At 54.9% G+C, this 141,303-nt stretch overlaps 2 protein-coding genes across 2 annotated transcripts; both read left to right on the plus strand.

Annotated features, from left to right (window-relative positions):
* The first annotated feature begins 29,471 nt into the window (after nucleotides 1-29,471).
* Nucleotides 29,472-87,517, plus strand: PMEPA1 (prostate transmembrane protein, androgen induced 1). Its single transcript, XM_079944631.1, has 4 exons — nucleotides 29,472-29,998; nucleotides 78,189-78,343; nucleotides 82,818-82,871; nucleotides 83,332-87,517. Exons 1-4 carry the CDS (start codon nucleotides 29,887-29,889, stop codon nucleotides 83,878-83,880), a joined length of 870 nt encoding a protein of 289 aa, XP_079800757.1. The 5' UTR covers nucleotides 29,472-29,886; the 3' UTR covers nucleotides 83,881-87,517.
* Nucleotides 87,518-100,448: 12,931 nt separating this feature from the next.
* Nucleotides 100,449-110,541, plus strand: ZBP1 (Z-DNA binding protein 1). Its single transcript, XM_079946159.1, is given in 9 exon segments — nucleotides 100,449-100,615; nucleotides 103,393-103,602; nucleotides 104,188-104,250; nucleotides 104,663-104,836; nucleotides 106,000-106,161; nucleotides 107,421-107,624; nucleotides 108,699-108,839; nucleotides 108,842-108,892; nucleotides 110,250-110,541. Coding segments are annotated over 9 exon segments (1,287 nt in total). The 5' UTR covers nucleotides 100,449-100,581; the 3' UTR covers nucleotides 110,498-110,541.
* The last annotated feature ends 30,762 nt before the right edge of the window (nucleotides 110,542-141,303 follow it).

The following is a 141,303-nucleotide window of genomic DNA, read 5'->3' on the forward strand; positions in this document are numbered from 1 at the left end:
CCATCCAATGCCATTGGGATTTGCTGGGCCAAGACTGAATGCCTATAGACATGGGAGCCCCTGCTTCTCTTTTCCCTGCTCTTTATAATAATAATAAACTCAGATTAATTAATAATCACCACTTTGTGCCAGTTGTTGCTGAAACACTTTAGTTGTCTTAACTTAAAGAGGAGTACTATTATGATCAGTGTTCCAATTTTACAGATAGGAAAATGGAGGCACAGAGAGGTTAAGTGACTTGCCAAGGTCACACAGCTGGAAAGTGGCAGAGCTGGGATTTTGAACCCTTGATGTCTGGCTCCTCAGTCCAGACCCTTACCCTCTCACAGGGCTGCCTGGCCTTCCGGGTACTCACTCTGTCCCCCAGTGGTCCCCAATCCCTCTTCCTCCCGTACGTTTCTCCCTCTCTCCTCTCGTCTCTTCCCACCTTTCCTCCCTCACATCTGCTGCCAGGTTGGCCTTGAGGAAGGTCAGCTTCCTTCCACAGACACAGCGCATTTCAGCCAGCTTGGGTTCCTGAAGGCGACCCTCCTCCCAAACTCTTTAAAGTGTATTTATCTAATTAAAAATCTCTCAGCAGCCCAACTTGCTGGAAGAGTTCATATTTAACCAACATACATGGTCAACTCAACCTGTCCGGGCAGGGCAGCCCCATCCCAGGAGCATCACCCTGCCAGGCCTTGGGAGGCCGGGGACGCCCAGAGCAGCCATCCGTCCCGCAGAGTCAGCGCCAGCCAGCTGCGTTTCTGGCCACTGAACCTGCCACTCAAAGCCCCCTTTTTAATTAACTCCAAATCTCAGGGGGCCGGAGCACGTGGGCAAACTTCTGTCTGACTTCACTGCAAAGCCCAAGCACATCCCAGTTTGCTTTCCAAGAATAGAAGTGGGAGATGGGGGAGGGAGGAGGCTGGGATCTAAAAATGAATTTGCAGCCCAGAGCAAAACAACCCAGCCGAGGAGAGGGGCGAGAAAGCAACACACACGCATACAGCCCAGCCCAGTGGGGGCTGTCTGCTGCCATCCCGGGTGTGAATCGCGGACCTGGCAGTCTGCCCAACTGTCTGGCAGGGACGGTGGGGGGGGTGGCGTGGCTCATGCCAGGAGCAGGCAGCTGGGGACGCCCATGGGTGTCTGGATGTTTCCTGGGCTCGTTGGTTTTCCCCAGTAGACAGAAGTGACTCACGGGCTTGCAGGCTGGGCTCGGGGGGTTCATAAGTGCCCCAGATGTCAGTCGCAGGAGGTTTCAGGCATTCAGAAGCCAAATGCCTGAGGGGCAAGGGACGAGACTCCACCTTCAGGGATACCCTTACCCCCACCGGGCCCCACTTAGGAATTGATAGGGGTGGCATACTTACCTGCAACTTATAACAAAATCAATAACAGCAACAAGAATAATAATAACAGCTTCCATCTATTGAGATTTCACTCTGCCCATCGCTGCTCCAAACACTTTGCCTGAAACATCTCATTTGAGCCTCACGACAACCATGTGGGGTATGAGCTATTCTTGCCCCCATTCTACTGATGAAGAAACTGAGGCCTGAGGGTTTGTCCCATGCCCAAGTTTGTCCCATGCTCAGGAAGGGATACCCTAGGATGGGAACCCAGGTGGGCCTCTTGTACGGCCCAGGCCCTTCACGTCTCAGCGGCAGCATCTCCCTGAAAGCCCGCCTGCCTCTGGTCACCCACGGCCTACGGCAGTGCCGCCTAGGCATGGCCTGCCTCCCTCAGGAGGCTCTTAGAGGTCCTCAGACCCAGCATCAATTAACAAACTACACAGAAAGGGCTCTTGCCTTTCCATTCTCTTTCATCTCTTCCAGTGAGATCTGTCACAGAGAAAGTCTCTGTGGGGTACTAGCTCGTGGCCTGTCCTTAACACCCCCTAGCCCTTACTAGGCTCCCTCTGGGGCCAAGAGAGCAGGCTAGCACCACCCAGAAGTTTATGACACTGATCTGTTCTCTTTGTGTTTATCTTTCCATCTTTATGGAGAGTGACCCAAATTTTCCTTTTAAGGTTGCGATACAAGAGTTCGCTTTTAAGATAAACTCAGTTTAAAAAGTCGAATGTTTTAGAGACAGGTACTGAAATATTTATGGATGAAATGACATGATGTCTAGGATTTGCTTCAAAATAATCTGGAGTGGGGGCAGACTCTGAGTCAAGGTATAGAAGAAACAAGATGGGCCACGAGCTGAAGTTTTTTGAAGCTAGCTAATGGGTCGTATATTGTCATAAGTATAATTCAAAATATGTTTATATATAATTTTATATAAAATTTATTTAAAATTTTAATATACCATCGAATATAGTATATTATAAATTATATATAATATATTAAAATATTATCAATTATGTAATAAATAATTATAGAACTAGACCCTATATTAATTACACATAATATATTATCTTGCAATATAGTATATATTTTATGTATTACATATTGTGGGTACCTTGTATTATTTTATTTAAGCTACTTTTGTGTGTATTTAAAATTTTCCATAGATACAAATGTTTTTCTAATTCTATATAAAAAATTCTATTAAAAAAACTTTTCAGTAAGTTGTTTTAAAGAAAAAGGTGAAGTAACAGTGTAAGCGGTACCCAGAGATGACAAAAACCATGGCCGGGAAGAGCAAACGAGCAAGGCGTGCAGAACACTGGCACGCGACTTATTTTCAACATTTACAAGTTTATTTTCCTTCCCAGGAAATGGGGAGGGGGGTGTACTCCTCCCCCTCCCCAGGACTTTCTTCCTCTGGCTGCAGGACGTGGGCCCCTGATGAGGCCAGTGGTCTGATGTCATCCTTGCAGAGCTTGGGAGAAAGGGCAGGAAGGAAAGCACTGCCTTTTTATCTTTCCCTTTCAACGATATAAAAGTGCAATATTGCTAAAATGATCCCATCTGGAAATCCAAATGCATTAGGAGCAAACAGGCCTGGCTCGTGGAGGGGGAGTGTTGAAGGGCTCTGTGCTGAGGGCATCCGCAGGCCATGCTGCAGGCTCCACCCAGAGGACCCAGGCGCTCAGAGCCTGGGGGAGACAGGCCATCTGGTCTACCCAGAGCCCCGCCCCACGGAGGCTGCAGACCCTCGGTGGAGCCGAGCCAGACCCTGAGCGGAGCAACTCTGGGCCCTGGGAGTCGGCCCAAAGGGACCTCACAGAGCAGAGACCATGAGCCCAACAGACAAAGGCAGGAGGGGTCTCAGAGTCCCCACCCAGAGTCCCAGATCCGCACGTTTCCCCCCTCGGGCCCCTCCCCCCAGCAGGGCTTCAACTGTAGCTTCAAACCCCAAACAACTACACAATGCCCCCCTTCTCATGGACATTCATGTATTCATGCATTAGTTCATTTAGTTATTTAACTAACACTTATTAAGCGCCTACCGTCCACGGGGCGGGGGGGCGTGTTCTAGAAGCCGAAAATACAAGAGGGATAATGACACTTCCCAGGAGTCTTAACACCGCCAAGTCAGAAGAACACTTTCATCACATCCATTCTCAGATGGGGCCTCTGGGGCCCACACACAAGGTGCCAGGGCTGCAGACAAGGAAACAAAGAGGTACAAGCAGCAGCCGTGGCTGACGTCCACTGAGCCTGCGCCGGGGCCGGTCCTCCCCACGCGGCCCCGGGAAGTGCGCGGTCAGCAAGTGCCCTCCTCACACTGAGCTGAGGGGTGGGAATGAGGCTGGCCCGAGGGCCCCTGGCTGCCACGTGGCCAGGCAGTGGTCCCATCGATGGCAGCGGTGGACCCCCGGCCACCGGGCCGCGCTCTGCATCGCCAACAGCCAGACTCTGGTTGCGGTGACCAGTCGGTGACCGAAGATACCGAGGCACAGGAAGAAATGGACCCTGGTCTGAAGTCGATGAGCATTTGCCTTGTTCCAGGCGCCACGGGGGCCCCTTTGCCTGGATCTGCGTGGTCCGATGCTACAAGCCCTGTGAGATTTGAAACGTGGCTGGTCCAAAATGAGACGAACTGTCAGTGTCAAATACTTGCTGGGTTTCCACTGGTTGATATGAAAACGAAGTATAAAATATCTCAATGATAATTCTTTTATTTGCTTACATGTCAGAATGATAAGATTTTGGATATATCAGTTTATACATAATTTTAAGTATATCGTTAAAATTAATGTCACCTGTTTCTTTTTACTTTTCTAATGTGATTACTAAATTTTAAATTACATATTTGTCTCAGGCTGTTTTATAGGTGGGGAGACTAAGGACACAGAGCGGGGAGCAGAGTCAGGGGAAAGAAATCCGTCCAGTCACACGGGCCCCCGGCTGGGAGAGGTTACTGCCATCTTGAAATTCTTAAGAACCCAGGGACGAGGGTTGGGTGTTTGCATTTTGCGCTCGTGCACACACAGAGGAAGGCCAGCTGCCCACACCGACCGCAACGCGAGTGTGCAGCAGAGTCAGCGTCTAATGCCGCGGCCCAGGCGCTAACTCTCAGCACCCCAGTGCCGCCGTCTGGGTTTGGCGGCTGAGCGCAGCCCAATGGCTGCAGCTCCATTGTGCATCTATCTGCGAGGATGTGGCCTCTTGGACCCCAGAGCCCACGCCCCCGCCCCCTGAACCATATCCTTGGTGGTTCCTTGACCAGATTCCTCTCCCTGAAAATCTCTCCCATGTCAGGTATGAATGCGCAATGAATACCTCCCGGCCCTTGCTACTTATAGTTCCCAAACGGGCACACCTCCTCTCTGCCCCAGAAGGCTCCATCTAGCCCTCCAGCCAACTCCTCACTCATTCCCTGGGTAAACAGAAGCAAAGAGACCTAATTGGGAGCAGTTTATGATAGGCGGGAATATTATCCAGGCACTTAAGAGGTTATTAACACCTTTTATGAACCTCATTGTTTAAAAGCCTGCCATGCTTAATCATTTTAGCACCATTAACTCAGTATTAACAACAACCCCACCACTTGTACTCCGAAATGTCACCATTTGATAGCACTCATGAAACGCAATGCCTTGGAAAATCCGAGCAGAACAGTTGAGTGTTCAGCTTCCCTGCAAACATGTGTCCTCAGCTTGGCAGGTCCCAAACTAAAAGGGAGGGGGGCTGCTACCTGGGGTCTCAGAATCTGTCCCCTACCCAGCTGCTTCCCAGTCATTCCCCCTTCACTAGAGCAGGCCTGGGATCCTTCCAGGAGACCTTCCGAAAAAAATCACCCATGAGCCCCACTCAGAAGAACACCCTGGGAGGTAGGAGAGGGCCTGAGATCAAAAGGGTACCTGACTGGAATTGTGTGAACACCTCACATTTTTATTTTTCTCATGCTTGCCCAACGATATACCCTTTTGTAAAGTAAAAAGTGTTTGCCCTTCTCCTCCGCACTCGAATCCCAGCTCTGCTACTCGAGAGCTGTGTGACCTTGGCCAAGTGACTTCATCTCTCTGTGCCTTCATTTGCTCATCTGTAAAAAGGGCATCAGGATAGCACCTACCTCCTGGTCGTGTTGTAAAATTAAGTGAGAGACTCTGCACCTTCAGCACAGTGCTTAGTACCTAGTTAACGCTCAGTAAAGTACACGACCTCTTAAATTCCAGAGGTAACATTGTCAGCAGATTGGGGTGTACCCTTTCAGACTTTAGTGTACCTATAAAATACATCTGCATGCATATTTCTAGAATTTGTTTGTTTCATTGTTCTTTCACTGTTCTTTACAGAACTGAAATCATCCCGTTTATGCTGTGGTACATCTCCACCCCTATTTAGGTATTTTTCTCATGTGACAGTAAGTCCTGGAGAGCCTTCCACCCCGATGTTTATTGATGCAGCAGTTTTTCTGAAAATGGTCAAAGAGTAAATACTGTAGGCTTTGCAGGCCATCTGGTCTCCATGGCAGCTACTCAACTCTGCCATTGTAGCTTGAAAGTAGCCATAGAAAATATGTAAATAACTGGTGTGTTCCAATAAAACTTTATTTACAAAAACAAGCAGAGCACCATCCCTAGCCCTCAGGCTGCAGTTTGCAGAGCCCGACTCCAGCCCCGCCCTTGTGGATAGCTCCCCGGTATCCCCACGCAGTTGTACTGTTGCGTACTCAGTTCCCTTTTGTAGGGCATTTAGGTCATTTCCAAGTTTGACTCTTCAAACGATGCTTCCAGGTCTCACACCCAGGTCCCTGGGCGTCTGTGGCAGGAGGCTGCATGCCTCCCACTGGGATTGCTGGGTGATGCAGGAGGGGCCCCTTGAACATTACGAAGGAGTATTTTAAATGCTTGAAACACACCCCTGGGCAAGTGCGGGCTGAAAGCACATTGAGGGATCAACTGCTTCCACTCTTGCTTTCTGAACAAAAGCAGGGCTATTCTATGAACTTGACCTCTTCAAGGTCACTGACAAGGTGGTGGGGAGTAAGGCCATAGGGACCATATTTCATGAGTGGAAACTCAGCCTGGGCTGCAGGACACAGCCCCCTCCTGGAGCTCTCACTCAGATAACCATGACCGACCTGTAACAATCCTACAAGGTAGGGACCAGTGTCGTCTGCACTGTTAGCTTAGGGGGCAGAGGTTCAGAGAGGGGATGGCAGAATATACTTGGTCTTGCCCCCAAATGTATTCGGATCTCTGTATAACTTATTTTAATTTTTTTTAACCTGGTTGCTAAAATGTACATATCAGGACATTTCCCATAAAAATCGGGATTTGGGCTTCTCTCGAGTATTCAGACAGGACACGTTAAGGGCGCAGACTCGGGCAGAGGACCATCTGTGCTGGAAGCCCAGCCCTGTGAACTTGGACAAGCCACGCATCTCCTTGTGCTTTGGTTTCCTCTGAGTTAAAACAGTGATGCGAAGAGCACGTGTTCCCTCCTTCCTCTTGCTCCAGAACGTGCCTCTCTAGTTTCTCAAACTCACCAAGGTCTTGTCCTTAACGGGCCGGACTGTTCCTCGCACCCCAGCCTCTTTCCAAAAAGAGCTCCTTCACGTCTGGTCTTTCTGGCCTCAGCACAGAGGCCTCAACCCCAGGGAAGCCCTCCCAGACCTGCAAATCCAAAGCAGGTCCCTCCTCTCCTCCTGTTCCCTTATCTCCCCAGGAGTGCCAGGATCTGCCATCGCTTGGTATCATTTGCTTGTTTGCTCCTTTGCTGTCTGTCTCCTCCCACCTCCATCACCCCCTCGATGAACGCTCATTCAGCCACTCAGCGCTCAGCCCCCGTAAAAAGGCAGAGTCGGAATTCGAACCCAGGCTCCTCTGACCACCGGGGTTCTTCCCTCTAACCCTCGCGCCCCCCTCCCGCATCGTGATAAGAGATCCTCCATGGTGGACATCAGGGCTCCAGAACCACACCACTGCAGAGTCTGAGTCCCCCTCTCTGTCGTTCATCTTCCTCAGCTGTAAATGGGAACCAGCGCCCAGCTCCTGGGCTCATCCGGGCATTAGATGAGTCCGTAAGGGTTAGAACACTGCCCCTTGTGGGGTATACGCAGTGTGAGCCATCCCTATGTCATCATGATTCTCCACTTCTCAGCAGGTACACAGGTCCCCAGAATCCCTTCCCAATAGCAAATCCAAGCTGTCCTGGCTTCCCCGAGGGGCCAGCCAACAGCAGTCCTAAGCACTTTCCAACTCACGGACCCCTCCCAGCAGCTCCATTTCCAACTCACGGACACCTCCCAGCAGCTCCATTTCCAACTCATGGACCCCTCCCAGCAGCTCCAGGAGGTGCATTCAGTTCTAATTCCCACTCTAGAAATGAGGAGACAGAGGCACCGAGAGGTTAAGGAACGTGTCCCAGATAAAATGGTTGGTGAAGGGAAGAGCCCAGATTCGCCCTCACGCCCTTGATGCCAGGACCCACTGTTATAATCGTATGCACACGAGGCACCGCCTCTTCGGAACACTCTTTCAGGCATCAATTCCACCGATGGGAATTCATCCCAAGGCAAAAATCAGACAGTTACACAGAGGATGATGTTCAGGGGTGCTCTCTGCAGCATCACGTACACTGTAGTGAAAAACCAGAAACAACCTAAATGTCCATCCACCGGGGATTGCTCACATCACAAATACTACACCCAAACCTCGATGCTCTGCCGCCATGAAAGATGATGAGAAATCTATGTTCATTAGCATGGAAAGCTGTGACAGCGAAGGAGAAAAAAGCAAGCCACTCAACAGCACTCGTAGTGCAAGTCTATTTTTGCTTCAATATGTATTTAAATATATATATTAAATACATATATATCCCCATGTGTGCAAATATGCATAGAAATGAGATTGGAAGAAAATGCATCAGAATGTTAGAAGTAGTGTTTGTTTCTGGGCAGTAAGATTCTGGATTCTTTCCACTTTCTTTCTCCTTATAATTTTCTGTTTTCTCTATTTTTTGCCATGAGCATGTATTGCTTTTATAATTGGGGGCGGGTGGAGATGCAAAAACCGATTTAGCTCTTTTCATTTGGAAAAATGTACAACTTGCTTTCTGTACTTCAAGATGAATCGTGGGCACCTCTCTAGACCTACAGATAGGAATCAAAGCCTTCTCTGTGATCGCTGCCCTTGTTCTAGAGTATGGAGGGAGCACACTTATTCAACCATTCCCCCAGTGACAGTCAAGGGTAGGGGGTGTCACCCCTGTGATCACCTCACGGCACACGGCAAAGCTGATGGCGTGCCACTCCCACGCTTACATTATGCTGTAAGGACCATCTTGCTGCCAGCCTCCCTCTGGACACTTGGCTTCCTCACTGCCTTTGAAGAAGCAAATGGCCATGAGTCCTACAGCCACAAGGGAATCAATTCCACCAATAGCCTGAGGGAGTGCAGAAGCTGATTCCTTTCCAGCCTCACACCCTGATTTCAGGTGAGACCACCACCCCAGTTAGTACCTTGATCTCAGCCAGGTGAGACCCTGAAGCAGAGGCCAGCTAAGCCATGCCTGGTGTCCTGACCCACAGCAACTGTGAGATGATGAATGTGGATTGTTTTTTTAAGTATAGTTGATTTACAATATTATATTAAGTTTCAGGTGTACAGCATTGTGATTCAGTATTTTTACAGATTATACTCCATTAAAAGTTATTACAAGCTAATGGCTGTCATTCCCTGTACTCTACAATATATCCTTGTTAGTTATCTATTTTATACATTACAGAGTGAACGTGGATTGTTTTACACTGTGACGTTTATGCAGTAATAGAGAACTAAAACATCCTCGGTAATTCATTCACCCAACTCAGCTTTGCTAGGTAGGGGTGTCTGATTTAGGAAATAAAATACACGATGCCCAGTCATGTTTGGATTTCAGTGGAACAATGAAGAATTTTGTAGTATAAATATGTCCTCTGTAATATGTGGAGCATATTTATACTAATAAATTATTTATTGTTGAACGGAAATGTGAATTGACTGGATGTCCTTTCTTTTATCTGGTGCCCCTACCGCGGACGTCATCGGTAGAGAGCTGGGCATATACCCGTACCTTCTGCTGGAAAGGCCTGCACAGCAAACCCAGGGACACCCTGCGAACAACCCTACAAGACCAGATAGGTGAAGACAAGGGCCTAACCCCAAGTTCCTCTTTCGTAACCCCAGATGTTCAGCACCATATCTCTGGCCCTAAATTGAAGCGCCCTGCCCTGCATTTCAGCTCTCCTGGGTCAGAACACACCCAGGACCCACCTCCAGGACTCCTGGCCCCAACAGCAAGGGCTGGTCCCTTCACACGCGATGCTCTCCCGTCCAGTGGAGACAGCCCACCCTCCGCATAGCATAGCCCAGGGCCTGCGACTCTTGGCACCAAGCTACAAAGGTAAGTAAGATGTAGTCTCATCCCTCAAGTGGGTCACAGCCTAAAAGCCAGAGAGAAAGAGAGAAAAAAAGGGGGGAGGGAGGAGGAAAGGAAGGAGGGAGGGAGGGAGGGAGGGAGGAAAGAGATTCATACGTGCAAAACTGTCCATAGATGCATTATTCATTATGGCCAAATACTGGAAACAGCTCCCGCGTGCCTCACAGAAGGGATAAACACACATCCGAGGGCTACTCAGCAACAGGAGAACAAACCGTCGACACAAGACAAGGGCGATGTTTCAATCATCATGTGGAGTGAAGACGCCAGATACACAGAAAAGAACATCTTGTATGATCCGTGCACATGAAGCTCCAGAACCATCAGCTTAATCTATGTGTTAGAAACAGGCTGGGGGCCCCCTTGGATGGGAGGCAGGGACGCGAACGGGCACGTGGTTTCCGAGCTGCTGCTCTCGTCCTGCATCTCTATCTGGATGTTAGTTGCAAGGGCGTGTCCGCCATGAAAATTCACCCATCTGGTCACACAGGATTTGTGCACTTTGCTGTATGTATATTATACGTCAGTAAATAATCTCATTGTACAAAAGAGGTAGGTTGATAGGCAGGTGAATGGAGCTGGGGTCTATCCACACGACGGAATACTACGCAAAGATAAAAAGCAATGAACTATTGCTACACACTGCGACATGCCCAAATCTCAGGCTAATTATGTTGAGTGAAAAAAGCTAGACCCAAAAAAGCACATACTGTATGATTCCATTTATATAAAACTCTAGAAAATGCAAAGTAATCTATGGTGATAGAAGCAGATCAGTGGCTGCTTTGTGGGAGGGGGCGAGAGAGATGGCCGGGGGCACAGGGAAACTTCTGGGTAGTGACAGAGATGTTCCGTATCACGATTGCGAGGATGGTTTCGTGGGCGTGTCCCTAGGTCAAGACTGGTCAACTCGCACATTTCAAATACGTGTCGTTCATTGTTTGTCAACAATGCCTCAATAAAGTTATTGTTTCAAATAGAGGTAAAACCCCAGGATGTGCCAATAGATGGCACGTGGGGGGCAAGGGACAGAAGGGAGGTGTCGGAGGGACCCCAGACTCATGGATGAAGGAATGCGGGAGAGATGGTGCGCCCCCCAGGACAGAGAGTTTTCTGGCCCCAAATGTCAATAGCGACAACACTGTTAGATCCCAGCCTAGAGGTAGACCTCCAGGGGTTGAAATTCTGGATCTGCCGCTGTGGGGTGAGAAGATGCAGCAGAGGGAGACCTAGGCCAGCTCACGCCTCCCTTGGGAAGCTCACAAACGAGGAACAGAGAGCACCAGCCCCCCCCACCCCAAAAAGAACAGGCACATTGTCACATGCCCTGAACGCGTGTGTCTGACGGTCGAGTTTGTCAGGAGGATGTGTAAAATGATACACAGGGGTCTAAAAATAAATAAATAACTGGAGAGGCCCGAATTAGCCGTCTGATGGTTTTAGCATGGAGATTTGGTACAGCTCGCTCCAAGCATCCTGGTTTCCCTGGATACGTTGGCCACGCATTAGCTGTCTCAGGCCAAAAATAAAAGAATTGCAAGAAAGAAGCCACGGGACATTGTCGCTGCCACCGCTGCTGTCAGGATCGCTCGTCATTTTAAAAACCAGACACCCCAGGCTCCTGGGACAGACGAGTGCCTCACTCTCTCTTCATCCTGACGGCAGGACAGTGCAGTGCCTGACGAGGTGGACCCTGGAGCCAGACTGGTCTGAATTCAAATCCTGACCCTAGGACAGCTTGTAAACGTATCATTTGACCTCCCCCAGCCTCTGAGAAGTTGCCTTCTTTGTTCAGCAAAAGGGAAGATGTTCCCACCTCATAAGGCGGTCCGGGGTGTTGGCACAGAGTGAGGCCCTAAATCTAGAAGCCACTTTCATCACTTCCAGAATAGCTGGCACAGGCGGCCAGCGTGCAGCACGCGGAGAGGGGGCACCATTAGATGAGGCGCATCCCTGAGCCGGCATCCCCCCGTGCCCACCCTGGCTGGAGCCCAGGGAGATGGCCCTCAGACAGGCCTGCCCCGCCCCCTGCCCCAGGGCTCAGTCTCTCCCTGGGGAGCTGGTCCTGGTCTTGCCGCGGCGTTCTGGTTCGCTATGCACTCTCTGTGCCGTATCGACAGCAAAAAAGAGGAGTGGTAATTAACGGGCAGCACCTAAAGCAGTGCTGTCGGCCCTGGCTGCCCATCAGAACCTTCTGCGAGCTCTTAAACATCCCCAGGGCTTCCCTGGGGGCGCAGTGGTTGAGAGTCCGCCTGCCGACGCAGGGGACGCGGGTTCGTGCCCCGGTCTGGGAGGATCCCACATGCCGCGGAGCGGCTGGGCCCGTGAGCCATGGCCGCTGAGACTGCGTGTCCGGAGCCTGTGCTCCGCGACGGGAGAGGCCACAACAGTGAGAGGCCCGCGTACCGCAAAACAAACAAACAAAAAACATCCCTATGCCCAGGCTACTCCCTGGACCACTCGGGATCTGAGGCTGGGCCCTGGGCCTCAGCGTTATTAAAGCTCCCCCAGTGTTCAGTGGAAGTTGAGACCCAATGTCTAGACCAGGGGTCGGCAAACTTTTCTCTTAAAGGGCCAGAGAGTAAACATATTCGGTCGTGCAGGCCCTGAGGTTTGTCGCAACTGCTTACCCCTGTCCTTGTAGCAGGAAAACTGCCACAGATGACTTGTAAAACGATGGGCATGTCTGTGTTCCAATAAAACTTTATCGATGGACACAGAGGCTTGAATTTCATAGAGTTTTCATGTGTCATAGGATATTTCTCTTTTTGTCTTTTAGCCTTTTAAAAATGTAAATACCACGCGCAGCTCAGATGCAGGCGGCAGGCTGGATGTGGCCACGGGCTGTGTAGTTTGCGCCCCTGGTCTAGAGGAACCACAGTGAATTTTTAACTCGCGTTGTTTTACTGAGCATCTACGATGCGCCAGGCACTGGCGTACACAGCCAGACTCTGGGATACAGCGAGAAACACAACAAAGTCTCTTATTTACAAATCAGGGGCACAGAGGGGACCACATTTCCACCTCTTAACACCCCCAGGAGGGGAGGCCCCGCAGCTGCCAATAGAAGCCTGAGTCTAGACCAGAACTCGGATTCTGTGAATTGACACCGGAAGCTGACCCCCTCCTCCTCAGTGAGGGGCCCGTGTGCCCCCTGACCCCTGTGTGCCCCCTGACCCCTGTGCAGGGTGCCAGGAAGGGCCACACAGGAATGCGGTCCACTCCTTCCCTCCAGGGGAGGGGAACCAGCACTGAATCTCAGCCTCACACCTCTCTATCCCAGGGAATCATTTTTATTTTCCCACCCATTTTACAGATGAGCTAACTGAGCCCAGAGAGGTGAAGCAATTTGCCCCAGGACCTTAGCTGGGCGGGTCTGGCTCTCAGGAAACCAGCCCCACGGAGGGGGTTGAGGTGATCCAGTTTCAGACAAGTGAAGCTGTGATGAGACCCAGGCACCCAGCAAGTTGCCCCCACCCTAGGGCTGGACTGACCACTTCAACGCCCCCCTCATGGCTTCCCCCAGCCTGGTGTTTCCCCAGAGCCCACCATGGTGCTCTGAATAAGAATAAAGATTCTTATTTATTTCCAGCATGCGGACATTTCACCCAGTTGTGCACGTATATCGATATTTTCTTAAGGGTTTTTGTTTCTTTTTTAAACTGAAAATGTAAGCTCTCTCCTTCCACATTTATCCGCACAGTCTCCACCCCGCAGGCGCTCCTTTAGGACAAACATACTTGCTTCTCCCCTCCCTCTGAGTTCCTCTTCGATGGGTCAATTTCAGCATCTCTAAACCTACCCTCAGGCACTTGGATCCTGAAATTGCACTAGCCTGAAGCCAGGGAATGGGATTTTTCCAAGCTCACCTCATCCCAGCTTCTCCATAACTTGCCAGGGTGGGTCCTTGCAATATCCCGTGCTCCTGATGAGGCCAAGAAAGGTGGGAAAGGTGTTTCTGGGCTGATGGGTGGCAGAGCCTCGTGGATCCACCCAGACCTGGGTACTTGGGTGGGGTGACCTGGAGAGGTGGGCTCCCCCATGGGCAGAACTCATGGGCTAGTATACTTTTTTAAAGGGCATTGAGGAGACCACCATAGGTCAGCAAATTTTATTGTTTATTTATTTATTTGGGTGCAGGATCTTAGTTCCCCGACCAGGGATCAAACCCATACCCCTGCAGTGGTGGTGCAGAGTCTTAACCAATGGACCGCCAGGGAAGTCCCTGGTTAGTAATTTTTAAATTGCCAACAAAGAACGTTTTGCAAGTTACTTTCTGCGGTCAACGTCATCTCATCGGAGGAAGAACTCTTTAATATCAACAAAATGGAAAGCAGCCTATCTCTGCAGAAAGTTCACACATCCCCCTGTTGGTCTCATTTCACAGTGGCCTGATGGAAAGGTCATCCCAGACCAGAAGCAGTCCCTAGCCCTGAGAGGGACAGTCACTGGACACGTTCATTTCTCTGAGCCTCAGTTCTGTCATCTGCAAAATGGAGATAAAAATAACCGCCGCCCAGGGCTGTTCTGCAAGCTGGCAGACTCATCCCTAACAGCGCCCTGCACCTTGCGCTGTGCTGCCCGCGGGAAACGGCTGGAAGGCTGTAGAAAGGAGCTGCAGGCAGCTCTTCACACAGGGCTCGGCTCAGAGCCAGGCTCGTCAGTGGCCGCTACCCTGGCTGGGGCTGCAGCGTCGTGGGTGTCACTATTACTGCTGGAGTTGTTGTTGCTGCCTTCATATCCTTCCCCCGAGCCCCATCCTATCTTCTGATTCCAAATCTGAGTCCTTCCCTTAATCAGATCCCGTGTCTGTAAAATGGGGACCCTACGGAGGCCCACGTCGCAGAATTCTTGTAAGGATCTCGTGAAATAATGCAGGTAGAGACCTGAGAACGGTGCTTAGCACGTGGCAGGAACTCAGACTAAATTCACTGTCATTATTGCTGTGGCTGTAAGCCAGCCCGCCCAACTGCGGACCCCATGCTCTTTCCACGACGCCATCTGCCCTTCTCTCTCCCTCCCTCCCGAGTCCATTTGATTAAAGATGTCAGGACCCACAGGCCAGAGTGCCAGGCTGTCCTTGGCCGTGAATGCAGGAGCACTGAGGGGCCCTGCAGGTAGACGCAGTGTGGTTTCTACACTGACCAACTGAGACCTTCCCCAGAAGGAACCAGACCCTCCAGGAAAAGGAAGCCTGGGCCACCTGTCCTTGCAGAACCCAAAAAAGTCCCCCAAATGTCAAACCAAGAAAGCAGTTTGGCTGTTGGATGGCTCCTGAACTAACAGGTGAGGCTGGTCCTGCCGGAGGGGCCCACGCGGCCCTGCTGACCTCGGATAGGTGTTTCCCATCCCCCCAGTCAGGCTGCCTCGGTCACTTTGAACCCTGATACCTCACAAAAGCAGTCAAAGCACACGGCACCCTAAACGGGGCACCTGATGACCCACCCCACAGGAGAACGCAGCAGGCTCGGACATCTCCGAGGCCAGTTTGCCTCCTGGGGAGAAGGCCCGAGTTCATCTGACACATGTTCATTCAGCAGCTCTGCTGAGCTCTGTGCCGGGCAGGAAGCTGGGGTCATGCAGCAAACAAGCCAGACGGGCCCCTGTCTTTGCAGCGCTTATAGCTGGTGAGGCAAAGACATGAACAGCAAACAAACACACACATTCGTACTCAGGGGTTCTTGCTAGGGGCCCAAGGGAAAGAAACAGGGCGATGGGGTAGGACACAGCAGGAGGCCAGGGGGAGGCTTCCAAGAGGAGGTGACACTTGAGCTGAGCCCTGAACGACAAGACGGAACTGGCCGTGAGAAGACCATTCTCAGCAGAGGGCACAGCAAGAGCAAAGGCCCTGGGCTGGGGTGGGTCGGGAGGTGTCACGTCCAAGGTCACGCAGCTTTGGATATGGAGCAAGAAGCAGTGGGAGGAAACCAGGCAGGGCAGGTGACGGGGCAGGTCACGGGCAGCTTGAGTGCCACAGGCAGGGATGTGAAAATACAAGAGGAAGCGTCCAAAGATTGCAGCTGCCCCTGCCAGGTGGCTCTCCTCAGCCAGCGCTCCTAAGGCCCTGGCTGGCAGGAGGCCTCATCTGTCTCAGAGATTCAGCCTGAGGTGGGAGAAATGTGATCTTCTCATCCAGGGGCAACACGTTTGCAATCGGATTGCTTTGTCAGCCTTTGGGTGAGGAGAAAAGGGGTAAGAGTTGAAATCTGGTCCAGGATGGGCATTTGTGGTTTTGCCTGTTTCCCTGACAACATCTGCTCCCAGAGGCACGAGCAGAGTCAGGGGACTCAGATGTCCTTTCTGATCGCTGGACCACAGGCTGCATGAGGTCAGAGACTGCGTCTGTTCTGCTCCAAACCAAATCAGCAGGGGCCTGAACGTGGATGAACACATGAGATGAAGGAACAGGGAAATTCTGGTAGGTGTTTTGGCTGTACCTGAGTTCTTCGAAGCAAACTTACAGAGGCTTTCCTAGGGAGCAATCAACACGCCGTGGATTCGAGAACACCTTTTCCAGGAAAGGGAGCCCTGAATGATACATGCCCATCCACTGCAACTTATGTTCCGTTTCAGAAACCGAGGACTGGACCTCCTGGAGAACAGGGTGGTACCGGGTTGAACGGCAGCCCCCAAATTCGTGTTCACCTGGAGCCTCAGAATGTGACCATATTTGGAAATAAGGCTGTTTCAGATCTCATGAGCTAAGATGAGGTCCTACTAGATTAGGGTGGGCCCCAAATCCAACGACAGGTGTCCTTATAAGGACAGAAGAGATTGGCGTGACATCTATAAACCAAGGATGCCAAGGGTTGCCGGCAGCCACCGGCAGCTGGAAGAGAGGCCCCTCAGAGCCCCTAGAAGGATCCAACACTACCGACACCCTGATTTTGGACTCCTGGCCTCCAAAACCGTGAGAAAATAAATCTCGGTTGTTTGCAGCCCCAAGAAGACAAGGACCCTTTCGCATCTCCCTTACCGTGGCCCACAGCGGCTGATGACTGGGGAGCCGTGTGGTCCAGACATTGGAAAAACAGCATTCCAGACCTTCCACATTCAGTTCCTGGGGCTGCCCAAACCAATTATCACAAACTTGGTAGCTTCAAACAACAGAAATTCTTACTCTCACAGTTCTGGAGGCCAGGAGTCTGCAATCAGTATCACGGGGCCGAAATCAAAGTGTCTCAGGGCCACGCTCCCTCCAGAGCCTCCCGGCGAATGCATTCCTGCCTCTTCCAGCGTCTGGTGGCTGTCTCTGTGCCATGGCTTGTGTCCGAATCACTCCGATCTCTGCCTCTGAGGTCACATACCTTCTCTGTGTGTATCAACTCTCCCTCTGCCTCTTGTGATACCTGTGATTGCCTTGGGCCCACCTGAATAACCCCGGCTAACTGCCCCATCTCAAGATCCTTACTTTCATCACATCTGCAAAGAGTGGATGGTCAAGTGACATGATTTTCAACAAGGTACATGGCTGGCTTTCCTAATCAAATGACCGTCCTGGAATCCCCCCCAGTCACATTCTAGAACAGATCTGTGAGAGGCCCTGCCTCAAAGGCCCAGAAAAGGAAGCGATGCGCAGGCTCTGGCAAAGGTCCCCTCGGAATAAAGGTCACTTCCATTTTCCATCAGCAGACCCGACAGGCAGGCTGTGGTGATGCTCTCAGGCCAGGCTGCAAAAGCGGGGAGTGGGGAAAATGAGGCAAGCTCGGCCTGAGGTCCTCACCCCCAGGACACAGCACCTGCTCAGCTCTCACCCCGTAGGGTCTGATCGATTGGTTTATCAGGAACAGCCAGAAATCCAGATTTGTTAAGGTGAAATTTCCTCATTAAGTAAGCAACTAATTTAAAAAATTTAAAGTGCTCTGTAGATCAAGCAAGACACATCCAGTGGGTGGCCAGTTCCCAATGCCTGCTGTTGACTGGGGTCTATCAGAACCCAGCCAGCGTTTAGGAAGGTCTTCTCTGGAGCAGTATGGGAGGAGGGTCCACAGCTGAGGCTCTGGGGACAGATGGACTCGGGTCCAAATCCATCCTTCACCAGCTGTGGAACCACAGGCAAGCTACAACTTCCAAGCCTCAGTGTTCCTATCCGTAAAATGGGGTGATAAAATCAACCTGCCCGGAATGGGGACTGACATGTACATACTACTATATATAAAATAGATAACTAATAAGGAACTACTATATAGCACAGGAAACTCTACTCAGTACTCTGTAATGGCCTATATGGGGAAAGAGTCTAAAAACAGAGTTGATATATGTATATGTATAACTGATTCACTTTGCTGTACAGCAGAAACTAACACAACATTGTAAATCAACTATACTCCAATAAAAATTTTTTTAATTTAAAATATAAAAATTAAAAAAAATAAAATCAACCTCCCTGGGAAGTTCACATTGAGATGCTCCAGGCCCCCAGCACAGGGCCTCCCATAGTGAATGTGCTATAAGGACTGGGCGTTATTATCATTGTTGTGTTTCTGAGATGCATCCTTTTGCATATTTTAATCATTCATACATTTGGCTGCAACCTACAATCACTGTGTACATTTAACATCTGTTCTGCCCCCTCTTCTCTCTTCCAAAGATGTTCTTAAATAGATTGTGTGACTTTAAAAAGATCGGATACCTTCCTGCTCAAGGTGTGGAAACTGAAGTGCACGATGATCACGTCGGGAGAGATCAAAGATTCGAGACCCAGCTGGGGAGAGAAGTGTCCAGGAGGAAGCTGCGGCTCTCCCTGCTCTGCGGTCTGTCCTGTTCAGAGTTTCATCACTCACTTAGATGAAGTCCATGCTTGTGAAATTTGCAAGTGACCCCAAGGGGGAGGGGGAGCTCCAGGGCTGGTGTGTGAAAGTCCAGGGTTCGCCAGCGGTCAGGAAGGAACAGCAAGTGTGAGTCGCGGCACTTGGCTTCCTTAGGTCAGTTCCAAGGGTCAAGAGTGACATCACCAGCATAGCTGCAATGAAAACAGTGGCGATGGTGAGTGTCGGCGAGGCTGTGGAACACCAGCAAGGCTCACGTGACTGCTGGCAGCAGTGCACGCTGGTACCACCGCCTCTGGAGACTCTGGAAATATCCGCTAAAGCCAAACACAGGCCGACCTCTGCCCCAAAGCCCCACCCCTGGCAGTGACCCCAGGATAACGAGTGCACATGCACGGCGAGCACGCCGAGATGGTTCCAGAATGCCCGCGGCAGCCCTGCCTGCGACGGCCAACAGCTGCAAACAACCAAAATGAACCGGAGGACCCACAGGAGAATCACGGTGCGCCAGGACTGCTGCAGAGCAACGCAAAGGAGCAAACCACGGGTAGAGCGACGAGGATGAGGCTCCCAGAGTTAACAGTGAGTGAAGAGGCCAGACACAAACAGCACGTACTGTAGGATCCTGTTTATATAACGTTCAAGAACAGGAGAAGCGAATCCGCGGTGAAACAAGGTAGAATGATGGCTACCTGCAACTGGGTGTGGTGGGTAGTAACCGGGAAGGGACTGGAGGGAACTTTCTAGACTGGTGGGTGGTGGTTACATAGGTGTATACAACATAAAACGTCATCCAGCTATAGATTTTGGATCTGTGCACTTTACTCTAGATATATGTTCACAAAGACAGACAAAAAGTCGAGTGCGGAGAGCGCCAGCGGCTGTAGGGCAGGTGGCAGGGTAGGATCTGTGAACCAGGACTCCCGAGGAGGTGTAGACCATGCCAGCCGGTGCCTTTCCCTGGGCCCAGCTGGAAACCCTCCTCATTCCGTCCTGGTCCAGGCAGACCTCTTCCAGCAACATGCGGATCTGGAGGACATTACAGGGCCAAAGACCACCCATGGGAGCAGGGCCCATCCATGGGGTGTGACATGGGCAGTCACATGGGACTCTGCCCTCAGAAGGGGCTCTGAACTCTGCCGTCACCACCTCGACATTCTTACTAATTTTTGAACCAGGAGCCCTACATTTTTAGCTTGCACTGGGCTCCACAAATTATGCAGCCGGTCTTGAATGGGAAGCCGTGATGTGTAGCTGGGTCCTCAATTTCTGAAGGGCTATTCTATGGAAACAGAAGCACATTTTTGGTGGCAAGAGCATGAAGTTATGCAAGTTATGGAAGTTATAGAGCAACTGGACCTCAGCTTGATGTAAGGAAGAACTTCCTGCCGGTGACAGTGCCTCCCAAAGAAAGATCAGCAGCCCGTTTGATGAGTGCCTGCTGTGTGACAAGCATCTTCCCTGCATCATCTAACGCTTCACAATAACCCTGAGAGGAGGGACGATTGTTATCCCCATTCTGCAGAGGAGGAAATGGAAGCAAGTTTTTATGGTCGAGCGTCACTCAGCTGCTTAGCAGTAAAGCTGGGATTTGAACCCAGGTTTAAATGAGTCAGAGTTGGCATCCACCACCAGAGTTTTCAGATATTCCAGTGAGGGCTGCACGTCACATCAGGGGCCAGTGGAGGGGCTTTCAGCTTTGGGAGGTGCAGGACTCCAGGGCTCAAGGTGGAGATTCTGGGATTTTAAATGCAGACAGGGGGCAAGGTAAAGAATGCCAGAGCCTCACCTGAGTGCCACCCCTGAGGAGGCTGGTCTTCAGGTGCCTGGCCCCACCTGGGGGCTTCCTTCATGGTTAAACCAGGGGACAGAGACACTCAGGCGCTGGCAGGGACCCTTGAGTAAAGGTAGGCATGTGTGATACAACAGGGAGGGGTGGGGACTGTGGCGACTTATGCTAAAAAGCTTAGAAAAATTGCAAACATTAGGCAGGCAGAACCTAAAACACTTCCGCAGGCTGCCCACAGGTCACCAGTTAGTGGTTGCTGGTTTAGACTGCCAGCCCCATGAGGGCAGGGATGGATCTGTCATGCCCATCAATGTACCGCTGGCCCAGCCCAGCACAGGGCCTGGCGCGCCCCAGTGGCAGCCTCTCTGTTCACCCCTCTTTGACCTCTGCTACCCAGCAGAGCTGGGCAATGTGGTGGGTGGCAGGACTCCAGCTCACCTGGCTGTGCCACACCCACCTGATTCCTCGCTTTTCTCTGAATTCCCAGGAGCACAGGGCTGATTTACGAGAATTTTCTTAGAAAAGAAAAACAAGTACTGGATAAATATTGGGATAAGGCAGTGGTTAAGACCAAGGCCTCTTGAATCTAACCCCACCGCCTCCTAGCTACAGGATCTTGGAAAAGTTACCTGGCCTCCCTCTGCCTCGGTTTCCACATCTGTGAAATGGGAATAATAATGGTACTTAACCTGCTTGTTGTAACTCTTAAATTAGGGAAAACTTGAATCTTGTGACTATTAAATGAGGTAATACATGGCAAGTGCCCAGAGCGCCTTGCACACGATAGGCGTTTAATCAATACTAGCTATTGTTCTTTATTGCACAGCTACCATTTATCAAATCTACTACCTGGCAAGCCCTGCGCTAAAAATCGGTCTTTGAAATAATTATTCCACAAGTACATGTTGAACATGAACTATGGGGCAGACCCTTCACAAGGCACACGGTATCCCCGTCACTTACTCCCCTGGGAAGCTCACATCTTGGGAGAGGTACTGAGTTAGCGCTAGAGAGCACAGCAGGGTGGAGGTAACGGTAAGACACTTGCTGGTCGTTACACAGGAGCGTGGATTCTCAGGGTATCTCTCCTGGGTTCTACCTTATCCCACCAGGCCCTGCTTGGCACACAGTAGAGGCGAGCAAACATCTGTCCGATGAACGAATGCCACTGGATACTCACAAGACCCTATACGGTACCTGCTGATACAAACAGGTGCGGTGAGGCTGATCACCTGGCCCAGGACGCAGGAGGCGTGGAGGATGGCACCCACGCACACCCTCCAGGGCAGAGGACTCTCTCCCCAAAGGCGCCGCCGCCACTGCCGCCCCGCCCTTCCGCCACCATGTGGATTTAAAACCCACGCTGCCGCCGGGCTCCTGCCCCTCTTCTGCCATTGGGCGAAGGCGCCCGCACTTGTGTCCAATCGAATGGCTGCTCCCAGAATGCAAACTTGGGATTGGCTGGTCCGCTGTGTCATTTTGGGCTGCTTCTGACGTCAGTGGTGTCTGGCACCCCCGCCTCTTCCGCGTCTTGACTGGAGTTAAAGGAGCCGCACGGGAGAAGACGCGCGAGTTGCTTCAGAGACACCTTTAAGTAGCCTTTAATTTTTTTTTTTTTATTAACGTTCATTGTAAAAGCTACAACAAACAGTGTAAGAGAAATATAAGTTTCATTTAATCCATTACACAAAACTAACCACTGTTAACATTTTGGCAGTTATCATTTCATTTTTTTTTTCTAATAATATAATTTTATTTGTACAAAATTCGGATGGGTTCTGAAGCCTATTTTAAAATTTACTTCATGAAGGACTTCTCTCTGTATCGTCAAATAATCTTTGAAAACATGTTTTTAAACAGTTGCATTATCTTTGATCTTTATTCAAGCAATCCCCTATATTTTTCTTAATTTCATTGAATTTTGCTTTTCCAAATGAAAATAAATATCCTTGTCCTTAAAAATCAGTTCTCTGATTATTTCCTTAAAATATGTTGTAGAAATGGAACCAGAGGGTGAGGACACTCGTCCTTTAAGGCACATTGCAAAATTGTCTTGCATTCATTCATTCAGCAGGTACATACTGAGCAATTATACCTGCCAGTCGCTGCTCGGAGCTGTGGATACAGCAAAGAACGAGACATGTGTAGCCCACGGCTCTTTCAAAAATGCTGCGCCAGTTTCATCACCTCTGAAGCCAGCTCTGTGTTCCCAAACCCCTTATCTGAGCCCAGGGCTCTCTGTGCAGAGAGGAAGAGGTGGTACCTCCAGTTCTGGCACAGGGACTGCAGACAGAAGGCATAGAGCATATGCTGGGTGCCACACCCCTGGGGGGAGGGGGACTGTTGGGGTACCATGATGCCCCATTCCTCTGGACTCCAACAGTTCCTGTCTGGCATTCTGGAGGCCCTGGGGACATCTGAGCATCTGTTCCTGGGACCAAACACGGGACACGCAGGGCACAGTCCAGCAAGAGACACTGAACGAAGCAACTCACAAATTTATTTGAAAATTACAATTTGGGCTAACTTCTCCAAAGGGAAGGAGGGGATTTCTAGGGTTCATTTGTGTTTTGTATGGAACAGGGAGCTCCTGCAGCACAGAGCATGCAGTAATAACAATAATGAAATTTTTTCAAGAGCTTCTTCCTAGCCAGGCCCTATGCTACCTGCCTTACAGGAGTTTTCTTATTTAATCCTCCCAATAGCACTCTAAGTTCCTTGATGATCTCCATTTTAAAGATGATGAAACTGAGGCCTGGAGTCATTAAGTAACTTTCCCAATCAAGGCCATGCAGTTAGAAGTGGTGGCCTATACTTGTGTGACCCCAGGTTTTGGCATGCAGAATTCAGCGTTTGGGAAATGAATCACTGAATGACTGAGCCCCCAGAGAGTAAACTCTACAAAGGCAGAGCCTGGCTTGCCACGGCTGCAGTGTGGAACAGTCTCTGTGTGCCAGGTATGGTGCCCGTTGCTGGCCCAACCCAGCCAGGCGGACGCAGCCCTCCCTGCACCCTCTGCGACTAGCCTGGCCTGTACCCTCATACCCACCTCCTTCTTCACCAGCCCCCCTAATCCCAGCAGCAGAGTGCCACTGCCCAGCCTGGCACAAGTGCCTTTTTTGCCACCAAGTATCACAGGTTTACATTATTACTCACTTCTGACAACAGTAAAATGTATCGTTCATGAGAACAGAGACACAGAACATTTCTGCCCCAGTATTTCTGGTCCATGAAATCAGCTTCAATGACAAACAGTTCTTTCTGGACATGTTTTAGACATGAGCTGAACATCTGGAATCTTCCAAACCCCTCTCAGGCTCAGCCTGTGGCAGGAAAGTCTGTATCCTAAGCTACATAAGGTAACCAAAGACCCCGCGGGGCCTGCGCCGGGAGTCAGGAGCAGGGTGCTGGCTCAGCTTGGCCCTTCTCCAGCAGCTTGACCTTGGCCAAGTCATGTCCCTGCCTGGGCCTCAGTTTACCCATCTGTCAGAAGACAGGATTTAGCTGAAATGTTTCCTTCCGTCCTTTCCTTCGGTCCACCCCTCATCTCCCTGCCTTGGTCTCAAAGCCCTGTCTTCTCTGCAGAAACCAGTTCCCTGATGGAAATGAGAAACTACACAGGAGAGAAGGAGGTGACTCCCCGGTGGCATCTGTGACCAGTTTAGCAGGGCTCCTTTGCTGGTCGCTGGAGAGCTCAACCATGTGACATCCGTCCAGGAGCTAAGCTCCTGCATCAGCACCTAAACACGCACAACACAACCAGCAAAACACACACACACACCCCTCCCCACAGCACGAGTGTGTCTCAGGATACAGCCCACACACGTGCAACACGTATATGCACACACACACACACACACTCCTCGCATCTTTATGGTTACGACTTCCGGATCTGGTTCTGGTACGAGGCAAGCACTTGTTCTTAGTAGGCACTGCCCAGGTCTCTGGCTTCTGGACACTTAGAAGCTGGTCATTAGGAGAGCACATGGAGACCGGAAGTGGAGCGAGTGAGCCAGCCAGGAAGACAGGACTGTCGGCCAGGCAGGAAGGTGGCCCCAAGTGTGGCTTATCTGTGTACGTGTGCGAGCGCCACTCATTTACTCCACGGAGGTTTGCCAAGTGCCCGCTGCATGCCAGGCCCTGCTCAGTGCACTCGCCAGGGGTGCATGAGGGACGAGCCAGACTGTCCTGCCCCCGTGGGGTTACCACTCAAGTGGAGACAGACGGTGAACACGCAGACACGTGTCTCATGCTGCTGGTCACTGTGTTGAGGCCTTGAAACGCTCTCCCCTCCCCACCCCATGAAATCCTGTTCCTGCCCCGCTGAGGAGTAGAGGAGATGTGGCTTCCACGAGGTGAGGCAGCCTGCCGGGGTCATCTACGGGGCGCCCGGAGGTGCCCCTGCAGAGGTCAGCTGCTCTTGGTCTTCGAAGGCGAGGTTTTACAGACAGAAATCACCAAGCAGTGGGGCAAATGGTGGAGCTGGGGAAGCCTCTGTGGAGCGCAGGACCAGCGGGAAAGGCAAGGCGGACCTAGGCAGAGACAGCGAGGATGGCGCAGGGGAGCAGAAACACCGTTTGCTGAGGTCAGCCCACGGGCTCTGGGGCTCTGCCTTCACAGCCTGCTCCACCTCGTTCATGGGCTCCAGACCCTCAGCGGCCCCATCCGTCCAATGGAAATGCTTCACAGGGCTGACGTGGGGATCCAGTGAGCTGAGCCCTGGCTCCCTATAGGATCCCGATGCACAGTGGTTGAATGATGAAATGTACAAATATGAAGAGGCTAGAACAGGGCCTGGCACACAGGCAGTGTCCGATAAACATTAGCTCTTACTAGTGCTTAAAAGCAAAACAAGACAAGAATAATAATAAAAACACAAAGTCCAAAGATGCTGACTTGGGAAGATCGATAGGCCCATGAAAGCACCAGTAGCACTGGGGGCTGGAGGAGCTGAGGGAAAAAGTGACTCAGCGGAAGGGGTTTCCAAAAGTGGCGAGGCGGGAGAAGAAGTGGTTAAACCACTTCAGGCCACCAGAGACTGTTTCTGAAAAGGCAGCTCTGTCCCGCAGGCCTGGGGATGGCATGAGGTGAGGGGGCAGGGCTGGACCTCACAGGCCGGGGTCTGCTTTGTCCCCACTGGCCGCTGTCAAAGCAGGCCCCAGCGAGCACAGTCAGGACACGGCCGGCCACCCTCGGCCACGACCCAAACCCACGCTTGTTTCCCTGGTCCCTGCAGGGCCGCCGACGAGGGCCTGGCACCTGAGTGGGACCGTCTGCAGGACTCGCAGGGCCCATTGTTCAAAAACTATTAATTATGAAGAACTTCAAGGTGGTGACAATAGAACCTCAAACCAAGCAAGGGGCCCTTCGGAGCCCGGGGCCTTGGCATCTGCCTGGGCTGCACACCCGTGAAGCCGGCCAACAGTGCAGCCCAGACGGCAGGTACTGGCAGGGGCGAGGCCTCCTTACGGGGCTGGACCTCAACGTTTCTATCTAAAGATCCCCCTGTGGGAGATCCAACCCCTGCTAGGGGCAGACAGCCGCATGTGCTGTCTGGAGGCCCAGAAAGGCGTGTGCCAACGGTCGTCTGGGGACACACACCCATTTCACAATCCCACGACCTGTAACCGGGTTGGGAAATGTATTCCAAGTCCCAGATTTCCTTCAGTTCCTCTTCCACCAAGGGCTCTGGCCTGGCCATGTGCTGCCCCCAGCCTGGGGCTCCCTCCCTGCTGTCCCACCTCCCCAGAGGGGCCACCTGACCCCTTGGGCTCCAGCTGCATCCAGGCCGGGTTCCTTTGTTTCTTTCCAACTCTTGTCCCTCTGAAACCATCGCTTGGACTTACATGTTTACGCATCTGCTGTCTGTCTCACCCGCAAGAATCCGAGCCCCAGGAGGGCCGTAGGAAGGTGCTCGGTACACACGAGTTGAATGAAACACCACCTCCTCGGAGTGGGCTGCCCCGATCGGCAGCCCAACCTCTAGCCCATCATTACCGTGTCTGAAGTAACCGAGTTTAGCTACGGGTTTTCGGGCCTGTCTCTAGTCTCTCCTGACTCCCACGATGTCACAGGAGGGTAGGGAGTTTGTTTTGGTGGCTGCCCTGTGTCTAGTACCCAGCAGAGAGCCTGGCACTGAATAGAGGCACAACATTTACTGAGCGAAGGAAGGAAATGTCTTTCCCTGACTTTCGGTCTCCTTCCCACGGACTCAGGCTGGCCCAGCAGAGGTGGGCCACCTCCCAGTACCCGCACTGCCAACAGAGTGAGCTCTCCCATCTCAGTCCACATCACCTCTTCCCGTGCCCAGCCTGAGAGCGCACTCTGTCCCCCGATCACTGAGCTCCCGGCACCACATAGGGTCATGCCTGGCACACAAAGGGTTGCCAGATTTAGCAAATAAAAACACAAGACATCAAGTTAAAATTAAATTTCAGGTAAGCAGCACATAAATTTCCAGTATAAGTATGTCTCAAATCCTGCACAAGATACACTTATGCTAAAAATTGTTCATGGTTTATCTGACATTCACATTCATCTGGCAGCCCTAGGCACACGTGAAGCCTCCCATGAGTGTGGGTAGTCAAGTGTATGCTTCTTCCAAAGCATCTTTGTCCTTTCCTGCTACCCACTCAGCCAGGGGCCCTGTCATTGTGGGAAGGCTTTCCAACTGTCAATATTCTCGTCTGCAAAAGTGAAAACAACATAAGGCCAGAGCCTCCCCGGCCGGGGTTCCATGAGGATTAAATAGCAAAACTGCTAATATATATTCAGCCCTCTTCTTATGCCCTTCCAAGGCACTGCCCCCCTCACCCCCTCACAATCACCCCAGGCAAAGCCACCTTTCGCATCCCCACTTTGAAGAGGACGAAACTGAGGTCAGAGAAGTGAAGATACTCAGCAAGGTCACATGATTGTGTCCCACTCGTCCTTGGAGGTGCCGTTGCCACCGCCATACTGAGACCCTGCATTAGGCCTCCAGGCAGAACTAGCTTTGGAGCCAGGACGGAGACCACTAACTAGTCCCAGGTGTCACCATCAAGACAGTGGGGTCACATTATAGGTGCTCATTAAATGTGACCAGTGCCGTTGCTCCAGACAGATGAACCAGAGGTCAGTGTAGTGGGTTTGTTTTTAATCCACTGAATTAACTGGTTATTTTTGCCTGGTGGCAGTTTAACCTGAATTGTGTAAAATGTTGCCTCATTTCCAAGACAGTCAACGGTGTGTGATTCTTGCTGCCAGACAGGCCAGATCGGCTGCAAGAGAATTCAGGAGCGCAGGGGCTGCCCCTGGCCTCACTGAATTCCTGGCACTCAGGGCTAGCTAGAGCTCAGTGAAAGTCTGTTGATTGAATGAATGAAGGAATGGCTGAAATGAGGGGCAAGGCTGGTGGTCTCCTTTGGGGAATGAGTGGGATTCAAGGTCATCCCCAGGCCCTGATAACAATTTCAGGGACTCCCCAAGGCGTGTTCCTGACTCTCCAGCTTTTTCTCCAAACTGCTGAGGTCAAATTGCAGCCAGACCTCCCGTGTTCCTTCCTTGGACCTGCTGGTGAGATCGACCCCTCCTTAAGGTAGGGGCTGAGACTGTCCAGCCCATGGCAGGGGCGCCCTCCACCATAGGCCCTGAGCGCTTCCCCCCTTCCTGGCCCCTGGGCTTGGCTCCCTCACCAGTCAATCACTCCTGAGCTTGAACCCTCTAGAAAAAGTTTCTGGGCCTGCCCTCCTAAGAAAGCAAGAGGCATCACTGTGCCACCTTGGGGAAGAGACCTCACCACTTTTGGGGCTGCCATTCAGTGAGTTCTACAAGATACAGCTCTGGTTCCAGTCTATTAAAAGGAAATGCCAGTAACTTTTAACACCTACCCCTCCCAAATGCAAAAGTATTCTTCGCTCATTAGGAAAACTCCAGGCATTACAGGGATCTGTGGGTATTTAAAGAACTAAAAATATTTGGGCGGGGGCCAGGGTGGGGAGCTGACCTGGGTTCAGCTTAGACTCCTCCATTGTGTGACCCTAAGCAAGTGACCCCCCTGGCCATTTTCCGTGTCTGTAAAATGGGGATAATAATATTCCTGCCCCTCAGAGTAGGCGTCAGATTGCGTTCATGTTGATAAGTTTCTGGCGCATGGTAAATAAGTACTTGTTAAATAAATGGAGATTTCGGGCAGGGTCTAGGAGAGGACACACCGAATTGCTGAGAGGATGTGGAGATGGGCCAGGGAGGGGGGCCTCTTACGTAATATTTTAATATCTTTTTAATTCCAGGAGAATGTGTTCTTGCAGCACTTCTGTAATTAAAACTTGAAATAAAAGTACACCCCCGCACTTCCTCCCCCGTCTTTAGAACTCCCGAGCTGTGCCCCTTCCCCGCCCCCCCGCCCCAAGCCGGTGGCCCCTCGGGCAGCAGACGTTGGGTGTGGATTTGCTCCGGGCCCCGCCGGCTGGGAAGTTACGAGTCCCGGACACGTATTTACATGACAAGGGCTCCCGGGCGTTTCTCGGAGCTGTCCGGGGCGTGCCTACGCGAGTTCCAGTTTTCCCCAGTCTACCTCCTCTCGGTCGGGTTAAAGTGCGCGGGGGGCGCAGTGGGCTTGGGGCCTCCTGGGGCTGCAGATCTGGAGTCGGGGAGCTTACTGCGAAATCAGGTAATGGGTAACCTGGAGGGCTCCCCCCTTCCCTTAATTTCCCCTGCCCCGAGTCCCAGGGACATCGTGCTTCTCTGGGGGGGTGGGGGACAAGCTTCCCCCCGAGAGCCTCGGTCAAGGACCCCGGGGACCGGGTTGGGAGGAACGCACCCGCGATGGCTGGGACACAATCCCGCTGCCCCGGGCCTGGTCTGTGCCAGGCAGAGCTTCCTAACGGACCCCCGTAGGGGAGGGGACGCTGCGCCCTTCCTCCGCCGCGCGGGTCCTGGGTCTACGCGGGCCGCCTTGCTCTGGCCCTTTAAGAGCCCGCCCCCTTCCCCGTCACCCCGCCCCGCGGCCCGGGGAAGGGGTGCGGGGGAACCTCGGCGGGGATTGGCGCAGCGCGCGCCCCCTCCCCGGCCCCCGCGCGGTGGGAACCGGCAGCCCCGTCTAGCGCTGACGTCAGACCGTCTGCCTGCCTCCGACCGCGGTCTCGGAGCGAAACCCGATCTCCTTGGACTTGAATGAGGAGGAGGCGGCGGCGGCGGCGGCGGCGGCGGAGGCGCTCGGCTGGGGGAAGCCAGCAGCGGAGGCTCAGCCCCGGCGGCAGCGCGCGCCCCGGCTGCCAGCCCATTTCCCGGACGCCACCCGCGGGCACTGCCGACGCCCCCGGGGCTGCGGAGGGGCAGCCGGGGGGCGCAGGGGAGCGCGGCCCCGAGCACTGAGTCCCGCGGCGCCCCGGGAACTTGGCGGCGCCCCGAGCCCGGCGAGCCGGGGCGCGCCTTCCCCGCCGCGCGCCTCCTGCATGCGGGGCCCGAGCGCCGGGCGCCGGCCGGAGCCCCCCCCGGCCGCCCCCGAGCCCTCTGCGCCCCGCGCCGCGCCGCCGCGCCGTCCATGCACCGCTTGATGGGGGTCAACAGCACCGCCGCCGCCGCCGCCGCCGGGCAGCCCAATGTCTCCTGCACGTGCAACTGCAAACGCTCTTTGTTCCAGAGCATGGAGATCAGTGAGTGACCCCGCGCCCCCCTCCCCGGAGGCCCCGTCAGGCTCGGACCCCGAGTCGAGGCGCAAATGCAGGCGGGGGCCTGGGCCGTGCGCGCCCCCTCGGGCCGTGCGCCCCGCGCCCCGGCTGCGCCCGCCGCGCCCGGGGCGCGCCCTCCCGGCTCGCGGCAGCTGGCGGCCGTCCCGGCTTTGTCCCGCGGCGCTGCGAGCCTGGCACGGCCCCCGCTGCCCGCGCCCCGCCCGCCAGGACTCGGACCCGGGGCCGAGCTGCGCAGAGGGCGGCGGGGCGCCCGGCGCGGGAGGGCTGGGGCGGGTGGATCCGTGAAGTTTCCATTTTATTTCCCTAAAGGGCAGTCGCGATGGAGCAATTAGGCCGGCTCTTTATCAACTTTGGATTGGGGGCAGGGGGGTGTCAGGCGTGTGAGACACTGTCTGGCCTGCGCGGTGCCTGGGGCTCCGGGTGTGTGTCTGGAGCGTGCGTGGCTCTGTGGGTCTCGGTCTGTGTGAGTGGGTTTCCGTACGTCTGTGGAGTGTGCGTGTCTGGGTGTCTCGGTCTAGGTCTCGGCGTCCCTCTCTCTGTCGTGTCTGTGTGTGTGTCTGGCTCGCGGGCTGCCCCAGGAGTGTGTGTGCCCGAGTGGGTCTCAGGGTCTCTCTGTGTCCGGGTCTGGGTGCCTCTCTTGAGTGTGTGCATCTCTCTGGGGGTCTGGGGACCATTTGCGTCCAGGTGTCTGAATCCAGGGCTCAGCGCTGGCGGGTCTGGCGAACGTGGATCCTGAGTGTGTGTCATTGTGTGATTGTCTGTGTCCCCGACGCACCTATAAATAGCTTCTGTCTGGACAGCTTGGCTCAGTCTGGCTGGGACGGTGGTTACAAATGAGTCAAAGTTTGGGGCTGTCTGTATTTGGGACTGCCTTGCTCTGAAAGGGGGAGGTGGACCAAGGGTGGGGAGGGGAGTGTTGGAAGCTTGGCGCTGACTCGCCCTGTGCTCGGAGAAGTTGAGACAAATAAGCCTGGACGTCCGTCACACATAGCCCACCCAGGTGAACACTGGGGTGGATGGGCATTTGACTGGCACCCCCAGGGGACTGCCTTCTAACCTACCCTTTGGAGACCTCTTGTCTCTGAGCTTCAGTGTCCCCTTGGTCTCCCCTAATCTCCCCAGGCGAGGGTGGCACACAGCCCTTCCCTGCTGGGGCCAGCCTTCTTCCATCTGGGACCAGGAGTCCAGAGGCAGCCGCCACCGAGCGAGGGCAGTCACTGGGTGACTCATAAGCCAGTTTCCGCAGGCGGCTGCCACAGTTTTCGACCCCTGAGCCTGTACAGTGAGGCGCAAGGGGTAAAAATAACCCATGACCGGCCCTGCTGGGGCAGGCTGGCTGGCGTTGGTGGTGGGTCCTTCCATCTGCCGGTCCCCACTCCCTCCAGTCCTGGAATTGAAAGCCTTGCTCTCCCTCACCACCACCACCACCACCACCACCACCACCCCTCCCCCCCCGCCCCCCCGCAGCTGCCTCTTGCCAGGCCAGCGAGATGCCAGGAGAACCTGCCCAGAGCCAGCGTTTGCGGAATTGAGTTGCATTAAACCAGATTGCTTCCCAAAGGCCCTTTGTGAACTCGGGAGGCTAATGAAATGCAGGAGGATATTATTAAAATATGTTCGCACATGTTTGGAGAGTCTCTCTGGTGCTAAGTGGATTGGTGCTCAAGTACTCCTCGTGCCTCATTTTCCCCCTCCCGTAAAACTGCCTTGGGGAACTCCCCGCACCCCGGTCCACACTGTCAGGTTGAACTTATCCGTGATGAGGGCTGAGCATGGCCGGACATTCTGCTCTTCTTTCTTTGTGTTCAGGACTTTTTAAAAAATTCATTTTTATTTCTGTGCCTTCTTGGGCTGATCAGCCCTGACAATATTTTGGCCGCGACACCGAGAGGCCGTTAAGTCCGATGCCTGTTTTGACCGCTGTGCTTCAGCGTCTGAATGGGACCCTTGAGGTTATTAGTGCTTGGAACCCTGGCCCGCTCCAGCTGGCCCTGAGGTGGCCCATTAGTCATCATGCTCAGTGTATTTTTTACACACGGCCCTCTACTTCCTGGAAGAAAGCCCAGGGCAGGGAGGGAAGCGGTCTTTAGAGCGCAGGTATAATATAACAGTTTGTTGCGAGTGCTAATCAGATTTCCCGGAAACAGTCTGATGAGGACTGCTTTAAAGGCCTGGAGTTTCTTTATACAAAAATAAGGAAGGAAGGAGGGAAGGGAAAATTGAAGGGAGAAAAGAAACGGGCAGTGGTCGCTGTGCCTTTCTCATGATCTGAGCTGGGGGTTCAACTGGAACGTTAAAGTTGGATTTGGAGTTGGTCTGCAGGGCAGTGCCCGGGTGGCTCCTCTTTTAGAAGAGAAGAGGTTGCCCTTGGTAGGTCCGTTAAGCCCCCTGGGCCTCAGTTTCCTCATCTGAAAAACGAGACCATGATGGTTGAAATAAAAAACTCTACCGTCTTTCAAGACGAGACCTCTGCTCTCCAAAGTCTGGCTGGGGGCACCAGTGCGGGAAATGGCTTCCTGCCCCTCGAATGGCGCTGGATCCTTGGTGTGGGTCTTCAGCGGCCCCAAATATCAGACCCGGGCGGACCCCGGGCAAACTCGGGGTTCATACCCTCGATTTATAGATGAGGGGAAGTGGCGGTGGAAAGCTTTGTCCCAGGTCCCCAAGCAATGCTAGACTCAGACCCAGGGTTATTTCTCATGGAACGCGCACACCATCTTGAAAATGGAACAGGGGCCCCAGAGTAGGTCCACCTTGAACTTGGGGGCTGGAGGAAATCAGCAACGTCTCCTTTGCACCTGGAAGAACGGGAACTGGGTCGGCCCTGAGGGAGCCAGATACCTGGGATGGTCTTGGCTTTGACAAGACACTGCCAAGACTCTCCAGGGGCCCCCATCTTTCCTGAGGGTCGAGGGCTGTGGGCTGCTGTCCGATGGGACTTTGCTGTTCTCAGAACTCACCCCACGGAAAAATACACCATTTCGGAAAAGAGCCAGGGTTCTTGGACTGGAAAACAACCAGCTCAAGTGACAGCCCACCGGAGATGACAGCCAGCGAGTTCGATGTGGCAACTTTTGAGGAAAGGATTCCTCTTGGCACACGTATTTGCATTTTTCTTGGCATTCTTTGACCTCTTTGCAGTTCTGCTGCATCTCTTAGCAATTACCCCCTGTCTTTCTCCTCCAGCTTCTGCCTGAGGCCGTTGGGGGCAGACAGATGCTAACTGTGCCTTCTGGACAGAGCGAGTTGTAGGGCCAGACAGCTGTTGGCTCTCGTGGCAGCATTTCTGGAGGGTCCTGGGAGGTGCCCCTGCCCTGGCTGCGCCCTGCACCTCTGCAGACAGTGTCTATGGTGGTGGCTTGGTTTTTTAGCGCAACCGGAGCCATTGAGCCTCGGATTCCTCTTCCCCGACCTCTCCTCCGATTCCAAACAGATATCCCCACGCACTAGAGACTCCGAAACTCACAGGAAGCCCACTTTCTGGCGGCTTGTGTGGCACATGGGCTGTGCATGTGTAACGCTGGAATCCAGGGTATGTCCCCCTTGGCACTAGGACGCCCGGGCCGGATAAGTCCCTGTTGGGAGGGAAGGTTGCCTTGTGTGCTGGCTGTTCAGCAGCGTCCCCGCCTCCACCCTCTAGGTGTCAGGAATAGGGCTGTCCTCCCCCCAGCAAGTGGCAACAACCAAAAATGTCTCCAGCCTTTGCCAGATGCCCTCTGAGGGGCGCATTGTCCCTGGTTGAGAACCACCGTTTTAATCACTTACTGGTTTTTCCAAGGGGGCTGGAGGGGGCGGGAGGGCAGATCTCAGTGGAGAGAAGACGATCCTCGGTTCCTTTCCAAAATCAGCCCCTGTAAACGCCCAAGGTGACACCTGCCACTCGTCCACGTAGCCTTTATTGAGCGCCTCTCGTGTGCCGCGCAGGGAGGATTGGGGCTCCTTCTTGAGGAGATTTCCGGTTTTCACCTTAGGAGGAAAGACTCGGGCACCCTTGAAAGCTGATATTTCAGGTTTCCGGTTAAACTGTGGACGTCCAGCCGGCACCAGCTTTTACCCCCGTGGACCCTCTCACCTGGGACTTTTAACCCATATGTTTTCTGGCTGTCCGGGTTTTAGGTTGAGGCGCCATAGGAGGCTGAGTTTTGACCGGATCTCAGGTCAGGCCGTTGGCCACAGCTTCCCAGGAAGTCTGGGTTAAGCCAGCTACCCCGCCCAGCACGTCCTGCGGGCAGGGGTGAGCTTAGTGTTTGTCAAGCCACAGAATAACTAATGGCTTTTGTGCACACACGCAGACACAGGCACACACACGCGTGTGCACACACACCCATGCCAACACACACGCACACGTATGGGCTCACACACTCAGCTGTACCCCTTTCTACCTTTCCGGCCAGCTTCTCTCGAGATTGGGAATGGTTACAGCTTCTTCTGGGCGTGTGAGACAGACACAAAGGAAAAAAGTGCACACACACATACTTTGTCCCCTATAAGTTGTGCAAATGTATGCACTCTCCCTTTGAAAGAGAGGAAGGGAGATGGAGCTGGGTGTGAGGCTGCCTGGAGAGGAGGCTGGCGGGGCGGGATGGCGGGGGCTGCTTAACTTCGCGACAAGGTGAGATGCACTTGAGCCCCAGTAACCCCAGAGCGGCCAGCTCAGGTGTGCCCAGGTACCACCTCCGTGTACCAGCCCCACCTCGTCTCAGGGTTTTTAAACGTCCATGGTTTGGTCAATTGTTAAAACATAAGGAAGTGTTGGAGAGGAGGACACGGGGCGGGGGGGGGGGGGCGCCCAAGCCAGAGGGCCCGCGTGGCCTTGTCTCCAGGTGTCATCACCCGGAGAGAAGTTGGCAGGCAGCTTGGCACCTGGGGTCCCACGCAAAGAGAAAGAGCTCTGGCGCACCGAGTCTCGGAGACTGTGCTCCTGCCAGCCTTGGGCTCCTGTATGGCACACGTGCTGAGGAGGAGATCAAGGCCGAGGACACATTCTGTGCTTTTTAAAAGGTGTCGCGTGCATGCCCGCATGTGTGCGCGTGAAGACGCTTGGCTAGGGGTGGGGCTGGGTGCCACGTGCCCCCTCCTCTTGGTGTGCCTGAGGAGCAGAGGGGATGCACCCCACTGCTCCGGGCCTTCCAGAGGCCAGCAGAGCACGGTTCAGGGTGGCAAACTCAGTATCCTCTGTTTCGGAGCGGGGAGCTGCAGAGAATGGCGGACGGAAGTCCTGCCTAGAGGGACCACTGCCACTGGGCTCACCGTTGTCACGTGGGCCCTGTGAGGCCAGATCTCTCCGTTTCAGGGACCTGGACAGCTAGGTTTTGTTGTAAAACTCCTGGATTTTAAGGACTGACAATTCCTTCTTTTCTCACCTGCTCGCAGGTCCTCTCTCTCCCGAGGGCTGAAGTGGGTTAAGAGTGTGACCCAGGGCCAGAGGGATGGAAGCTCTGCCCCACTCCCAGACTTGCTGGCTGTGTCACCTTTCACTGTCACTTGGCCCATCTGTAGGTCTAGGTGACAGCAGCTCCGGTGTGCTGGGGTGTTGGGAGGATTCAAAGATGATTCTCGGGGAGTGTGGCCTGGCGTGTGCACGGCTCTGCGTTCATGGGAGTCGGTGGTGACAGTGCGGTGAACTAGACCCGATGACCCACTTGTCCTGTCCCCTAGCGGTCACACCCTGGCACTCTGCCTTTTGAGAAGGACTTCAGAAGAGGGTTCCTCCACCCTGGGGCTGGGCTGCCGGCACTGGTTGGGGATGTTGGAACGAACAGGCCCATGTGGGTACCATGACCTTGAAAGTGGAGGTAATTGAATATTTGTGTGAGTTTCCTTGTCCCTGGCTGGCAAACCTCCAGCAGGTCCAGCCTTGGCCCAGGAAGGCCCAGACATCTCTTAGGGTCCCCCGCTGGGTCACTGGAATCCAGAGCCTGCTTTGGGGGCAGAGACTGGGCTCTGGGGGTGGAGGGTATGTGGCCGTGAAGAAGCACCACCCTGACTCCAGATACCCCACAGGGTCCATTCCTAAGACAGTTGGGAGCACACAGCCCAGAAACTCCAAATGGTTTGAGGCTCTCACTTTGAAAATTCATTTCCATTTTGAACAAGTGAGGGTGCAGGGGTGGAGGATGAGCCATCAGAAAGAGACCGTGATCTTTTCTTCCCCGGTGGGTTTCCCTGCTCCACCTCTGAGCACCCGCGTCTTCGCTCCTGCCCTTCCACCTCCCCAGGTGGGCTGTGCCCTCCATGAAGTCACGTCGACTTCACTTTCCTTTGGGTGGCACCACAAAACCAAGCCCTGACATGGCAGGGTCTTGCCAGGGCCTCGTCAGGCACCGGTAGAGGTGTCTGTCACCAAGCCGGGAAAGGTCCCAGAATGGCTTGCCGAGAGGAGCAGGGGCTTCAGCACCGTGGGATGGGTTGAGAAAGGTTTGGGGGCATCCCCAGGCTTTCCAGGAGCCACAGAACAGCTTCTGTCTCCTGTTTCCAGGGTGACTGATGGGTTTTTCTTTCCACTCGCTTTCCTAGTTGGATATGAAGAGCTTATTATGTGCCAGGTACTAGTGACGCATTTTTCTCAATCTTCAAAACAACTCTGTGAGAGAGCTGTTGCTATCACCAATTTGCAGATGCAAAAACGGGATCAGAGAGGGTAAGACACTTGCTCCGGGTCACACAGCCAGGAACTGATGCTCTGTTGGGATTCAAACCTCAGCTCCCTGACCCCACAGCCCATGCTCCCGTGGTCTCTTCCCCATGACACCACACCGACTCCCATTCATGAGGGAAAAACAAATCTCAGAGCATGCAGTCGGACAGCATGCTGACTGACTTTCATTGGAAAGGTCTCCCCCAAACATGTGTCCCGCATCAGGCTGTCTCTGTCTCCTGCTCCTTCCTGCACCCCCAGACCACCACCATCCAATCCTGTGGCAGGGGCTTGCTAAGTGGCCCAGGGCTGTTCCTGGAGGGACCATAGCTTAGCTTTCCTAGGATTTCCAGGCCGTCCGGGGTCTGAGCACTGCCAGCCTTCTGGCCAGGGTGAGATGATGAAGATCTAGACTTTACGGGGGACCTACGTGGGGCAGAGCATCCCGTAGGTGCTGAGTAATTCAGCGCTTCGTCCTGCACCGCGGGCGCTGTTCCAAGTGCTGCTCTGGGCACCGCAGAACATCAGGGGACAACTACGCAGATAAACGTACCCTCCAAGGGCTGCCGTTCTAGTAAGGACAGGGACAAGAAAATGAGTTCATTTCGGGGAGGAGGGCTGAGAGGAAACCGAAACAGGGGCAACCTCAAGGCGTCTTTCGGGGAGGCCCCCCGGGCTCCCAGACTGGTCACTGTGTTTGGGCTCCCAGAGCACCCTGTGGGTCTCTTTCCAGACCTATCATGTGGTATCGAATATTGTGTAATGAGTTGTGTCATCTCTCTTCCCTCTGGTCGCTGAGAGGTTGGGGTCCATTTTGTTCGTTATATCCCCGAGCCTGGTTGGTACCTTGTGTATGAGGGGGGAAGGAAGGGGGCAGGGCGGGCCGGCAGGCTCCTAGAAGATTCCAGGCAGGACAGGAGGTGGTCAGGATATAGACTTGGAAAACCATCCTTTTGGGGACCCCTCCTAAGCTTCCCCGCTTGCCCCTCTGCGAAACAGAGGGGAGATTAACACCTGCTTCATAGCTTGTCAAGACAACTGCCCAGCAATGAAAAGCACCGCGGGCACAAAACATTTTGAATGCTCCAGTGACGTTTCCACTGTCTGGGGCAGGAAGCCGTGCCTCAGCCCCCTCCCCACCTCTGCCTCGGGGGCAGGTACTGAAACCCACGCAGAAAGGGGTCTCTCAGCGTCACTTTAGTACCACTAAGAGCTTAGAGATGACACAGGTGCACCGCCGGGCCTGCCCCTCGCCCCCAAAAGGGGGATTTCTAGGACGATTCTTTTCCGCACACAGCTGTTTCAGACTCGGAGGGTTTTTTGATTGCTCTATCCATTTGTCACCCCCGGTGGAGCTGGCGTCCGCTCGGATGTGACGGTGAGACCCACACGTTGCAAGGAGTTGGGCAGCTACTGTGACTCACCGTCCGAGGTAACCAGGTGGTGATCGGATCTTCTGGACGTTCCGCAAAGTCTGATATGTATTTGTTTTTCACTGGAGTGGGAGGGGGGAGGAAGGGGGTGGTCACCTGGCTTAGAATCGGTGCCTCTGCAATGCACTTGTAGGATGTTGAAAGCATTGGGAAATGTGGAGTCTGATTTTCTTTACCTTCAGATGTATTTTAACTATAGTCATTTATTACTGTAGTCGGTGGGTTTGGGAAGTGGTTCTCCTGGCAGAAAATAGAGTTTTAATTATTTGGTAACAAGTGTAAACTCCCAGGGGCTCTGGGATCTGAACGTTGTGGGTAAAGTTCGCTTCTGTCTTCCTTGAGCCACAGCTGTTCAAGTTACACTGTCCTCCGGAAACGTCTCCTGGTGCCCCATGCCCGGCACGGGCGCTGGGCTCCCCGGGGCTGGACAGATACACCTTAAACCACTGAACAGTCATATGAGTTCAGGACACCAACGTGCCTTTGATGTTTGGAGAAACGGTCCCATATCTTCTGTCCCTAATACGGACTTCGGTGGTGATGGGGCTGGGGGCAGCTGTGCCAGGTTCTACTTAGGATGCGTACAACTTTTGCATGATCTTGGCACAGAGTAGATGTTCAGTAAACAATGAGGCAGTGAGTGAAAGGGTGGATTTATGGTGTTCCTTCGTCACCCCCGTGGCTGCTGGGAGCGTGCACTGAGGTCCTGTAACTGCCGGCATTTGATCCGTCACCTTCTGTCATCGCTGTCACGCTTCAGGGATAGGAGAGTCTCTGTAGGTCCTTAAGGTCTGCAGGAGCTGATGTTTCTATCCCTGGCTTTGCGGTTGCAGGCAAAAGTGACAGATCCAGCTGTGGATCTGTGTGGGTGTCAGTGGTTAAGAATGCAGAAATATGTGCTTTAATATGTAAAACTGCATATCATTGGGTATAAAAAATACATACATATATAGACTTATATTTATAATATAAAATATGCAGAATATTTTAAGACGTGTGCATTCCACCCAAGGCTAGGAGACTTCTCTGAGGTCCCCCGACTGGAGGCCACAGCGGGAACCACATCCCCACACGCCCTGCAGGTGTGCTTTGCCCTGGGCTCCCCCAGGGAGGTAGAATCAGGGTTCCCAGGCTCTGTCCTCAGAAGCAATAGAAACGAGCAGCTCAGTCAGTTTTCCTGCACGTTGTGGGCAAAGCAAACTGCCCTTTCCCAAAAGAGGTTTTTTCAGCCCCGCTGGTCTTGGGTACCTGGTTGCTGACTGCTCATCTGAAGTAGATTCCGCAAGACGGCCGCGTCGCTCCCCTCGCCTTGCTTTGCCTGAGAGGGTCCGGGCAGCTGCTGGTAAGTGGGGCTGCCCTAGAGCGTCAGCCAGGCGTGAGCTCAGTTTTGTTCTCCCTTATGTCACTTTGCCCACCAGGGTCAGACATTCCTGACGGGGATGCTTTCAGGCTGTGCTGAAGCTGCCCTATAACGTTCAAACGCCTGACCAACAACGTCAACCCAAGCCCTGTGGGGTGATTCGTCCCAGAGGCCACATTTACACTGGGGAGGCTCAGAATTTGCACGTGGCCATAGCAAGCGCTCTTTCTCCATCTGCCTAAGCTTTATAGCAGGTAGAGTAGCTTTGCTCTGATGTCCCTCCAGTGGACGTCAGTTGAGAGACGGTGGAAGAGTCTGGTGGTTGTAGATGATGTATTTCAAAATCCCGATCACAGAAGGGAGAATCTGTGTGGTCTATTACGGCTGCTCCACTTCAGGAATAAAAAATAAAAGTCAACACCAAGACGTTTAGTAAAACTAAGTGCGTACATGCGTACTTCCTTTACACAGCTCATATGGCTACACAGCAAGGCTTCATCAGGGTCTTAAATAACCCTCCAGAAGAAAGTAGAAAGCGAAGGAGGCAGGGAGGGTCCATTCAGCCTGGGGAGCCCTGCAGGAATTTGGTATCTGCCCCTGCCCCAGTTTGCGAATTCCCAAGTCTGAGAATTCAGGCTGAGGTCCTGCAGCTGGTCACGGGTCTAATCGCCTTCCTGAAAATAATTTAGTCGGTAATAATTCTGTAAACCTATGAATCAACTTTGCGCAAACACCCTGAGTAATTTCTTTGTTCTTTTCTTTCTACTCTGTAAATTGGCGTCTGTAAAAGCCAAAGGTTTGGTCTTGTGGAAGGCATGATTCATTTATTGGTGTCTGTGCTGCCCCGTTATCGTCCAGTCATTTCAGAACCCAGTCGCGGTGAGCCGGGAATGATTCATACGGGGCTGAGTTGAGCAGCCGATGGGGGTCACAGCCACAGGGGAAACAATTTTTTCTAATCTGTTTGCGGTATGGGAGAAAAAGATGGCTGCATCGAGATGATGGAAAGGGTGTCAATTACATCGGTGAGTGTAGCCGATGAAATGACACCAGCCAGCCCTTTGAACACCCCTCCGTTTGCTGCTGTTGATCGTCCTGATGGACCACAGCTAAATGCACTCCTATCTCGGGTGTATCTCTCCTGTGTTTTGTGGATCCCAATCTCTGAGCAGGCTGACATCTAGGGACACCCCCAGGCAAACCTAGAGCAGACTTTCAACCCAAAAGCCACAAATGCAGAGAACATTGCCTTTTTAAAAAGTCTATCCACTAGGTTCACCGCGGGATAGTTCAGATGTCCAGGCTTAAGGGTCAGGGACCACTCCCGTCCCCCCTCTCATGTCTCTAACAAGGACAGTTATTAGGTGTTTGCAGTTGTCAAGTCTCTGCATTAATCTGTAGCGTGTGGGGACTTACACGTGGAACTGCTAATTTTGTCTAATTTTATTAGTTACTTTTCGCCCTAAATAAAATTGTCACCATCCTCCCATCCAGAGGGTAATTAGAGTCGCCTGCGACGTGGCGCAGAGGTGTAATTATGAGTCCAACTTCCAGTCATCCACGTGAATCTGGGCCCTGCCTGCAAGTGCATAACCCAGAAGTCGCTTATGTTTAGTTAAGGACTATTTCTTCCTGTGGCCATTTCTCTTCTGAAGTCTCCTTGTCTGGTTGATTCTCCATGTGTGTGACTTGCTCCACTGTATCCTGTCCTCCGCATCGCTGAGTAAGGTCCTGGCTCGGGTATCTGTGGATCCCCAGCTCCTGTAACTCTTTAGTTAGAGGAGAATTTAGCTGGTACTTATGGAACCACTTTGTGACTTTCAAAGTGTGGATCAGGGATGAGTGCGTGGCGTTTGAGCAGCACTCCCCTTGCTGCCCGTGACAGACATTGCTAATCGATCCCAGCATGGGACTGTGGCAAGGGCTGCAGAACTCCTGGAAGGGAAGGGACTGCTCCTGCATGCAGCCACCGGGACTCCCCACCTGCTCGTCATGTCACATGGAGGCCCTTGGGCTGCCTGACGAGTCGGGGACAGTCCCTACTATGAGTTCTTAAGGCTGTACCACCACTTTGATGTGACCCAGGCCCCGGCTTCAGCTGTCAGGCCTGGGTCCCTCCCAATCCTCTGGGCTCATTCATGGTGAGATCTGGAGTAAGCCCCCTACCCATGTTACTCTCAGCTCCCCAATATTACTTCATTTGTCTTTCTTTAAAATCGGGGTCACCAACTCAAATGTCACAGAAGCCTCCATTTTTACCTGGGATGCATGTTGCAGCGTTCTTTTGCAGTCTAGTGAGAATGAGCTCTGAACCCTCTCCTGGAATAGACCCAAGTGAGTGGGGGTGGGCTTCAGGACGAAGAGGAAGAAAGGAGAGGAGCTGGGCAGTCAGTGTTCAGGCAGCGAGCCCCCAGTGCCCAGCAGCTCTGTCTGTTTCCTTGATGATTTGCCTTAGTGGCACTGTGGCTTTTCAAACCCCAGCCATTCCTGCCAACAGTCACAGACGCTCACCAAGCACCGTGTACGCCCTCGGGGCAACCCCGTTGGCACAGGAGGAAGCGGAGCTAAGGCATGTGCCAGGGGGCGGAGATCACCAGCCAGGAGCAGAGCAGGATTTGAACTTGGGCTGCGGGACTCCAAAGTCTGTGCTTTGCCCGCCGTCCCCCCAGCTTCAGAACCGCCTGTCGCCCGTGTAAGGCTGTGGCCGACTCCAGGCCTCTCCGCCTTTGCCCTCGGGCTTTTGCAGCTGGGCCTGCGTCCTGTTCATCCCTCCTGCACACGCTCCCCTTCTTGGAATGGTCACCGGCGACGATCCCGGGGCTCCGTGCCAGCGAGAGCAGGAATCTGTCCCGTGTCGGGTTGCAGCTGACGGGAGAAAAGGGTCATGGTGACCTGTGGGGCGCTGGGCAGGGCCTGGGCTCCCCAAGAAGGGTGCCTCGGGAGAGGGCGCGAGGAGAGGGTCCAGAGAGCATTAGGACTGAGGTCCCTTCCCAGCCTTCTTCTCAACAGCCTTTCTCCATCCTGCTGCAGGTCATGGAAGCCCTGGGGGGTCTGCAACCCTGACCCTCAGGCACACCCCAAGGCAGGAGTGGGGCTTCTTAAAGCTCCCCGGCTAATTTCCAGGGTGCGGCTGTGGTTAAGCCCCGCTGGGCTGGCCCCCACCCCGTGCCTACAGATGGAGAAACTGAGATTCAGTCGAGGGAAAGGAGGAAATCCGGGCTAGTTTTCAACCCGAAGCCTTTCTGTGGCTAATCAGAGCGCTGCCACTAATAATGTCGTCATTGTAAGGACAGCAGGCTGGCGGGACTCCGTGTGAGCCAGGCCGGAGCTCACACTTGCACGTGTCACTGTGCGCTGGGCAGCAGGACCGCGGGGCCCGTGAGCCCTGGCGTCAGCCTCATCTTCCAGCGTCTGTCCTGTCCTTCCAGGCCGGGTGCTCGAGCAGCCGAGCGACCCCTGAGGCCTCTGCCAGCTGCGGTGCAGGGGAAGGCCTGGGGTCTGGTGGGTGGAGTGGGGACCCGGGGCCTGTAACTTACCGTCTAGTTCAGGGAATGGTAGGGGCCCCCGGTTTCACCAGGATCAGGCTGGGCACCCACCGTCCTGGCTTCCTCTTCTGCCGCCTGTGGCTGCCGGACACGCCTTTAACCCACCCTTCAGCGTGAGCTGCCCCTACCTTTGCCTTCTGGGTTCTTGGCTACCAACGTGTGGCTTTCTGCTTCACCAGGGGCGGCACGTCTCTTCTCGAAGGGTATCTTTCCCGGGGGGTGGGAGGGAGAATCCCGCAGAGGCGGGAACAGGGCATTGGTGGGCTTGCAGTTGAAGGCGGAATGTTCCAGACACAAGATTTTCTCATCCTGGAAGCCCCCGATGAGCCCTGCTCATACCTCTCCCCCGACCATTTCTTTCCTTCCCCTCCCTTCTTAATTTTGTTCTCTGTACAACCGGCTTCATTGAACCCTGAGGCTCTTGTGAGAAGGAAGGCGCAGCAAAGACCCAGTCAGACCATACCGGCTGTCCCTTCCCTTCCCTTCAGTTGTTAAACTTCCTCTTGGAATCTGCACTTCCCCTGCTGTGACGTGTCTGTTGAGGTATAATTCATAGACAGAAAGCGCACAGACGTAAGGGTGCACTGTGATGAGGTTTGGCACGTGTCTGTGCATGTTACCAGTGCCCAGATGGAGACGAGGGACCTTCCGTCTCAGCACCCGGCCCCCGGCCCCTCCCAGGCTGTACCTGCCCCACCCTGCCCCTCACCGAGGCAGTCACTGCAGATTCAATCACAGAATCTCAGAGATTGAAATTTAATCTCAGGGATTAAATTTTCTGAGTGGAGAACTTTGCATAAATGGCGTCACACTGTATGTTCACTCTCTTTTTTTAATTATTTATTTATTTATTTATTTTTGAGGTACGCGGGCCTCTCCCTGTTGTGGCCTCTCCCGTTGCGGAGCACAGGCTCCAGACGCGCAGGCTCTGTGGCCATGGCTCACGGGCCCAGCCGCTCCGCGGCATGTGGGATCTTCCCGGACCGGGGCACGAACCCGCGTCCCCTGCATCGGCAGGCGGACTCTCAACCACTGCGCCACCAGGGAAGCCCCGTTCACTCTTTTTGTTTGGCTTCTTTCCCTCGGCCTCCTGACTTTGAGATCCATCCGTGTTGTGTGTCTCAGTAGTGATTCCTTTTTATTTCTGAGCGGCATTCAGTTGTGTGGATGAACCACAGGGCTGCCATTCAAACAGGGAAAAGCCCCGTAAAAGGGGCATGTGGACCCAGAGGAATGACTATCTAAGGGTGGAATTCCAGGCGCCTTCGTGGGGAAGAGCTTTTATAACCTGAATCTGAGCCCCATAAACGGGCACTTGGGGCCCGGGCACCTGTCCAGCCCTAGCCAGGGAGACTCAGGGTGGTGGCAGAGGCTTTGGAAACTCAGCAGGCCACACCTCTGCCGCCACCTGGCACGGCCCCGCCAGCCACAGATGCCAGCCCGCCAGCCCGCCTCACCTGGCCCGCATTCCTTTGCAGGGAATGAGGATGTGGGTGACCCCAGACAGGTATGAATCACGTCTGGGGGAGGTGGTTACTCAAGCAGAGAGCACCCAGGCTGAGTTCCTGACGGCTGACGGCTGACGGATGGCTCGGACCTCGGGATGGAGCTGTATGTCCTGGGGGTTGGGGCATGCCTCACTGGAGAGTGTGGAGCTGGCAGACGGGGTCCCCGACACTGGGACTCGAGCATTCCCTGAAGAAGAAAAGGATACCCGCAGAATGGCTTCCGAGGCCAAGTGCCAGTTCAGAATCGTGGCTGTGTTGCTTACCAGCTTCGTGGCCGCCAGGCCTCAGTTCTTCGTCTGTAAAATGGGGATGTTAGTAAGCGTTCTGAATTTTGGGGGCTGTACGTGACAACACATAGCTCACCCCAGGTATTTAGTGAATGCCAGGCACCGTGCGACATGCAGTTTTGCAGGAGCTGCCGTTCCTAGATCTGTTTTTCGGACTGGCAGGCTGGGGCTCAGAGGACAGAAGTCACTTGGGTCATAAGTACCTGACCTTGTAAGGTCAAAGAAATCGACAGACCCAAAGCAAACTGGCAGCCCATGAGAAAATTTTAGATGGCATGTGGATGGGTATTTCATATTTAATGGTTCTATTCTTAGGTTAATGTATGTTAAATGTAAATACGGAAGAGCGGAACAAGCAAAAACAGCACATCATTGACTTCATGAGTGTTGTTTAAAACGAGGCTAACTAGTAAAACTCAGTCGATCGAGTATTTATTTTTTTAAAATATCAAGGAATATAAGTTCCTTTAACGGGGTATTTGGAAATGGCAAAGGTCAGGAAGGCTGGTTGACGTGATGTTTAAGATGCGCGCCCCGAGGAGTCCTCGGGGGTCTTTAATAAGCAATTACAGACTCACGGCACCTCCTGCAGAGTAGAAGCACTTTGCTCTTTGCCCCTCTAAGGTCACCCGGCCGTTTGAAGGTCGGGGTCAACTCAGTTCTAATGAGATCTAGGTCACGGGGTCGCGTCATGGGCGGGAACCCGAGGGGAAGGTTCACGGGTAGAGTTATGGATGGAGGGGAAACTCTCATCCTTCCCCCAGACCGACAGCTCCGAGCAGCTTCCGGCAGGTGACGGGCTCCAGCTTTATCCTCAGGAAGGTGCTAGTGGGGAGAAGCAAACCCATTGCCCCACCAGATCTCAGGGCCGTGGTTTGCACAGGAGTGCTCTGGGGCCGGGGTGTCCACGACCTGCCCCGCACAGCTGTGCGTCATGCGGATCTCGGTGTGTGTTTGAATCAAAATTTCTACGTTCTTTCTTTGTAATGGGAAAAATCTCCTTAACTTAATTGCCCCGCGCTGCCTGAAATGATTTGATGTTTTGCAGAATAGACCTGTGATTTATTACGTAGCCTGCTAATGCACCTTTTCGGCTCTGGGGAGAGGGAGACACAGTGGGAAGAAAGGGAAGCGCAGGGCCCGGTGGGTCCAGCTCCGGCCGGGGCCTCGCGGCGGGTGTGGGCTCCTGCCCTCTGGCTGAGATGCCCCCAGCATCACCTGGTCACTGCTGGGACATGTCCCGTCGTTGGGGGAAGTTCTGCCACCTGCCTGGCTTGGGGTTTGGCAGAGCTGTGCTTATTTCTCCTATTTTCCGAACAGTTTGCATGTCGAAATCCCCTAGCGGTCCAGTGGTTAAGACTCTGCGCTTCCACTGCAGGAGGCGTGGGTTCCACCCCTGGTTGGGGAACCAAGATCCCGCCTTGCCCCGTGTTGCAGCCAAAAAAATAGAAAAAAATCAATCAATCAATCAGTGTTAAAAAAAGAAAAAAAACAGTTTGCACGTGACAGACGGTGGCGGGAGCTGTTTGAAGACCCCACGTGAGACTAGAATTGAGCCTCTTGGTGGTGTCAAGGCTCCCTGGGGGCCCGACCCCGTGAGGCTGCTCCAGCTGGGGTGTGAGCTAGGCTTCTTCCTAAAGAGCCCCTGACTCGGAGACCTTCCCGCACCCGGACCCCAGGTCTCAGACCCTGGGCCTGGGTCTGGTCCTAAAGAACTGAGAGGAAGGGGCAAACAGGTGGCTCCTTGAACCCACTGACCCTACCCGTGGGGCAGCGGAGAGCACACGGCCCTGGTCCCTGCCCTCCCTGCTCATCTGGGGCCCGCCTCGTCCCTGACTACCTGTCTAGGAATTTTTATTGCAGCCCACAGAGGCATTGCAGCTTGGCTGGAATGTGAAAGATCCTGGTGTGCGGCGGGCATCCGTAGGTCCCGGCCCCTGGGCGGGAGTGCAGGGGCAGAGGCACCCGGCCTGCTCACAGGTGAGCATGGCCGGCGTGGTACCGGTGCTTCGGGCCCCATCTGGCCTTTGTGCTGCCTCTTTGGGCCCTGATTCCCCTCTGGGTCCATTTTGCTTTGACCGTTTCCCCCGAGGCCTCAAACCACAGCAAGGACTAAATCAACAGTTGCTTGCAGCACTTAGGCAGCCCCACCGTGTCCCCAGGAACGCGGCCCGGGACTCTCCCTGTGACGTGGGATCCTCCCGGCGCCCCCGGCAGGCAGGACGAAGATTGTTAGTCCCCGTGTACAGACGCACACGTGCCGAGGTCGAGAGGGCGCCGGGCTTCCGGCTCGTGGCTGCCGAGGGGCAGGGCCGGGACCTGAATCCCAGCAGCGTGGCTTCAGCTCCGCTTATGTATCCGTGTGGGCTACGGGCTCGGCCAAGGATCTCATCAGCCTTGCCGGTCAGCAACAGGAAGGAGGGATGGTGGCCTGGGGTTCCCAGAGCTCTGCCTTTTCCCTCCACCCTGGAGAGTGGACAGAGGGGCCCCAGCCTCCAGGCTTCCGCAGGCCACCCTGCCAGTGGGTGCCGAGCTCGCGGTGCCGGCCGGCGTGGCAGAGCCGTCCTGCCTCTGCTCCATCTGGCAGCCTCAGCCCTCGCGGAATTCCTCCTGCGGCCAGGAGTGGCCATGTCATCCCCTGCCGGCCACAAGCCAGGTGGAGACCGGGCTTCCCTGAAGGAGCAGAGGAGGGGGCTTCTGGGGGGCAGGACCAGGCTGCCCCGTGGTTATCCGCCCGCCCCCATGATTCATGGGTGCATCTGATCTGCCCTGAAGCGGCAGCAGCAGCATTTGGAGCCCTTGGTGAGGCCAGGCCCAGCGTGTAGGGAGTAAGTGGTCCCTGAGGACCCAGACCCAGGGAGCAGGGGGCATGGGTCTGCCCGCCGCAGCTTAGGAGACGGTCCTCGGTGCCGCTCCTGCTCTCGGGGTTTCTGCTTCCGCCTCTGCGCAGTGGGGGTGGTGAGAGGCACCCACGTTATGGAGTCATAGTGAGGATTACAGGAGAGAAGACATGCTTAGCTGAGCAATGGGTGCCTCGTAGATGCTTCGGAAATGCAGCCTCTTCTGTGGTTTAAGACGTGGCCAGTATTGAGGGAGAGATGGCTACACCCGCCCCAGGACCTGCCTGTGAGAAGGGAGGGGAGAGTGATGTGGAAGCCCTTGGCTCCAGTGGGAAAAGTTAGACGGGCCCTTGAGGCATGAGTAGGAGTTCTACCCAGGGAGAGGTTTCTCCCGTGAGATGACAGGGACCAGCCCCTCCCAGGCACACTCAGGGATGTGTTCACCCCACTCGCCAGAGGAAGTAGAGGCACAGTTGTCCATGGCCGTGCAGTCGGGGCGGCGTTAGAGCTGAGGCTGTGGGCACCAGTGAGGTGAGTCTGGGCCCCTGTGTTGTATGTGTGTCAGGGACAAAACCTAGACCAGGAGACGTGGACCCGGCCCCAGCTTGCTCTGCAGCCTCGGGCCGGTTTCTTCCCTGCTCTGGGAGTGTGGAGGGTGTGGGCATCTGCCCATCTCCACTCTGACCTGTTAGTTTTCCACAGCAGAGGAGTGATTTCTTTGGGGGAAAAGTTTGCCCTTCCCCCACCCCTGAGGGACCAGGAGAGGAGTTCTGGGGGATGGGAGGAGCTGCTGCCTCAAGGGGGCCTCTCCAGACCCTGCCCATGGGCCTGCCAGCCTGGGCTCCCCCAGCACCTCCTTCACCTTCCCGTCTACCGGCCCAGAGACCCTTGATGACTCAGGCCTGCAGCACCTCTGGGGACCTTGACCCTCCTGAATCCACCCCTTCCCCTACAGAGCCTGCCCAGGGCTCCTGACCAGTGCCCCACTCAAGGCATCTATGGGGCACCCATCTGTGGATGCAAGAGCCCTTGGCCCATCCTAGGGGTACTGGAAGGCTGGATGGGGTGGGTGTGTCATCTGTAATTTTGTGCTCATTAGGAACCTTACTGATGGGTAGTTTGCCTGAATATTTCATTCCTTCACTCGTGAATTCATTTGACACATTTACTGAGCACCTACTATGTGTTGGGCCTAAGACTCTGGAAGTTCACAGCCATGTAAAAGGCAGACTCACTTGAGTGGGGCAGACAGGAAGTAAGGAAACCAATGCAAGTGTAACAGCTTTCCCAAAGTCCCACAGGAAAAGGGAGAGGCGGGCGGGGCGGGGGCCGGGACCCTCTTTCTCTGTTTCCTTTGCTTTTCCATCACCCTTGTAAACTGAGGTTATCCTGTGGGACCAGTGCAGCCCGTTTTATCACGTGCATTTGTTCTTAACTCAGATATGGAGCTGAACAAGAGGAACTTCGCGACTTTCCCTCTGGGGCACTGATCCAGAAACCTGGGGTGGGCCAGGAATCAGCATTTTTATAGGTTTTCTTGTAGGAGATACAGATTCAAGAACACAGAGTCCTGGATTCTCGTCAGCTGGGGCCCCAGCAATGCTGGCATCCAGGGCCCATCCCCAGGGGTTCTAGTGGGTCAGGGCTGGCCTTGAAGCCTTTGTCCCCTCTCTGAGGTTTCCTAGAACAGATAGATGCCAGGCAGTGGAGTCACAGGGCTAACCCGTGTGTTTGCTCTTCAAGCTTCTGCTCGTGTTTCTAAACGGACCCCTCGGAACGCCCAGAGCAATGTATACCAGCCCTAAAGAGATAACGCTGATTTCACAGTGAAAATAGCCCGGTTCTTCTGATAGAAAAAAGTGATATGTGCTCCTTATTTAAGAAAAATTCGAAGAATTTGATAAATGACAAAGACAAAAGTGTAAACGCCCACAGCCCCATCACGTGGAAATGAGTTTACTCCGCAGGTCTGTTTCCAGGCATCTGCACTGCAGGCTGATGAAGGGCAGGTAGCCGTGGTTGGAGGGAGGGGTGCAGCTCCCTCCCCTGCAGCGGTTTTCGCGAGGGGGAGGAAGACGTCCCCTCCAGCTTGCCAGTGCCTCGTCTCCCCACTGAGACATGGGGTCTGAGGCCCGCCTGGGGACCTCCTGCTGATGCTGGTTGCCTGGACAGCAGCCTGCGCCTTCACCTCTGATGGCCGTTGGAGAGGCCGGGCCAGCGCCCGCTGGACCTCAGCTGCTATGGGAGACGCAGCCTCTCACCTCTGGGGCTCACATCGGCCGAGTAGTGCTGCTTCTGTGTCCATTTGATACCGCGAAGCTCCTGGGTCAGACTTTCATTGAATTGAAGGTCCTTGCTGGTGAAACATGGTCTGAAAAACCACAGATCTTATTCGAGCCTCTTTTTACAGACAAGGTGTCCCAGAGGCCCAGAGAGGGTGAGTAGGAACCTGGAGTCACACAGCCAGTGTTCACCACCCAGGTGTCCAGGAACACGTCCCCTCCCCTACTCGGAGCAAGGCCTTCCAGATGCTAGAAGACGCCAGTGTCCCTGCTGGGGACTCTCCACCCTGGTCCCCTCAGCCCAAAATACACGTGAAGCTTCTAAACTGATCAAGATGAACAGCTGACATTTGTGGCCACGCCTGGATTCAGGCGCTGCTCCGAGGCCTTCCTGTGAATTAGCTCCTCGAGTGAATTAACGTTTTAGTGACAGGCTAAGGAATTCCCTGCATTTAGTTTGGAGATGGCATGCCACCCAGGCTGGATCCTCGGGGCTGAGCTCTGGCCACATCTCTGTCCCAGGAGGGACAGGCAGCGAGCGTAGGGGACCCGAGAGGTGTCAGGCCTTCACCACGCCCCTCCCGGGCCCCCCCCCCCACGCCCCAACCTTTCCGCCTGGGAGGCCAGGCCTCCGTCCTGGTCATACAATGCCCCCTTCTCACATTCAGACTGGCGGTCTAGACACTCACGCTCCCTTTTGTTCTGGAGGGTCAGGGGTTGGGGAGAGGCCCCAGAGAGTGGGATTTGGGCCGAGGCAGGAAGAAATCTTCCCCGAAAGAAGAAAGGGGTGGGGGTGGGTGAAGAGACACCCATTTCAAAGGAGGCAGCCCATTGTCTCCCCTGCTCGGCCGGTGACCGGCCTCCCAGCAAAACATGCACCGATTTATAATGATGGGGGCAGCTCCCGGCGCAGACGCACCGTGAAACCCGACGGAGCTACGCCCCCTCGGGCCTGTGCGCCCGAAGCTGCCCAGCGGACGCTGTCTAAATAAAGTCCTGCGGCCCATGCCAGGAGATCTGGGCCAGGCTGCCAGCCAGGTCCCAAGGGCAGTGCTTGGCCCGGCCTGAGCCCAAGAAACCCCGTGGGAAGAGACACAGCCGTACCACATCCCCCGGCCTCCAGCCGCCACCTGCTCAGGGCGCTCCCGATGTCTGGGTGCTTCGTCAAGGGTGAGGCGGACCAAAACATCACTAAGCTGGGAGCCCAAAGCCACCTTGTCCTGTGGCCTTTGTTGACAGGAAGCTCATTGCTCGGGAGCTGGCACTGGCCGAGGAGAGACGCAGAACCTCCAGTTTGAAGCTCAGGTTCTAGGCCTGGTTCTTGGCTAGCAAGGTCTGTAACCACTTAGAGCCTCGGTTGCCTCGTCTGTGAAATGGGGACACACATGAGATTGTCCACATTCCCTGCCTGGCACCAAGTGAGTGCCGTCCCTCTTGCTGTTGGTGATTGTGACATCGTTCAGTCTTGGAATGAGCCCCTTCCCCTGGGGAATTCGGAGGCAGTAGGCAGCCTGGGCAGAGGCCATCGCAGTTAGGAAGAGAAGCATCTTCGAGTGGAGGATGGCACTGGGAGGTAGGGGCAGCCGTGGAGGCCTGGGACTGGGGTGGGGGCGACATGCCCAGGATGGGAGTCAGGCCAGTGGGGCTCGGCTCAGACCAGGACTTGGTGCTGTGTGATGTAGCCAGTCGCTTGCCCTCTCTGAATGGCGTGTTCTCACCAGGAGGCCCCTCCCAGCTCTGCTGTGCTAGGGGGAAGCCCCCAGAATCGGAGTGCCACATAGCGCTCATCACCCAGTCAGGCCACAGTACCTGTTGGCCCAGCCTTGGGGAAGGAGAAGCAGGATTCCATCTCAGGGATGAAGATTTCCTGCTGAAGCCAGAAAAAGCGTGCAGTGCCTTTGGGACCTTCAAAGCCACCACGGTGGCTGGAGCTGATGGGTGAAGAGGGGGCCGTTAGAGTTGGGAGGATGGGGTCTGATCTCGCCTGGTTTCAGGGGAGTTTGGGTACTGGGGAGCCCTGCAAGGGTTTAGAGCAGGGGAGGGGGGCGGGTAACAGGGTCCAGTGGATGCCCATCTCCAGCTGCAGAGTGGAGAACGGGCTTGAGGCGGGGGGGCAGCGAGGGGCGGTCCTGTCGAGGTCCATGATACCAGGGATGACGCTTGGACCGGGTATAAGGGGAGGGAGGATGGGCTCAAGGTTATGGTGAGGACAGAGGTTACAGAAGGACCTGGACCACTAGGCTGACCTCAAGGTGCTCAGAGCTGAGGGCAAGACAGAGGGACACAGGTCCCAGAATGGTCAGGGACAGAGGCTGTCCCTGAGCCTGGTGAGGAGAACTTGGTTTCCGCCCCTGGACACTTTCCTCCACTGGTGGAGAGAGCTGCCCCAGCCTCCCAGGAGCCTTCTGGGAGGCCCTGGGGGTCTGAGATGAGTTCGGGAAAGCAGAGCAGGGTGGAGAGAGGCAGGCAGAGTAGGAACCCGTGTGGGCAAAGGTGTGGAGAGAGGCTGGACATTTCTGTGGGTGTCTGTGATCCCTGGGGCCCAGCCCATCAGTGGTCCTCCCAGCTGCCCTGGACCTGGTCCTGCAGGAGTTCTCCTAGTTCCTGCCCGTATTTTGTCATTTCCTTTCAGGTCAAAGACTCCCCACGACTGTGTTTGGAAAAGAGTTGGCAGAGAACATTTTACTTACTTCCTGGGACACTGGGGACAGGAGGCTCCCAGAGGCCTGTGCTGGGCTCGGGGAATGTGCAGTTATTGATTAGTTATGTCTGCTGTGGTTGCCAGATGAGAGTGGCAGCAGGTGTGTGTAGGAGGGACTCACCAGTGCAGGAAGTATCTGGGTTCTTTCTAGTTCTGGCTGGGTCACCTGGGCAAGTCGCATCCCCAGTGGCCCTGGCCTTGGGGTCCAGTTGTTAAATGGCTGTGCTGACCCAGCCTGCCTCTCCCATCCTTCCAGAGCTTCAGCCCTGTCCCAGGCGCAAGAGACCGCGTGCTCCCGTTTCCCGTTGCCTCGGTTGAACCCCTTGACCAAAGAGAACACCGTTCTAAACCCCGGTGTCATACACCCCGTGGCAGTGGATGTCTTGCAGAACCTCCACATCCGTGTGTCTGGGTGAAACCAGAGGTTCTGCCTACAGACGGCGGAGCCTGTGGGCTGTTCACTGTGGGAGAAGCAGCCTCTGGAAAAGCAGTTATTAAAAATGAGTCTGGAAACCAAAACCAAATAAGGGAGGAAACACTCCATTCATTAGTCCTCTGACATATAGCCCACAGTCAATCCCCCGTTTATTTGAGTGGATCAGGGTCCCTGTAAGGACCAGCGTGGGAGGCTGCTGACGCTTTATGTCATCAGCACGCTGACCTCCCCAGTGGACAGTGTAGACAGCTTTCATTGGTGAGCCTCCCAATCCTGGCGGTGTTTTGTTTACGGACCGTGTGCCTTGTGTCCTCACTTTCGCCTCCCAGCGTGTGAAGGAGGCCGGTACCCACTTCACAGGTGAGGGCAGCGAGGCCCGGACCTGGGACTGGGCCTGCAGGATGCCGGGCCAGTGGCGGGGGCATTTAATCCTCACGACAGCCCTTCTGGGCAGGTGGCCGGGACCCTGCTGCACAGGTGGGGAAACAGGCTCAGAGAGGCAACCTGCTTTGGGCCACGTAGCCTGAAAGCGGTGGAGCTGGGGTTTGCTCTGTGTCCGTCTGGCTCCAGGGTCTGGACTCCGCACGTTTGAGAGACGAGGGAGGACAGAAACCCAGCACCCTGGCAGAGAAGGCGGTGAGGGTTGATGGAAAGAATGACCCCGCATTGGGCACCAGTGGGCACCAGGCCTTCCTCTAGAAGTTGGCAAATCTGAATTGAAGAGACCGGAGACCCCATGTCGGGGACCCGCCCCGTCTGGCCGCCCCAGGTCCTGCACACGCCCTGGGCTGGAGCCCACGAGCTTGGGTGCAGTTTCTCCTCCCTCTGACCTGACCTGGCCGAGTAGAGGCACATCCTCTGGTTTTGGGGGCGTTTGGGGTACACTGAACGTGTCCAAAGGATGCACCCCTGAGGCCGGCCCACCCCCGACACCGTCCTTGCCTGGGAAGGGAGGACTTTTTGCCTGTTTTGCTGCGACTCTACAACAGGGGCAAGGGCCGCTCCTGCAAAATGCACGGTTGGAGGTGACGCCAAATTCCTCCTCCCCGTTTATTCTCCGTGTCTTTCCCCCCACAGAGGCAGGTGGAGACAAGTTCTCATCCCACCCACAGCCCCCGCCCATGCTTTTTTTTTTTTTTTTTTTTTTTTTTTTTGCGGTACGCGGGACTCTCACTGCTGTGGCCTCTCCCGCTGCGGAGCACAGGCTCCGGATGCGCAGGCCCAGTGGCCATGGCTCACGCGCCCAGCCGCTCCGCGGCATGTGGGATCTTCCCGGACCGGGGCACGTACCCGTGTCCCCTGCATCGGCAGGCGGACTCCCAACCACTGTGCCACCAGGGAAGCCCTGCCCATGCTTTTTAATGTAACCCTGCCCAGCCTGGGTGTTAGCAACATTTTAGCAGCCGGCTTCTTAGAACAAGAAGAGCGAGAATTATGTGCCGGTGGGCCACGTACAAGTCCTCTTCTCCAGGCCACCTGGAGGGCGGCCCAATCAGGATGATGTGTTTTCTATTTCTCCGGGGCGGCCCAAGCCCCTCCCCGCCTCGTCCACCGGCAGACCCCAAAACAGACCATTAACTTAGCGTTTTCATTGAAGTCCATCTGACAAATGGTTTCGACGGAGAAAGCAATACTGCATCTTTAAATGGCGACTTTGTCAGCGCGTCTCTGGGCCGCCGTAAAAAGTCCTTTGTTATCTGTGTCTAGACAGCACGCCAGCGGGATATTTGGTCTGCGTGAGGGAGAGCGATCTGACAAGGTTGAATTCATTTACCGGCTTATTTAAAGCAGAATTTCCAAACACTTGCTCATAAACTGTTTTCGGCCCAGACTGCCCCGGCCTCCCCCTCGCCCACGCTGCCTCTTCGTGCTTTTATAATTTTTCGCCGGTTTGGGCAGTGAGCGGGTTGCACCCGGTGCCCTGGCGAGGGGAGGTGAGGGGCGACGGGGGCTTGCGGCTTTTTTCTTTCTTTAATTGTCCTCTTTATGACTGTCTAGACACCCTGCAGATGTACGTTCGCAGGGAAATGGCTTTTCCCTCTGGTTACGGGACACTGAGTAGGAAGGTTGCAGAGCTCCCCGCCCCCTACCATCTGACTGCCCTCCCCCTGCCCAGAACCTTCTCCCGCCATCTTCCCTCCGTTAACTTAAGGCACTTCGCCTTCTGGCAGCGTCTTTGTGTTTATAACACATTTACTTGACTGTGCTAATTTTATACCGCCACCAAAAAAAAAGAGAGAAAGTGACATCCAGGTTTTCTCCTCTCGGAAGGGTGGGCCGAGACCCCTCCCATCCCTTCCCCCAACTTCCCCCTCTTCTTATCACTCTTTGGCATTCCTTCCCCCCGCCCCTGGGGCATAGGCTAATAAAACGAAACATATAGGCATAGACTAATAAAACGAAACACCAGAAGTTAGCTTTTTAAGGATGAAAGTATCAGGGCGACTTGAATGGGGTCCTAGGTTTTAGTTATTCGAAATAGATGCATTCATTAACTTCCTTGCCATAGCGACTAGGGGACTGTTGCCTCAGTGAACAGGGAGCAGCCTGTGCGCCTGGAGGGTCCCCGGCCCCCAGACACCTATCGCCAGCCCTGCAGGACCTGAACCTGCAAACAGGCAAGTTGTCCTGCCAGGAAGGGAGAGTGGGTGCTCTGGGCAGTTTCCAGACCCTGCAGTGCAAGTTGGGCTTGGAGGCGGGACGGGGGTGGGGGGGTCCTTCTCAAACTCCCCTCCCCTTGGGGGCAGCCACAAGGCGCTGGCGTTAGGTAGGAAGTCGAGTTGCTTTGCAGTCCAGCTATACGTTAGGCTTAGGCTGGGAGGGAAGCAGACACCAGACCTCCCGTCCGGAGCGGGTGAATGTAAGACGGAGACAGGGCTGCACTGCCTCCCTGCCTGCCCCCCCAGCCAAATGCCACAAGGTGCCCCCCAAAAAACTATTGTCATCGCTGTTGACCTGGCTGCAAAGCCATAAATTTCCACCCTCCGCCCCGCGGTCACGAATCGGCCCTCTGGGTTTTACATGGTAGGGGGCACAAAAGGTGGGGAGGGGGTTGGAGGCGTCCAGCTGACCAGATGTCTCCTGGGATCCCTGAACTGCATCTCATTTCTGCCGGCCCAAGCAAACCCAGCATATCAATCTACTTCCTTGAGTGGGGGGGGGGGGGGGGGGGCGGGGATTGGACATTTCATCCGCAGGAGATGGGAGATAAATTACCCAAAACACTCTGGGCTTCTCGGCCCGATCCTTTCATTTCTTCCCCCAAACAGACAAAACCCACAGGCAGAGGGGCCTGTGACACTGCTCCTCCCGTTGTACCCCGGCACTGGTTTATTACCGGCTTTGCGCGGGCAGCTCAGCGACGGGCGAAGGAGAACTGGACCGCTGTGGGGTTCCAAGCCTGTCCTGGTCATCGCCTCAGCCTGAAATTGTGTAAGTCCAGATCTATCAGTTCTGATTTGTGACTGAATTGTAATATTTTGAGTTCCACAGTCATTGGGGTCTCTCCCCGCTCCCACATTACTATAACGTACGTCTTGAAGGAGAAAAATCCAAAATGAAGGTCAGGGACCTTTTTAAAACGAGGGCTTCCCTGGTGGCGCAGTGGTTGAGAGTCCGCCTGCCGATGCAGGGGACACGGGTTCGTGCCCCGGTCCGGGAAGATCCCACATGCCGCGGAGCGGCTGAGCCCGTGAGCCATGGCCGCTGAGCCTGCGCGTCCGGAACCTGTGCTCCGCAACGGGAGAGGCCGCAGCAGTGAGAGGCCCGCGTACCGAGAAAAAAAAAAAAAAAAAAAAAAAACTAAAAGAGAGAGCCCAGGACAGCATCACCAGGTTTGTACTGTGTGCAGATGCACTGCTGACCCTGCTCCCTCCTCCAAGCTCCCGAGCAGGAATGGTCCTTAAGAAGGATGGGCTATTAGATATCCTCAGGCTGGCAGACGTGTCTGTGCTGTAATTGGGTCTGTCTTGGAGTAATTAAAGGAAAATGATTATATTAACCCAGTCACCAAGCCATCGTGGCACAGAGAAACGAGTGCCACCGGTATTGATGTTCACGCCAAAAATTGGCCTTTTTCAGCACATCAAAAATGCACTCTTGGCTTGAGTTTGGGGGGACTTTTTTTTTTTTTTTGCATTTTTTTTTTATACTTGATCATATGTCTCTTGGTCTTCTTTTTCCTTTTAAAGAGCAGCGGGATCCCCATTCCCTCTAATACAAGCAGCTTCAGTTCACACAGGGAGATGGGAGCTTTGAAAGCCGAGCTTAAGGATGTGCGTGGCACAGATGCCCCGAGAGCCTGCAGCTTGAGAGATGAGATTGAAAAGAGTCTCGTGTCTCAGTCTCAAATCTGGGAGGCCTGGCCTTGTTTTTTTCTTCTTGGGGAAGCTGCAGTTTCAAGACGGCCTTGCTGTGCTGCCTTATTTAGGAGGCGACTTGCTGCTCATTTGTCAGGCAAAACAGATGTGGTAGGGAGACAACATCTATTTTCATAATTCGAAACAAATCTGGTGGCCGCCTTCCTTTTCAGTGGGGCCTGCTCATCCACAGGGCCCAACTCCCCGGCAGCGTTTAGCAGAAATATTTATAGCTCATCAATTGAACCTTTCTTCTTCCAGGAGAAGTTGGTTTCTGCTGGCGACTGGGAACACTGACTCTTGCAGGCAGTGGGGGCTTGGCAGGGATTTTTTTTAATGGAGGATTGGGGGTGCCAGCCAGTCCGAGCAGCTGTGCTCCACCCCATCAGCAGGTCTTCTCAGAGTGGGCTGTTCGCTAAGGAGCCCTGCTTTCCTGTCACTGCACCTCTTTGTCAGGAGGGGCAGTTGGAGGTTGGTCTTGGGGGACCCCTCTGGGCAGGCAGCTGGCACCCCCGACACTCCAGGAAGACCCAGGACCTGGGCCACTATCAGTGGGGAGTTCGTGCTTAGGTTTGCAGGGTAACCGGGGTGTCATCTCCCCATTTTATGGTTGAGAACACTGAGGCTCAGAGAGGAACAGCTTGCCCAAGATCACGTGATACATTGATGGTGGAGCTGGTCTCCTGGCTCAGGGGCAGGGTACAGAAATGACCCGGTTTGTTCAGATTCTGCTCAAGCATTCATTCCCAACTGCAGCTTTCCAGGTACCATAACCCCCAGCTAAACATAGCCCGGTGTCTGCGTACATGCAGTTTATGGAGGGAAAGAGAGTGGCCCCAGGGTTTGGGGAATTGGCCGTTGCGTGTTCATCCATCAGATGGTTGGACTCCTACCGTGTGCCACTGAGGCAGCTGGTGATGGACAGTGGTGACCGAAAAGGATCTGTGCCAGTCCTCGCGGAGCTCAGGCGCTCACGGGGGAGCAGACGGTAGTTTCAGGCGCTGGTGATGCCAGGGTCACGTGACTGTGCCTGGGGGCGTGTGCTGGGCGGGAGCTGAGAGGCCTCTCAGAGGGGCCGACACACATGCTGAGATTTGAGGGATGAGACCCAGCCAGCAATGGGAAGCTGTGGGGTCTGCTGGCCGTGGCACCTGGTGGAGGGAGAGATGGGGTTCAGTCCCCTCGCCTGAAAAACGCACGTTGACCAAAAAGTGGGGAAGTTTCAGATTCACGTGGGAGAGCCACAAATGATGCAGTTCTGCAGGTTGGTAACCACTGGGGACACCTGGACGAAGGTGTAGGGAGATCTCTCTATAGTATGTGAATCTATAGTTATCTCAGAATAAAAATTGTGTTCTAAAAAGCGGAAGACCTGGCAGGACCCCTTCCCTTCTCGTTGCTGGGACCACCCTGATGCGGGTCCCTTAGTATCCTTACCATTGTAGCCCAGGAAGAGAAAACGTGGATAGCTTCTGTCTCGCGTTCACCTGCAAACTGTCGGGTGGGGGCCCTGGGCAGCTTGCACACTGCCCCTTGTGGCCCTGGCAGAAAGGAGGCCCATGCAAGGGTCAGGGTGACTTCTGGGCCTCACACAGGCAGCTGGTTTGGAGGGCATGGTGGAACCCAGTGAGGCAGGGTTTCCCGTAACCACCAGAAGTTGGAAACACACGCATCTCTTGTCTGTCCTGCCGGCCCCTGGGGCAGACATCACTAATCACTCGCAGCACCCTTTGCTGTGGACCTGGACACAGCCTTACCCCCTGTCGGTGGTAGAACCTGGGGTGGATGAGTAGGGTCTCGAGGCCCAGGAGGACTGGTCGTGAAGATGACCACGCAGAGGGCCCCGCTTTGCATCTGGAGGCTAAGGTCACCCGGGACATTGCAGCTGCCTGTAAGACTGAACGAAGACACTGTGTTTCTTTGAGGCCCCTGAGCTTATGGTCTTTGTGTTCGGGCAAAAGCGCTCTCAGATAGTGACTGCTGTTTGCACAAAACTCTGAAGCCAGAGGTTTTCATAGACCCCTGTTTTCCTACAGATGGTCATCCCGTTCCAGAAATCCCCTTTCTCACTGATCCGGGCCCCGCCCGTGGTTGGTTCCTTCTCCTTCCTGCAGAGAAGGGCCTGTAAACAACACAGGGGCTGCTTTCCCTCGTTTTCACTCAGTTACTTCTTTCGCAAGCATTTATGAAGCGCCTAGTGTGTGCCTGGGACAGGAGACGCGTCTGTGATCAGGGAGCTGCCGCAGCTCCGACCTGCGGAAATTTACGATCCAAGTGTTCAGTGAACAAGTGCTGTTCCCTCGTTTGTCTCCTTTCACATCAGATGTTTCGACTGGGCTGTTGATACTCTTTAAAACAGCCGTGTGTAACTTAAGTCCTTGCCGCCGTCTCCGTCCTGAGCCTAATGAGGACTCTCGTGTTGCCTGACTCCTGTTCAGGGAGCAGGTTTTACGGACCAGGCGCCGTGCTTGAGATATGACCCATCGTCCAGAGTTTCTCGACCTCGGCACTGGTGGCACCGGAGCAGGATAACCCCTTCCTGTGGGCGCTGTCCTGTGTGTTGTAGGATGTTCACCAGCGTCCCTGGTCCCTTTACCCGCTAGAAGCCAGTAGGACCCCCTTCCAGGTGGGACAACCACAATGTCCACAGGCATTACCAGATGTCCCCCGGTGGACAGAATCGTCCCCAGGGAGAACCGCTACCTGTACCCTCAGGGCCTGCCCTTGAGGTGGCCGCGTGAGTGTGGGCGGGCTGGCAGTCTGTCTCTTCATCTGTCGGATTAGGCGCTGACAGGACGTCCTGTCAGTGGCCGCTGGGAGCCTTGAACGATAGAATGCACTTACAGCTGTAGCACAGCCCAGCCCAGCCATCGTAGCTGGTGTGGCTGATGGGCAGGAGTCATGCCTCCCGTTCACTCATCCAACCTGGGGCTTTCGGTGACCGCGAGGCAGTCTCCACGCCACCTGGAAAAGGCAGGCAGGGTCCTGGTGCGTCATGCTGACCCCCACCAGGTAATGCCGGTGTGGGCAGCTGGTATCCAAGGGATTGGGAGGCTGGCGCCGGCCCCTCCGGCCTTGCCCAGGTCGCTCCGTGACTCTGAGCAGGTCTCTTCCCCTCTCTGGTCCGTCCTTTTTGTTTCTGACCCATGTTGGGGGTTTCCAAGCTGCCGCCTTCCCCAGAGGCCCAGCATCCCGCAGGCCTGTTTTCTGTCCGGCTTCGTTCCTGACCCCAGTCACTTCAGGGTTCTCTGAACCACTCAAGGTCCCAGGTGTCCACCCCTTCCTCTCCCTTTCACCTTAATTCGTTTAAATATTAAGTTCCGGCATTTGCTTTTACATCTGGGACTTGAGTGTAAGAGTTTATTTGAACAAGTGGATCCTCCACTAAAGGAGTGAGAAGCCTGATAGAAATCGACTAATCCGCAGCAGGGTGATTGTAAGACACACCAAATCCTGCAGGTCCCTGAACACAGCACTGGAAGATGTCGACTCGGTCGTGGACGTGGGGGCCGTGTGCTGCGTTTAAGGAGCTTCCACGGCGATTCTGACGTGTGGCCGTGTTCGGAAGATCGCGCTGGAAAGTGAATCGTTTCAAAACTCACACTTTCTGTGCTGCTTCTGCTTGCACGCACACACCCAGGCACCCCAGAGACTCTCGTGTACTTTGCCGGCCCCAGAGCAGCTCACTCCACTTCATGCCCTCACTCCGTGGCCCAGAGGCATCAGTCTTCTTTCTTCCCCTTGAATGTGGCAGACGTTCCTGCCTCAGGGCATTTGCACTGGACGTTCATTAAGCCAGGAGTGTTCTTCCCCCAGCTCTCCTCACCTTTCAGGTCTTGGCTTGAAGGCCACCTCCTCAAAGATGGGTCCCTGACTCCCCATCCAAGGAGCCCCCCCCTTCCTGGGCACTCCCCCCATCACCCTCTTGTGCTGTCTTCCTAAACACCCTTAGCTGTTGGTGCTTACTTGCATATTTATAGCTCAGCTTTGGTCTCTCCCCAGTCGACTTGAGCCCCATGGGAGCAGGCATCGCTTCTCCTGAGCTAGCACAGGGCTGGCCTGGACCCCCAGATGCGGAGGGACCAGCGCTCATCACAGGTCAATTCCGGTTCCGGTCAGGTTTCCTGAGAAGACAGGTGAGCCGTATTTGAGAGGACACTCAGGTGTCTCCCAAGACGCCCGTGTTGTTTGAAGATCCCTGCAGCTCCTGACTCTTCTGTGCCCGAGATGGCGACCAGCAGCAGTTTGCAGTCACTTCGTCATCGGCGACGCGTTGATACTTAACAGTGATGCTTTACCTTGGGGATACCTGACGCTTTGACCTGTCGTTTTGGGGCTATTGGGTTGTATTGGGGATGTGGTGATACTTTGGGGAACCCAAGCTGCTCTCTCTCCCTTTGGGACAGAAGTAGGAGGTGCTTTGCTCTCTGCTGCGGGGGGTGGGGGGGTAGGACAATGCTTAGAGGTTACTTAAAATCTTCCTTCTTCATTTCTAAATTTTAAACGGCATGTTTAGAATTTAATCTTCAAACCTGGGAGCCAGACCTGCAAGTTGAGAGATGACAGCCGAGGGGTGGTTTCGTCTGGCTGGCTGCAGCACAGATGACAGATGCTGTGAGCGGGAGACGGAGCGAGGCCGGGACAGGGGGGCGGGGGGGCTTCTGTTTCGGCTCTTACCCTCCCCCCGAAGTAAGCCATCCTCCCAGCACCAGACCTGGGCCGTGCGTGCCCCAGGGATCGCTTGAAGCAGCTGGCATTGCCCTCTGCCAGGGTGATGTAGGGCCCCAAGAGACAGGGCCCCCCATACTCCTCACTTTTCTTTTTTAACTTTTTATTTTGAGATAATCATAGATGCGCATGCAGTCGTAAGAAATGATACAGGGAGAGCTCTTACACACTTCCTCCGGCTTCCCCCAGTGCTAACAGCTTCTGCGGCGATGGCGCCGTATCCCAGCCAGGAATCGGCGTTCAGTAGCGTCCATTGACCTTGCTCCCATCTTCCCCGTTCTCATGCACTCATTTGAGCGAGTGTGTCTGTGCACGTGCGTTTGTGTGTACCTGTGTGCATGCTTAGTTCCATGCAGTTTTATCAGACGAACCGCTGGCAGCCAGTAATCTGTTCATCTCTATAATTTTGTCATTTTGAGACTGTTATATAATGGGAATCGTACAGTATGTAACCTTTTGAGATTGGCTTTTTTTCACTTGGTATGACTCTGAAGAGCCTCGCAGGTCGTTTTGCGTATCAGTAGTTCATTCCTTTCCATTGTTTCTGGGCCACGGAGGTACCCCTGGTTCGTTTGACCACTCACCTGCCGAAGGGCATCTGGGGTGCTTCCAGTTTGGGGCTGTTTTGAATAAAGCCCCTGTGAACTTTCACGTCCAGGTTTTTATGCGAACATAAGTTTTCGTTTCTCTGGGCTAAAAGCCCAGGAGCGTAATTCCTGGGTCGTATGGTGGTTGCATATTTCGTTTTGTGAAAGACCCTCCACTTTTCAGCAACACCCGTCCATCCTCTGGCCTGTGGGGAGAGATGTGAGTCCCGGCAAGTGGACCTTGGACGTGAATTCCTTCCTCCTTCAAATATTAATTGAGGGCAGCGTACGGTGCCAAGCATGGTGTTGCCCTCCAGGGGTTCAGCAAGAGCAAGGTAAACAAGGGCCTTCGCGTGGAGCTTCCTTGCTGCTGAGGTGAAATCAGCAATAAACAACCATCGAATCGGTAAAGAAGATATAGTTACTCTTACACGGTGCTGTGCCCCACGCCACGCACTCTCCACTCTTACAGTCCTCAAGCCGGCCAGGGAGCGGGCGCTATCCTTTGCAACGCCCCTCACTGCAGATGCAGATAAAGAAACAGAGCCACAGAGAGCCGTGGGACAGAGTGGATAATCCAGGCTCCTAACTGTGCACTATGTTGCCCCTCATGGCCAAGACAGGCCATCAGGAGGTGCAGAGGGTGGTGGGAGGTGAGTGCATTTGGGATAGGATGACCGGGAGGCCTCCCTGAGGTGGGAACGTGAAACATCCCAGGACAGAATTGCACGTGCAAAGGTCCTGGGGTGAGAACAGGAAAAAGGCCAGCATGGCTGGAGTGTGGTGAGCACGGGAAGGAGACCAGAGGTACAGGAATGAGGTTGAGTGGGCATTGCAGGGCTTTAATCTGAGCGTGAGTCAGGGATCCAATTGGTGGTGTTTAAAGACTGCTCTGCCTGCTGGGCACAGGGTGGACTGGGGAGGGGTGTCAGCGTGCAGTGGAGGAAGCAGGGAGATGAGAGAGAACACTTAGGCAAACCTTTTGCTCTTGAGGGAGGACCCCCAAGTCTCCTCCAACCTCAGCCTGGGAAGACCCCCGCAGGCTCCCCGTGAGGGCGGTGGGCTCCCTCTGGAGCACAGCGCAGGGCAGAGTCTCCCCGTGGCTGGATCTGCATCTGATGAGCCGTTAGGGCAGGAAGAGGACCCCCGCCGGCCACCCCCTCGAGCATCTGGACCTGGACTTTGGACTCCCCTGTGGGTCTGTCTCCTGGTGACTTTCCTGGTTTCTCTGTCCTTCTCGCCTTTTTCTCTCCTCCCTCTGTCCACGCCAGTTGTTATCCCACAAACTGAACTCGCCTGCTCAGCATCGTTCACTCCGGATCGCTGACGAACACGTGCGGATGCTCTCGTGTCCCTCACACCTGGTCAGGTGCGGCTGCCTGCTTTTTAATCTAATGATTATGCATTTATTATGCACTTGCTGTGTACCTGTTAGTGTTGGGAGAGCTAGTACACATCTACTAGCTCAGTTCATCCTCCACAATCCTGGGAGGTGATACCGTTACTGGTCCATGCTTTACGATGGGGAAACAGAGCAAAGGGGGCCAAGTAGCCACCGAAGGTCACACATACGGGAAGTGGTAGCTCCTGGACTCAAATCCAGAGCCGGGCCGCTTGTCTCCCACGGCTTTGCTATGTCCCCCTCTCAGTCCCCATCATAAGCTCTGCTTCCCTCAGAGAACAGCTGTTCGGAACCTTGGTCTTTCCATTCTTTGGAATTTTCTGCTCCTGGAAGATGTTCAAAAGGAAATGATACCGAGTGCTGGAATAGCCTCACCCGTGGCGTGGGGACCCGGAGAGGCAGCTGGTGTCTGGGAGGCTTGTAACTGCCCTCTGGGAATTTGTTTTGCTTGTTGCCTGAAAAGGAGAGAGGAAGGGACGCATGAGAGTCGCAGGGAAAGACTGGACAGATCTAGACCCCAGACTGTCACGCACGCACACACACACACGCGCGCGCACACACGCATACACACATGCACACACACACACACAGGCACACGCGCACACACACGCACATACACACACGCACACACGCGCGCGCGCGGGAGATACTCAGAAAGACAAACAGCCCGAGAGAAGGCCATACGAACGCAGACGGTCAACGATGCGAGACAGACACACAGACGCCCTCAGACAGACCCAGACTCTCAGGCCCTCGGAGAGAGGCAGAGACAGACGCTGGGGCTCCCACCTGCTGGGGAAAGGGGGTTCCTGCCGTGGTGACGTCACTTCCCCCACCCGAGCTCTTCCTGGCCGTGGGCCCTGCCCAGCCAGGGAATCCACGCAGTGGCCGACTGTCCGTGTGTCCAGCCTTGTTTCCTAGAGCCCACGCCCCCGCCCACTGAAACCTGTAAATAAACTCCTGGGCCAGGGCTCTTCCTGGGGACCCGAGGCCCACATCGAGGTGATGCACCACCTGTGTCCCCAGGCCAGCACGTTGGCACGCGTGTCACCTTGCAGCCCAGTCTGTCTCCTGACGGACTCGGCCTTTGCCGGCTGCCGCTCTTTCTACAAGACGAGAGGAGGTGAGAGAGAGTGAGGGACCACTTCAGCCTGGTGCTGCCGGGAGGCGGTGGTTTGTGGGGTGGCTTCGTGTTGAGCTTCTTGTCGGGAGAGGGTGACGGTTAGGACACCAGGCCCCGCGTGGAAACCTGTGTGAGTGTGGGCGTGTCCCTCCCTGAGCCTCAGATTCCCTGTCCCTGTAATAGGGGGGCCATAAGACTAAGCCCGCCGCCCAAACCTGGAGCTGCTGGGAAAGCTCCATGAGATGAAAACTCGGACCCGGGAAACACGGGGAGTGGGGGCCGCACCTGTTGTATGCGTGTGTTGTTAGAACGGCCTTGGGAGAATCCAGATCATTGATTTCCTGTCCCAGAAATAAATCCACCCAGGGTTCTGAGCACACAGGTTCGAATCCTTTTGCCACAGAGAGCAGGATTTACTTACCGCCCTGTATATCCTCAGCTCCCGGGGCCTGGCTCTGAATCCCCGGGGCCTGGTGCAGGGCCTGGCACATAGGAGGTGCACAGTGAACGTGCGCCCTGGAGTGAATGAGTGGGACTGAAAAGTCCCTGAGGCTGGATGTAGATGACAGAAGAGAACGTCCCTCCTGGAAAATAAAACCACATGCGCCCTGGGAGATTGCGGGCAGGCTGCTGGCTGTGCTTCGGTCCCCGTGGGTGCACTTGTGTCTCCATAGGCCCATCCCCACCTCCCCACCCAGGGCAGGTTTCCTGCCTCCACGGCTTGTAGTTGATTTCCCTGCATCAGCTCCTACTGTTCAAGGTGCCAGTAAATTGGGTTCTGGTGAGGGCTTCCCTCCTTGCTGGTAGACGGGCCACCTTCTTGCTGTGTCCTCACATGGCCTTTCCTTGGTGTGTGTGTGCGGAGAGAGAAGGTGAGCTCTCTGGTGTCTTTTTTTTGGCCACACCGCACGGCTTGCAGGATCCTAGTTCCTTGGCCAGGGATTGAACCCGGGCCCCGGCAGTGAAAGCTCTGAGTCCTAACCACTGGACCACCAGGGAATCCCCACTGGTGTGTCTTATAAGAATACTAATCCTATAGGACCAGGGCCCCACCCTTATGGCCCCATTTATCCTTAATTGCTTTTTCGGAGGCCCCATCCCCAAATACAGCCACACTTGGGGTGTTAGGACTTTAACATACTATTTTTGAGGGAACGCACATTCAGTCCGTAACACAAGGTACCCTTCTGCTCCAAACAGAGGATTTGAGAAGGCAGGTGAGAACTGCCGCTCCTTGTAAGTTGATCTGTTAGCACCAGCCCCCGTAGTAGCTATCACTTTAGGGTTTGCTATGAGCCTGGCACATCCAGGTCTACACCTCAAGCCTCTGCACTGCTCTGGAGGTTCCAGGCTCCTTGCTTTTTGGCAATGTATTGACCAATACAAGTTTCTTTGCTGCCTGAGCACCATGGTGGGCCAGACACCAGTGAGAAACCAGAAAAAGGGATTCCCTCTTCCTTGGAGCTGGGAATCCCACATGGCAATGGCCTAGGCTTGACACCATGATAGGATGTAAAAGTTGCTCTGGGACAACCACAGGTGGGCTTTGAGGGTTGAAGAGGAGTGCGCAGCCCCCCCCTTGCAAAGACTGGGCAGAAAGGCTCCTGCTTGCCAGTCTTATGCTGGCTGTGAGGAAGCTGCAGGACAAGGAGACAGCATCCTGATGGTGTGGACAGACTGACAGTGGCAAGAAGACACAGACCAAGGGAAGGCTAAGTCATGACACATACATTTTCTTGGAAGTCATAGCGGATATCCTGGTTGGTATTTACAACATTAACCACCAGTGATATGGGAGAGCTTAAAACTGCCAGAGAAAGCCAGAGAAGGAAGTGACCGCGGGGGGTCAGGTAGCTGGAGCTGGGCTCAGAGCCGGATTAGGAGGAGGAGAGGGGCCATCCCAGGAAGGTGGACCACCCTGGGCAAAGGCCCAGCAGAATGGAAGCGGAGATTCTGCTCACGGGGCAGCAGGGATGCTGTTGGCTGAGAGGATCTTGTAGGCAATCAGGAGGCGATGAGCAATGAAAGTCGGAGAGCCGAGCAAGTAGCCCTCGTGGATGACAGCTGGTGCTTATGGGCCACTTAACGTGCTCCGGGCACTTGATACGGATTCAGCCGCCCCATCCACCTGCATGACTTAAGCTGGGCGCTCCTGGTGCCCCGCCTCTCCAGATGCGGAAACTGAGGCGCAAAAGATGAAATAACGTCCTCAGGTCGCACGTTTGGCCGTAGGTAGAGCTGGGGCTTGGATCTAGGCAGGCCAGCTCCAGGGCTCCTGCTGAGGCCACTCTAGGTGTTTGCTGAATCAGATTCAGTTCCTGGGAGCCCAAGGGTTCAGGGGACCCCGTCCTGCTCTTATAGCTTCTCCAGCCTCTCCTGACGTCTGACCTTGGCCATCACTGCATCTCCTGCCGCTGCCCTGGTTGAGACCCAGAATGGCTGGGCCCTTCGTGGTCCTAAGGGAAGGGGCACCCGTGGCCAGCGCTGAGATCCCTCCTGACGGAGCGGATCTCGCCGACCCCGAAGCCTCCAGCACGGGGTCGGGTTGATGGAGGAGTTATTGAGAAGCGGCTCAATACCGGCCGCATTGTGGGCCGATTCAGAGCTGAGCTCTTTGTCTGAGAGGCCTGGAGACGGAGCCGCATTCACTTTCCCTCTCCTGGCGCTGCCCTCCAAGCCCCTCCGAGCTCATGTTGGGAAACACCAGGCCCTTGAAAATTGGTAATTGAGAGAAACATCTGCTGGTTTCCAAGGAGCACACGGTGACTCCTGAGTGGTGAGGGCAAGCGAGAGTCGCGTTGTCACCACATGCTGAAACTCACACACACACACACACACACACACACACACACACACACAGGCACACACGCGCCTGAGTCTCTTTGGTATGTTAATTAAGATTGATTAAATTAAAGTTGTCAATGCTTGTTATAAAGATACAAGCAATATAGGCATACAGAAAGTAAAAAGGATAGACTCCCTCTTTCAGAAGTGGCCATCACGAACAATTTGATTTTTATCATTTTTGCTATAAAAATGGGTCCATATTATATATACTGTTCCGGTTTCATTATTTCTGCTCAGCAGTAATTGCAAACAGCCAGCCACCATCCGACCTATAGATCAGCCGTTCTCAGCCAGGGGTGATTCTGCCCCCCAGGGGACCTTGGGCGATGTCTGCAGACGTTTTTGGTTGTCACAACTTGGCAGTGATGGTGCTCCTGGTATCTAGTGCGTAGAGGCCAGGGGTGTGGCTAGATATCCTACAATGCACAGAGCACACCGCAGAGAAGTATCCAGCTCAAAGCAGCAATAGCATCAAGGTTGGGAAACCCCACTATAGATTTATGTACCTTTCTAGTGGCCCCATTGTATTCAATAGTGAGATAGATAGATAGATATATTTATACACACACCAGGGTTTGTCTAGTGGGATTTGGACGGTCTCTGGTTGTTCACGTTTACCAGAAACGCTGCAGAGGTGTCCTTATACGTATATGCTCTCAGCTCCTTCTGCGAATTTTTCTGTTGGATACAATCCCGGAAGTTAAAATTGCTGGGTGGAAGGGTAGTATGCATCTCAGGTTTTGGTAGGTACTGCCATGGTGCCCTCCGAAGTGATTATGACCGTTGACATTGCCACCACAGACAGCTCACTCACCCATGCCTCCTCTCCTCAATTAACAAAACGCATTTCATTTATTTCCAATCGCTTTCCACTGCACCTCCTTGTCCATTGACAGGAAGGGCTCTCTCACCGCAAATTCACTCCATCCTGCCAGTAACTCTCCAACGGTGATTGCTGTTTTGCTGACAGTGGGTGTTTAAAGACGTTCGACGTCAGTGACAATAGAAAAAAGCAAGTCCCGTTAGTTCTTTCCATGCGGATAATAGCAAGAAAGGTAAAAAGGCGCTGCTTTGTCTTTTCTTATTGAAGGAGCTTTTAATCGTGAGGTTCTAAAATGATTATAAAGACCTTCTGCTCTCCCTGGAGTTGATTTCCCCACCCCGTTCCCACACGCACTTTGAGACCCGGGGCTCACCCATCGCCCAGCTGCAGCCCCTTCCCAGGCCACCTCCCAAAAGGCGACTTCGGGGTGTGTGGGGTGAGGCCCCGCACACTTCTGCCACTCGGCTGCAAGAAGGCAGTTCGCCTGTAACCGGGACAAGGTATCTTACTAGTTAAAAGGAGACACACACATAAGCAGGATACGTGGGGCTAATGATTTACCATCAACACCCTTTAAACCTGGCCCTGTATTTATTGTCTACTTAATGAACCTTGACTGTAGGGTCCCCTGGGCTTCCGGATGCTTCCATCGCCACTGGGACAGACTAGAGTGGACCTTCTCTGTTAGGCTGCAGCTGTCGGGGGCTGCAGAGCTGCTTCCGGTGCTCCCATCCCGTGATGCTCTAGACTAGAGTAGATGAGTATAAGAGCTGGGAGACTGATGCCCACATGCTTGGGAGCTCAGGGGGGCGTGGGGGGCAAGCCCAGCAGGGAAGTACGTGCGTGTGTGCGTGCGTGTGTGTGCGTGTGTGTGTGTGCATGTGCGTGCGTGCGTATGTTCATGCATGCACGTGTGCGTGGGTGCAATCCGGGGGGGGAGCGGGAAGTGGGGGAAGGGGTCAGCTGGGCGAGGAAAGGCTGGAAGTGGTCGGGCAGAGGGTGTGGCTCAGGTGTGAGCGTGGACCATCCCCTGTCGTCCCATTCGCTCTACAGCACCACACACTGCATCCCTGGGGAGGCCGTCAGTCCAGCCAGTGTTGGGGAGAGACAGGGAGCCACAGTCTCACGGGGCACGCTGTGCATTCATCCACACGCGTCTCCCCTCTCCAGGCGAGGGGAGGCCAGGCCCGGGGACTAGATGACCACCTGGCACCTAGGTATCACCTTGGGCTCCTCAGCTGGGGCCACCTGGAGGGGCCATCAGGCCCTTCTGTGCCCCACCAAGGGCAACCTCAGTGCTGCACCTAATCTCCCAGGAACAGTCAGAGGCTACCCGATGCCTGGCCTCCACTGCCCTCAACCCCAGGCTGAGAGGTTTGACCCAGACCTGCTGCCAGACCCAGGATGACAGCACCTCTGCCTGGAGACACCTGGGAAGCCCCATTACGGGGAGAGGCTGCCTGTTTGGATACTGACAGGTGCTTCTTACATCTTTGTTTTTCTCTTTTATTATGAATGTAGTTACACATGCTCAACAGTGCTGAGTGTGCAGGAGCGTGTGTTACAAGGAAGGGGCCGTCCCCTCTTGGGCACCCACCAGGGTAACCACACCTGTCCCCTGGTCTGCGTAGACGCATGTAGTCACGGGCATGTGTATTTATCGCAAGATTCGCTTTTGTTTTAAAATACACACGTCTGTGCTTTTCTAAACAAAGATGGGCTCGTCCTATCTGGTGGCTTCTCCTCTTTCTCACGGGGCATCTTTCCGTGTCAGCGCCCACAGACCTGCTGGCCGTGCCTTCCTGGTCGCGTCGACCCCTTGGAGGGACGTTTACGTGATTCCCAGTCATTCTCCCTTTTCGCGCACACCCGCCGTGGGCCTTCCTGACCCTCCTCTGTTTACCTGAGAGCCCTGCGATCCTTATTCCACACACTTATTGTGCGTCTGCTCTGGGAAAGGTGCTGGGGACACAGAATGCTCACAGGGTCGCTGGACACTGGCATTCGAGGAGGGAGAGGCAGGAAACAAGCCGTTAGACAGGCCGCATGTGGCCTCTGATTACAGCTGCAGAGAAGAGTGAAGCCCGCACGGGACACGGGGTCCTGGGGACTGGGGCAGGCACTGGTTCAGACAGGATGCTCAGGGATGCTTCCTGAGGAAGTGACGTTGGAACAGAGACCAGAAGGTAAGGAGGGAGCGAGCACGTGGATGTGGGGAAGGATCATTCCAGGCAGAGGGAGAGGCACGTGCAAAGGCCCTCAGGTGGGCTGTGTTGGGACCTTTTACAGAACACAGAACAGAACTCTTATTAGAGCAGAGAGAGCGAAAGGGAGAGGGTCCCAGGAGAAATGCACGTGGAGATAAATACCCAGGAAGTGATTTGCCTGGTCAAAGGTTGTCTCTTGGAAGTTCTGAGAGACTGTTCTTTTGCTCTGCAGAGATGCCCCCAGCTTGCACCGTCCATCAGCTACCGCACTGGTAGAGGGGCCCACTTGGATGGGCCTTCTCCAGCTACTGTGGATTCCACGGCTCAGGTCTGCTAGGGGATAGGTGTGGCCCAGGGCCTGGAGTTCTTGGTTCCCGTAATGAGGCTTCCCAGGTGGTCTCCCTGCAGAGGTGCTGTCATCCTGAGTCCGTGGCCCCAGTTAACTCACTTCACACAGCCATGTGAAGTGGGGACTGGGTGACCCCTCTTCCCCCCGCCCCCAGATGAGGACACTAGTGATATACCGAAGGTCACAGTCTAAGTGGTAAAGTTGGAACGCGAACCCAGGAATCTTGGGGGCAGACCTCGTGTTCTGAGTCTGTACCCTAAATTCTTCCACGAACAGCAATGCGGGGAGCCCCAGGCCCCTGTGCAAGGCCGGACCCCCCCGCCCCAGCCAGCCGAGAACTTGTTTGCCCCTAGCCCGCAACACCAGACAGTGGTGGGTAGTATCTCACGGTTGTGTGTTCCGGTATGAGGTGCCCGGAGCCCAGCCGTGTGCTTGGCACAGAGTAGGTGCTTGGGTAAGCGATGTGGTCTGTCTTTAAAAAAGAGAAAACTGGCCTAGATTTGCTGCCCACCTCCCAAACCTTAAGAGAAAGACCCATTTTTTACTTACAAATGGTCTTACCCTAAGAAAGAAAGGTGCGTCAGGGGTGCTTGAAATAGCACCAGGAGCGATCAGAAAGTTATTCCTTTGACGTCTGGTTCAATTTTATTTGAAATTCCAGGGGGGGAAGGAGCTGGGCTCTTATTCAAATGCAGTGGTGGAGGAGGGGCAGCAAATGAAGTGGCAGGAACCCCAGGCAGGCTAGGGCTCCACTGAATGACAATGAGGCCCGCCCCGGCCCGGCCCCGTCGCATCCAGGCAGGCCTAACGAGATTAGATTTTCATAAATTTCAGACAGTGCCAATTCCTAATTCCTCGGCGTACGGCCGGGAGGCCAGACAGCGCTGCCTGCACGGGCTGCTTGTTAACCAGGAAGCACGCTGACTGCCCCGCCGCCCGGAGCAGACGCGATGGGGGCAGGCGGCGGGGGAGGGGGGAGAGCCGTCTGGTCTGGAGACCTCCCGTGGGCTGGCAGGAGTTGGGTGGACTCTGGCCCAGCTCTCCAGCCAAGGAAGGAGAAAAGAGCCCCAGCACCGGGCTGCCGCTCCGATTATTAACTGAGAGCCCAGTGACAGTCGTGCCCACGTCGCATGGTGAATTCTACACCAGCCCCATTTACAGCTGGGAAGTGGCCGGACAGGGGTTTGAACCAAGGCTCCTGCGTTTGGTTCACGTTATGGCTCCATCACCAAGAACAGGGGACCATAAGCTTGGACGCAAAAGAATTGCATCTTTACCTTAACCAGCCCGAACAAGAACATGGACACCAAACCGCAGGGCGTCAACAGCACCTGCAATGTGGTCGCCGGTGGAAACCACAGGCTGCCTGTCGCATTGAAACCTGCCGGGTTATACTTACTGTGATAGTGTCTCCGGGTCACACGTGTGATCCTGTGTATTCTTCCTATGTCGCAAGTCTGGTTGAGAGTTTGAGAACTATTTTGATACGGTTGGCTTCCTTTCAAAGCCTGACTTGAATTTTTATTCAGTTTAATTTTATTTTAAAAATCTCATTCTGAGAGCGCGTCCTGGCTCCCCCAGGTGCCGGAGGAGGAAGCCTCGGAGTCAGGACTGTTCTCTTCTGACTCTTGGTCTGACCGACGTTGCTGCCCCTCGGGGGTTTGTGGGAACGAAGAGGGAAGGTCCTGTTCTGGGCGGGTGCCAGGCACTCAGGTAGCAGCCGAGGAGAACGCAGCTGTGAGTATCTTTCTGCAGTTTCGCGGGAGGTGCCCAGAGCTGCCCTGAGTGCCTGGCACGAGGTCCTTCTAACCATCCTGTGACTTTCCTCCATGCTGGTGGGGAGGTGGTTACTGCTGGCCAAGATACTGGGTTCGAGGACACATGACAAGCGATGCTCCAGCGGTCCTGAACCAGCCTGGCGACCAAGCCCAGTCCACACAAGCGCCTGGCTTGAACCCACACTGTTCCCGACACTCTGGGGCCACGGCACCCAGGATCGCTGGGTGTGGGGCATCAGCCTAACCAGGCCCTGAAAGTATGGGCTTGGGGGGTCTGGGCTCTCTTGAGCTGTGTGGCCTTTGGCCAGTCACCTCCCCTCTCCCAGCCTCAGTTTCCCCATCTGTAAAGTTGGCGGCGGGGGTCATGTTAGTATCTACTTCACGGAATGCTGGTGACGGTTCAGTAAGATGATGCCTGTACGGATTTGGGCTGTGCCTGGCCTTGAGGGGCCTCTCTGCGACGCTGCCTCTCTCACTAGTGTCAGAGGGACTGGGAGAGGATCAGAGATGCCCGTGCACGCGTCTCGACGTGACTGCGTCTGTCTCTGGAGGAGGAGACAAAAGGAGGGTCAGGCCGCTCCAATGAGGCGGACGAACCTGTTAATTTGAAATTATTCACGAGGAAAGAAGACACTCAAATTAGAATGACCTTACTTTGCATGTGGAAGATGGGCTTGGCCACCCCCAAGAGCCTGCCACATCCATCACCCACCCCAAGGGGGAGATTATGAAGAAAAGTGGCAGGACCTCTCCCCCACCCCCACCCCCCAACAGCGAGCGGACTTGACGCCCAGAACAGGATGAGGGAAATGTGATGTTTCCTCCCCAAAGGCTCCTGTCCTTGGAGCAGAGACCAGTGCCCAGAAGTCCAGCCGCCACCCTGGGTGACCTTTCTGGACTGACCCTGGGGCAGAGGCCCGTGAGGCATGCTCAGCGTTTCCAGGGCATCGGCCTGGGTGAGGGGCGCCTGTTGTCCCCAAAGGCATGTTGGGAATTGTGACAGGATCACGTGCTGTTTTCTGCCCCGTCCTGAGCTCTTGACATCTATTATTTCATCCCCCGGGGACCTCACAGGGGTGCCTGTGCCCAGGGTCACACAGCTGGTAGCTGGTACATGCAGGGAGACAGGACTGGGCATCCTCCGAGGTATTCCCGGCGTGGGAAGGGGAAACTAACAGACACTTCGGGAACGCTGGGAGAATTTAGCAGTTTCCCCTTCTCGCTCCCTGAGGGAGGCTCTGGGTTCGGGACCGGCCCTGCCCTTTGATCTAGAGCAATTTCTCCCTATGCCTCGGTTTGCCCATCTGTAAAATGGCAGTGGTGGTGGCTGGCGCCTCACAGACTCGGGGGAGGCGGGCTCAAAGCAGGGCCGTGCGTGTGTTGTACGTTATCATCCTGACTGTAGTCCCAGTGAGTAGTCGCCACGACAGCAGGGAGCTTGGGCTGTGGACCAGCCTGCCATCTCCTCTTGCTCTAGTCTCCCTTTGTCTGTGACCAGGCTTTGCTGTGAGTCCCATGGTCACAGGAGACTTGAGCTGAGTGGGGGGCAGTGGTTGGACCCACGCCTTCCACCACTGTGCTGGGCACTCGGCCGCATGTCCAGCAGGATCGGTGTGGCTCCACATCTTGGGGGCTCCTCTCTTGGCTGGAACTCCCGAAGCTGCCCGTCCTGCAGGCTTTGGCCTGCTCGGTGCTTTCAGAACTCTAGAATGTGTTGCCGGCGTTAAGGCCCAGGCAGTTCTGGGGAGATGGGGAGGTGTGGCTGCACTGGGCCAGCCTGCCTGGGGGCTGTCCTGTTTGGCCTGCTGGGCTTTCAATTAGCAGTGCCTGTCTGGAGTGCCCTGTGGACCTGGTGAGGAGGACCTCCTGCTCGATTAGTGATGCCTGCTGTGGGAGCAGGATTGAGGAGTTGGGTACGAATGCTGAAACCCAGGCTGCCCACAGGGGCCAGGCAGATGCGATCAAGCAGAATGGGGGCCGAGGTGGAGCTTGGGGCCAAGTGGACAGCACAGCCTGTGTAGTGAGGGTGGCTGCCCTGCAGCTCCGTTCCTTTGAGTGGGGGCAGGGGACTGTGCATGCAAGCACCCTCAGGTCCCTAGTTTGCCACCATTCCCAGCAGGTCCTTTCCGATACACTTCCCGGAAAGGTGGGTTCCTATCGCCCAAGGCAGTGTCTCCCGGAAGGAGCCCCCTGAGAGTGAAAGTTCACTGTGGTGCTGTCGGCGAGACCAGAGCCCCCTCACCCCGTGGCCAAGGTCAAAACACCCAGCCCAGGGTGTTCTCTGCCTCATGGGTTGGGGTGAATCACCTGCCGGCCGGGGGGGCCTCTCCTGCACCCCTTAGTGCCCGCCCTCCCCCGCCCAGTCCGTGTCTCTGCACGGCCCGGAATACCCAGCTCGGTCCTGCTCGACCCTCTCTATTCAGGCTTACGGGTTCGGGCCGCCCTTGTTTTGCCATGGCTGGAGTGCTGCAGGGCCCCCCACTAACTGGTCACCCTGAGGAGTGCTCTCCACGCTGGGCACGTCGCCCTCGCACCACCTCCTCCTCCACACAGGGAAGCTGGGATGGATTCAGCGAGTCAGGGTGCTGGAGCCAGCCTGGGGGTCCCCTTGGGGACCTGCCCAAGGGTCTCGGGAGCCCGCAGGAGTCTCCCTCCTCCTCTGGCCAAGACCCCAGGCCTTTGGCTTCCAGAATGGAGCCTAGAAATGATTCGTGGTTTCTCTTCTTCTGAGCGTTTTCCCCTCTCTTCTCCCACATGGATGTGCACAGGGCTGTGGCCCAGGGACCAGGGTGGTCACGTTGGCACTTCCGGCACCCTGGGCTCCTTCCTAGGGGTGACGCTTCACGCTGGACCCCGGCCCCCAGAAATCAGGTCCTCCTGCCCTTTTGGGGTCGGGAGAGCTGTGAGGTTTGTTCACACCCGCTCGGCCTGCTGGGGCCTCGTCCACTGCTCTCTTTCAGGCCCTACCGGCCTTGTTGCCTCGGCCGCTGGACAACACCAGGAGGAGGGCAGAGGCCTGGCCAGGGCCCTGCAGGCCGCCGGGGCCAGGGACAGAGACGGAGGCAGCGCACACCTCCTTTCCTGCAGGCCCGGGCGGGCAGGGCGCCTGGAGAGGGCGGGGGGAGGAGCAGAGAGGTGCCCACCCCCAGGTCCCCGGCGGGGTGAAGAGTGCATGGCCTGGGGGGAGCGGGTGCGGGCCTCTCTGGGGTGGGCCGTGGGTGTTGCACAAAGCCAGCCTCTGTGTCTCCTGAATGGGCAGCTTCATCCCAGGCCCTAGCGGACGGGCCCTGGACCAGCCCGTCTGGGGAGGCGAGAGGTGTGGCCGCAGTGATCGGGGCTGAGGCCAGAGACCTGGTCTTTGCCCAGCCCAGGCCCTGCCGTCCTCCTGGCGGGAAAGTGAAGAAGCCCCTCAGAGGGTTTGAGGCTTGTCCGATTCCCCGCTAGGCGGGGCACGGCCTTCTGGGGCTCGGGAAGGTCTCACCAAAGTCCCTGGCTACTTCTTCCTCCTTCCTGGGCCCCCCAAGGCGAGGGAGGGCTGCAGCTCCACACAGGCCGGAGCCAGGGCCCCGGCTCCAGACTGAATTCCCGGGTGCAGAGGCGGCCGTCCAGCGGGTGGTCGAGCGGGGGCGGGGGGAGGGGGCCCAGCGCTGGGCCCTGGGGCTACACGAGTCTGTCACTAGGCCTGAACCTGGGTCTCCTCACCTGCAAGACGGGATGATAAAAAGTACCCTTGTGTACGCTCAGCCCTGAGCAGAGCTCCTCAGCCCCGGCACACTCTTTGTCCGGGGTGCCCTGTGCCCTGTAGGATGTTAAGGTTCCAGGAGCGCCCCCAGTTGTGACAAGCCACTAGTGTCCCCAGACATTGCCACGTGTCCCCTGGGGGTTAGACTAACCCGACTCACTGACGGCCTCAGGCAGACATTGGCACAGCTGGGCAAAGGCTTGACATGGTGGAGGAAGGTGGGCGTCCTGCAGAGCCCTGGGTGGGGGAGAAGGGGTGGCCGGGGCTTCAGAGAGGACGTGCGGGCAGGCTGCGTGTGGAGGAGCTTCCGCGGCTGTACCAGCAGGGACGCCCACCCGGGATGCCCCGATCTCCCGCGGGACACCGAGGCTGGCGGCAGGAGGGTGGGCCCTCGCCGGGTTTGGCGGGGCCCCGCTTGAGCGACCCGCGAGCGACACAGTCCCCACCTGCGGCCCGCCCTCCGCACCCCAGCTTCCTTGCATCTCTCTGGGGGGAAGAAGAGCTGAGTCAGTGGCCCTGAGCTTGAACCTGTGCCCCTGGGGAGCCCTCGGCCAATTGCTTGTTAGCGGGGGAGGGGGGCCTTCCTGCTTGCCCTCTGGGATCGTCCGTGGGCGGCCTCAGGCTGGCGGAGGCCGGCTGCGCCCCCTCTGCCGCCCTGTCCCTCCCCAGGTCCCCGGCATCTCGCCCGCCGCTGCTGGGGACTCTGCTGGCACCGGGCACGGGCAGCTGCCGCGCCGCCCGACACGGACCCGCTCGAGTCAGCAGAAACCGCCCGACTCCGGCAGGATCAAAATAACCTCCTTCCTTTTCCAGCACTTGAGGGTTTTTCCGCCTTCTGGGGGAAAAACAAAACAAACCCGAAAAAAAGAAATGAGAGCTGCAGTGTTTGCAGCCGCCCGGAATGGGGTTTCTCTGAGGCCTCTTCCCGGCGGTGGCCCGCACACGCTCTGTCCCGTGGAGGGTGGTGTGTCTTCGTGCGTCTCGCGTGTGTGATAGATGTGTGTGTACGTGGCTGTGTTATCTGTGTTCGTTTGTGTTGGCGCGTGTGTGGGTGTGTAGGGGTGCTGACGCTTTTGCGTATTAGGTGTGCATGTGTGTTGGGGTGTGTGGGTGCTCAGACGCCCCGAGCCTCTGCCCGCACCAGCGTCCCTGAGGCCTCACGTGTCCCCTTGGTCTTGCAGCGGAGCTGGAGTTCGTTGAGATCACCGTCATCGTGGTGGTGGTGATGGTGATGGTGGTGGTGATCACGTGTCTGCTGAGCCATTACAAACTGTCCGCGCGCTCCTTCATTGGCCGGCACAGCCAGGGCAGGAGGAGGGAAGACGCCCTGTCCTCGGTGAGTGCCTGCCCTCCCTGAGCTTCCGGGGGCCCGTGGACGCCCCTGATCAAGTGCCTGTGGTGTCGGGGTCGGGTGCTCACAGGAGCTGACGGCAGGGAGGCAGTCTGGGGGGAGCTTCTAGGTACAGGCAGTGACCCAGAAGGAAGGGAGCCCGTGGACCAGTCCATGCAGTGGGGCTTTGGTCCCCAGATCCATCCGTCCATCCATCCGTTGGACAGACATTTACTGAGCACCCTCTGTGTGTCTAGAGCCTTCCCAGGCATTGGGGGGAGATAGCTTCGAGCAGGTCGCCGGGGGGTGCTGCCTGATGGGAGGGATGTAGACAGACAGGAGCGCCGGCTGCTCCGAAGGAAGCTGAAAGGAATCACCGGGAATCCCAGAGGCTGGTTTACCCAGGACAGTCGAGGTGAGCCCCTGAGGCCGAGCTCTGGAGGGAGAAACAAGGGTGGGGTGCAGAGTGGGTGAGTGCAGGAAGGGTGAGAAGGACAAACGCGGCACGGCCCTTGCTGTCCCTACAAAACTGCAGTTTGATATGTTACTAGAACTGTGTGCCCTGTTGGGCATTCTGGAAACCCAGGAATATCCCCACAAAACTCCACAAACTGGGGCAGGTGGAGCAGCTCCCAGCGGTTTGGGAACTCGCCCTCGTCCAGACCTGAGCACCCACGTTCCCCTCATTCACCTGCACCTTCGGTGCCACCCCTGCCCGCCGCTCCGTGTTCCTCAGCAGATGGACCAGGGGGCGGTGTAGAGTCCATCACTAAACAGTTTCCATCTCCACGCCTGTCAGGTGTAATTCAACAACCTGGACAGGAGTAGCTGTCTGAGGGACGGGCTGCAGATGACACGGAGAGGGGGGCCCGTGGGCGGCCCCGGGGCTGTGCAGGGAGCACATCTCTGAGCCCGTGTTCACTGGGCGCTGGGGGGAAGCGGCAGCAGGCATGGCCTCCCGGCTCTGGGGGACGCCTGGGGCCAGCGCTGGTGCCCAGAGTCTGTGGGACTGAGCTGAGTCAGGCTGGCAGGCCTGTCCCTGGCAAATTTGGGCATCTCCGCTTGCGTCAGGCCTCAGTATGTCACCAGGTTGCCAGGGCTTGGAGCATCCGCTCTGGTCCCTCTGACGGGAGCACTGGGTGCCCCAAACCCGAGGCCGGTGTGTCCGGAGGATGCTCGGCAGCTCCCTGCAGGGCTTACCTGCGTGTTTATTTGCTGTCGCTGTTGCCTGAGTGACAGTGCCACCAGCTGCACTGCCACGTCCGCGCTCAGTAATCCCTCCCACATTTTACAGAGGAGAAACGGGGGCTCAGAGAGGTGGGAACATTTGCCTAGGGCCACACAGCTTCTCAGCCACAGCTTGAAGAGCCCATGACCCGTTTTGTCCCACCTCGGATGCTGGGGCAAGCTTTGGACAAATGAGAAGACGTCAGCCTGGTAGCCGTGCTCCAGGGTGGGGCATCCTACCCCCTCTGAGCCTCAGTGTGTGCGTCTGTAAAATGGGTGGAGCAAGCCTTTCTCCTTCCTACCCTGCATGGTCACAGGGGGGGTGAAGTTAGCTGAGGGAGCTGGGGAGATGGCAGAGGTTCCGGCGCAAGGGACCCGTGCCACCATAGCGGGGACAGCCCTGTAGGCAGCACTGGGACTTCGTGCCCAAGTGGAGGTCAGGATTCGGGTTCTGGTTCCTGAACATCTGAGGTTAAAAGAAAGTCTCCCCTGCCCCCCTGCCCCCGGCCGACTTCTACCAGACACCTGCACAGGCCCCCGGGGATGCCCAGCTGGGTAAACATGGAGGCTTGTTAGACCTGAAGTACGTGTGGCGGCTCCCCTGGGGCCCCTGCCAGACAGGGCGTGTCTGAGGAGTCTCGAGGGCCCATGACCTCCCAGAGAGACCCAAACGCAGCCGCCGTCTGCTTGGCGCTGGGCCCACCCCTGGCATGGCTGTCCTGCCGTGGCCCCTTTTCAGGGTGAACCTCTGGGAGTTCATTTCCTCATCTGTCAAGAGGGTGGGGCTCAGGTGCAGGTAAAGCCCTGTGGCCCTGGGACCTCACTTCCCCACCTGATGCTGCTGCCAGAGAAGCTGGACAATACTGCAGGGGTACAGACTGCAGCTGAAGGCAGGGCGGGAGTCAGCCAGGTCCACATAGACCAGGGCCGGGTGCCCACTCTGTGAGTCAGGTTTCTGGGCTCATCCCCACGATCTCTTCTGTGGCTGCAGCGGCCCTGCAGCAGCCTTCTTGGTGGTGTGACAGACTGTCTGGCCCTTTATGGAGCCAGTGTGCGGACCCCTGGTCTAGATGGGGAAGCCATGGGCAGCTGGACGAACTCTCGAAGGAAGCTTTTAGAAAGAGAAGGAGGTGTCGGGGAGTGGAGCGGGGGTGAGAGAAGGAGCTGCCAGGAGCAGCCCTGTGGGCACTGGCACCTGGAAAGGCGTCAGGGCCATTCACTGAATAAGAGAACGAGGTGAGTTAAGACACGGCCTGTGGGCAGGTGTAGTGCAGCCACCTGGCCTCCGGGTTCCTCACAGCAGGGCCAGGCTGACACAGGAGCTGAGATGCTGTGGGAGGGGCATCCGGCAGGTGGGAGGTTCCTGGAGGCCTCCCTGGAGGAGGAGGTGACCTCCAGGTGCACAAGTTGGGCGTAGTCAGGTGACAAGGATGGAAGTGATTCTGGGGTCTGCGGTGGGGCCTCCCAAGCAGTGACTGGTATTTTCCTAAGCACTGTGGGTGGAGACTCCCCGGGCTAGGGCTCGACAGAGGGCTGGGGGGTGGGCAGTGGTGGGAAGACATTGTGGGGACCTCGAACAGAGGGCCTCCTAGGGGGCTTTTAGGCAGGGGCCCGTCTGGGTCACATTTATCCAAGTTGACCTTGGCTGCTTGCACCCCTCCCCAGGACTCCCGACTTGAATGGGGAGCAGGTGGATGTCCCCCCATCTGCTTCCTGGTGCTCACATGGACTGTGCCAGGGGCCCGACTGGGGGCCACAGAGCGTGCCAGGGCCGGCTTGAGCCCGAATGCTTCTGGAGGCGGTGGGCGAGGTTTGGATCCCAGCACTGCCCGCTACCAGCGGGAGCAGCTCGGCTTAGCCACCTGGCCTCCGCCTTGCCGGCTTTGTCGGGATGTCGGGAGAGTTGAGTTAGTGCTTTAAAGAGCGTAGCACAGTGCCTGGCGCCAAGGCGTTCCTAATATCAGTAACAGAATGGCCCTTGATGGCCATATTAACAGTAATCGTGTATGTCTGCCCTCCGTATCCCCACGCCTGGAATAAACTAGACCCCGGTGAGTCTTTGCGGGGTGCTTTCCTCATGAGAGACACAGAGCTCCCCTAGTGGCCATATGGGAAATTGCAGCCCTCCTGGCAATTCCTCCCCAGGCTGCCGGTGAGAATCGTCTTACAAGGGAACCCTCAAGAAAACATGTCCCCCAAAAAACTCTGGGGTGATAGATATGTTCATTATCTTGATTGTGGTGATGGGCTCCTGGTAGATAGCTATGCCACAACAACCAAATTGTATGCTTTGAATAGGTGCAGTTGATTATATGTCAGTTACATCTCAATAAAACTATAAAATTAGAGGAAGGAAGGCATCCCTCCCCATAGGCCCGGGCCTATCCATGTGTATCACCGGAACAGAAGTGGTGCTGCATGATTGCATGATTAACTCTCCTGTATTTCTTCATCTATAAACTGGGCCCCCAACAATGGGGGCAAGACAGACTATAGTAAGTGCTAAGTAAATACGCGGACAAGGTGATTACAGACATGACGGATGCTTTGAAGGAGATAAGCAGGTGACGGGATGTTTAATGGGAGAAGGCCCTTCAGATAGTGGTGCTAGAGAAAGCCTGCGGTGGGCACTGGAATTGAAAAGCGAGAAGGAGCCAGCTGTGCAGTGGGGCAGCCAGTGCGAAGGCCCCGTGGTGCACAGTTAGCACTTCCATGCACTAAATAGCGGGTCAGCGCGACAGGAGGGAGAGTGGTGGTGGCACCCAGCACTGTCACAGGCTCACTGAGCGTTGCGCGCACCCTGGGGGCTTTTGCATGTTCGCCTCCTTCAGTTCTTCGACAGATACTGCAGTTATGCACGTTTTCAGATGCAGTAACTTGACCGAGGTCGCACAGCAAGTACCTAGGCTTTCTTAGCCGGTTCACCCGTGCATTTGGATGTGTTCTAAGGCCCACGGAAGCTGCTGGAGGGTTTTGAGAAGGAGGGACCCACGAATCAGATGTATGTTTTGGAAAGTGTGAGTTCGGAGGATGCATTTTCGGGGGGCAGCCTTGGGACCTGGGAGATCAGCGATTGTGTCATGTCCGAGAGAAACGTCCAGGCCCGGGCTGGGGTCGCTGCAGTGGGGCTGAAGAGGGGGATGGGTGCAGCATCTCATGCCGAGTGGAGGCTCTCAGAGTCCACGCCAGGCTGCCCCTTGGCTCTCCCACCTCTGCCCGTCCCGCTGACCCTGTCCTCTTCCTCCCCGTACAGGAAGGATGCCTCTGGCCCTCGGAGAGCACGGTGTCAGGCAGTGGAATCGCGGAGGTGAGACCCAGCGCCGCCTCCCCTCCACCACTACCCTCCCCCCGCCCCCCCACCCCCCCACCCAAGACTGCTGTAGTGGACGCCGAAGGCCCCCTACCCAGTAGCTCCCCTAATCCGGACCAGAGGCACCTCCCCTGCTAGTAGAGTGGCTACAGGAGGCCCACACCTGCCCTTCTCTGAAGAATCCTCCTTGGTTGCTGGCATCGTCCCTACCGGGACATCATACGCTCCCCACCCCCAGGGAGCAGCCCTCAGTATCTGCGACACCGAAGGCCAAAGGCTGCCCTCTTCCAACTGTGTGACGATGTTCACACTCCAGGGCTCGCCAGTCATCAGGGGGCTGGACCCTGGGCTTGGCTCCTCCCCCCGCCACCCGGCGGCCATCTCTCCCTTTCCCCAGAGAGCAGAGTCACAGGGGCCCTGCCGCTGGGGGGACACTCACTCTGCTCTTCCCCTCCAGCCGCAGGTTTACGCCCCGCCCCGGCCCACCGACCGCCTGGCCGTGCCCGCCTTCGCCCAGCGGGACCGCTTCCACCGCTTCCAGCCCACCTACCCGTACCTGCAGCACGAGATCGACCTGCCGCCCACCATCTCGCTGTCGGACGGGGAGGAGCCCCCGCCCTACCAGGGCCCCTGCACGCTCCAGCTGCGGGACCCCGAGCAGCAGCTGGAGCTGAACCGAGAGTCGGTGCGCGCGCCCCCAAACAGAACCATCTTCGACAGCGACCTGATGGACAGCGCCATGCTGGGCGGCCCCTGCCCTCCCAGCAGTAACTCGGGCATCAGCGCCACGTGCTACGGGGGCGGTGGGCGCATGGAGGGGCCACCCCCCACCTACAGCGAGGTCATCGGCCACTACCCCGGGGCCTCCACCTTCCAGCACCAGCAGAGCAGCGGGCCGGCCTCCTTGCTGGAGGGGACCCGGCTGCACCCCGCACACATCGCCCCCCTGGAGAGCACAGCGGCCTGGAGCAAAGAGAAGGATAAACAGAAGGGACACCCCCTCTAGGAGTCCCGGGGGGCCAGGGCCGGGGCCGCAGTAGGTAAAACAGCAAAACACTCCGCACTTCTTGAAAGAAAAGAGAGAGGAGGACGGGGCGACACACAGGAAACTGCGACGCATGACCATCCTCTCCCCACCTCTCTGTGTGTAAATATTTACATGTTCTGTCTGGTCTGAATGCACAAAGCTAAGAAGACTTGCAAAAAAAACCATGTTTCTCTGTTGAGCTGCGTCTTGAAGGCAAAAGAGGAAACAAAATTCTACGCTAGTCTTTCCTGTTTCTAGTTGAGCTGCGTGCGTGAATGCTTACTTTCTTCTGTTTGTTTATGATGATTTCACTTAACTTTAAAGACATATTTGCACAAAACCTTTGTTTAAAGATCTGCAATATTATATAAATATAAATATATATATAAAATAAGAGAGACTGTATGTGCGAGGGCAGGAGTATTTTTGTATTAGAAGAGGCCTATTACAAAAAAAAAAAGTTGTTTTCTGAGCTAGAAGAGAAAAAAAAAGGCCATTTTTGAGTGCCAACTCAGAAAGTGTGTATTACCTTGTAAAGAAAAAAAACTACAAAGCAGGGGTTTAGAGTTATTTATATAAATGTTGAGCTTTTGCACTATTTTTTAATATAAATATGTCAGTGCTTGTTTGATGGAAACTTCTATCAACGTCTGTCGAGACTTTTAAGGGAGAAATGTTGGAATTTCACGGTGGACGTCAGGCAGAGGGTGGGCTCCACGCTGAGTCTGGAGAGAGGCTCCCAGAGGGGCTGATTTCCTGCAGAGTGGAAGCTTCTGTCTAGTGATAGGTTATTACCTCGTTATACATTCCCTCCCGAAGGAGACGCATTTTTTTCCCCTCTGGGCCAGGACAGCCTTTGGATCGCAAAGAAAATAGGAAAGTTACTCGAGGCCCCAAGTTCCAGGAGGTGGGCTTTGCTCTTCCCAAAATGAAGATACACTGTTACTGAAGGAATCTTAGTATTTTCTCCTCTTTTCCGAACCACGAAGGTCCCTGTAGGAAGGGGCTCGCTAAGGTGCTCTCTGCCCCCTGCCTGCCTCGCCAGGGCCACGCCAGAGGCGGTTAGGTGGCTCGCGCGTGCGGGATACTCTGGTCATTCAGACTCTACCGGCTGAGGTGGGTGCAGCCCACTGGCGTATAGGAAAGGCCCAAAGGACTAGCAATGTGACCTCATCCCTGTCTTTATGTATTGATTCTCACGTAACAGGCCCATAACCAGAAGACCAGAGATGAAAAGGTGACACGCCCAGGTTTCTCCCAGGACACTGCAAAAGGGTTATAACGAGAAAGACAGTCGAACCAACGCGAACTCGAGCTTTAGGATGTAGAAGCAGAACTCTTTCCCTTCTCCCCTCTTTCGCATTTCATTCCCTTCCCCGTGGAAACCATCGTTTTTGATGTGTTTGTGTATCTGTGTTTTCATAAGCGTCTTCATCAGACACAACTCTTGTTTACCAGGGTTTTACTGAGTAGATGTCGGCGGGACCCCTTGCTGGTGGCGTGCGTGTGTGCAAGTAGAGAAGGCGGGGAGAGAGCGGAGTCGGGGTCCTCCCTCCCACCAAGGGTGGGCTAATACTCCATGGGGTGACGCCCTTAGCAGGAGAGCAGGCTGCCCTGCCCCCTGCCCCCTGCATCCCACGGAGGTGTCTTTTCATCTTCGGCAGAATGCCAACTAGCCGGTTAACATAAGAGAAAGGTATAAGAGGCAATAAGTATTGATGTTAAACAACTTTTTTATTACTTGAAAAACAAAAACTCGAGAACAGTTTTGAAGTTCTGACCATTTGAACTCTATTTCTATACGTACCTTTTAAGACCACGGTGACCAATAGATGACCGAGGTGTCTGAGTGCCCGCTCACCAGCCTGGCAGAAAGTTCTGGTACCTTGACAATAAAACCTGCCTCTCCGTGGGGTCTTCAGCCTAACCTTTGCCTAACCTTTGCTTCTCTCTCAAAGATTCTTTGAAAAGGTCATTCATGCAGAGACATCCATAGTTTGTCCTGAAAGGTACAGGGACACATTTATAGGTAAAGTTTAAAAAAAAAAAAAATATATCGTTCCTTTATGTGAAACGTCTCCCTAGTGCCTTACTGAGAAAGCGGTTGACCCCTTTTGTCCCCCGGCAGCGGCGTTCCTGGACAACGCCCTGCTCACCCGGGCCCGGCCTTCCCGCTCGAGGTGGACAGAGGGCTACTGCTTCTTTAAAAACATCCCCATCGCCTCGTGCCGTGTCCCACCCACCCGCCCTCCACCCTGGATGTGCCTCCCTTGGGTCAGGCCGCCCCTCCTGCCCCTCCAGCCTCTTGTCAGTACTCGTTGATCTCCCACCTGGGTCACAAACCTAGTCGTGGACCTTGTTTGTGTGAGTAGCGTAGCAGCAGACGAGAGCCAGGCCCAAGTGTTCCCGAGGTCCTCGAACCAAACCTTGAATCTCGTTGCTGGGTGGTGCGGTCTGCCGTTGCCGTATGAGCAGCGAGGTAGAAGAAGGAAGCAGGTGAGGGGGTTACTGACCTCAGCTGGCTTGAGGGCAGAGCACCCTCCCCACGCCCCCATTACGCCCCAGGATGGCGGTCCAGGCCTCAAGGCCGCCGCCTTGTCCCTGGGCTCCGTGCCTAGCGGATGACAGTTGCAGAAGTTCATGGTGGAGCAGCTCGTCAAGGCCAGGGCACCTCCCAAGAAAACCATGGGGTGTGTTTCTGCAGACCTCTTGGTTTCCCTGCTGGACCCAGAGCCCTGAGGGTACACTCCTTCCACTAGGTGTTAGCTGTCGTGTCCTTACCTTTGAAAAGCCTTTGCGCATCCCTCGGGAGGCCCCCTTTTTTCAGTAGAAAGTTGGTGGGGTTGGGGGTGGCCCTTGGCAGTGGCCGGTTGGAGGGGGACCAGGCTGGGCTCAGAGAAGGTGGCAGAGCTTGGCTTTCTCTAAGCCTCTCATTGTTTCCCCGCTTGTCAATCATCACATTTCCTCCGGAGGAAAACTCTTTCCCCCGCCAAGCCCAGGTCCACACAGACGGACTTAGCAAAGTGCCCTAAGAGCCGTCCACGTCCCCGTGTCTTTGCCAGGAGCTGAGAGCGACGCCTCCCCACGGCTAGCAAACACCGGGGCGGGGCGAGGACCGAACCCTTCCCAGTCCTTTTCTGTCTGCTCTGTGAATTGTACTTTTCAGAGAATTTTCTTTTCTACGTGCAACACCAAGCTTCCAGATCCGTAGAACATGCTGATGACAAAGGAGAGAAAATGTTCCGTTTTGTTTGGTTTTCCGGAAACTGCGCTTCAAATTCTGCTGTACTATAGAGCTCAGAAGGACCTGCTGCGTTCTCATTTGCCTGCCTGGTTCCATGGTGGTTGTGCTGATGGTGACGCTTTCACGTTGCTCCCTTGGCGTTGGAACCGCTCTCTTTCGCAGCCCTGTTTCCCAAGTTCTGTTCAAGTTACACGTATGTAAACTCTCCGTGGCACGCTGGGTGCGGCGCCCGCGTTGCTGCTGCGTAAGACTCTGTATTTGGATGCCAGTCCACAGGCCTGATGAAATCGCTTGTTGTGTATCAATAATCATTAGTGGCAATGATGACATTCTGAAAAGCTGCAATACTTATACAATAAATTTTACAATTCTTTGGAACGAGGCTCTTTCGCTTTCTTGGGCTGCATTGCTTTCCCTCTACCACCCCACCGCCCTCGGCACCAACACTTGGATGCCTTTAGTGGGAAGGAAGCAATCCCTCGGAGCTGCTGTGTGGCCTTGAGCGATTCCATCAACCTCTCTGTTTTAATTCAGGCAGCGTTCAGGGAGCCCAGTGAAAACACTTGCACGGGCAGGGGGTGCGTTGGGTGACATTGGGGTAAAAGAGTTTGCAAAATACTGCCTACTTTTCCCCCCTCTTGGGATATCAGCCACCGTGGCACGATGAAAGCTCTGGTAAGGGCTGCGAGAAAGAAATTGTCTTAAATGGGGCTCTTCCAGAGACGTGGACTTGTGTGAAGGGATGTATCAAAGTTCTGCTCCCAGGGGAGACAGTGAAGGGACCTGGGAAAAGGACAGAGGGAGGAGAAGTGCGAGGGGGACTGTTTTAGGCCAAGTCCCAGCCTCAGGCTGATCCGCAGGGAGTCTGGGAAGCTCTGGGATGCAGACTGCACCCGGGAGAGGCAGGCTCTCAGATGCTCCTGGCTCTTCCTGCCTGAGAGTGGGGCAGAGAGGACTCCCCCAGGCCCCAGGGTGGCCCTCTGAAAACATCCCCGGATGCCAGCCCTTAGCAGCGACCCACATGGAAGCAGGGAATGGGATCCCGAGGGTCTGGGTGGGACACTCACAGTGCCCACTACAGAAATTCTTGTTTATTTCTCTAAATTGAACCATTTTTCATGTCTGGTCAAGGATTTTTTTTTTCAAGTCAGCCAAAACAGAGCTGATCCCCAGGGGTGAACATTGTTTGGCCTCATTCCAGGTCTTGTAATCTTCTGGGCCATAGAGCCCTGTGATTGGGGCAGAACCGGACACACGTCTGCCTTACCTGTTTCCCTCTCTGGTGAAAAGATTACAGAGAACTGGGGAGACACCAAAAGAGCTCATTGCTCTTGGCTGGTGAGAGCAGGGACCGCGGTGCTCTGCCCTGGCCTGGCTCCAGAACCCGAGTGCCTCTTACTGGCGGTCACTCCCCTTGCTGACCCTCGGTCACTTGGTCTGTAGAATGGGTTGACAGCAGTGCCTGTGAGGTGGTGTCTGATTCAATGATGCCAAAGGGTGCCTGGCAGACACAAATATTAGCCACTCTCATTAGTCACAGGCTCCCTGGGACAGTTTCCCTATACCTGAATGTCCCTCGAAGATTCTGGATGAGTTTGCATGTCCCGGGCTGAGCACACAGACAGCATCACCTCCCCAGGTGGTGGGGTCGGTCGGAACAGAGCTTTTCCCCACTGGAGAGGGGAGTTGCGGTTCTAACCAAAGAGCTGACACCCCTGCCCCACTTTGAGTTTAGCTCGAGCAGAAGTCGCCATGTGGGTCCAGGCTAACAACTGACGTCGCTACGGCTAATACTCACTGAGCATCTACTAGGCTCCAAGCACAACGCCAAATTCTGAGTGAAGGTGGCATCTCCTTTCGGGAGGCCTCACTTTGCACTCACTCCCCCCACGTTTTCTGAGCCCTGCTGAGGGATGCTGGCGCATCAGACCCAACCCTGACCTCAAAGAACTCACCTTCTGGTTCTAGAGACAGACTCGCAGCCTGGGACCACAGCCCAGTATGGTGAGGGCAAGGAGAGTGTGCTGTCAGGAGCTGGGAGAGGTCTGTGAAGGCTGGATTTGGAGCTCAAGGATGTGAGGAAGGAAGACGAGGACAGCAGAGACCGAACCAGGCGCTTGCGTGAGCAGAGGCCGCGAGGGCACTCGACAGGGCACCTGCGCAGCCTGGCAAAACCATGCCCGGGAGGGGAGGCTGAGCCCCTGGCTGGGTGGGAGTGGGGGCACGGAGAAGCCCAGCGCGGTTAGAAACACCAGGAAGATAATCATGCGACCAAGAGAAGGGCGTAAGTTTCCTTTAGAGCCTATCTGATAAGCAGGTATTTCACATCCTCTGTACGCCCGTGCCAGGGACACAGGATGACAGGAAAGACCCCGTCCTCCCTCCGCAGCCTCCAGGCTGGTGTGTGCTGCAGGTGATGGGAAGAGCCCCTGACTGGCCTCCCGCAGGTCTGACATTGCGATGGAGTAGCGGGGGGCAGCCTTAGGTAGCTCTTTGTGAGGCCAGGACCTCAGCAGTTACCTAAAAATCAACAGGCCAACTGGTCTCCCCCATCACCCACCATCCCCATCACCCAGAGCCAGTGCCTTCTCTACTCTCCTATGACCCGTGGACCAAATCCCCAGCTGTCTGGTTTTGTAAATAAAGTTTTATTGGCACAGAGCCCCAGCAGCTTAGTTACACATCATCTATGGCTGCTTTTGTGCAATAACGATAAAGTTTAGTTGCGACAGAGACCAAATGGTCCACAACGCCTAAAATATTTACATTTGGCCCATTACAGAAAAGTTTTCTGATCTCTGCTTTAGAACCCCACGTGGCTACAAGATGGCTGCTGCAGCTCCAGGCATCACAACCAAAGATAGAAAAGAATCCCATTCTTCTTTGTATCTTTTTTAGAAAAAAATAAACCTTAAAAAATAAGCTTAATTTTAGAACACTTTTATGTTTATGGAAAAAGTGAGAAAATAGTGGGCTTTCCATACACCCAGTTTCACCCATTATTAACATCTTATACCAGTGTGATATATTTGTTACAATTAATTAATCAATATTGATATATTATCATTAACTAAAGTCTAAACTTTATTCAGATTTCCTTAGCTTTTCCCTAACATCCTTTTCCTGGTCCAGGACCCCACCTAGGACACCACATGACATTTAGTCATCACAACTCCTGAGGCTTCTCTGGGCTCTGACAGTTCCTCAGACTTTCCTTGTTTGTGATGACCTTGAGAGTTGGGAGTCCTGGTCAGGTATTTATTTTGTAGGATGTCCCTGTATTGGAATATGTCTGAGGTTTTTCTCATAGTTTAGACTGGGGTGACGGGTTTTGGGGAGGAAGAACCCAGAGGCAATGTGCCCTTCTCATCACATCATATCAAGGGTCATACATTTCCAAAGATACTTAGGTCAGCACCCTTTCCCCCAACCCCTTTCCCTGAGGCAGTGACACATGTTTGTAAGACAGTTAGTGTCTTGTCACATTCTGCCTTCCATCCAGGGATCCTCTGACCTCCTAAATGTTTTTTAATTTACATACACCAAGGTTCATCCCTTGTGTTGTAAAGTTTTGACAAATGCATAGTGTCATGTATCCACCATTGCAGTATCATACACAAGAGATTCACTGTCCTGAAAAACTCCCCTGGGCTTCACCTGTTCCACCTCCCCTCCCTTCAAGGTCCTGCAAACATGGATTGTTTTACCAACCTGAGTCCTGTTTTCTTCCGGGAAACAGGCCTGGGAGGTGAGTCCTGCCCCATGGTTCTTGCTGAGAGGCCCACTGAGATCAGCAGGACACTGTCCCTTATAGTCTGTAACAGGCAGGGATGTGGTTGTTTTTTTGTTTTTTGTTTTTTTATTGTGTATATTTTACATTCTTATCAAAGTAAAACAGCAGGTCCAAAGCAACAGCCTCCTGCCCCATCTTTTCCAAACCCACAGCCCAGTTCTTGGAGGCAACAACCGTTCTTATACCTCTTCCTTCTGAGAATGACTACTTCATCTCCAAAACAATAATCTTCTACCTCTAGCTTGCGGTTTCCCAAAGTCAAGACGTTACTTACTGACTTCCTCCTTCGACAGACAAATATTTAGCACATTGACACGCCTCCCTACTTCCCAATAAAGAAATGTTCTTACTTGGGTTCCTTTTATGATTGTCTTTATGACTTCAAGTACTGTTATCTACACCTCTGTTTTGTGTTCCTTCTATGAGGACAGTGTTTCTGGACTCCCCACCCGGCAAGTTGAGGAGACTGTACCCCTGGCCTGGCTGGTCTTCAGCTCACCCCCTCTTCCCAAACTCCTTTCACTTCCTTTCTACCTGTGTTCTCTCCATTTTTACTTCCAACTTATCAAGATGAGTGACATTTCTATTCTGCCCATAGCATAATTCAGTCCTCTGTGCTTTATCTGTGAGTTGATCCTAAAACTGAAATTCAGTAAATGCCGTTTACATTGTTGTGACTATGTGGATATTGTTCATTGCACGCAAAGTCCCATTCAATATAAAGAACTGAGTTTTGATATTATTTTTTATTACACTGTGCTATGGACTGAATTGCGTCCCCCAAATTCATGTGTTGAATCTCTAACCCCCAATGTGTTGGTATTTGGAGATGGAACCTTTGAGAGGTAATTAGGTTTAGGTGAGATCATGAGGGTGGGGCCCCCATGATGGGATTAGTGCCCTTAGAAGAAGAGATACCAGAGAACTCTCCCAAGCCCCCACCCCATGCTCTCTCTCCCTCTTTCTCTCTCTCTTTCTCTCTCTCAACCATCAGAGGACACAGTTGGAAATCAGCCATGTGTAAGTCAAGAAGAGAGTTCCCACCAGAACCCAACCAGGTTGGTATACTGATCTCAGACTTCCAGCCTCCAGAACTGTGACAAAATTAGTTTCTGTTCTTTAAGCCCCCAGCCCCCCGTCTTCTGTGGTATTTTGTTATGGCAGCCCCAGCAGACAAGATACACAGGTAATCCACATTTATTGTAGAAAATGTAGAAAATTATAGAATACAAATTATATTGTAGAAAATATAGAAAACAAATCACCTATGTATTGCTAAGAGATAATCCATACTCTCTCTAGGCATTTTTCTATGTTATAGGTAATCACATATGTTTAAAAATGGAATCATCCTCTAGCTTTATAAACATCTTTCCTTAATATACTATAAACACTTTTCTTTATCCATAAATACAGTTCTATATGGCATTTTTTCATAGTTTCAGAGAATTCTATTGTACAGATTTCCTAATGTACTTAACTAGTCCCCTTTGGTTGGACATCTAGGTTGTTTATAATTCCTTCACGTTTATAAACTATCTTGTGATGAACAGCTCAGGCATACGTCTCAGTACACAGGTGATATTATTCATTATTATTATTTCATCAGGATAAAAGAAAGAAGCTCCTAATATTAATGTTTTTACAGAATACAGTGGTTCAAACTGAGGGTGAAAAAGCAGAGGTCACATGCCAAGCATATGGCAAAAGGATTCTCTCCCTCTCTATCCTCCCTCAAAAATGCTTTCCATTCCTAGATGTCCACCAAGTAGCCTTGAATCAATTCATCCAATATTTTAGTCTTCTGTCTGATAAAAGTGTATGTTCTTGTTAATTCTTTATATAATAAATGACCCAAAACAACTGAGACTGAATTCAGCAGAAGAGGGAATCACTGACTCTTGCAACTGGTTGGGAGCTGGGCTAGATCACATGCCCTCCAGGTCCAGATGTGCACACCATGATGTTAGGAAGGTGTCTGTCTCCATCAAACTGCCACCTCTACCAATTTCCCTTTCAAGTAGATCCTCCTCTCCCACCACCTTTTCTCCAGGTGCATTTCCTGACAGCTCTAAGTCAAGTGGGAAGAAATTAGCTCTCAATCTTCTATCACGAGTCCCAGAATAGAATCCCATTGGCTGGCTCAGGTCATGTGCCCATCCCTGAGCCAATCACTACAGCCAAAAGAAGAGAGTGCTCTGGTTGGCCTGGTTTGAGTCTCATGCCCTGCTCTGGACCTAGAGGTGGGGTCAGCTTCCTCCCATCCATGTGGATTGAGAAGGGGGTGAGGTGGCTCACCAAAGGAAAATTGGAGTGATCGTGCCAGAAGAAGGGGGCTGGGTGCTGGACAGCCAAAAGCAGCAGGTGTCATTACACTGGACAAGTAAAGGCCTTAATAATGAAAACAGAAAACTTTCTATAAACACAGCAACACTTTTGCCATGTGTAGCCTGTGCTGCCTCCTTTGCACCGAGCTGGGGAAGGCCGCGGTGCCTGAACCAGCCCTGCCATTTTGACTACTTCAAGTTGGTTTAAAGTTGATATTTGTTGAAATTATTTCAGCATGTGTGTCTGGCTTCCTGTCTCAGTCGCGGGCATAGATGGAACGTTCAGCGTGAGGAAGGATGTGTGAGCCAAACGGGGGAGACAGAACACACAGGAAGTCTGTGCCAAATCAGCATCGCATTTTCTTTAACACGTTGTACAGTTGTCTCGAAGTAAAAGAACTGTTTCTAAAAATAAAACAAAATATTATAAAAGCTTCACAATTAAACGATTTGGAATAAATGATGGGTTTAAATGTGCAAATAAAAGTTTAAAATAAATATCCACCCATGCGTGTGCGTGTGTGAGTATGTGTGTGTTCATGCCCGTGTGTGTGGGCTGGCATGATCTGCCCCTCCCCGCTGCCCCACGCCCCCACCCCCACTCTCCCCTCTCCTTTGTGGCCCCTCCTTGCCGTGACTGATAACCCTGGAAGCAAAACACTGAAACCATGCTGTTCAGCTTATTAAAAGGCTTTTATTGAGCTCAAAATAATTAAATTTGCCTTTAAAAGCATCTAACTTGATTGAGTGAGCAAACGTAAAAATGAATTTTTAAAATTCATGGAGTTAGACTTCTGCCTGCTCTTTACAGTTGTGGGCAAATGCAGGGGAAGCTGCAAAGGATGGACTCAGGGCCCAGCTCTGTGATCATTTGATCTGGATTCAAATCCACCCCTTGTCCCTCTCCAGCTAGTTAACCCTTGGGGCCTCAGTGCCAAGAGGAGTTACTTGTGCAGAGAACTGCAGCAAAAGCCATCAGTAACCCCATCATACCTCCTTGGCCTTCTCCATTTCTTTCATGTGGGTCCAGCTGCCCACCATGCTGCAGGCCAGACAGGCTGGCCAGGCAGGCTGACACAGTTGGGAGCAGCCTCCTTCAGGGATGGGAGTGGAGGGTAAGCACCCCAGCTCCCTCAACCTCGGTGGGGAGCCCTGAGAAGATGTTCCCCATGCTCCCAGCATTCCTAGCGCTCCCTGTGGCACTGAACCCCAGGTGCCCCCAGGGGGCTTGCTTGACGGCGAAGCCCTCGATTAGCCCATCCTTCCCCTGTCCCAGGTCCCCACCACCTTCCCAGGGTTTCCTAGCATCACCTCCTAAATAACTCCTTGCACTCAACTCTGTGCCTCAGAGTGTGCTTCTGGGGCACCCAGCCTCAGACTACAAACTCTAAAGTGGTGGTGGGTACAGCGAGAGATCAGAGCACCTTAGAGAGAAGAGCTCCCTGTGAGGAAGGTATGGAGGGGGTCCTGTGTGTCCGCTCAGGTGTGGACATACAGTCACCAAGTCTTGTTTTTAACCCAATATAGCCAAAATATCATTTCAATCAATCAATATAAAAATTGTTAATGAGAACAAAAATTTTAAACATTGGACTCTTTTCTACTAACTTAGGTTTCTGTGTCTCCGAGGACTTAGGACAGGGCTGTGCTCATAGGGACACTGTTAGGAACTGAATATTTGGGTCCCCCCGCCAGCAAATTCAGTGTTGAAACCCTACCCCACCATGAGACAGTGTTAGGAGGTGGGGCCTTTGGGAGGTGATTAGGATTAAATGAGGTCATGAGAGTGGATCCCCCATGATGGGATTAGTGCCCTTATAAGAGTCAGGAGACAGCTCACTCCCCCTCACCCCCACCATCTGAGGACACAGAGAGAAGACGGTTATCTAAGAACCAGGAGGTAGATCTCACCAGACACCAAATCTTCCAATGACCTTGAACTTCCAGCCTCCAGAACTGAGAGATACATATTTGTTGTTTAAGCCGCTTGGCCTATGGTATTTTGTTATGGCAGCTAAGCTGACTGAGACAGGCACACTCAGTCGAAGAAACTTTAGAAAAAAGAATAAAATACCAACCTTTTTCCTGCTAGATCTGATAAGTCACAGCAGGCAGCACTAAGCTGTCCAGCATAGAAAGCATTGCTCCTTATCCTGTGGCAGGATGACACGTACCTGTTCATAACAATAGAAATAATTGCGAAGAGCTTGGCTTCTAGAGCTCGATAGCCTGGGTCTCAACTCCATCAATTTCACCCACTGGCCACGTGATCTTGCCCAGGTTACTTAGTAATCTTTCTGTACCTCAGTTTTCTTATCAGATTTAATATTAAAATGCAGATTTACTATTACTTGTCGGATTGCTGGAAGAATTGAATAAAAGAATGTAAAGCACTGGAAATAGTAAGCTCTAAATAAATCAGTTGCTATCCAGTTGATGAGTCTTTTAAGAAACATCTTCGGGTCAAATTTTAGAGTACGTTACCCATTTAAAACTAAAAGAAGTTACGAATTAACTCATAAAAGTATTCTGCTGGTGCCCCATCTTCTACCCCATACTTGACAATACCCTGGCCACAACTCACCTTGGGCCACGATCCCCAAAAGACCAGGAATCCTGGCCCTCGCGATCTGTCTCTCTGCCTTTCCCCGTTTTATCTTCTAGGTGTAGAAGTCTTAGCACCTCAGGCCTACAGATGCTTCGAGAGCTTTTGAAAATGAACTCCAAAATATGGGGGAAAAACCTGGCAAAATCAGAATCAATACATGTTTAATTAAACATCTAGAAGACATAACATTATGTCAAGTTCATTAGCTGTTCCATTTGGTCGTCAAAAATTCTTCGTTATATTTTTCATTATATTTGAAACAAATTTATAGGTGAGCTCTCTTCATTGTGCAAGAATTCCCAAGAATACTGGACCCTCGGTGGAGGAATTGTGGCCAATTGTAATTAAATGAATTTCTTGTAGGCAAAGAATTTTGGAAGCAGCATTATCAAAAAATCTTTTGATTATAAAAATAAAAGTTAGTTGTGAATTCATTTCTATCTATTTTGGGGGATGTGGGGAAGGACTTCTAAAAAGAGTTAGTGGGGGAAGGAAGGGTGTGAAAGCAGCCTGATGCTGGCCACAGGTCCCTCCCCTGGACTCCACACAACCTCCTTGTGGCCACAGCCCCTCTCCCCCGTCAACCTCCTGCCAACGCTCTCTGGCACCCCTGGCGGTCTCTCCCAATCCCCAGCCCACCTTGGGTGAAAATCTTCCAGGAACTCTTCCGTTGCCCCGAGGGAAGATCACAAGTTTCAATCACGGCCTTCAATGCCCTGGCCCCTGGCCAGCTCCCTGACTCCTGTGACCCCTGCCCAGCTCCCCTTTACCAGCCAGCACTGCTGGGAGTTGGGGGAGGGGACCCAGGACTTGGCCTGAGTCACCCGTCAATCCCTCGATTGGGTAGTGTGGCCTTTTCTGCAGCCGACGTGGGAAGTAGAGCCAGGAACTAGGAGGGGGTCGGGGCTTTCTCCCTGCAGCGCCCTCACCCCACCCCGCCCCCCACTGGCTCCAGCACTTCACCTGGGATAAAGGAGGCACAAGGAATGAGTTGGTGCAAGACCAGATGAGTAAATGGGACTGCTTGTCACTCAGAGAGGGACAGGTGGGTCATACCATGAAGATACAATAGCTCCTGTTTATTGAGCACATGCTACGTGCGCGGTGCTCTGCTGGGACCTTCCGGAGCAAGATCTCGGATTAGCTTTGCCACAAGCCCAGGGTGGGGCTGCTGTGATCCCCTTTTACAAAAGGAGAAATGGAGGCTCAGAAAGGGTAGTGACCGGCTCCAGGCGCAGAGGTACGAGATCGGGGCCCGGGGATCAGAACCCCAGGTCTCTCCGACGTGATGACCCAAGGAGGCTCACTGAGCTCTGCCTTGAAGGTCAGTGAATGGAGCCCAGGCAGATGCCTTGGGGGGCTGCACTGAGAACCCGCTGCCCGCTGCAGCCCCTGGTTGGGTCTTTGCCCCTTGCCCTCCGCTGGTAGCTCTTGTGATCTCGTGCAGTCCCTGTCTCTGGCCACCTCTGGCTCTCTGCCCTTTGCCCCTGGCCAAAGACACATTATTGTCCCCGCTTGGTGCCTTCAGACCTTTCCACTCCCTCCCCCCGAGGTGAATTCACAGAGGAACCCTGATCGTAACATCCAGGCTGCCGGGTAGAAAGGAGACTGGGTTTTGCCAACACAATGTGCAGTAAAAATATCTCTCTTTTAAAAGAGAGAGAGAGAGAAATTTAAAGACTAGAGATCAGTAACATGTAATTATCATCTGGTTTGGGCGGAGAGTTCTAATAGTTTCCAGAAAAACACAAGCCATGAAAAAGGAGTGTGCTTTCCAAGACAAAAAGGGATCTGGGCCCCAGCAGGCAGTAGCGCCATCTTGGAACTCCTGTGGGCTTTGAGGTCCTTCCCAGGCAGAGTCGGGGGTCACCAGAGTCCCTGTCTCCCTTCCTCTCCCCTTTTGTCTTGCATGCTGGACGGGAGTCTCTGAGAGTGTGGGAACTACCTTTGAACTCAGCCTCGGACCTGCTCAATACATAAGCTCTGGAGAACAGATATACTTCAAGGCATAGAGGAGGTTTCCTCGTTCCTTTCTTGGGGGGAAAACAGAGCCTTGCAATGGCAGGGACAGCTAAGTATCCTCTGATATCTGTTGTCACCTATTTGGAAGTTAGTCGATCCCTTAATTTTAGCTAGGTGCCTGGTGGCCCAGAATAACGATCTTTCCTAGTCTCCCTTGCTGGGCCATGGGACTGACGGATGTCAGGGGAATGTCTGTGCAACTTGTGAGTATTCTTAAAGGAGCGGTACCTACTCTTCTTCCCTTGCCTCCTTCCTGCTGTAAGTAATGCAGTTGTGATGGCTGGAGCTTGAGCAGCCGTCTTAGAACATAAGGCCACATATGGCAGAGCAACAAGATAGAAGGGGCCTGGGTCTCGACACTATGGTGTGCCACACCACACCTGGACTGCCTACCAGACTGTTGTAGGAGAGAGACACAAGTTTCTGTATCGTTTAAGCCACTGATATTGCAGTTGAAGACAAACCTCATGGTCAAAATTACCTGGAAAGTCTCTTAAATTGAGAAGAGGAAATGCAAGCTAATTAAAACTTTAAAAGCGAGAGCCCCACTCAGTGTGGTGAGATGCTCACAGCAGGTACATGGCTTCCATGAATTCCAAATTGCCACAAAATGCTATGGAAGATGGAGCCCACCCACATTAAATTGTTTTTTCTTTCTCTTTCTCTCTTGCTTTTTTTTCCCCCCCTAATGTCTAGAAGTTATATTATGGAGTTATGGAGCTCCACCACATCACATTTTCTAAATGATGCAAATTTTGTGAACACCAACTAAAGGTCAGGTAAACATGCTTTTTCTTATCTATTATCTTTGTTTTATAATTAAAGAAACCAAGGCTCAGGGAGGTAGTGACACACAGGTAGGGAGGGGGTGATGGAGACACAGGGGCACCGGAAAGGGCCATCCAAACATGTCCAGACAGACACGGGCCAGAAGCAAAGTTGACCCTCAAATCAAGCTTGAGTTCCTCAGCCGGACCTGCAAGCCCGCCAGGCACCCTAGTCAAGGCCTAGGTCGGGGTGTCCATACTAAGGGGTCAGCAGCACGCAGGGAAGGAGCCAAGGAGCCTGTGTAGGAGAGGCATGGGGAATGGGGAGAAGCTGGGGTACAGCCAGATGGAGTTTGGGTTTTTCTAGGGTGGGGGACGGGGTGAGAGGCCCCCCTAAATCAGAGGGACCGGTCGAGGGAAGCCGGGACGCAGGCTGGTGAGCGGGCGCCATCTAGTGGCTGGTCCAGGCACGGCGCCTCCCAGCCTCCCGCAGGGGCTCAGCAAGAGCCCGGAGGGCGCCCCACAATCTCCCTCAACACCTCCAATTACTTCGCATTTAACATTAAGACTGTCAGTTTACATAGAGATACACGTTTCTTTGGTTTTACATGAAAAAAGGAACAAAAGCATCATCGTGGCTTCCTGTTTTTATTGAGTTGTCCAACACTCCCCCTTTGGTTGGAATGAAATCACCTGGGACTCTCGGCCCTGCCTCCCGAGATTGGGGTTTAAGTGGTCTGCGTGTGGACTGGGCATCAGGATTTTTCCTGCTTGCTCTGCAAGGACAGCTTTGAGTCAAGTCTCCGGGGCCCTTTCCATGGCTATACTTGTTCCTGAGCTCCTCCCTTTGCAGAAATGCTAGGGATGGGGACCCCTGGGAGCCTGGGCCTGGCACCCCCTCCCCAGCTTCTGCAGCTGGGATCCCAGGCCCAGGGGCTTCCAGGGTTGAGTTCTTGACACTCTGGGCTGCCTCACACAAAGCCGTTCACCTCTGTAGGCCTCAGTTTACCGTTCTGTTACCTGGACCAGAACAGCGGCTCTGAACTGCTTGGGGCAGGGGGGGTGTCAATGGCCCCTTTGAGAATTTACAAAAGCGATGCATCCTTCTTCCAGAAGCAGGTAAGTGGGTGTCCAGCTGTGTTCATGGCTGTAGAAGGCATGAATTAACCCTTTTAGTCCTCACTACCACCTCCTGAGGTTGCTACTTGTATTAGCCCATTTCATAGATGAGAAAACTGAGGCATAAATAAGTTAAATAACTTGCTCAAGGCGCCACAGACAGTAAATGGTGGGGCTGAGTTAGAACCCAAGCATCTCTGTGGCCTTGGACTAGTGGCCTCACTGACCCAAGCTTCAGTTTCCTAAGAAAAGAGGCCAGTACTAGCCCCTACCCTGTAGATGATTCAGGGGCACACGAGATTGGAAAGCACATAGTAAGTACTCATTAAAGAGGGTTGTTGTTCTGATATGCACAAACGCAGGCACCCACCCATCCACCCACCCAGGTGTCTTGGCCTGAGTGTGGGGCTCAGGGTGGGCAGCGGTGGGAAGTCCCCTGGCCCCAGAGGAAGCGCTGGTCTTGCCCAGCTCAGCTGTTCCCTGCTAGCATCTAGCTGGAGGCCTAACTGTGTCTCACTTATCAATTTCATTTTCGATTTTGTTTCCTTCAAAAGCCACACACAGAAGTTTCATTTTCTTTTTCTCCGAAATCTGATCAGCTTGGGCTGACTAGGCATCTGTTTCCGGGGGGTGTGAACAGCTGACAGCTGGCTGGGTGAAGCTGGAATAGCTCCACAGCTGGCAAAGCACCGCCAGGACCACAAAAGCACACCCAGCCTCGACCGGGCCCACCTTCTCCAGGCCACGGGGTCGGGGAGCCTGCCGCTGCCCTCAAGTCGCCTGGGCTCGCAGCTGCCAGCATGGCCGAGGCCCCTGCCAGCCCAGGAGACGCAGGTACGTTCTTACTTCTAAGGAACAGTGGGAGTGCCCGGGTGGGACTTGCACCTTTTCTCTGGTTCCTTTTCTTGGTCCAGATTAGAGTCACGAGAGGACAGTATCTGAAAGCACAACGGTAGTAAGAAAGAGGGACAGAGGGCACGGCATCAGGTTCAGAGCCTTGCTCTGCCCAGGCCTCTTGCAACATGCTCTGTGTGCATTTTGCAATAACCCGCAGGCCCGATGAGGTTTCCATCTTACGAGTGAGATCACTGAGGCTTGCAGGTGAAATGACTCAGGGGACCACGGCAGAGCCTGGGGCCTTAACACCCGTCTTCACACTCATTTTGAGGAAGGACAGAAGTTGTCTGCTAAGAGGGGCAAGTGCATGTGGTTTTCCTCCTGCTGCATTCATTCCTCGGATAGCACTCTATTCCTGGAAGCACATGATGCAAGTTAACTGTTACTGAGCAGTGCTTTTTCTAGGGTCCCCACTGAAAGCGTGAGGGCTGTGGGCTGGGACGCTTTTTGTTTGCCTTTTTTTTTTTTTTTTTTTGCGGTACGCGGGCCTCTCACTGTTGTGGCCTCTCCCGTTGCGGAGCACAGGCTCCGGATGCGCAGGCTCGGCAGCCATGGCTCACGGGCCCAGCCACTCTGCGGCATGTGGGATCTTCCCGGACCGGGGCACGAACCCATGTCCCCTGCATTGGCAGGTGGACTCTCAACCACTGCACCACCAGGAAAGCCCTGTTTGTCTTTGTTTTGTGATTGTTAGCTATTTAATCCTCACCACAATCTCTGAAGTAGCCGCTATTATCACCATTTCACAGATAGAGAAACTGAGGCCCAGAGAGGTCACATAGCTAGTAGGTGGCAGAGCTGGGGCTCAAAACCAGGAAAATAGGGTGTGCTGGGGAGGGGTGCCGACTGGGTGTGACCCAGGACCCCAGGCTGGTTCCCAAGCTCCTGTTGCACTTCCCCAACGAGACATGTCAGGGGCACCCGGTAACTGAATTTAACTTGCCCCCCGGCAGATTTTCCTTTTAACTGACGTGTCACTTACACTTCATCCGTTTCACCAGACTGAAGACTCAGCAGGTGACGCCAGCCCCGCCATGGACCCCATTTCCCCTTTGAGGTCAGGGCACTGGAGGGGGAGGAAGAGGCTCCCCCAGGGGCAGGTTTTTTAAGAACCAAAACTCTTTTTAAAACTAGGCAAAGCCACAGTGGGTTGGACGGGTATCCCAGTTGAGGGGTAGTTTGGTGGGTGAAGGGGTGGGTGACCCCACGTGTTCTAATTGCACATCACCTGCGCCCAGAAGGACGCAAACATTCCGACCATAAGGGCAAGGCCACGGTGCCCAGCGCAGAGTTGGCAAATGGGTTGTCCCTTCCCCTGCTAGTGCCGCCCACTAAGAATCCAGGAAAAACCCAGAAGGTAAAGGATTGGGTTGCTGCCCTGGAAGGGGACCTAGGTCTTCCCAAGAAGGGCCCTGCTTTGTATTTTCCTCAGGGTTCTCGGGGCAGACATTTCCTCTCCCCAGCCCCTGGCGCTGCAGGCCCCGTGTCTGACCAGTTCTCTCACTCCCCACAGGGCAGCTGGCTTGGGTTTACGGGAGCCTGTCTGGGAGGAGTAGGGGCCATTTGGGGCCATTTGGAAAGTTCCTCGTTGAGCCTCGAGGCACCCTGCTTAGGACCATTAACTCAGGGGGGGCGGGAAACAGAGGCCCCGGAGAGCTACTCATCCCTCGCCCAGGTCATCTGGGCAAACACCTACCCAGCAGTGTACGCTCACTTTTTCACTCAGTCACTCCTTCATTCAAATGCTATTTCCTGAGACCCTACTGTGTGCCCGGCCCCATGCTAGACACTGAGCCACTACACTGAACCTGGCAATCCCAGCAGGGGATCCTTGGGGACACTCTGCAGGGAACCCACACACACCCAGCACCCCACCCACTCAGGGCATCCAGGACAGCCTCCCAACGATGGAGTCTGAGCAAGACCTGAGGAGGAGTATCCGTTGGACAGGTGGAGGGAGGGAACATTGCTCCTAACAGAGGGAAGAGCATGTGCAAAGGCCCAGGGGTGAGTGCGTCTGAAGGGAATGCAGACAGGTTGGCCCTTGAAGGGAAGCTGAGGGCGGGTGAAGACGAGGCTGGCAGAACCACGAGTTGGTGGCGTTGCTGTCATCCGGGAGATGGTGGTGACAAGGAGTAGAAGGTAGAGGCAGCGAAAGGAGAAGAGAGGATTTGAGGCAGCCAGGGACAGTGTTGCTAGGACTCTGGGATTGGGCATCAGGGTGAAAGATCCATTTCTGAGCGGCCGTTGGGTTCCTGGTGGGGATGAATAGTGACATCGCCCGAGTGGATTGTGAGCCCAAGAGGACGGGCAGATTCCACCGGGAGGAGAAGGATGGGGGATGGAGGACACCGGGCTGGGCCTCACTCCCCCCTCCCCGCTTCCTGTGCTCTGCCCCACCCTCCAGCATCCTGCCGCCTCCACTCCCCTCTCTCTGAGGACGTCTGTGAGCTGAGCGTTCCCACCTGCCCTCCAGCACTCACTCAGGTGGGGGACGCTCGGAAGGCCTGGCACCGCCTCTGGCCACCAGGCTGTCCAGCCAAGGTCATTTCTGAGCAGCCCACGTGCCCCTCCCTGTACAGAGATGCTGGTGGATGTCTGCTCAGACCTCTGTGCCTGCCTCTGCCCTGGATCCCTCTCCTGGAGGGCCACCAGCCCAGACTGGGTAGTTGTGGGGACTCAGTTCTGTCTCTGCCCCTGTCTCCCTCCCCCAGACATTGAGCAGAGGATTTTGGAGGTGCTGAGGGACTCTGGCTCCCCTGTGAAGACTGCCCAGCTGGTAATGAAATGCCAAGTGCCCAGGAAGAAACTCAACCAGGTCCTCTACAAGATGCAGAAGGAGTCCAAGGCAGTCCTGCTCGTAGGCCCTGCGACGTGGAGCTTGGCCAATGGTGGGACCGAAGAAGTGGTTCCTGCAGAGCTGGGTAACCTGCCACCCCGGGACAGGGGCAGTTGGAGGGGGCGGGTGTTGGACCCAGCACGAGCAGTCCTGGCAACGGCCTAGCCCAGATTTGGGCCTGGGTTCAAATACAGGCTCTGCCCTCAGGGACACATGATGTACCCTCACTGCATCTTGATTTCTTTTTCTGGCCAGTGGAGGTAACAGTAGGGCTGCTTTGTAGGGTTGTGAGAGGATTTGATGCAAACGGCTGAGCCTAGTGCCAGTATGTAGTAGGTGCTCAGCAAAACATTAATAATGATGATGATGGCAGTAACGATATGATAATAATAGAAGAGCCGTAGCATCGCACGAGATCCACTTTTCTGGTTCTGGTGCGGTGCCCAGGGGTCCTCTAGCCTGCACACAACCGCAGAGGGAGTAGATGGTCTTCCCCCCAACCCCAAGCCACACAGCTGGAAGGGAGTGGGGCGGGCTTTGAAGCTAATTTCCTTCCGAGTTTGGAGCGTCCATGCGCTAGGGGCTTCTGCAGAGCAGCCCACCTCTGTCTGGTAGGGTCCCCATCCCCTCTCCCGCTCGGCTGACCCCTGACTGTCTTTCCTCCCAGCAGAGAGGCCCCAGAAAGATGCAGCTGCAATTCCCCGGAAGCCTGGTCCTGAGCTCAGTCAGCGGCGTAAGCATCTTGTTTCCTTTCAGCTCTTGTTTCCTCTGACCCCAAACTCTCCTTGGCCACTCGAGAAGTTACAAGTGTTCAGGGGCCACGGCCCACCCACTAACAGGTCCCCACAAAGTGTTCAGAGGCAAGACTCTGTCTTTCGGTGAAAGAAGCTAAACGGCTGAGAAACCATTTGATGGGTACTTGGCAATTGCTGTGCACCTAGCGCGTGCCAGGCACTGTTCAGAGCCCTTGACGAACATCCCCAACCCCCAGAACAACCTCTGTGGTCCATTATAATCATGCCCATTTTACAGATGAGGAAAATGGGCACAGAGGCTGTGTCTGTCCCAGGTCACACAGCGGGTAAGCAGGGGAGTGGATTCGGCCTCCGGGGTCCTCCTTAACTACTTGCTGTTCTGCCTCCCAGAGGAAGAGATCTTCCGGTTTCTGGAAGCCCATGGGCCCCATAGAGCCCTGATCATTGCCCAGGCCCTGGGAATGAAGACAGCAAAGGAAGTCAACCCAGACTTGTACGCGATGAGGAACAAGCACCTCCTGGACTTAGACCAGAAATCAAACACTTGGGCTATTTATCGACCAGGTAGGCCCTTTACCTGCTGCCCACACCTGGACGGGGCAGAGGGTATAACACCCAACACCTGGTCCTTGCTGGGCTCCCGCTAAGCTCTTTGCCTGCCCCACCTCGTCAGAAGCTTGCTGTGCTCTTGCTGACCCGTCCCTGGAGGAGGGTTCCAGGAGGGAGGGACATGCTGGCAGGAGTAACCAGGGAGGGCTTCCTAGAGGTGTGGCCCGCCCCTGACTGTATCAGTCCTGGGCGCAGGTCTCAGCCTGAGTTTGCTAACAGTCTTCTGTAAGCACTTTGCCCAACTTGGAGTTTTAAGGCTGCTGAAGGAATAGGCTAGGCTGAGCTCAGATACCCACAGGGTAGAGTCCCAGAACCGACTTATCCATTACATGCAGCAGGTACCAGGCCTAGAGCCCACGGTGCTTTTAGGGGGTCACAAAAATGCTCTAGTTTCTCTTAAAATCAGAAGAAAAAATGAGTATTATAGTAACAATGAATAGCTAATAATGACTCTAGCCGATATTATATTTGTCTATATCCCAACGCAGTCATAAAATGTAATTTTAAATATTTTTTATGGATGTAGGGGCTCACAAAGGCACAGGAGCCGAGGGCTCCCGAAGGTGGGAATGTGGCCCCGTGTGTGGAGCCCACGTGGGGCTGACACCCCTGCTTATGGTACCCAAGGAGGGTCTCAGCCTCCTAGGCTGGATGTTAAACACTGGTGACAAATCCAAATTCTTAAAAATGCCTTGTGAGTCAAGCAAAGTTTATCCCATGGCCAGAAACAGCCTGTGGACGGCCACCTTGCATCCTTCCCTGAAGGAAGAGAGGACCCTGGAAGCAATGGTTAGGGCTGTGGTTTCCTCGCAGTGAGAGGTACAGAGTGTGGGCAAGCATCAAGGCACCTGCCATCCTCCCAGGGTGGCAGAGGACACAGGGGTAGGGTGGCCTGCGGGACAAAGTCCAAGCAAGGCTCGTCTGTGATACCTGCAGTGTTTGGTAAACACTCCACTTCCTGGGGCACACCTTGGACCTGCTGACTCAGAGCCCCAGGGTGGGCCTGGGAATCTGTGTTTTAACCAGCTCCCCAGGAGATTCTGATACTGCCAACTAGTATTTGGAACTTCTGACTCCTAGAGAGATACAAAGGGATTGAGTGGAATGTTACTTTGCAGAAGGTTCTACAAATCAGTCCACCCCAGTCATTTACCAGCAAAATCCAATCAACATGATCAGTCAGAATGGACCAAACAGCCACATTTCCATTGAGAACTCCAAAGCCATCCAGATTGGACACAGGAATGTCATAGTGGGACAAATGGCCTCTGGGGAAAAAGGTGAGTCCTCTGAAATGTCCAGGAGAAGGGACCTGTCGGGGCATCTGCTCCATCTGGGTGGGGGCAGGGAGTGGGGGGCATTCAACCTTCCAGGGAGGAAGGGCAGCTTTCAGATCTCCAAGGTCCTTCCTGGCTTTCTCAGGAATAAGGATGTCCCTGCTTGTGCCTGGATCAAACCTCTCCTGCTTCCCCTTCCTGCCGACATCTTTTGCCTCATTTTCATCGGGACCCAATATTTTCCCACAAGAAACAACTCAGTTCGCTCTTCCTCTCTAGGATGTCACAAGGGGTCGTTGAGCGTTCTGTGTGTCCCGAGACACTCTCTTTTCCCATGTGTTCACATCTCAGAAACTGGGATGCATCGTATGGGTGTATCCGAGCTTTGGTGAGATACAGTAAGCAAATGAGTGCCTGCTGCACGGCGGGCACTGTGGGCAGAGGGGCCAGGGCCACCCATCAGTCCAGCCACGGGACGTGAGTGAGAGCGCGGGCCCCGCCCATCAGTCCAGCCATGGGACGTGAGTGAGAGCGCGGGCCCCGCCCATCAGTCCAGCCACGGGACGTGAGTGAGAGCGCGGGCCCCAAAGTTGGAACACTCCCTGGGACCTCGAGAGAGCCCTTCCCTGCTGCAGGCCTCAGTTTCCCCAACTGTGAAATGAGGAACTTGATTCTAGAATCTAGATCAACCTTTCCCCAGCTTTGGTCCTCTGAGCTCCACCTCCCTCATTTTGGCCACGCCCATGGCTGATTCTTTACGCCATGTTGTTAAATGGTTTACTTTTTATTCTACTCAAGTTAATTTTAAAGTAAACTTTCACAGCATTACCTTGAAAACTACCAAGGTTACCATCAAAAATAAATGCTGACAAAATAGAACAATGTCAGAAGCTCTGAGGGCCCCACGCCAACAGCAAGTTAACCCCAAAGGAGACTTTCTCCTGACGGGCCCAGAGGACTGAGAACAGCTAGGAAGCAGTGGATGTGCCCATTGTCTGGGTTTTCAGTGCCCCAGTGACGCCCCAGGCACCAGTGGTAAAAACCCCGGAGCCCCACGCTACCTGTTCTGCCGGCCCACCTGCTCTCCAGTCCAGACCCTGAAGTAATCACTCCCAGTCTGATGGGGTCCAGAAAGAATCCCGAAGCCTGTCTCCTCTGTCCGGCCAGGACTTAGTGTGTGTGTGTGGGGGGGGGGGGGGCGGGTAGGGGGTAGGGGGAGGTCAGAGGGGGGTCAGGGGTCACGTTTCTGTGTCCCCTGCCAGGCTCCTCGGCTCCCCTCTACCTCCCTCCAATGGCACCCACTGATCCCTCAACTCAGGGCCCCCTGGCTGGATCCTGGGGGCCCCAGGACATCCGGATGGAGAAGTCTGTGCTCAGACATGTACAGATGGGACACGGCAACGAGATGACTCTTCACAGCAACCCAGCCAAGGGCCCTGCCCACAGCGCCTGTGGCAGCCCCCCAGGTAACTGGAGAACAGGCTGCCACCCCACCCCCAGCCCACTGCATTCGGCTCCTGGCTAGATGGAACTTGAGCCGGTCCTTGTGGGGAGAGAGGCATGATGGGAAATTCTTTCCCTCCCACCAGGAGGCTGTAGAGCGGGGGGCTCTTTTAGAGTTAGCACCTGGGTTCCCATTCCCTACTACCCCCCTCAGGAAACCTCAGTTTCCTCATCTGTACAATGGGCAGGGGTCATTTCCTGGGCCAGCTGAAGCGGGAACAGAGGAGATGGCTGGACTGGAACTGGACATGCATTTAAGGAGCCACCTAGGCGCTGTCACCAGTGACCAGAGCTCCCAGGCCGCGTCCTCCCTGGCACTGGTCATCGAGAGACAGGCTGGGGTGTGGGAGCACAGCAGAGAGGCCTGAGAGAGAGAAGGAGAACCAGGGACGCCAGGGGACGGGTTTCCAGAGGAGGCGAGGCCGGTGAGATCAAGGGAGGGCTGTAGGGTCCAGCAACAAGGGGTCAGTGGTGACCTGAGGGGACAGAAGGGGCACGGAGAGTGGAAGGAGGGGAGACAGAGCACGGGCAGCTCTTTCCTGACGTTTGGCCGGGAGAGGCAGGAGCGAAACAGCTGCGGCTGGGGGCCGGACTGGGGGGCCACAGGGAGATTCTAACCAAAGATGGAGAGGGTGTTCCAGAGCTGCCAGGAAGCAGGCAGCAGAGAGACGGGAAGCAGGAGGCAGCAGGGGGAGGGGTTGAGTCCCAGGCGAGGCCCAGAGGACCAGTTCAGCTGGGCTGGGCTGCAGGAGGAGGGGCACCCAAGCTGGCAGAGCCGGGGGCCGAGGGAGCCGGCAGCCCCAGCAGGTGAAAGGCATGCGCAGATACGCCGTGTGAGGCCACGCGTCCACCAGTGACAGAGCACGGCATGGGCCACTGAGGGGAGGTTCCAGGAGGACAGCCGTGGAGGACCTGAGAACCAGGCTGGGGGTCAGGCCCACCGTCCAGCTGCTCTCACCGTCCACCTCCCCTCCCGCCCCCCCCCCCCCCCGGCATCTCTCTCTTTGGCTGACCTGCAGTCTCTGTCCTGGGTACAGGCCCGGAAGCTTCCATCAATATTCAAATCCCCGAACCAGGACCTCACTCCGAAGGGGACGTGGCCCAGAGAGTCCACATCCGCTCGTGCTTTCTGGAGGAGACCACCGTAGGCAACAACAACAAGATGACTGTCAACCCGGGGCGGCTGATCCCAGAGGAGTCGCAAGGGCTGGCGAGCCAGGAGGGAGCACAGGTGAGCCTGGGACACCCCGTGTGTCCTCCTTCCCTCTCTCATTCATTCATTTATTCAACAGTCACGAGCCTCCCATTTCTGGAGTCTGGGAGACAGGAGAGGGTCGTAGCAGGAACGGGGGCTCTAGGGTAGAACGTGTGGGGTCCACCTAACCCACCGCCCAGCTTGGAGCCTGTTTCCCCGTCTGTAAAATGAGGGTGGTTAGACTAGCCTGTGGCTCCCGAGTTGGAGTGAGGACTGGATACGCTCCCCTCACTGCTGGGACACCTGGACCGGACCAGTGACGTGACTTGCGGTGCCCAGAGCAACCAGTAAAAGCAAGGCTCCTTGTTCAAAACCTAGCAAGAATTTCAAGACAAAGACAGCAGAGCAGTAAACTGAGCACAGGCCCCTCTGAACGGGCCTGTGTGACTGCCCGGGCCACATGCCCGTGAAGCTGGGCCTCCCTGGAAACTTCTGGAACATGATCCCTCCTCAATTCTTAGTCACCCACTTCACCGATTCTTCCCCCCAAATAATGCGGTAGCCACCTTACGCTTCTTCCCCGTTTCAATTATTAGGAAGAAGTCGTTCATTCATTCATGCACCTGCTCAGGCCCCACTCCTGCCCTCAAACGCTCCCTCCCCCGGAGATACAGCTAAGGGCACAAACAGACAAACGCTACCCACTCACAGGGGCCAGAGTCCAGTACAGGGACTAGAGACAGTCACAAACCAAGCCTTTCGAGGCTTTGAAGACCAACACTATAAAAAACTATAAAACCTGGGGCGGTGGCTGGGCAGTGCCGTGACGGAGAGGAGCTGCCTTAGCCAGGCCGCCAGAGAGGCTCCAGGAGGAGGTGACATCTAAGCCCAGGCGTGTGGGGAAGGAGAAGCTGGCCAAGCACAGATGTGGGAACAGCATTGCCAGTGGAGGGAACAGCAAGTGCAAAGGCCCCGTGGTGGGAAGAAGGGTGACGTCCAGAATCACACACACACGAGCCCAGGGAGCGGAAGGGAGTAGATCCGGTGGGCAAGGCCAGGTCTCTCTGTGCCGGGAAGCCCAGAAGAAAGGTCCGGATCTTATCTGAAGTGACCTGGCGAGGCCTGGAGGGTTCAACCAGGGGCAACTTGATGTGGGGCACAATTTAAAAGTCTGGCTGAAGACAATCGGGGGAAAGCAAAGGGGGCTGAGGAAGCGGGAGCAACGGTAGAGGGGAGAAAGGATGGGGCCTCGGAGATGGGGACACAAGGTCACCCACAGGGGAAGCCTGTGTCCGGGGCAGCAGCCTCAGTCCCGGTGAAGCAAATCGACTTGGTTATCGGTAATTCGAGGGGAGGCGGCTCACGTGTTCCTGGGGCCCCATCTCTTCCCTAGACCCTCCCTCCGGAGCTGCAGGATCCAGAAGCGACGTCCCTCCCGGCAGCAGTCAGGCTGCCCCCGTCAACGCTGAGACGCTCATCTCAGAAGAGCTAGCGGCTATGACGCTCAAAACGCAGGGGTCCCAGAAGTGCGGAAGACACCTGCTGAGTGACAGAATCGCAGAGCCAGTGTCCCCGGAGGGTGGAACTCAGTGCAAGCAGCCTGTAGGCGGACTCCTGCAGGAAGGGCCTGGGAGCCAGTGAGCTCTCTGCTGCCGTCATTGTCGTTTTTGACCTTCTCGCCTCCTGACACGTGGCCAGCCTGCCTCTGCATTTGGGCTGGGCCCGGCGTGGGGCAAGGGCAGGGCTGCTGGTGGCAGGAGCAGCCTGCCAGGGGGTCACCTTCCCGGGCCTGCCGTCCATCAGGACCACCCATTCTCTGCCCTTCACTCAGGACCTGACTTCCTCAAGGCCTATCTTGGCCACCTGACCACTTAACTACCTGACCTTTCTAGAACCTTCCTACCTCGGCCTTGAGGGCTAGGGATGGGTCATTCTCTAAAGTTGCCAGAAAAGGGATACCACCAGACGGGTAAGAACCTCAGAAGTCGGCTGTATCTCCCCAAGCGCTGGCCAGCGAGTTCACTAGGTACAGAGGCCCTGTCTTTTCACTCTTGAACCTCCGGTGCACGCTGGACCGGCCCCTCCACTGACCACCTCCTGAGTACCATGCCGTCGGGCTACAGAGAGAGGAAGACCAAGCCCTGCCCTTGGGGAGCGGTTCACAGCCAGCGGGAGAGGCAGCCTGGGACGTGGGCAGTGAGCCCTGAGCAGGAACCATCATGGGGAATTAAAGGAGTGCAGAGCACCGATGCAGACACTGTCCGGAGCGCCCAGGAGGCTCCCCTTCTTCAACATCTGGCAGAGGGAGGAGGTTGGACGGGGAATGGTGTTCTAGGCAGGGGCTCGGCCTGGCCAAAGGCATGATGGTCAGAACAAGAGGACTTATAGCAGCACAGCAGTTTGGGTGTTGCTAGAAAGCCCAATGCAAAGAAAATGCAGGTGGGAGTTTGGCTGGAGAGGAGTTTGGACTTGATGATGAGCTCTGGACAAGCACGGCTCCACCTGCGCAAATATTCCAGGAGGAACTGGGCAAGTCCATGCAACAAGGAAGTTGGGTTCATTACAGGGAAGGAAGGCTTTTGTCCAATGGGCCGGAATGGCCCAGCCTACAGGGGGCAAAGGCATCTCGGCCACCACCGTGACCTGGGGCCCCCAGATCCCTCCTGCCTGGGATATCCAGTTCGCAGACGTGGCACACGGTGTAAGGGGCTGGAAATCAGGTTTGACTCGTTGCTTCGGGCATTGTCTGCCCTCTGGGGTGAGCTGAAAACTAACTGCTTGCCTCAAAGTTTGCCTGAGGTCTGTGGCTAACCAGGCCCGTATAAGTGGGCCATCAAAATGCATCTCAGAACTCAGCCTCAGCTCCCACCTGCAACCCAAGCCAGAACACTCAATTTTCCTGCGGGATTTCCCCTCTCTGTATAATTAATTTGTCATAAACTCGCTGACAAAGCATTGCTGGCTGTTAATAGGGGCCGGAGGTGAAGGTCAAAGCTGGTCTCTTCAGGAAGGAAATGAACTAGCTACCATTAAAAGCAAAGAATGATTAAGTCCATCCACCCCCCAATACTTTGCTCTCACTAGCTCATCCACCGTCCCCCCTTTCTGCAATGATACCTGTGCACACAGAACTTGCCATCCCTGGAGTTGGATGGGGTCGGGGTGGGGATGGGGGAGGAGGAATTTGCTACAAGAGTTGGAAGTGATTTTCCAAAAGCACCATGACCTGGTCACAAATGCAATTCTATTTTCTTTTTCTTTGTAAAAAAATTTTTATTGGCGTATAGTTGATTTACAATGTTGTGTTAGTTTCAGGTATACAGCAAAATGAATCCGTTTATATATATACATATATATCTCCACTCTTTTTTAGATTCTTTTCCCATATAGGCCATTAAAGAATATTGAGTAGAGTTCCCTGTGCTGTACAGTAGGTCCTTATTAGTTATGTATCTTATATATAGTAGTGTGTATATGTCAATTCCAATCTCCCAATTTATCCATTCCCCCCTCTTACCCCGTGGAAACCACAAGTTTGTTTTCTACACCTGTAACTCTATTTCTGTTTTGTAGATAAGTTCATGTATACCTTTTTAGATTCCACATATAAGCAATATCATATGATATTTGTCTTTCTCTGTCTGACTTACTTCACTCTATGACAATCTCTAGATCCATCCATGTTGCTGTAAATGGCATTATTTCAGGGTTTTTTTAAATGGCTGAGTAATATTCCATTGTATATATGTCCCACATCTTCTTTATCCATTCCTTTGTTGATGGACATTTAAGCTGTTTCCAAGTCCTGGCTATTGTAAATAGTGCCGCAATGAACATTGGGGTGCATGTATCTTTTTGAATTTTGGTTTTCTCCAGGTAGATACCCAGGAGTGGGATTGCTGGATCATATGGTAGCTCTACTTTTAGTGTCTTAAGGAACCTCCATACTGTTCTCCACAGTGGCTGCACCAATTTACATTCCCACCAACAGTGCAAGAGGGCTCCCTTTTCTCCACACCCTGCAATTCTGTTTTCTTATCCCAGCTTCTCTGCTCCTCTCAGAGTAAGCTTAGACAGGACTCCTCACCTGTGGGGCTTTAGCAGACAGCCAAGATTAGAGGCTTAGAGCAAGAAAAATAGTCTAGGGAGAAATCCAGGAGCATTTGGGCTGCAAATGACAGAAACCTAAAAGGGGAATCTATTTACTCATGCAACTGGGAAATCAAGAGATAACTAGCTTCAGGAATGGCTGGATCCAGGGGCTCAAGCAGTATTTTCAGGCCTTTTCTCTCCATCTCTCTGAGAGACTCTTTCCAGATGGCTGCCAGCCACCCAAGACTTACATCTTGTCAGCTTAGCAACCCCAGCAGAAAGAGAATTCTTCAAGCCAAACACAACAGGTAGAATGTCCCAGGGAGGATTCTGATTGGTTGAGCATGGATCACATGCCGATCCTTGAACCAATCAGGGAGAATGGAGTGCTCTGATTGGCTAATGTGGAGTCAAATGTGCTCACCTCTGTGGTGGGGGAGGTGAAGGCATCCTGGCTCTCACTGCCTGGCCCACGTTTTTTGACCCACTTGCACATTCTCTTTCCCACCCCAACCTGAGACCCTATGGCCTTTGCCTCCTTCAGCTGAATCTCCACCAGCTGCTGGAGAAGCGGCCCAGCTGGGAAAAGGCCACAAAACCCAGAGATCAGGGGTGTCAGACAGTGGGCGTGAGGGCCGGGCTGCCCCTTACCTGGGCTGCAGAGCCCCCGAAAGGCCTGGCATCTCCGCGGGGAGACAGACCCAGCTCCGCCCACTGGTGGGAGGCATGAGGGTGCAGGGACGCAGAGTCTGGGAAGGAGGCTGCGAGATTCTAAAGGGGAATCCGTTTCACTGTCCTATCTGTGTGACCCCCATCCCTCACTGCCCATTTAAAGGATCTGAGCCTCAGCCATTTCATCTGCAGAATGGGCCGGGGAGGCGATTAAGGGCACACAGCTCAGGTGTGCGAGAGTGCTGGACGGTATGGGGGCCTCCGAAGGCTGGACCGCACGTGGGAAGAACTCAGTAAAGAATAAGTAGTTCAGTGGTTCCCCATTGGGGCCCATTCTACCCGCATCCTCCCATCCTGGGGACAAGTGGCATGTCTGGAGACTTGGTTGTCACGGGGCAGGGGAAGTAGTCTCCTGTTGCTCCTGTAACAAATTGCAGCACATGAGTGGTTTAAAACAACATAAACTTAGCATCTTCCAGTCCTGGAGGTCAGAAGTCCCACACGAGCTCAGCAGGCTAAAATCAAGGTGTGGGCAGAGCTGGTTCCTCCGGAGGTTCAGCAGAGAATTGCTCCCTTGCCTTTTCCAGCTTCCAGAGGCACCTGATTTCCCAGCTCGTGGCCCCTTCCTCTGTCCCCAGATTGAGCAGGATCACATCTTCCAATCTCCCCTCCACCCCCTCCTCTTTCCTCCCTCTTCTAAGAACCCTTGTGATTACTCTCCGCCTACCCCGCCAATCTAGGATAATCTCCCCTCAAATCCGTAATCACAACCACAAAGCCTGGTTCACTACGTAAGGTGACATACTCATAGCTTCTGGGGATCAGGGCTTGGCCATCATTGTGGGGTGGGGGTGGGACTGTATTCCACCTCCCCCTCCGCTAGGCAGCACCGCCCCACAGCAAAGAATTGTCAGGACCCCAATGTCAGCAGTGCCAGGTTGAGAAACCCTGCATCGGTGATGTTATTATTATTAATATCCTGGAGATAAAAGAATGAGTGGGGCTTAGCATTGCAGCCCTAGGTGTAACCTGAGCATAACCTCAGGTAAGTCCCATCACCCCTGAGCCTCAGTTTCCTCCTCTGTGAGATGGGCAGAGATAAGGACAGCACCCTCTCCATGGAGTTCCTCGGGAGGATGGAAGGGTATTTCACACAGTGATTCTCAGCCCTCAGAGCGTCTAACAAATGCTGAGTCCCGGTCCAGCCCAGATCGATTGACGACAGTCTCTGGGAGCGGGGCCTGGGAAGCAGTATTTTTTAAAGCTCCTCCATGATCCCAAAGAGCCCCTTGGGGGCTGAGATGTCCCTGCCTGGCTCCGGGTGGACACACCCAGGGCACCAATGGACCACAGCCGTAGCTGGGACCCCAGAAACCCCCCACCCAGCACCACTTTCTGGCTGGTCTCTGTGGCAGGAGAGTGTCTGTGGGGAGAGGAGCCCCAAGCCAGGTCCCAGCCAGGTCCCAGGTCCCAGGTCCCAGACGACCTCAGCCTGAGAGCCAGCAGTGGAGGATTCGGGGCTCAGCCTGTCATGGCTTTGGTCCGAGCGCCACCTGCTGGCTGGATATGGCCCCTCACCAGGCAGGGCTTGTGAACTTCCAGGGTCCCAGTCTGGGGCCAGGCAGGATGGGACCATTCCCTCCCACCAAAGTGGCCAGACCTACGGCATTTCCCCTAGGGTTCTGGGGCTCTGCGTTGCACCCTAAGCCTATGCACAGACCCCAGGTCAAGTCCCTGCACTGCCCTCCCTTCCCACAGATGCCAGCACCCCAAAGTCAGAAACCCAGTCCCCACAAAAGCTGATTTTCTTCCCTCAAGAGGAACCCCTCTGTAAGCTGGGACCCACCCCCAGAAGACCCCAGACCAGCTCCTGCAGGAGTCCCAGGGACCTTGCCTGCAGCCCTGAGCCCTGACGTTTGTGGAACTCCCACCTGTACTCAGTCACTTCATCCTTCCATCCAGCCTGTGAAGAAAGGGATTCTCAACCCATTTCACATGGTGAAAATACTGAGGCACAGAGAGGTTAAGCTACTTGCCTAAGGTCATACAGCCAGGGTTGAATCCAGGGGACAAAGTGGGATAAGATAACCCCCTTGGATGTAAAAGAAAACCTTCCTGCGTGGAAGGCCCACATCATGTTTGGGCAACGCCTTGGTCTGGGAGGGCATATGGGGGTGGGGGCCCCGTTGGTGAGTGGAACAGGACCCCATCTGAGCGCAGTCAGGCCCCCTGTCCTCACGCAGGCCCACCACGCAGGTGGATGCCCCCGGGTCTCTGCGACAGTGTAGGACTGAAGAGAGCAAGCTCAGGGCCACCCCAGTTAGAAGTTCAGTCCCACCATTTCCTGCTGTGTGACCTTGGGCAGATACCTAGTCTGCCTGTGCCTCAGTTTCCACACGTGTAAAATGGGATAATCACAGCCCCTCCCTCTCAAGATGGTTTGCAGGATGAAATCAGTGTCTGGCTCATAGGAACCAGGAGTCCCTGTGTCAGTGCTGTTGGTAAGTGTGCCCTTCGCCACACGGCCTCCCGAGCTGCCCACATCTCAAAGGCCGCCCCCCTGCCATGTTGCCCCCCCCAGACCCCATCTTCCCTCCCTGACTCCCTAATTTTAATCTGACATCAGTTTGGATAGGATGGTCAGAAGCTGAACCGCCCCTAGTGAGCCCTGCTCAGGCCCAGCAGGCAGCGGCTTCTCCCTCTGGGCTGTGACCTCAGCCGCCTGACCCACCAGCACACACACAGCTCAGTGTCCGGGACAGAGGGGGGACCTCCCGACAGGGCAGCCCCCTCCCACCATCACACACACACACATACACATGACACACACACATCACTCACACACACACGACACACACATCACTCACACACATGACACACACATCACTCACACACACATCACACACACATACATACATCACACACACACATCACTCACACACACCACACACACACCACACACACACACACACACACACACACACATACACACATATCACACCTCGGGGCCACTGGGCAGCATCACCTCCTCCTGCCCAGCGAGGGGCAGCCAGGCCTGGGCCCCGTCAGGGCTCAGACTCTTAGCAGAGGCTTGGCCCTGGAACCGTTGTGCAGTCTCCCTGAGCCTCGGTTCCCCATCTGCGAAGCGGGGGGTTAACAGAGGATCCGTGGCAGTGCCTAGCACGCAGCGAGCGTGCCGTGGACAGCCGTGGAAGTGGCTGCTGTCATCCCTGTGCTCACGGTTCCCCACAAGGCCACGGCCACAGCAACAGCAAACAGTGAGTGTAACCTGCTGTGACTTAATGACATCTGTCACTCAGGGGTAGGAGGTATCCGAGCCCTCTGCAGAGGAAGAGGACAGGCTGGGCCGTCCCAGGGTTTGCCCGACCCACAGCCCATGAATCTACATTTGAACGCAGGCCTAGGAACTGTCCCTCCACACAGACGGAGGCTGTTTAACACTCACAGCAGCTCTACGAAATGGACAAACAGATTTTGCCCACTGCACAGATGAGGAAACTGAGGCCCAGGAAAGCGAGATCAAATCCAGGTCTGACTGGCCCAGACCGGTCCCATTGTGCGTCAGGACCCTCCGACTCTGCGAGGAGCCTGGGGTGGGTCGTGGGGTAACTCAGAGCGCCGCTGGGAGGCTGGGTGGGCCTGGTCCCCAGAGCCATGAGGTTTGTATCCGAATGTGGGTTTGTCAAAACCCCCTTCTCATCACAGAGCCGAGGGCTTTGAAGTTTCAATCTTCCTCAAGGGAAGCAACAGCACAACCAAAAAACTCTGGAAAGCTCACTTTGCTCCAATAAATCCAACCTACAGCGCTCAGCCAGCCTGAGTCCCGCCCTGGCCACACCCAGAGGGCGTGTGCAGCTGCTCAAGTTATGTTGTGAAAGAATCTTCAGCGACACGGAAAGAGATCCGGCATCTGGTGGCGCATAGGGACAATCCCAGCAGGCCCCAGAGCTCTGTGTGGGGTGTGATGCACTTTTTGGGTTAAAAAATGTCTGGATGCATGGAAAAGGGATTGAAGGAAGTCGGTGTACATGTGAAGAAAGGCTCTCTCTGGCTGAAATCCCAGGTGGTCAGTTTCTTTTGACTTTGTCTGGGTTTTCGACTTTACCTGCAGGGCACGTGCATTAATTGCCTAACTATAAGCATCTGTCATAGACTCCTGGGCCCCCGGACACTGTGGGCCCTGACGTGGGCCATGGCCACGGCTCTGGCCACCAGGTGGCACCCCCGATCTTTTTTCTGCAAAACGAGCCCAAGTTTGGAATTAACTGAGCAGTGAGACAGGGGGTCATGGGATCCACTTCTCTGCCTCAGCTAAGCCGGGACGCCTAGGGTGAGGACTGATTCCTGAGGTCCAGAGCTCAGACTCTAAGATCTCCACCTCATCTCTGTGGACCCGCCACCCCCAAGCTGGGCAGTTCTTCTGCAGAGCAAGGGTGACAACCCTGCACGTGTATCCCGTCTGCCCAGAGGTGTGTGTCCTCAAGGTGACCTTTGGGTGCCTTTGTGTTCAGTTCCTCAGGGGGCCCCATCTTCTCTGGCCCCTTCCCAGCCCTCTCGGACCCCCTCATTCTTGTAGGTATCATCTCCTAGGTGCGCCTAGAGCCCTAAGAGCTCTTGTCTCTCTCCGCCCGTCTCTGCATCCTTCTGTCTGATTTCCTCTCTCTGTCTCTGTGTCTCTGTCTCCCGCTCACCATCCCCTCCTACCACATGACATCTTATGGTCCAGCAAAGTCCATGTGTCTGCACAGGTGGCCTCCCAGCCCCCCACCGATGAGAATTCAGGCCAGCAGGTCTGGGTGGGGCCCCGGAATCTGCATTTCACGTAAATCTCATCAGACTCTTCTCTGCTGAAAACCGTCTGTGGTGAGCTCACTGCTCAGAATCCCTCCCAACCTGGGGTGGAGGACAGACCTGGCCCTGCCCGCCCCTTGGCTTCATCTCCAGATGTCCTCCTGTCTCCCTCCCTAGCCCCAATCTCACCAGTCTCGAATTTACTGCAATCCTCCTGCCTCAGGGACTTTGCACACACACTCCCTCTGGCTTCCTTTCTCTGTCTCTTCCGGCTGGCTCATCTTCCAGGTCTTAGAGGGTCCCCTCTCCAGAGAGGCCCCCTCCCTGTCACCCAGGCCCTCTCTGTCACACCCACTGAGCAATTTCCATTTAAGCACCCAGAGCAATCGGCCATCGTTTTACTTCCCTGTTCCTTTCATTTCAGTCTCTCTCCCTGGACAACACTTTCACCCCACCAGGGCAGAGATCTTGTCTGTCAGCTTGTCCGCTGTCCCCTCAGTTTCAAGAACTATGCCTGGCTTTCGAGTAGGGACACAATGTGTATGTATTTCATAAATGAATGAATGAACTCCCGCAGGTGACTGATGTCCAGTACGGCTGGAAACCTGGACGATTAGCCTACCCTTCAGGGCCTTTCAAGATATGGCCTCACCACTAGGCTTCACTCCCTACACCGCCTCCCTCATGGGCTCCCCAGACCTGATTACTCCAGTGTAGGGTCCCCCTTTCCAGCCGCCTGGATGCCCTCCTTCAACTCTGCCCACTAAACTCAACTGTTAAGGTCCCACCCAACCTCCAACTCCACCAGGAAGCCTTCCTGGGTTGTTCCCTAAGTCAATATTTATTTCTCTGTCCTATAAACTCCACCCCACACTTTATGGGTTTCTAGGGGTTCCGCCCAAGGCATTTGCTCTTTTCTCCAGGGGCAGCCCCACCCGGGGCCCGGCCTGTATCGACCATCCTCAGATCCCAGTGTGGACTCCATAGAAGTGCTGGTTCCGGAGCTCCCAACCAAGAGGTGTAGGGTGAGTGTGGCCCCGGGAATCAGCATTCAGCAGCCTCCTCCCTGGGAGCTGACGCGAGCTGTGGTTGGCTGGACTCGGTGACTCACGTCTTCAGGGGCCCAGAACCCAGAATAAGCAGCTCCTGCCCCCTGCCCTCTGCCAGGACCCAGGGCAGCAGGATAAACTGAGGCCTCCTTCTCCAGCTTGAGCCAAGGGCAGGGGCTTTGCCCCAGAGCTGCCCCGGCAGTTCAAACCCTCTCCCAGGCTGGGCAGCTGTGGGCAAGCGCACAGCCTCTCTGTGGCCGGTTTCCCCCCTGCACCAACCTCGCAGGCTGCTGTGTGGGTCCAGGGATCCCAGACACCTGATGCGCCCGGACAGGCCTGACACAGAGAAGTGAGAGCTGTTTGTTTATTGAAGAAGGGAAAGTCAGTCCAGAAGCAGAGAGCGGGCTCTTCCTCGCGGCCCCGTATGACACTAAGGCAGAGAGGCGAGGGTGCTGGTGACCCTCCGAGGCTCTTCCCTCGCCTGTAACAGGGTCCCTCATCCATCCGACCTCCGCCCGGGATGGAAGAGAGGGACTCAGCAGCTGTTCCCTCCGCTGGACAGTGAGCTCCTGAAGACCACGGCCCTGACACTGTGCGCGGTCCCACATGGTCCTGCCCCCTCCCGCATCCCGGTCCACGTTCCCAGACGGCCCTGTGCCCTCGCCCCTGTGTGGGGAGTCTGTGACCCCCCGATGAAGCCATCACGGCGGGGCTGCACCTCGGATTCCTTGGGGGCCCCAGTCAGGCTCCAGGAAGATCGGGTGCCCTGGGAACCCCACAGTCTCTGCGCCCACTTCCCTTCGGGCTCCAGCCGCCGAGCACCCACACGCACAGTCAGGCGTGTGGGGCTGAATCCCATGGCAGCTGGGACCTCGCTCCAGGCTGGGGTGGTTACGGAGACCCAGGGCTCGCGCCCAGCGCTGACGTCGTGGCCGATGTCTCCGTCAGAGTCCCTGGCTTAAGCATTGATGTTTCTGGCTGATTCTGGCTTTGGACAGGGGACATCTAAGGGAACTGCCAGGGGCTGGACGTGGTGAAAACGGTCCAGAGATTTTCCACCTGAGGCGGGGGCCACCCCTCGCACTCCTAACCCAGCCTCTCCTTTGCTGGCATTCAAGGCCCAGACCAAGCCCCTCCTCTCTGCCCTCGGCCCCAAACCGCCATCCCAGCCCCCCACCTGCACCCCGAGTGTGCCTCCACTCCTCTGCCCAACTGTGTCCCCGCTCCAGCCTGCCCTCACCCTGTGAGGGATGGAGAAGGGTAGGGCTGAGCCACGCCTTCCCGGCCTTTCCAGCAGCTCTGAGGTTGTTCCACCTCCTCCTGGGTGAGACAGAAGTCCTCGAGGAACAGGACCCGGCACCCTGGGTCTCGGCCCTCCCAGCACCCCAGGAGCAGGCAAGGGCCTGGCCAGGGGGCTCTGGGCGTCCCCCACCCTGCGCATCACATCCCCCCCAGGACCCCGCAGATCGTCTCCCTTGAGAAGTCTCCCCGCGGATGGTCCCGACAACACTCACTCGTTAGAGCCCTCAAACCCACCAGAATCCCCACTTCCAAAGCCACTCTGGCTGGGACCGTCTTTCTAGGGACACTGCAGGACCAGGACTCTTCTAGGGACACTGCAGGAGCCTCCCCACTGCCCTCCCTTCTCACCCCTCCGCCCATTCTCCACGCAGCATCTGGGAGACTTGGGAAATGCCTCTCCGGTTCTGCTGCTCTCCCGCTGCAACCCTCCATGGCTCCCCATTGCCTCCTTGAACTTGGCCCTTGGGCCGGCCAGACCCTCCACCCACTCCACCTCTTCTCCCTGCTCCCCGCCCCTCCCCCAGCTCAGCCCGCCACCCCCAGCTGCTGCATCTGGTTCCCCACGCGTGTCGGCCTCACCCTGGCCTCAGAGCCACCGGACGAGGCCATTCCCTCTCACGGGACGCCCTTCCTCCTTCTTCACGTGGCTCAGCTTGGGCGTCCCTCTTCCAGGCAGGAGGTTCCTGTCACTGTCCCCACAGAGGTGCCGTCTTGGTGCCGCGGGTGGCCCTGGGATTGGCACTCAGCCGCGGGTCTCCATTGGAGACAGCTGTGTTGGGCCGAAGTGAGCCTGGGGCAGCAGAGGCTGTGTATGCTCCCAGACACAGCAGAGTGCGGAGGGAGGTCCAGCTCCCTGCCCGGCCCTCATGGGGCACATTCCACCTGCTGCTCGGGTCCCCTCCCGGCAGAGCCCCTCACTGTACCCTCCAGCTGATGTGAGTGGGTCTTGGTCCTGCCCTCAGGATCTGTGTGAGTTCCCAGCGGCGCCTCCCACCGGACCACCTCATGGGGAACTGGCCACTGGCCGCGGGTCCCCAGGGGGGAAGTGTCTCTCTCCATCTCCATCCCAGGCCTGTCCCACACCTGGCTCACAGGTGGCCGAGGGGCTCAGAGCTCACCTGCTCTACCGTTTCCCACGTGGGACCCTGGGTAGGGGGCTGACCCCGCTGAGCTTCAGCGGCGCCCCCCTTCCCCCGTGTGGAGCTAAGGATGATTTCCCCACCCAGTGGGGCCGGTGTGAGCCAGGCAGGTGTTGAGCGCCCAGAACCGTGCCTGATGTGTAGCAAAAGCTCAATACATGTGAACATTTCCTTTTCAATCGCATCATCCTTTTACCGAGACTTTATTTTCATATTCATGTCCGCATCTGGAGTCTCCCGCCACCAGGTGCTCCTTCGGTGTTCAGTGAATAAGCAGTGGTCCCCAGGGCTCCAGGAAGACCCTGCCCCTCTTGATAGGCTGTGACGGGAAGGGGGCGTCTCTGGGGCTGCCCAGCTCCTGTGCACCAGACCCCGTTTCTCATCTGATCTCATCCCACCGCATCTTGGCTCTAGAAGGACCGTGAGGTGGTGTGACCCCAGCCACGGAAGCTCAGGCCTTCCCCACAGACCCCAAACCTCCCCCTTTCTCGGGTGCTCACAAAACACCCCACTGGAACGATCGTGGCCGGGCGTGATGCTGGGGCCTGGAAAATCCATCCAGGCGGGCTCTCTGATGGACAGGGAATGCTTCACAGAGCCGGCTGGGGCCGGATCTCTGGCTGGAAACTCCTGAGCTCTCTGAGACATTGGTTTGGGTTCACTGCCCCCACTGCTCAGGACTTTGGTAACGAAAAGCCAGGTCCTGCCAAGCCCTGTCCTGGTAGGGCAGGGGTCAGTGTAGGGGACACCGGCTGGACTTCCCCCCACCTGCCAGAGCTGGTGGCATCCAAGGAGGGAGGAGGGGGACTGGTGACCTCAAGAGCACGAGGCAGCTCTGTCCTGGTTTGCTCCTTGACTGGTTTTGAACTTGGAGGCATTCCTGGGGAGGGGGCTGCTCACTCGCAGGCTCTGAGCCCAGGCACCCCGCAGGCCAGCTGGGGACTCATGCAGGGCAGCTCCCCCAGCCCAGCCCTCTGCCCTGGGCAGCCCTCCTCTGAGCTGCAGCTCTCCCCCCAGGGCCACAGCCCCAGCCCAGAACGCAGCCGTGCAGGGTCGGGATGGGCCAGGCCTGTTGTGTGCCAAGCTGGGCAAGGAGTGGTGTGAGAGTTGCCCCAATTCCTCCTCCCAGCACCCCAGGGGTAGGACAGGGCGGTGGGGAGGAACCAGGGCAGACTGGGAGCCTCACTGGCTGGGCTCAACCCCAGCCATGGTTTTGTTCTCTGCAAAATGGGCACAGTAATCCAATTCAGAGAGCCGAGATCAGAGTGGGTAGGCCACTGACCACGGGTCACACAGCTGGAGAGCAGCCTTGCAGGATCTGAGTCCATGACTCCCCCGGCCACCACTGGCAGCCCTGCCCCTCCTGCAGAGGCTGCCTGCACTACAGCCACCTCTAGGCATGTCACAGGGCGTCAGTGTAAAGGGTACTGACTTAGGGTGGAGCCAGCCTTTGCTGCCCATGAGGAGGAAGCAGTAGGGAAGTACTGTGTGGTTGGTAATTACTGGAGCTCTGCTCTTCGAGAGACTTGAGTTCAAATCCTGCCTCCCTGTGTGGCCTCAGGCAGGTCTAGTCTCCCTGGTCATACTGTCCCCATCCGTAATGAGGACGATAGCCCCTCTTAGTGGGGGGTGCTCAGAAAGCACCTCTGGGGCCACAGCCCCCAGAATCATCCTCACTTTCATCATTCATGTCCTTGAACTGATCCCTTGAAATGTCTGGGTTAGTGTCCAGGGTTAATATCCAGGGTTCAGCCCAGGGCTCAGGAGGGTTGATCATAAATCACGCTTTCTGGCCTCAGTGTCCTCATCTGTTGAATGGGACTAATAGCAGTCTGCACTTCTCAATCACTTAGAAGGCACCAGGCCCCGTGAGTACAGGTGTGGGGAGGGTGGCCCACACCTCCCCAGGCTGCTAAGAAGAGCACATGGGTCAGTCCTTCTAAGAGGCTGGAACACTCCTGGCACACAGAGAGTGCCGAGCGTGGCCGGCTTTGTCACTATTCCCGAGGTGAAACATATGCTTCGCTTAACTGCTCCCCAGCCCCGGCATCCCCGAGGTTATGCCAGCATCCGTAGAGCCAGCCCAAGGGTCCAAGCCCGCTGGGATAGGTGCCCTTCTTGCTTCTTCTTACTCCCTGCAGAATGTGGAGTGACACCAGGGATGCTGCAGGCTAAACCCCAGAAGCTTCCTTGGAAGATCAGGTCTGTTTCAGGTACTGGGTTAGGTAAGCAAGGGCAGAGCCATCCACATCAGGATAGCAGGATAGAAGGAGGAACATCTGGGCTCATTAAGGGTTGTTTTTAATCACAGGAGTGTTTTCTGGGACGTAGACTCGAAGCCCTTGAGGACTAGAGTGGGCTCGTGGCTGCTGGCACTGTTGGGCATAGCCATTCTGCAGCTGCTTGGGAGAGAGAAGGGAGTTCCCCATCCCTGGAAGAAACCAAGCTGGGATGTGCGTCCCGTTGCCCGTGGTCCTGAGGTGGCTTGCCTGGGTGGGAGGGTGAACCGGACAGTTCCCTAAGGCAGCCGTTTGACAATGAGGGTGGGTGGGTAAGTGAGTTAGGACCTGGTCAAGCATCAGCACAGCGTCTGGCTCACAGCGCCTTCCATGTGCTGGTTATTCGTTAAAGGTCCCTTCCTGTCCTAAATTGCATGAGTCTGTGGCTTTGTGTATGTGCCCCAGTGCATAGCATGAAGAAGGGACACCAGGCGAGAAAATGCTGCAGGATTAAGGATTAAGTTAGAAACCAATTAAGGAGTGAGCGAGTCTAGAAGCATCTCTGAGCTCCGGCTGCCTGTGCACTAGAACATCCGTGGAAACGTGACCAACTGGAGAAATTCATATTTATTAGAGCCCCTCTCAGAGACAGCGTGTTTGTGATTGCGAGAAATCTCAGGACAGACTAACTGGTCTGGGGATGAAACCTCTTTTCCAAAGATGTGTTTGGACCATAGAAGCGCCCCTACAGCTCCTTCTAAGGAGGTGCAGTCAAGCTGCAAAGGCCTCGTGTTCAGCGGAGCACGTTGGGGCTGGCGCAGACCTGCTCGGGCCAAAAATGGAGGCTAAACCCTGTCACCTTCTGCACTCTGAACACAGGACACAGGCACGAGGACATCCAAGGGGGAGGTGGCCTGGGGGCCTTCTGCCCTCTGTCTGTCCCAGAGCCAGTCCCAAACTGAGAAGCCTCTTCAGGATGGAGAAAGATGGGAGACAAACAGGTTCCTTATGACAGCAAGAAGGTGTGTCTCCTCCTTCCAGAAGAAACCACAAGGTGGACCGTTCAGTCCCCTTTGCTTGAGATGCACCCCAGCTGCCCTAGAGGAGAGAAGAGGCCCCTGATGCGCCCCCAACCTGCTCCCAGGGAGTCATTGCTCAACGATGACCTTGTACGATGACCCCTGGGCCGGCCCACCAGAGCATGTGCTCCATGGGGACAGGGCCACATCTGGCCGGTTCTCCATTGTGTCTTCACATGTGCAAAGTTCCTGCACGTGGTGGGTGCTCAATTAATATGCGCTGGATCAGATTACATACAATCAAAGCCTCTTCCAGAGATAAGCATCTGTTTTCATTCTCTACTTGCCATTCCTGAGCTCCTACGTTCAGTGAACCCATATGTCCCTCCCCAGCCTGACAGGCTTCTCCCCAGCCCATCCCCAGGCATCTTCTCCTGAGCTCAGGGAGCCGGCTGGCCAGCTGGTCCCCAAACACGGTCCTTCCCACCTCTGCTCCTTCCTCTGCCATCGGTCTGTCCTCACAGCTCTGCACTTCATTCCAGATTTCTGTAAGTCCTAAACACGTTCCTTTCTCCCCACCTCTCCATCTTGCGCGAGCGTCCTCGGGCCATATCAAACATCGGTTTCCTGAGCATCTGAATACCACGTGCAAACAATGGAATTATTTTTCAACGCTTTTTAAAGTGATCATCTGGTTTTTAAGTTGGTTCTAGTGTGGGGATAGCTCTGCTCTCCGACGTGGAAATTCACGGTGAGCCCACTGGTGTCCCAGCCAAAGCCCTCTTCGTACCTTGGTACTGCCAGGGTGTGGCCATCCTTGGAGGGCTCCATGTTTGGCTGGACAACCATTCTTTTAAAGCTTTGAATGCAATTGTGGAACACAGCTATTGGTTTTTTCTTTCCTGAGTGGGGCACAGCCAGGTTCACCCCCAGTGTCCTCTACCCTGGCACCTATGCCCACGCCCTAGCTGAAGCCAGAAACCTAGGGGGCATCTTTGGCTCTTCTTGTCCGCGCCCCCCACCAGCCCATCCATCTCCAGGTCTGTGGCTCAGCCCTAAATGTAGCCTGACTCTGACAGGTTCTTTCCACCCTCCTCTCTCCCCTGAAGACTCTCCTCCCTAGGATGGAAAGCCCTCTGCTGCTTCCCACCTTTCTCCCACATGGCAGCCAGAGGAAGATTTTCAAACTGTATGTCAGGTCACATCTACACCGCCGTCTACGCTGGTGGCTCTCAGACGTGAGTGAGTGCGGGCCAGAGTCTCCTGGGGGGAGATCCTGGGCCCACCCCGAGTTTCTGATTCAGCAGATCAGGAGTGGGGCTCCCAAGTCAGCCTCGGTAATGAGTTCCCAAGGGCCACTCTGCTGCTGCGGGTGCCGAGACACCCTAGGAGGAGAACGGTGGTCTGCTCGGGGCCTTATCCTGCCTCCAGACCGAAATCAGAACCACACGTCAACTAGGCCACAGGGTAGGGTGTTAACACACACCCTGTCTGGTTTCAAGTCCTGGCTCTGCCGCTTCCTGTGTGTCCTTGATCAAACGACTTAACCTCTCTGTGCTTCGGTTCAGTTTTCTTCTCTGCAAAATGGGAGCAATAACAGTATCTTCTTTCCAGGGTTGTTGTGAGGAAGGAAAGAGCTCATACTGTGTCTGGGTCGGGTTCTCCCAAGGGCAGACTGGAGACGAGGATGAGAGTGAGCCCGGAAGCCCTGAGGGAGGGGTGGGGAAGGGACACCCGGAAGCAGGAGGCAGGCAGTGTAGGGGCCTGGACAGGTGGGTTATCCCCATGGGCAGCTTGGACCCGGCCCTTCAGGGGAGCCCTGGGAGCCAGTGCAGGACATGCCATTGGTAACCTTGAGATCGAGGCTGCTCCCTCCGGGAGGTGAGGGAGATGGGGTGTTTATCCAACAACGGGGAGCAGCCGCGAGTTGACAGCTGCCCCCAGTGTGGGTGTGAGGCAGTGTGAGCAGCCTGCCCCACAGCTGGAAGAGCAGCTCCAGTGGTCCCAGAAAGCCCCCCGCCCAGTGAGTCATGCTCACCACTGGGAGAGAGCCAGGGGCACGTGGGGACCTCCCGAAAATCCCAGCAAGGCAGGCAGAGCACTGAGGAAGAGCTGGTGGAGCTCCAGCTCCTTTCCTAACTCCCCCCATGACCTGAGCCCCATCCGAATCGCCTTCAAGGCTGGCTGGCCCATGCCAGCCCCCCGGCCGGTTTCCTGCTCCCTGACACTCCTGAGAGCCCTTGCGCTGGCTGTGCACTCCCGAGAGCCCTTGCGCTGGCTGTGTCCTCTGCCCCGAGCATCATCCCCAGCTCTCACAGGCCTCTCTTCCCACTTCCTCGTGTGTCAACACCATCCCTGCTCAGGGAGCGCCTTCCTATCTCTCCTGTAAGGCCAGCCCCACCAGCCCTCTCAATTTCTCCTCCCCTTGCGCTCCCAGCCTAGCACACCTACTCCAGAATCTCCTCGTCCAGTTCCCTGCTTACTGGTTCACAGTCTGTCTCCCCCAGCTAATCTGTTTCACCCTGGATTCCAGAAGCAGTCGTGTTTACCATCCTGTCTCCAGACTCTAGCAAACACAGAATGGCTTTCACTGAACAGGTGAAGGAATGAATGAATGAATGACTAGAAGTACCTGGCTGAGAGTCAGAGAACCAGCAATGTCGTCTAAGGAACATGTGTTCCTGAGCTGGCACTGCAAGGCTTGAATCCCAGCCCACATTTCTCCCTCCTGCATCTTTCCTCTGACCCTCTTGCTTCACTTTTCTTGTGGGACCACCAACACCGCTCCCACCTTGGCAGCTGGGAGCACTGACCTTGACAGTCTAGGTGGGACTCCTTCTAGCTGAAGGGACCCATGAGCCCCATAGGTCTGAGAACAACCTGGACAACCTGGACAGAATGAACAACATCTGCTTCCTCCTCTATCCTAGGCACTCCCAAAAGCCCAGAACGTGGGTTAGGATTCAGTGTGGTACATAGAACCAAGAAACTAAGGTAAGAGTAACTTAAATGCAACAGATTATTTACCTTCATGTAAAAGAGGCTCAGAGGAAGAACGTCTGGAGTGGGTAAGGTCACTCGCAGAAGTCAGCAAAGCCCAGGTCCTTTCTGCCTTGTTGCCCCTCCATCCTCAACACAGAGCTCCTACTTCATAGTCCAAGATGGCTGCTTGTGCTCCAGCCATCGTGTCTGCATTCTAGCCATCAGTTAAAAGAAAGAGGTGAGGGAGACCTTGCTCGCTCCTGATACAAACACCTCCCAGAATGCCACACGTAAGACTTCCACTTATAACTCATTGGCCAGCGCTTGGCTGCACAAGAAAGGGCCCAGCAGTTCTGCCATTCTGTTATTCTTTGATTCATCTAGTATGTGCTGATGAAACAGCAGGGGACAACATGAAGAAAGCCCTGCTTGCTGACTGATGGGACCCACATTCCAGAGCAGGGGGACAGAAGAGAATCAGGCCAACACACGCATGAACTGGTGGCTATGGGCAAAGCCCTACGAAGAGAATGGGGACTGGGGAGAGAGGAGGTGAAAGAGAAAGAGCAGTGGGGAGAGAGGGGGTGAAAACCTGCCCGAGCCGAGGGACACAGAGTGAGCCTTCCTGGGGAGGAGACATTTGGATGGAGCTACTGACCATTCCAAGAAGCAGGAGAGGCTTACATGCCTCCGCTAGGCCACGTGCCCGCTGTGCACCCCTGGGCAAGTCCCAGTACCTCTCTGAGCCCGTTTTCTGTCCTCTGCAAAGTGAACGGTAGCCACTCTCTCACTGGTTAGTGGGGTGGAATCTTATTCGCACGGTGGGGGTCTCCGTGAAGAAATGGAGGCTTACGGAGACTGAAGAACCTGGCTCTAGACCAGTAGTTCTCAGATGGGTAGGAGGGTGGATTTTGCACCCCAGGGGACATGTGTCAATGTCTGGAGACGTTTCTGATGGTCACGACGGGGGAGGGGGCTGCTGCGAATGGCATTCAGTGGATGGAGGCCAGGGATGCTGCCAGAAACGTCCTGCAATGCCCAGAAGAGTCCCCAGGACAGAGAATCATAGACCCCACAAGCCAACAGTGCCGAGCCCGAGAAACCCCGCCCTCTGCAGGCGCCCAGCTGGAAGGAGCAGAGTCAGGGTCTAAAGGCAGGGTCCCTTCACCCAAAGCCCACTCTCTGTCTTCTCCACATGTGTTTCAGAATCCCCACCCCAGACCCCTTCCTTGTCCCCCAGACAATGGGGTTCAAACGTCTGCTTTCTTACAAACACCCACGATGGCTCCGATATTCACGGAAGTTTAAGGAGAGCTCAACTTTGTGCTTATGAAGTGTCAGGCACGTAGTCGCCACCCCCATACACACCCAAATCCATTACAAATCTAAAGTACAGCTATTATTTTTGCAGCATTGCTTAGAAATGGCTTGCAATCTCTAATTTGCTAAATTGGTGTGTATATTGACTAAATAAATATTCGGCACGAAGCCCGAGTCCCCCTCCACACTTATTAATCCTCAGGAAATGGAAACACAAGACACGAAATGAGCTTTTGCTCAGAGCTGCCGACAGGAATACATTATGTTGTTTTTCAAGCGTTCGGGGACTTGACGCGCTGCAGCAGGGGCGGCCGAATCGGCAGCCTCCAAGTTTTCCATGACGCACATGTCTGCCAGCAGACGTGACTGTGCTGCTGAGGGCCCTTCTTGGACTCTGAGAGTCTAGAACAAGAAACCTTTATCTCCATGGGGGAAATCTGGGGCGTCTGCCTTTGGGGGGAGTTGATTTGAGGGGTTGATGGATGGCACTGATAACGGTAAATAGAAATCACAGCTGCTGCAGGATCCTCCAGAGATAACCTGGGGACAGTTTCCTTTCTTTCTTTTTTTTTTTTTCCGGTGTTTGTTTATTTGTTTTGGTCACACCGAGAAACATGCAGAACTTCCCCAACCAGGGACGGAACCTGTGCCCTGTGCATTGGAAGTGCGCAGTCTTAACCACGGGACCGCCAGGGATGTCCCAGCTCCCTTTCTTTAAGGACTAGGGCTGTTAGTGCTCTCAGCTCTGGGGAGACAAGACAGAGCTAACTGGGGTGGGGCAGTTTCTGTGGACAAAGTTTGCTTTGAGTTTCCCCACTCCTGGAGGCTCTCATCCGGGGTTTTGTTGAGACCTAGAAGCTGGCCTTATACCAGGGTGACCAGGGGTCCCCAGACACGTGGGGATGAGCCGGGGGGTGGAGGAGGTCTTTCAGGTATTAACATGTAAAGTTCCCAATCCATAGAACATTCGCCTATGGTGCTGACTGATACCAGGGAAGCAATAGAGCCCAGAGTCAGCAGAGGAGTTCATCTCATGAGAATTGGGAGGTGGGGAAATGGCCTCCGGAGAGGAAAGGCAAGGGCTTTCCTTTTGCCCTACTGGGAGGCCGTGAATCCCAAGGGGCAAGCGTTTCATCAAGTCTAGTCTCTGCCTAAAGCCAGCCCAAACTGCTCAGGTCTCCTCCCCAAAGGAAAGCCAGATTCCATGGGCTAGAGACACAGGGGGCATGGGCACCATGGAGACCTCAGTTTCCTGGTCTGTCAGATGGGGTTGTTCACGACGACACCACCCGCAGTGACCTCACCCACAGCAAGCAAGCTCCCCGCTACAGAACACAGTGGCGACTTCTCCCTGGACACATGTTTACTAACAGATGGGGCTGGCAGACGGGAGGGCAGCAGGGGCCTCTCTGCAGCCTCTGCACCCTCAGGGCTGTCCCCCGTCCCCGCCCCGAGTGAGCCTGTGGGACCCCCAGGATGGGGCAGCTACAGAGGACGCAGGGGTGAGAGAGAAGAAAACACAGACATCTCCAAGGGAGGACCCTCGTCCCTACCATTCTCCAGGCAGAAGGAGCAGCCAGTGAAAAGGCCCTGGGGTGGGACTGGACCTGCTTAACAGGTGGGACAGTGGCCTGAGATGCTGCCCTCCTGTAGGACCAGCAGAGACTTTGTGGATTAAACAAAGGGGAGTCCCACGCCAGATGCCACCACACATCTAGGGGAGGTGATAGAAACGGCAGACCACACCGAGTGCTGGCCAGGGTGCCGAGGCAGCGCTCGGACCGCTCGTCCACTTGGAAGTCTGCTTGATGGTTCCTGAAAAAGTTAGCTGTGCATCCGCTCCACCTAAGAGAAAGACCAGGTCAGGCGCTCACAGCAGCCTTACCCTAAACAGGCAGAACCAGAAGCAGACCAGGCAGCCGTGCCGAGGGGAACGGCTCAGCCAGCTGTGGTCGTCGCCTCCAGCAGAGGAGGACCACGCAGCTGAGCAGAAGGGTGACCTGCTGGTAGCACAGCCCCTTGAGGACGCTGGGCAAAACAGGCAGAACCCAAAACGGCACACAGAGGATGAACCCAGGTCCACCCCGGTCTCTGTCTACCACGGATAAGGCGAACTCTGTCTCTAGTGATAGAAGGATCAGTGGTTCCCTGGGGCTTGGGGAGGCGGGGGTTAATAGGAAAGGGCACTAGGGAACTTTTGGGGGTGAAGATGGAATGTTCTAGATCTTGATCCGGGTGGTGGTTACACCCAGGGGTCCAAACTCATCCCACTTCCCACTTAAGACTGTGGGTTTTGCTGCATGTAAAACATGCTTGAGTGAAAAGGATCCATGAAACGGGGTCTGCAGTGGGGTTTGGGGTCCATGACCCCCCTCCTCTCTCTTTCAAGCTGCCCAAGTTCCCCAGACAGAAGCAGAAGTTCTGTGCAGGTGGAAAGCGCCTCGTTCCGGCGCCGAGGGCTCCTGAGGCCACCGCGCCTGCCTTCCTGCTTCCATCGTGTTATTGCCAGAGCCCGAGAATTGCTCCCGAGGCGGAATCTTGAATATTCATCTGATTTACGGCCGCCGCCGCCGACAGCTTTATGAATCCGCCCACCAATACCTGCAGCCGGTCACCAATCTTCCCCCGAGATTGTGCTCCTGCCAGTAACTCATGAATTAAAGAGGCCCCCGGCGGCCCTCACGCCTCCCTCCCCTCGCGCGGCGCATCGTGATGGGAGAGGGACCTGACCAGAAGTCAAAACACTGCTGCCGTCATGCCGCGGCGGCTCGGGCGACCTTGGATGACTCTCTCAGCCTGTCTGCAGCGGGGAAGGGAAACTCGGGCGCCCTCACATCAGCCCCATCCCAGCTCCCAGCCTCAGTTTCCCCACCTGCAGAGACAGACAGGGGCTGGGCATCCCCTCTGTCTGCTCACCTGGGAGGGGGCGGGCAGGTGAGTGAGCTCACGGGAATGCAGGACGCTCGCTACTATTGGACTTGGAGATGCTCACAGAACGGGAGAGGTGGCGGTCCTCACAGCAAACTCCCCTCGGCTTTCTCATAAACAGAGTGGGAATCAAGGCAGCGTTTCCCTCCGGGACTTTCGGGGGGCTCCAGGTGGGACACCCGGCCCCTGTCCATAGGGAGTAGATGTGATGATTTTTATCCAGGAAGAAGCAAAGGTCACAGGCTTAGCCCTGGTTCAGGAAGCAGCCCCCAAGTGTTTGCAGAGCTGACTCCTGGGCGGGACCCCTGGCCATGAAGCTGCTACCCGACGCCTTAGCCAGTCTGGCTCAGCCGGGATCCCCAGCATCTGCCATGGGGAGAACACTTGGCAAATGTTCCCGGGGTTGAGCGAACCTTCGCCAACCAGGAAGACGTTAGTAACATCTGCAAAAGCATTGGAAGAAAGCCGTGCCTGGCTCCGTCCTGGTCCTCAGACGGCTGCGAGGCAGAGTGGTGGGCGCAGCCTCCCCGACCCAGACACGTCAGGGTTCAAAGCCGCTCTGCCCCTCAGCATCCGGTGACCTTGGTAAGTTGCCTGGCACCAGCCCCCCAGCCCCGAAAGCTGGACGTTGGGGCCATGGTTCCCTCAGAGGGTTGGCTAGGGGCTTGGAGAAGCCACCTGTGGCCAGTGCGTCCACTGACCCGCACGAGCCCGCGGGAGTGTCAGTTCACTGTCCTCCCGACCTCTGGCAGCGTGCTGGGCACCGAGCAGGGCGCCCTGCTCCTCAGTGGGTCACTCAACAAACACTCGTTTCCCTTTGGATGACAAAAAGCTCGTGATATCTGTGCCCAAGGACACACTGCGGGCGCCCCTCCCTACGTGCCAGCTCCCAGCAGTCTCTGTGATGAGGGAACCTCTCCGGGGCTGTGACCTGCTGCCCGCAGAGGACCGCCAGCCCTTCCAGTGCCCTGCCCGAGGGCCCTTCCAGTGCCCTTCCAGTGCCCACCTCCCCAAGGCTTGGGTCCTCCGGGCTTCTGTCTAGTCCCACATCGAGGTGGCGGAGGGTTAACTACGAGGCACCGGGGGCCCCCAGCACAGTGCTGGGCTGGGGGGCCGCTCGACAAGCATGCCCTCCCCTGCCCCTTCCTCTGCTCTGGACCAGAACCCCCTCCCCGTGTGTCAAGAGTCAGGCGGTTGAGGAGTCCACCAACTATCAAACTGTTTCTGGGGACGGAATACCTTGGAAGGAGGGAAGGAGGGAAAAGGGGAGGCAGAGGCCAAAGCTGAGGATACCAGTTTGCCTACTGGGCATCCCCTGAAAGGGGGCAGAGCTCACTGGAGGAAAGTTCTCAGCTGCTGGGAACACTTTCCAGGGGGCTTGTCCTCAGCTGCTAAGGTTTCTGACCCCTGGACTTTTCACCTTGGCACCAGCTGCCTGACCACGCTGGCAGTATTGACCCTGCGGGAAGAGAAATGGCCAGAAATGGGGGGCAAGTGTGTGTATGCCCAGCCCCTGGGCAAGGGGTCAGAGCCAGGACAGCTTGACCCGGGGCCCTGAGAGCCTCTGGCCCCTGAAGCTCTGGATATGGTTTTTCCCCTGATGCCCTCACCCTCTCTGTCCCCATCCTCCTTCAAGTCTTGCTCTTAGGGCTGAAACACGGGTGGATGGATGACGCCAAACCCACAGCCCCCGTCTCTGGGGATTTGCTCCCAGGGTGGAGAGAAGAGTTAAAATCCAACTCCCAGGGGGCTTCCCTGGTGGCGCAGTGGTTGAGAGTCCACCTGCCGATGCAGGGGACACGGGTTCGTGCCCCGGTCCGGGAAGATCCCACATGCCGCTGAGCGGCTGGGCCCGTGAGCCATGGCCGCTGAGCCTGCGTGTCCGGAGCCTGTGCTCCGCAACGGGAGAGGCCACAACAGTGAGAGACCCGCGTACCGCAAAAAAAAAAAAAAAAAAAAAATCCAACTCCCACCCTTGCTAGCCATAAGAACTCTTCTAGTGCCTCATCTATAGAATGCGGATAATGATAACTCCCAAGCCTCAGCAGTGAGCGGAGGAACTAAAGAGAGGACGCCTGGCGAGTGCCCAGCACGCTGCACGCGCTCAGTAAGGAAAAGCTATTGTTATTGGACCACGAGTGCTCAGTAGATGTTTACTAACTAGATGGGTGGGTGGATGAGAGGATGAATGGATGGACGGGTGAACGTATAAGCAAGTGGATCCCTAGATAGGTAAATGGAGGTAGATGGATAGAAGAGTGGATATGCACTCATTCACCATCCATCCATCCATCCATCCATCCATCCATATATCCATGCACTTATCCATCCAACTCTGTGTGTGTGTGTGTGTGTGTGTGTGTGTGTGTGTGTGTGTGTGTGTGGTGAGGGAGGCCTAGGTGAACGGAAAGTGGGTGGACAGGTAAACAGATAGATGGATAGGTAGATGAACAAATACACAGGTGGATGGCTGGCTTGATGGGTGGATGGATGTTCCGATGGATAACTAGATGAATGAACAGATGGAGAGAGAGATGAATGGGCAGACGCATTGCTGGATGGCCAGGACCACAAACGAAAACCTAAATGGCCTCCCTGCAGAAGGTGGAGATAACAATTACTTCAGCTCCTGGCTGGTACCACATACATGGACACAGCCACAGGGGCCGGAACACTGCAGCCTTCACAATCTGCTCATTAACTGACTCATGAAGCTTTTCACCTATTCGATGCCAACAGGGGAGCAGCCTGACATTTCAGGTTTCCTTTCAGCAGTCGCTTGCTTGGCCTTTCACAGAACACGTTCACTGGCTTTTGCATTCTCTTCCAGAGATGCCTTCAAGCCCCCAGGCTGGTAATGGGTCCAGCTTCCCCAGGGCCGGGGGGGGGGGTGTCCTAAAATGTTGGGGGCCCCTTCTCCCCAGCCGCCTTGCCACATCCTCTGTCTGCAGCAGTACCACCAATCACCTTAATTACCCTTCAGTTAGGGGCTTTAATTTATAACGTGGTGGCGAGGAAGTATCGGAGAAGGAGTTTCCCTGGCAACCAAATTTTTAAACCCAAGATCCTCCGGGTTTTAAAAGCCCCTTCACGTCTAATTCGCCCCCTCAGCATAACCGCAGGCTAGCACTTGTGTCGGAAGCCATAAAAGATGTAGATTCCTCCCCCGCCAGAGGCAAGACCCTGGAACGTTGCTCGGTTTCTTCTGCCACTTTCTTCTTGGTGGAAAAGCAGGGACTGCAAAGGCCATTACGAAATCCCACCGAGGTGTCATTTTCGGAGCTGCGGGCAGCCAGGCTCCTGAGAGCAGCCTGTTTTCTGGCTCAGGTTGTTCCAAATCCCTGTTGAGTTCCTCCATGAGCGCTGGATGCAGAGGCTCCCGCCCCGGGCACGGCTGGATGGCCTGGGGCTGCACTCACTGACAACCTGGGCCCATCTCCCCAGGTTGAGAAGGACAGTGCCCAGCAGCACCTCCAAAGGGGACGGTGCACGATTCCAGCGTCTACCCCTGGTTCGGGTTTCTCCCACTGGGTGCTCCCCATTAACAGCAGGCTTCCTATCTCCCTGTGCCAACAAACTGAACCCCAGCTGGAGCCGTGGCCTGGATTTCTGCGGTGTGCACCGGCACGGGGGCCTGCTTTCCCTTTCCCACTCTCCGCTATCCACACCCTTCACTTTGCCCAAAGCCGCACTCCACCCATCCAATCTCCAGCCACCTACACAGCATCCCCCCTCTCTTCACCCTCCACCCGTCCGCAAACACACTCCACGCTCCGTCCGCCCTGATCCTGGCTCACGTCCCTTGCTCCACCTGGAATTCCTTTACTTTGCCCTGTAGATCTTGGCTTTCCAAGTCTGACAGCCGTTTACGAACACTGTTCAAAGGCTGCTTCCTCTAAAGAGCCTTCCTGACCCCCCTCCCCTTTTTTCGAAACCTTTGTAGCAACCTGTCTCCACCTCGGGGAGCACTCAGCTCTTCTGCTCTGTCCAGATGAGCAGTTATTGTGTCCTGGAGGCACATGATAGGGGAAAACCAGGCCGAGCTGCTTCAGATTCTGGCTCTCCCAGCTTGGTAGCTGTGTGACCTGGGTGAGAAGACAGAAGGGTGGCTTGGGGGTGAATGCAGAATTTACGGCTGATGGACCCCGTGGAGGTTAGATGAGCACCTGAGTGAATGGTCCATTGGATGGGTGTGTGGATGGAAGATGTGTGGAGACGGAGATGGAGGATACAGGAGTGGATAATTAAATGGAAGGTAGGGCTGGATCAATGGAAGGAAGGGAGGGAGGGAGGTGCATCCCGCTGTCCAGGCAGAGTCACAAAGTCGGGGGTGTGGGCCAGGGGGGGATGTGATCCGGAAATTCTGAACGGGAGCAGAAAGTGAACCTGTAAATTCCTTTCCACAGGAAATAATGCTCCGGATAACTTGAGGCTTGAAGTTTTTCAGTGACCCTGGGAAAAGGACAAGGGCTCCTGCGGGACGAATTCATCGGAAGGACAGTCCTGGTCATCTCATCTAAGCGCCTGGGCCGCCTCTAAGCGCCAGGCCGTCAGAGGGTGTTCAATAACTATTCACTGGAAGGTGACGGATTGATCTTGGAGACCTGCCATCCGAGGGAGGCACGGCTGGCTGGCGACAGCACTGGTGTTTCACCCGTCAGCACCCGTTCCCTCACTCTCAGCGGCAGGAAAAGTTGGTCCTGTTGCAACCAGCCCAGACCCCAGGGTTCAGGCGTTGCCCCCGTGTTTGTGCAGTGACTGTAACCCACACGTCAGAGGGGCCCTGGGTCACACGCCTCCCGACGAGAACCAACATGCATGGTTCCAGGAGGATGAACCTCTGACTGTCTGGGTTCAGTCATGAAGGACCCGAGGTTGCATCAGACCAGTTCAAGGCCACTTGAGTTATAACCTGTTCTCAGGGCTCGATCTGTCTGTGAAGCCAGGAAGACCCTGTAGATAAAGGGCCACCCCGTGGAGTTGTCGGGGGGCAGGGGCAGTGGGGTTGAGTGCCAGCGGGCCTCTCCCACACCAAGTTAGGACCTCCTTTCCAGGGAGGATAAACCTCGATAGACGTTGATCACAGATGCACTCAGAGGCCCAGGAAGGTGCAGACACCTGTTTGCCCACCGAGGCTTCATCCCAGCCTGCAAGGTCTGTTCTGACTTGCGACAGTCTTGCAGACTCTCGCCTGGGCGCCTGGGAGAAGGTTACACTGCACAACCCCAGGGGGTGCCCTTCGCAGTGATCAGGAGGGAGGGTGGTGGGTTTCAGTGTCCTCCATTGTCGGAGGGGGTCTTCGGGCCTCTGGTCCCCAGTGGAGCATCCGAAAAACAAACAAAACTTCCTAACAGAAGTCACTGAGCTTTGTGTTGTTAATGAAACTGTCTCTTTACTTCTTCCCTCAGACTCCCTCCCCACTAGGAAATTAAAGAAAGGGGTGTGGGGGGCTGGAGGGGGACAGATTCACTTCTGCCTTATCTCTGAAGTGTTTAGCTAAGTGCCAGGCTCATAATAAGAGCTCAATAAATAACCATTATTAGGAGAGGAAGAGATGGAGGAAATCGGACAGGTCAGAATTTAATTCTGCCACGCAGATTTATTGTGTTTCTGCCGGAGGAGAAAGAGAGAAAGATTAGCTCAACTTTCCAGCTCCTTCTCTCTCCCAGGCTGACTTTGCCGCAGGCAGTGTCCTCTTGTCCCCTTTTGCTTGCAGCCTGTTGAAAAAAATAAAAAGAAGCAGCTAGTCTGGCACGCTTGGCTGGGCCCCTACCTCTCCAGCCCACAGCTCCCTCCAACTTTCTGTTTAATTTCCCTGGGTCGAGAGGAAGCAATCTGATGATCCCAGTTAATTCAAAATGTAAATTTCATCTCCCATCGGCTACCGGCTCTGAGCTCCGCTTTACATAACGGGGGGCAGCTGCCACATGAATCACCCGGGCCTCTGGCTCCCTGGTCTCTGCTCTTCATGGTGACGAAGCCCTCGCCCAGGCTTCAGACAGCTGACGCCTCCGTGCCCACTGAGGCCAGACCGGAGTCGACCTTGGAGGGCAGAGTGTTGTATTAACTGCGGGGGCGGGGGGGGGGACCATGGGACAGGGGGATAATGGCAACTCCAGGGGCTCTGCTCAGTCCAGGATGCCCCAACTGGGCCAAACCAGTCTCCTGGGGTGCCCACTCTCCCACATTCAAGAGCCTTGGCCCTGGCAGAGAATTTCACCGCGAGCCGGGGGTCCCCGCTGGGCACAGGGAGCTGTCCTCACCCAGATCCGAAAAGTAGCCTTGAAGCCTCCAGGGTCTGGCACTTAAGGGACAGCCAAGGTCTTCCAGATGCTGGCTCTGCTGCGGCTGATACGGTCCCGGAACTGCCCCTGGGCCACAGAGCGTGTCCCCTCCCTCCCCAGCAGATGCTAAGGGCTGAATACCCCACCGGCTAAGCTTCGTGCCCTGAAGACAAAACCAGCAGCAGGATGTCAGTTTCTGTCCCTCCTCTGTGGCCTGCAGGGCAGCCAGGCTTTGAGCCCGGATGGAGGGGCTAGGGGACTGGGGGTGCGCCCTTGAGTCTGAACCTCCTGTTCCCCCCTGTCTTCCCCGGGTCCTGGCACTGGAAGAATTGAGCCATACGTGAGGGGCAGCGGGAGAGACAGGGAGCGGGGGGCGCCCAGGGGTGGGACTGCGGGCATGCTGCATGAGTCCAGCAGAGCTATCCGTGGGTAGAGCATGCCTTCCTGTCCATGAAGTCGCGCTCTCCACCTTGTCCCTCTCCCCACACCTGGGCCTGGGCTCACTCAATCCCAGTTCTAAGGGTCCCGCCAAAAAGGCCTCCGGCTCTGACGTCAGGGCAGGTTGGAAGGGGAGAGACTTCCCGGGGGCGAGGCTGGGGAAACTGAGCCTCGGGGAGAAGGCTGCCGCTTGGCTGCCCAGGATCCTCGTTTCCTGACCTGGAGTCCATTCCACAGGCTTCTGCTCCCAGGGAGGGGAAAGGGCCCTCCTGCCATGACTGGTGCCTCTGGGTCCCGGGCACCTGCATCTCGACCCTCCCCTGTGAGGTGACATGAGCCCTCTCTTCCACTGTGCAAATTTCCTGATCCACCGTCAGAGCTGGGTTGGGGCCCATGGACTCCTGACTCTGGGATTTTTCCCTCTGCTGAAGGCCCCTCGACACCTGGACTCTGAGGCCTCAGCTCTGCCACCCACTGGTCTCCATGACTCCTGCAGGCTTCTGGCCTGTTCCTCCTCTGCCAGGGGCAGAGATGCTTTTTACAGCGCTCAGGATCATTGGAAGAGGGTCACAGGTGCGCATTAAATGGCATTGAACCCCATAATGAACAAGTCCGTCCCTTTGCCATTTTCCCTGAGTCTTCCTGATACTCTCCGGGAGAGCGTCCCAGTGAGCTGCCTCTGCCCCTGCCGCCTCCCTCTACCCCCTCATCTCCCTTTTTGACAAGGCGAACGCAGCCCTCCAACTCAGAGCCTTTGGCGGACAACCGGTTTCTAATGCAAGTTAAGACAGACTCTTGTTTTTATTGTATTTATTCTTTTTTTCACATCACTCTATGGAGCTTTAATTCACTTGCCATAAAATTCACCCACTTACGATACACAATTTAGTGCCTTTGAATACATTCACAGGATTGTTCACCCTTCACCACAATCTAATTTGAGAACATTTTCATCAGAAACTCTGCACCCGTTAGCAATCTCTCCCCAAGGCCTCTGACCCCTGACCCCCAGAAACCACAAATGTACTTTCTATCTCTGTGGATTTGCCTATTCCGGACATTTCATATCACTGGGACCACGCAATGCATGCGTCTTCTGTGGCTAGCTTCTTCCACTTAGGGGTGTATTTATGTGGTCACCTTAGTGAGGAATGCTGCGTTTAATTAATGATGGAGATGCAACCTTTTCTGCTTCATTCAATCTAGTGCGTTTCCCCCATTTCAGGGTACTGATCGTTTGCTCAAGTGACCAGTTACCCGGGGAAGGTGGGATGTGCCTTAGAACGTTTGGAACACACAGCGCAAATCCCGTCGGAGAGGCGGGGTCCCTTTGCTGTTGGTTCTCTGATTTGGGGAATTTTCCTCTCCCTCCTCTCTCCAGCAGCCACCAAGCCCCTTCCTCCATCCTCCCTGACTTTTCTCAACACCCTCATCGCTCGGAGGAAAGACAGGGACCAGGGCAAAGTCTCTGCAAACAAGCAGTCCCTCCCTCTATTCAGCAAACGCAGAGGGACAGCTGAGGTCTCAACTTCTCCCCAGTCATTCCGTCCGGAAGCAGCATCTACATCGAGTTTAATTACGCAGTTAAAGTCATTCTCCTGGGCTGAGCAAATATTCACAGCATATTTTGCTGAAAATGTCTTCGCCTGGAGAAAGGGTCTGCCTTTGGGGCTGGCGTGTCTGGTGTGCATTCACACATTTACAGACCGAGCTACCAGGGGGCCTCCCGGCGCCGAGCAGGTGGCAGACAAGCCAGCCCCCAGGAGCAAGCATCAGCGCAAAGATGTGGCAGCTGTCAGCCAGACGTGTGTTCTGGGCCCCACCCCGGATGTGACTGTGGACCAGTGACGTCTGTCGTTCCTCCGTAGCAGCCCTGAATCCCGGCTCTGTGGCATCAAAGAAACCTCTGGGCTCTGGGGGGGGGGGGGGGGGGGGGCAGATGGTAGAGAGAACATCGTGCGTGGGAGCAGCTCTGTAATAATCAGAACCGCAGCCACCCTGCCTGCGTCAATGTCCTTGTCACCGTGCTGTGGTCCCGGGAGGTGATACTTAACAAGAGCCCGCGTGGAGCATCTCCCAAGGGTCCCACTCTGTTCAGCTTTCTGTGCAAGAAAGACTCAAGGAAAGCTTCAGAAAAGCAGGAAAAAGTCACATTTTTAATATCACTCCCTCTGAAACTTGCCTCCATCTC

Source organism: Stenella coeruleoalba (genome assembly GCF_951394435.1).
Source record: "Stenella coeruleoalba genome assembly, chromosome: 15".
NCBI classification, from domain to species: domain Eukaryota; kingdom Metazoa; phylum Chordata; class Mammalia; order Artiodactyla; family Delphinidae; genus Stenella; species Stenella coeruleoalba.

Excerpts from the sequence above, each read along its gene's own strand:
- PMEPA1 (XM_079944631.1), top strand. The coding sequence starts at position 29,887 with ATGCACCGCTTGATGGGGGTCAACAGCACCGCCGCCGCCGCCGCCGCC. Across the intron at positions 78,344-82,817 it reads GGGAAGACGCCCTGTCCTCG|GAAGGATGCCTCTGGCCCTC; the intron begins GTGAGTGCCTGC and ends CTCCCCGTACAG. Across the intron at positions 82,872-83,331 it reads CAGGCAGTGGAATCGCGGAG|CCGCAGGTTTACGCCCCGCC; the intron begins GTGAGACCCAGC and ends CTTCCCCTCCAG.